Genomic DNA, 144,179 nt, shown 5'->3' on the forward strand with positions numbered 1-144,179 from the left:
TATCCACTATCATCTTTCTGAATTATTTCAACAAATTCCCTCACTCTATTTTGCTTCTGTTTTGCTACCCCTACACACCGCTGCTACAATTATTTAATAAAACTATCCATGGTAGTCCATCATAAAAATAATAAAATGGTAATCATTTCTCATAACCTAAAAGTTTATTTATGATTTGACATAAACAAACAAAATAAAAGTTTGTTTATGATTTTATCTCCATACTACTTCTCATTCATGCTTCCTTCCAATCAAGTAGACCCAGCATTACTATTTGCTGTCCTTCAAACACACCAGGACTTTTCCTTCCTTTATCTTATCAGCTGTTTTCTGAGTGAAATGCTCTCTGATACATAATATTTGAGAGACTGCTGCCTTATTAATCATGTTTTGTATCAGTGCTTAATAAATGTTTGCTTTATAAATAGGTTTCATTGGCTATACAGACTCAATTGAAGGACAGCACTTGCTTAATATATATTTTAGTGTCACTGTCTTTACACTCTTTTGAAAGGACTAAAGAAGGGATTATAGTCTGGAATGGGAGTCATAGTATCAGCAATCTAATTTCCTTTCAGAGTTTTGCAATTTAAAAGAGAAACTATATGTAAATTTTAATACAATAATAAGCAATATGAATTATCTCTTTGTCTTTGAACCTCTTCCCAGATTCTACATAGAATATGGAACATTGATGGTAGATAGAATTCATAGATGTACATTCACTTTCATACATGAGGCTTGAAATAGAACCATGGTGATGATGACTAAATGTTCACACTCATGATCATTATCAACCCACCCCTTTTGCTCTAGTCTTGCATTATGGGTTAAGAAAGCACAAAATGGATAAAATTTTAATTAAGTAAATATAGGCAGTTGTGAACTTTTGAACAAATATTTATTAAGCACTTACTATGTTCTAGGTACTATACTAGGTAAAAGAGATGCCAAATACAGTATAAGTAGCATGATTACTAATACTAATAAGTATAAATTTTGTATTTCTAAATCTCTTGGTAGATTTATAAAGCATGGAGAATCAAAACTATATTTTATTTTCATTCAAAGAGATTCTTATTGTGAATATCCTATTTAGAAAGCACGAAGCCTAAATAAAATAAAAGAGCTAGGTTACCCTGATATCCATTAAAATGATTGTTTTATTAAAGGGTTGTCTCTTTATATGTAATATAGGTGATGTTGGGTAGCACATAGTATTTCTCTCTGTGAAATTACTATGGAAACTGCCACAATGGATTATAAACTCCATAACCTCTATTATAACATTTTTTATTTTCTGTGTAGAATTTTTTCTTACAAATATTTCAAACCATCGTAATTGGAAAGTACTCACATATTCCTATACATCTATTAAGAAGAATAATTAAAACAAGTTTAATTATAGTAAAAGAAAGCCTTTGAACTCTCTGACTGATTAAACATCCACCAATTTTCCTTCCGTATTGCATTTTAAGGTCATAGGTTATTTTTCTTTGAAATTCTGCCTTTTTTCTCAATGACCAGTACAATTTTTACCTTGGCAAAAGTGTCACTAATGCATGATTGACTGAGAGTGAAGGAGTGGACAGAGAAGGCAGCACAGCACAAACCCACTAATAGATATCTACACAGATTATGACTTTGTGATAGAGGATCATTGATTAACAGCATATGTAGGTAGGAGCAAAGTTTTTAAATCTTATTTTTCATTAAAAACTTAGCAGACTATCCAAATAGTTTTTAAGTGGAGAACAACTTCCTGAATCTCTTCTCTAAGCTGAAAATCAGTTAAGCTCAACAGCAATATTTCTCGTCCACGCAGGCTTTGTACTCTACATCGTATGCAGAATATAACCTTTATTAAATAAAACGTCAGATGATTTTGAAGCTATTCTTATTCCAGTTCACACTTTCAGCTTTATCTCAATATGTCAATATGTGTGTGCATGTGTATGTTTTAAATCTCATTTTCACAGGGATGCAATATTTCCCAAGATTAACATTTTTATGTTTTATATTACATCATCCTAAACTCTGCTTGAGTTTCTATTTTAAGGTTTTATATTAATTTTTCAAATCTTTATATTGATAATTTAATGTTAGTAACCTGTGATGTGTTAAAAATCTTTGAGAGCCATGATGAATATTGAAAAATTCATATATGACAGATTTTAACACTAATCCTCTTAATCATGAGCACACATTATCATGTTTTAGACAGATCTTGTTTTCTCCACTGAATTATGATAATTATATCTTATTCCCCATATTTTCAAGGAACAATTAATGTTTGGATTGAAGACAAAAAATATCAATCAGTTGACATGTCCGTTGCTAGTGGATGCCAATGTCTTTAGGAGATGTCTACAAGTCAACATCAATTTTATAGTATTTGATGATATCACTGGGGAATGATATCCTTGGAAAATACATGATTAATTTTCAGTTAACTCTCACAGCTATATTAGTATTTCTATTGTAATTGAATCTGAATGACCCCAGCCTACACAGGTTATTCTTGTTAAAAGGACTCTGCATGCTACATCTCAGTCTCTCCTAAACAGACTGCAATGGTTTTCATACTTTCTAAGGAAGAAAACAAATTGAGAATATGGTAATTTTTTTTTCAATATATCATTTTTAAAAAGAATTTTACCTTAAAGAAAAATACATTAATGATCATACTTTTCAAAGGACTGAATATAAAACTCAGAAATTTTAAACAATTGAAAATTTCAACAATATTCAAAAGGATATATAATCTAAGATGTTATTACTTGTAAGTATAGTGGCTTTGTTGGAGGTAATTTTAAATTCAGTTTAACACATCATGCTTTAATAGCTTATGTATTAAATGTGTTATAATTTTCTCAATTAGAGAAAGCTAATTGATTATTCTTTGTGTTTTTTAATTGAGCCATAAGAACTAATGTTGCAGTAACTCATTTGAGGTTATCTTGGTAAATAGGAGTGGAAAGAATTTAATTGCAGACTGCTGCTTTAATCTTGAAATTAATAAACATATATTTTATTTTAAATAATTGTGATGCCAAGCTAAAATATGACATAATATAGTTATTTATATATTCCTTTAAAAATACATTAATGAAGTTTAACAACAAAGATACATTTATAGTAGATGTGAACATTTACATAGAGTTGCACATAAGGACAGTTTTTAAACTAATTTGGATCTAGCTAACTGGAAGAATAGCACCTCCAGTTGATATTCTGAACTCATTCCTCTTGATTTAACTTTATAGCAAAAATCCGATCTCTGATAATCCCTGTTCATTTATCTGGTTTCATTTTTCTGAATGATCTGGTTAATTCTTACTGCCTCATTTCTAATGTGGTAAATTGTAATTGATCAATGAATGGTGGCAGGAAAACTGGATGGCTACATATAGAAGACTGAAACAGGATCTGCACCTTTCACCTCTCACAAAAATCAAGTCACAGTGGATAACAGACATAAATCTACTGTGTGAAACTATAAGAATTCTAGAAGAAAATGTTGGAAAAACTCTTACAGACATTGGCTCAGGCAAAGAATTTATGAAGACGACCCCAAAGGCAATCATAGCAAGAACAAAAATAAATAAATGGGACCTTATCAAATTAAGAAGCTTCGGCACAGCCAAGGAAACTAACTCGAGAGCAGATGGACAGCCTACAGAATGGGAGAAAATATTCTCATGCTACACATCCTATAAAGGGCTGATAACTAGACTCTAGATAGAACTCAGAAAACCAACAAGAAAAAGTCAAACAACTTTATCAAAAAGTGGGCAAAGAACATGAACAAAAACTTTTCAAAAGTAGATAGACTAATGGTCAAACAAACATGAAAAAGTGCTCAACATCTCTAATCATCAGGGAAATGCAAATCAAAACCACAATGAGATATCACTTATCTCCAGTGAGAATGGCCTTTATCAAAAAGTCCCAAAACAATAAATGTTGGCATGGATGCAAAGCAACAGGAACACTCCTACACTGCTGGTGGGACTGCAAACTAGTGCAACCTCTGTGGAAAGCAATATGGAGATACCTCAAAGAGCTACAAGTAGATCTACCATTTGATCCAGCAATCCCATTACTGGGCACCTACCCAAAGGAACAAAAGACATTCTATAAAAAAGACATCTGCACTCGAATGTTTATAGTAGCACAATTCACAATTGCAAAGATGTGGAAACAACCGAAGTGCCCATTGATACATGAGTGGATTGATAAAATGTGGTCTATGTATACTATGGAGTTCTACTCAGCCACAAAAACAATTGGTGATCTAGTACCTCATATTATCCTGGATAGAGGTGGAACCCATTCTACTAGGTGAAGTATCTCAAGAATGGAAAAACAAGCATCATATGTATTCACCAGCAAATTGGTATTAACTGATCAACACTTATGTGCATATACAGTAATAATTGGGTGTAAGGCAGGTGGGAGGAGGGAGGAAGGGATGGGTATATTCACACCTAATGGGTGCAGTGAGTACTGTCTGTCAGATTGTCAGACTTACAGCTCTGACTCAGGTGGGGCAAAGGTAATATATGTAACCTAAACATTTGTACCCCCATAATATCCTGTAATAAAAAAATAAATATTTGTTCACTCAATAGATAAATTGTACCCAGATTCTGTCGCAAATAATCAAATTCCTATCAAGTTTATCTCATGACTACAACCAATAGGCAACAAATAGTCTTGAAATAATATTATCAATCCTTCAAGGACAGTTTCATTCATATAATTTACCTATTTTCAATTAAGGTAAATTAGAATTCTGTTGAAAGAAACCCTAGAGATCCCAGTACGTGCTTTTTGTACATGCCTCCATGCTTAGCCCTTGCTCTGTCAGAGCCTGGGGTGGACTATCCTGTGTTCCAAACCACCCTTTGATCAAACCCTTTCCAGAGCTGACTAAACCAGGGGTGGAAACCTGAGCCAAGGCAGGCCAGTTGGATTCCCTGGAATGGGATTTTGGAAATGACATATAGAAAATGAGTTGTTTGAACAACTAAAAGAATGTTTAGACCAAAGAGGTAAAACTGCCATCTATGGAGGGAACTATAACTAGTCCCCGAAAGCAGATGAGTGAGGAGAGTGTGTGGTCTTCAGGGAGAATGGAAGGAAGCCCTGCAGAGAAACCGAGGATCTACATCACGTGTCAGACTGAAGAAGAGAGACACAGATAATCATTTTCCAGTTCCCATGCAGTCCCAAGGCACTTTTATTCTTAAATTTAATTCTCATACATTTTTAGAATACCCTATCATTTGTACTGTTAATATGCCTTTTCTTTCCTTTTAAATAAAGCAAACAACTTAGAAATATACACTTAGAAAAATCCAAATATGAACAGATTTTTCAATAACTTGTTAAATTGTTTAATTCAAGGCAAGATCTGAACAATGTGAAAATAGAATGGTACTGAATTCTGCTGCATCAGGTTCTTTCAGCTCCATGCTGAAAAACATGCACTTTTAAAATCTCGGCACATTTGTAATTATTCAGAGCATAGACACCTTTAATTTGGCAAGAAAACAAGGTGAAAGATTCCTGGGGGAACTTACTCGTGGAATGTGCTGCATGTAGTGTTCAACTATATTAATATCCATGAATAAAATGTTCTAAAACACAGTCTCATCCTAATTTTCACCTAACCACAGTAAACAGCCTAAACATACGCAAAATTAGGTACTCATATGCCCTTCTCCAGTTACTGACCTTTAAAACTGAAAACAGAAATAAAATTAGAAATAAAACGCTTCTATTCATACTCATAAGCTTCTATTCATACTCACAAGCACTTAAAAAATTTTAATTGGAAGGCAGTGTCATAGTTTTGTATAAAATATAAAATACTACTGATTTAAGTAAAATGTGTTCTATTTTATCTCACTTATCATTGTTTTCACTGTTTCAGCTGTTCATAAGGCCTCTTTTCATGCATTGCCACCCTCATCTTTGGTCTCTGAGTCTGCAGCTGACCACTAATATGATAACCACAATTCCACTAGCTATGCAGGGGACCTCAGAGCACAGGTACACATGTTGAATTCAGGAACATGTTGCTTTCAATGTGACCATAAGTCTGTGGAAATTGCTTTAAGACTATATTTCCTGATTTGATTACCTCAAATTTTACACTGCTGTGCACAAAGTGTCTGGAGAACAATTGCATGCATTTGTCACTTCTATTTTAAAAGTATTGGGTGTCTTTGAAACATTTGAACTCTCTCACTGAAAATGCCATGCCGAATATGGCCCACGGCAATCATGTGCAGATATATAATTGTTCTGCTGAAATTTCTGCTGGAAAACAGTATGCAGCTTTGAAAAACTCGGATTTATTCTCTTCTCATTCTTACAGCCTCTGCTTTAGTGCATGATTTAGTCAGTGAAAAGGTGGAATTCTACAATACATTTGGAGCTCCCAAACAGGGGGAAAGAAACTTCACAAGCCCAACGTGAAACTTTTAGTTAGGATGTCGCATGAATTTTTAAGTAAGCAGTCGCTAGAAACTTTTGTAGAAACTCTGCAAAAAACGTTGCAAATGTAGACTTTACAAAGACCAATGGGAATGACTGAGAAATTTTAAGCAGGAAAACACACACACACACACACACACACACTATATATATATATATATATATGTACATATATATTATATATATATATGCATTTTTAGGAAGATTCCACTCTGTAGTATGGGAATCAGATTATGTTAATAATAGATTATATTAAATGTTGCATAGATCAGATTATATTAAAATTTCAACACTAATATGGAAAATTATGTTTTTACATTTTAATCAAATCTAATAATATTTGTTATTTTTCTGGGTCCACATTTTATTTGATGTTTGTTTTTCTTTCAATTATTTGTAAGAAATACATCTTTTTATTAAACAAAAGACAATCTAATGACAGCATTTTCCAGTCTGGAACAAGGAGAGTTGGCCCTGGAGTCTGCAAGAAGCCCATACCAATTCTAATCACAAAATTCCCAGGTCCTGGAGTCTCTAAGGGTCAGGGAAAAATCCTACAGAAAGATTTGTAGCCTTGTCAATTTTTTGCAGGAGACTGGGATATGTTTATTAATTTCACCAAGGATCAAAGACCTCTTGACTTTGCTGTATCCAGGAAAAGATGAGTAACTATATGTAAGTGACAGACTCTTTTCCTTTCAATCAAATAGATCAAAGAAAAATAACATCATTTCAATGAACCTCTAATGTTAATATATGATATGAAAAAAAGAAACAAGGCCTTCTCTCCTGAAATGTGTGCATATGTGTGTGTGTGTGTGTGTGTGTGTGAGAGAGTGTGTATTGGGTAGGTAAAAATAAATAAACATATACGCAACTATGGCAGGAGCTGATACTTTTTTATAGAAATTCTTCATAAAGAGAAAATAAAGCAGGGTAAAGGGGCGGATTTTGACCAGGGTAATTTTAGCACAAGTTTGTAGTTTGCTCAGATAAGGAATTTTAGTAGGGGATGAGTGATCTAGTGAAAAAATTAAAGGAGAATCATTAAGGAAGGCTCTATAAAAATTACTTGCTCTGAACTGCTAAGAAATACTATTTTTTGCCAGATCTAGAAAATACCCAAGTTTTGGCCCAATATCTGAGTCTTAATGGCAATGAAAATAGCATGGGAATAATTGCTTTTCCATTAAAATGGAAAATAAAAGAGACACACACATAATTGTTTTATTGCTTTCTGGGTTTTATAAGCAATATAAGAGGAGAAGTTCCAAAAAGAAAGTCTGAATGCAATCTAATGTTTGTACTCTTAATTATTTTTACAAGGGTATTTTTTTAAAGTATATCCTTTGTCCTTGAATATAAACAATGAAAATTGTTTGTATTTATATGTACAAATGACAATCTCTTTAAATATCTGTTTATCTGATATGTCATATGTATTACTACAGTTTCCTATAGTTGCTGTAACAAAGTACTATAGACCCAGTGGCTTAAACATAGGAATTTATTTCCCTACAGTTATGGAGGCTAGAAGTGCAAGGATCAAGTTATAAAAAGGATTGCTTTCTCCTTAGGGCCTCTCTTCTTGGCTTATTATATAGAGGTTGATCATTTCCTGGTATTTTCACTTGGTTTTTCTTCTGTGAGTGTCTGCCCTAATCTCCTCTTCTTATAAGGGTATCTGTCATATTAGATTATGGCCCATTCCAAAGACCTCATTTGACCTTGATTATCTCTTTAAAGACCTTAACTCTATGTGCACTTACATTCCAAGGAACAGAGGGTTAGGACTTCAACATACTAATTTGTGGAGGGTGAAACAATTCAGTCTATAACACTATAGTATTTTTCCACAATGTGTTTTCATTTGCAGATTCAGATTGTTTAGCTCTAGAAAATGTTTTCAAATTATGTTTCAAGTGAACCATCTTAATACACATTTTTATATTGTTGTACAGTTATTTGTGTGTGCAACTCTTACTTGCCCGTCAAAATCTAAACTATCAACAGGACTGGAAAATATGATGGTTTTGTGTATTCCATGTTACCTGTCACATTATGGCTGCCGGCTCTGTGTGCGTGCACACGTGTGTGTGTGTGTGTGTGTGTGTGTGTGTGTGTGTGCGCGCGCATGCCCACACATATGCATACACATACCGGCTATGCTAGTAAACTGTAATAGAAGATAAAGGGGTTAGAGAAAAGATTCATATTTCATGAAAAGCTGATTAATTATTGCCCTATTCCCAGTGTTTGTGTATTCTTCATTGTCTTTTCCTCTGTCAGTAATGCAGACGATATACATGAGATAAACCACCACTCCAAGAAGAAGATAAACATGATTTCTTTTTAATTGTTTTTTATTTATAAGTTGACTTCCTCTACCTAGAAACACAGTAAATCATTACTGCAGGCAGGAGACAGGGCAGTGGGACTGTTCAAGACAGTGATCATTGTAGTCACCCACCTAAATGTTAGCCCTTTTAGTCCCAGGTCCCTGTGCAAAACTATCTCCCACTTCCTTCCTCGGAGCATCATTTTGCCAACTCTTGTATTTGAGTTTTGCATACACTGTGTTTTATAAAGATCAAATTTTATGCTTTAAAAGTCCACTATTGGCAAAAAAAATATTATTTTCTAAAGTCTCTGAATTATTTTATCTTCCTGTTCTCAGTTATTTCACCAAACACAGAATTGGTTTACAAATATCTATGTAAACATATTTAAACTAAAAGAGGAAAAATAATTATTATAATTAAGTTGAAGAAAGATGAGAAAAAGACATCTCCTTGCAGGACACGACGTGCAGACCAAATCTCTAGAAGGAAGATAACGTGCAGGGACTGTAACTCCAGGCTTGCCTCAGGCACAGTCTGAGGAGGCAGGAAAAAGTTATGGCAGTCAGTGAGAGAAAGTCCCCAATTCTCTTTTCTCTTCCTACTTTATATTTCTTAAACATTAATCCATGGAGATATTTGAACCCTAGAGTGAGTGAATTTCAGAAACTTAGAATGCCTATGAATTCTCTTCTTATCAGGAGATAAAAGCAGGGGCAGCAAGTTCATGCTGCAAATTTTCAAGGGAAAGAAATCCAAATATTGTGTGCTATTAAAAATCTATCATTTTTTAAACTTTAACTTTATGTGTGAAATCACATGTAATTTGATTTAATTGCAGCAGAAAGTAACATTGATTTTTCTCATCCTTTTAAAGAATTTTTTCTAGGTTTAGGAGAAAAGCTAAGGAGGGACAGGGGTGAGGCTGAAGCAGGAAGGACTGTTTACCAGATTCAGAGTCCTGGGCTTCGTTTGTACCGAACCTCTGTTAGCTGTACCCTCCCCCTTTCACTGTCTTGCCAGATATTGGGAGATGTTATGATCACTGATCAAAGATTATAGTACTGACAATGTGTTAATTCATAACATTTTTCCTCAAATTGGGTTTAGTATGACATTATCAAAATGAAATATTTATAAACAAATATGGAATATTATAATGTCAGAAGAGCTCAACAACTAAGGACCTCTGTATAGATACTGATGGCTTTTTGCTGCTTTATCTTAGATAGAACAATTGTTCTTGAAAGGCTTTATAGCAGTTATTTTCAAGTCTAGTCCTCACCCATTGTGAGATGAGATTCAGGCTGTGTGATTAATTGGTTTGTTTGCTGGTTGCAGACCTTCTTTCAGTCAGAAAAATGGATGTGATGACCTCCGTAAATGCCTTCAGGTATAGTCCGAGGAAAACAAATATATTGCAAGCAGTCAAATCTGTAGCAAACAAAATTTAACATTGTAAATACATGCATTTTCTATACATATTGTTTTCATGTTTTTTATATGAAGAAATGTTAGATTATTCACTAATCTAATTTTAACTTGGCATAAAATATTTTATTTGGCTGGCATGCATATTTTAGATTCATACAAACTATAGTGTGAAATTACCAATATATTTTTCAATATTACAAAAGTCATTTACTCTTCTTTATGCAACTGCATACCACCTTCCAATTTTCTCCAGAACAATAAATGACTACTCACTTACCTGACACCGATCATACTGTTTACACACAGCAGATGCCAACATAGTTGTAAACACATAAGCATTAAAATGCATTGCCACATATTAAAATGTCGCTGGGATGTGGTGCTAAAATAATATCTAATATTTAACACACCATATGCAACACTTGAGTAAAATAGATGCGTGCTTAAAGGAGGAAAAGCATTTATTTTCTTATTTATTTTCCTTATTAAAGGTATGATATGGTTATTCTTAACAATATTAGTCTCCTCATTGGGAGGAAGGGGATAGATCTAGAAAAATTTGCAGTACAATCTATCATGCCTTCCCATTTTGTCAAGTACAAATTCATTTTTCTGAGTTCTCTATCACTTTTTATCAATATTTATGGTAACATTCTCTTGCAAAGATAAAAAGAATCCAGGGAATTATTTTTCTTTTGACTTAGGAGCAATAGACAATTAGACAAGGTAGAAAATCTCAGTCATTTTCTCTCTTCTCTCTCTTACTGAATAAGCTCAAAGGTTGAAGGTATTTCTTTCTTCAGTTCTCCAGTATATGTGACAAATGTCTTATAGTTCCTATAACATGCTCTATCAAAACATTTGAAAAGGAAATTCATATAGTAAACAAGAACCATATAGTAAAAGAGTTCAAGAATAATGACAATAGTAGTAAAACACAAAAGAACCCTCACAGAATAAAGCCTGACTTGAACCCTCATAGCAGGTAGATGAATGCATCCTGGTGCAGTGATGGTGAAAGATGATAAGAAATCAGTTGAAGAAAATCTTTTTAATATTTTTGTTAATATTTGCTACTGTACTTTTGTTGGTCTGTCCTTTAAGAAGAGATGTCAGCAAAAGTCCAAAGTACTGGGTAAGTTCCTGTGAAGACCAATGCAGATGGCAGTCTGTCTTCTACCCAGAGTTTCTCCAAATTCCAAGTCTTCAGCATTTTCACTTAGAAAAACTACCTCCTTTAATCCTGCCTGTTCCTAAGGTAGTAAGATGGAACCCTCTCCACTCTGGGGTCTTGATTTCTCAAGTGCTGTTTTCTTTTACAGTTCTTTGATCCATTCCATTTATTTCCTTTTTGCAATTCATCTAGTTTTTTCTAATTTTTGTTTGGCAGTAATATGGATAGAGCTATTCCATCATACTTGAAGTAAAATCCAGCAAGAAAATATTAAGATTTGGGATATATAATAAAATCTAAGATATATCAAGAAGAATGCCAAGATAGAGATAAAAGAATCACCAAAGTGAAATATGAATACAAATATAAAGAAGAAAATAATTTAAGAAATACTGAAAGTCTTGTTTATTTAATTTCTAAAATATATGGATGAACTATATTTTCTTATTGCTTCCTACTTTGTGAACCTATCAAAACACTTTCTCCTTCAAATTATACATACTGACAAAGATAGGGCATTAGGTTGCTAATGCTACTATAGTAAATTACCACAGATTCGGTGGCTTAAAACAATACAGGTGCATTAGCTTACAGTTCTGGAGGGAAGAGGCCAAAATCTGTTTCACTGGGATAAAGCCAATGTGTCAGCAAGATTGTTTCCCTCCAGAGGTTCTAGACAACAATGTGTTCCCTGCCTCCTCCAGCATCTGGTGGGTGTGTTTCCTGTGGCTGCGTCACTACAGTTACTGCATCTGTGGCCACATTGCCTTCTCCTTATAACGATCCTGCAGTTATATCAGGCCTGCCCAGGTAATGCCCAATTGTATTCACATCTTAAGATCCTTAATTTAACCACATGTGCAAAGTACTTTTTGCTATACAAGATAACATTTTCACTGGTGTCAAGAATTAGGACATGGACATCTTTTGGAGGGTGAGAGTAACATTATTCAGCACATAAATATGGGTTTCTCCCTCATATGTGGGAAATGAAAAAGTTGAGCTCATGGAAGGAAGGAGAGAGAGTAGAATTGTGGTTAGTAGTAGCTGGGAAGTGTAGGAGGAAAAAGGGAAAAGGATAGGGCAGTTACAACATTTTAGTTGGTAACAGGAATACATTTTAGTGTTCTATAGCCCATTTTTTATTCATATTATTTGCTTTTTACTATTGAGTTATTTGAGTTCCTTGTATATTCTGGATATTAGCCTCTTGTCAGATTAATAGTTTGGAAATATTTTTCCCATTCTACAGGTTGTCTCTTCACTCTCTTGATGTTTTCCTTTGCTGACTAATAGCTTTTTATTTTGATATAGTCCCATTTTTTGCTTTTGTTTCTTGTGCTTTTGGGTTCCTACCCAAAAAATCTTTATCCAGACCATTGTCCTAAAGTCTTTCCTCTATGTTTTCTTATAGTAGCTTTATATTAAATAGTTTAGGGTCTTATATTTAAATCTTTAATCCATTTAGAGTAAATTTTTATATATGGTGAGATAATGGAGTCTAGTTTCATTCTTTTGCATTCTTCTGCATATTGATATAGAGTTTTTCACAGCACAATTTATTGGACAGGCTATCCTTTTCCCAATGTAAGTTTTCAGTGACTGTGTTAAAAATCAGTTGGCGGTAAATGTGTGGATTTATTTCTGTGTATTCATCTCTGTTCCATTGATCTATGTGTCTGTTTTCATACTAATATTCAGCTGTTTTATACCACAATTTTTTTCATCATTTCATCTATCAATTGGCCTTTGGGCTGTTTCCATATTTTGACATTGTGAATTAAAAAAAAAAATAGAATTAATTATCATGACAATAAGGACCACAAGAGTGAATAAACATTAATAAGGAAAAAAAATAGAAAGAAAATGGAAGAGTAAAGGAAAATAATAACTAAGAAAGTGTATAAAATAGACAATAGGTTAACACTATGTGATAAGCCACATAGTTATTTTTATTTTTTATATTTTGTGAGTCACATATTGTCTTTGTTACACGTTCTTCTTTGGTTTTGCAAAGTTTAAAAATGTAAAAAATAAACTACTACCAAGGCAAACACAGGGCTGGATTTTGCTCTCAGGCAGCAGTTTGCTGACCCTTGTACTAGGAAGTCAAATAATACAAATGTATGATATATAACTAATTGGGTTCTCCCCCAACACACAAACACACAAAGGGGCAGACATGTTACTAACAACTATAACACCATCCATCAGCTCTATATCTGCTGCTACCTCAAAAAAATTGAAAAAGAAACACATACTGAAATATTGTGTACTGAACCTATTATTGACTCATATTAGATTTTATTTTTTTTTATTTTAAGACAGAGTCTCACTTTGTTGCCCATGCTAGAGCAAGTGCCATGGTGTCTAGCTCACAGCAACCTCAAACTCCTGGGCTCAAGCAATCCTGCTGCCTCAGCCTCCCAAGTAGCTGGGACTACAGGCATGTGCCACCATGCCTGGCTAATTTTTTCTATATATATTAGTTGGTCAATTAATTTCTTTCTATTTATAGTAGAGACAGGGTCTCGCTCTTGCTCAGGCTGGCTTTGAACTCCTGACCTCGAGCAATCAGCCTGCCTCGGCCTCCCAGAGTGCTAGGATTACAGGCGTGAGCCACCGCGCCCGGCCTATATTAGATTTTAAAGATAAGGAAAAAGACTCTAGGCACACAGCTAAAAATACCAAGACACTTAGGGGGAAAATATCAGAATGATATCAATCTTCTCAATAGTTAAATTTATATCATACTCCATGTTTTAAGATAATCAAGAAAGAAAACATTAGTGAAATTTAATCTAGCTATATGAACTTCAAGTTTAAAAGACAAAGAAAAATAGTTATTGACATGAAAAGACTAGGAAATATTTTTCCTTTGGTATCCTCTAAGATTATCTACTAGGAATCAAGCTTTAGTTCATTATAAAATTAATCAAAAACATTTGCCATAATTTCCAAGAGTAATTATGTGAATATTTTATACACAGAGCTAATATTTCAAAATATGAATAAAACTGAAAATAGTACATATACATTTTTGCCCTGACAATAGAGAAATAAAACAATTAACAAAAATATTGGATACAAAGGCAAAGATTACATAAGTAGACTTGAAATAAGAAAATTTCACACTAAGATAATATTAAAGAATAAATTATATTTTGCTTATAAGTGAAAGAAAGGAAAGGAAAGAGCAGTAATTCCACCACTGTTCTGGCAGGAAATTAAGTCAGTATCTAAACAGAAAAGAGATTGTGTTTTGTTTAAAATGTTAGTATAATGATAAACATTAAAAGCATTTTCTTTTTAATTGTTTATTTCAGAATACTACAGGGGTACAAATTTGGGGGCTATAGGTATTGCTTTTGTACAGTCTGAGTCAAAGTTATAACTGTCCCCACCACCCAGATAGTGTACGTTGTACTGGTTTGGTATGATTTTCCCATTCCCCTTCTCCTCTCTCCCACCTGCGTAATTTTTGTTAATTTTTTTTTTAATTTCAGAAAATTATGGGGTACAAACATTTTTGGCTACATGTAATGCATTTGCCTCGCCCAAGCCAGGGCTGCAAGCCTGCCCCTCCCCCACACAGTGTGATGCGCTTCCATCAGCTGTAGGTCTATCCCCCGCCCCACATGACTGGCACTTAGTGAGTATTACTACCATGTGAGCACCTTAGTGTTGGCCAGTTAGCACCAAATTGAGGGCGAGTACACGCGGTGCATATTTTTCCATCCTTGTGATACCTCACTTTGAAGGTGGGCTCAAGCTCTACCCAGGATAATATAAGAGGTGCTAGTTCACCATTGTTTTTTTTGTAGTTGAGTAGTATTTCATGGTATACATATAGCATGTGTTATTAATCCAGTCATGTATTGATGGACCCTCGGGTTGTTGAGTTTTATTTCCATATGCATGAGGGCTGATCAGTTAGTTCCAATTTGACAGTGAGTACATGTGGTATTTGTCCTTCCATTCTTGCAATACTTCACTTAGGAGAATGGCCTCTAGTTCCATCTAGGTTGCTACAAAAGATATTAATTCATTTTTAGGGCTGAGTAGTAGTACTCCATAAACCACATTTTATTAATCCACTCATGAATTGATGGGCACTTGGGTTGTTTCCACATCTTTGTGATTATGAATTATGCTCCAATAAAAATTCAAGTAAAAGTGTATTTTTGATAAAATGGCTTTTTTCCTCTGGATAAATACCCAGTAGTGGGATTGCTGGATCAAACAGTAGGTTTACTTTTAGTTCTTTGAGGTATCTCCATAGTATTTTTTATAGAGATTTTACTAGTTTGCAGCTCCAGCAAAAGTGTATAAGTGATTCTTTCTCTCCGCATCCATGCCAGCATCTTTTGTTTGGGGACTTTTTGATAAAAACCATTCTCACTGGATTTAGGTGATATCTTATGTGGTTTCGATTTGCATTTCCCTGATGATTAGAGATGTTGAGTATTTTTTATATATTTATTGGCCAGTAATCTATCTTCCTTTGAAAAGCTTCTGTTCATGTCTTTTGCCCAATTTTTAATGAGGTTGTTTGATTTTTTACTTGCTAATTTTCTTGAGTTCTTTGTAGATTCTGGTTATTAGCCTTCTATTAGATGTATATCATGAAAATATTTTCTCCCATTTGGTAGGTTGTCTATTCACTCTATCAATTGTTACTTTAGTTATGCAGAAGTTTTTTTAATTTAAGCAAGTCTCATTTACTTATCTTTGTTTTTTCTGTGATTGCCTTTGAGGGTCTTCTTCATAAATCCTTTGCCTAGGCCTGTATCAAGAACAGTTTTTTCAACATTTTGTTCTAAAATTCTTAGAGTTTTATGCCTTAGATTTAAGTCTGTTATCCATTGTGAATTAATTTTTGTGAGAGGTGAAAAGTGTGGATCCTGTTTCAATCTTCTGCATGTTGCTATCCAATTTTCCCAGCACCATTTATTGAATAGGGATTATTTCCCCCAGTGTACATTCTTCTCTGCTTTGTCAAAGATCTAATAGTAATATGATGATGATTATATCTGGGTTGTCTGTTCTGATCTATTGGTCTATGTCTCTGCTTTTGCGTCAGTACCATGCTATTTTGGTTACTATAGACTTGTATTATAGCTTGGTGTCTGGTAAATTGATGCCTATCAATTTGCTCCCTTTGCTTAAGGTTGCTTTGGCTAATATGGTTCCAAACAAAGCATAGAATTATAAATGGTTCCGCATATAGCATAGAATCATTTTTCTACATCTGTGAAAAATGGCATTGGTATTTTAATGGTGATTGCATTGAATCTGTAATCAGCAATGTTGATTTTGCCAATCCATGAGCATGATATTTGTTTACATCCTTTGTAATTTCTTTCCTCAATGATTCATAGTTCTCCCTGTAGAGGTCTTTCATCTCCTTGGTTAAATATATTACTGGGTGTTTTATTTTGTTTATTGCTATTATGAAAAGTATTGAGTCTTTGATTTGATTCTCAGATTGACTGTTGTAAAAAAGTCCCAGACCAGATGGTTTCACTGCCGAATTTTACCATACCTACAAAGAAGAATTGGTACCTGTACTGCAGAAATTATTTCATAACAACAAGAAGGAATGAATTCTTCCCAATTCATTCTATAAAGCCAGTATCACCTTGATACCAAAGCTAGGAAAGAACACAACAATAAAAAACAAATAAAAAAAATACTACAGACCAATATCCCTTATGAATATAGATGCAAAAATTCTCATTAAAATTTTGGCAAACTGAATTCAGCTGCACATCAAAAAAATAATCCACCATGACCAAGCAGATTTTATCCCAGGGAGAAACAAATGATGGCTGAACATATGTAAATCTATAAATGTGAGTCACATAAACAGAAGCAAAAACAAAGACCATATGATCATCTCAATAAACACAGAAAAGGCAATTGACAAAACCAAGCACCCTTTTATGATAAGAACTATCAAGAAAATAAGCATAGATGGAGCATACCTCAATATTTAAAAAGCCATATATGACAAGCCCACAGCCAACATCATAGTGTATCAGGAAAAATTGAAAGCATTCCCACTAAGAACTAGAACTAGGCAAGGTTACCCATCATCACCACTTTTACTCAACATAGGGCTGGAAGTCCTAACCAGAGCAATCAGGCAAGAGAAGTAAGTCAAGGGTATACAAATGAGAAGGAAGGGGTCAAACTATCTCTACCTGCTGAAAATACGATCTTATATCTAGAAAATCCCAAAGATTCTGCTAAGAGATTTCTGAAAGCTATAAATAAGTTCAGCAGAGTCTTGGATTATAAAATCAATGTACATAAATTAGAAAAATTTTCCATAAAAATTATACGTTGTAAATATAATGTAAAAACTTATTAAGACTGAAGTGGTAATATTTGCACGGTTGAAATATTTGTCTTGTCCTTTAGTCTTAGTAGGACTCTGTGGAAACATTAATGAGTACAACATTAAACTAAACATTACAGAAATCAGACCAAATATCTTGATTACAACAATAATTGTATATGGGCTTATGCCACATATTTAATTTAAAACAAATAATTTGCTTTCGGAAGAATAAATAAAACTCCATGTCCACCAAAAGAACCAGGGAGCATCAGGGTTAAATTGATTCAGAAAGGAAAAAGAAAAAGGATGGATAAACTTAAAACAGTCAGATATACATAGAGAAAAAAATCAGAATATATATATGTAATTGATTTAAAACAAGATCAAATTACCGCAAAAGAACATTAAATGCAATAAAGAACAACTTCATAATGCTAAATTTTACTCACAACAATGATGTAAATCTATGGATATAATATAGAAGCTGAGTATAAAGAATGCTGAAACAGAGAGAGACAGTTTACAGATTCTAGATAATTGAGGACTTTAGAAAACCTCTCTCATATTTAGATAGATTATTTGAACCAAAATAAAACAAACAAACAAACAAAAATCCATGACAAGGATGATTACTAAGCAAATAGAAGAAATAAGATTGGTCTTATAGATATGTGTGTCAAATTTTGTATCTCCAAATTAAAGAAATCACATTATTTTTAGAAGAATATGTTACAGCTATGAAAAGTGACCACTCATTCCTTGTTCTCTTTTTTTTTTTTTTTTTTAATTTTTTACCTTTATTTTTTTACTTCTATACGCAATTTGGCAATCTGAGTCCTTTTTGTTTTCAGCATACTATGGGGCTACATGGGGGTATAAATTTTAAGGTTACGTATAATGCCCTTGCGCCCCCCCCAAGTCAAAGCTTGAAGTGTAACCATCCCCCAGATGGTGCACATCTCACTTATTATGTATGTATACACCCGTCCCCTCCTCCCCCCTCCCAAGGACAATCTGCAATACAATCACCTGCACTCATATGTTTATAGCAGCACAATTCACAATTGCAAAGCTGTGGAAACAGCCTAAGTGCCCATCAATAGATGAGTGGATTAATAAAACGTGGTATATGTATACCATGGAGTACTATTCAGCTCTAAGAAACAACGGTGATATAGCTCCTCTTGTATTTTCTTGGATAGAACTGGAACCCATTCTACTAAGTGAAGTATCCCAAGAATGGAAAAACTAGCACCACATATGTTCTATCCTTCTTATAGCACTCCAGAGGATAAGTAAATGAGGGTGTTTACTAGAGAGCTGAAAAAATAAAAAATTTAGAATTGGATTTCCTTTTGCCTCATCCAACTGCCATTGCTTGCCCTTAGACCTTATCTATTACTAAAGACATTGCCCCGGCTTCTGTGTAGTGCCATTCTCTAGTCATTTTCCCTGGGGACATCTGCAGTCATGACAGTCCTCCTCAGTGTGCCTAGAGGGACTTGCCATCTAAACAAATCACTCATAAAATGAATGAGAGAACAGCATATCTTAAATGTGTTTTGAGAATACAGGTCTGAATTGTCCAATAAAATAACCACTAGTTATCAGTGGCTATTAAAACTTTGATTAAAATTAAACAACATTAAAACACTAGTCATGTTTCAAGTGCTCAATAGCTCAATAGTGACTAGGAGCTATCCTGGATTTTGAACAGAAAATGATGTGAAACATTTTAATCACTACAAAAATTTCCAGTGGACAGTAATATTCTAGATTCTTAATAGTCTCTTTAGAAATAAGGTCATATAATCAAATATATTTGGAAAACGCTGTGCATTTTACTATCTTATTGGAGACTTGTTAGATACATTTTCTTTTTTTTTTTTTTTTTTTTTGAGACAGAGTCTCGCTTTGTTGCCCAGGCTAGAGTGAGTGCCGTGGCGTCAGCCTAGCTCACAGCAACTTCAAACTCCTGGGCTGGAGTGATCCTTCTGCCTCAGCCTCCCGGGTAGCTGGGACTACAGGCATGCGCCACCATGCCCGGCTAATTTTTTATATATATATCAGTTGGCCAATTAATTTCTTTCTATTTATAGTAGAGACGGGGTCTCGCTCTTGCTCAGGCTGGTTTTTTGAACTCCTGACCTTGAGCAATCCGCCCGCCTCGGCCTCCCAAGAGCTAGGATTACAGGCGTGAGCCACAGCGCCCGGCCAGATACATTTTCTTAAATGTCATTATTTTTTAACTGTTTCCCACATTCATTGTATTAGGTGCTTATTTTCGATTCCTATGTGAATTCAAACATAAACTAGTGTCCCATGAAACTGTGGAAGTTTTTATGGAAGATTTAAAATATGATTTATTTAACTAAGCACTAGTAAAAGAAACTGACTGGAATCTCACATATGATAAGCTCACTGCAGTAGAGATTTAGCTTGTAAACATAAATTTTACAACTTATTTTTTAAAAAATCCCAACGTATGTTCTATAGCACATAAGCAAACTAAAGGAAAGTCTGTGCTTAGTTAAAAGCTACTTTAAAAATCCAAAGTATTTTTGTTTGTTTGTTCTTCATGGGGGAATTATGTAAAATTTAATGATTTAATTTGCATATATAAGTGAAGGCTTATTGATTATTAAAGTTAAAAAATTTGGTTAGTGTGCAATAATTTTAACTCATGGCTAAAAGTTCTGATTCAGTACTCAAAAATGTTTCATAAGCAAAGGAGTTATTTAAAAATGCACGTAACTTCTAAGGTGAGTATGCATAAACAAATAGATTGAATACCCATCATTTGGGTGAATAGCAATTTTTGTTGTCATGCATTATCATTATTGCCTGGAACTGGTTGGGGTTTGCTTTTTTTCCCTTAAATATTTACATTTAATTAATACATTTGTAAGATTGCTTTAAGCTCTTGCATGGGTTGATTATTTGGTTATATAAACTTGCTGATTATTTTGCAGTTTTGATTATTAATTTGTTCTGCCTCTATTCTTCAATAAAATCAAATTCTTGGCCGGGGGCGGTGGCTCACGCCTGTAATCCTAGCACTCTGGGAGGCTGAGGCAGGCGGATTGCTCAAGATCAGGAGTTCAAAACCACCCTGAGCGAGACCTCGTCTCTACTAAAAATTAGAAAGAAATTAATTGACCAACTAAAAATATATATACAAAAAATTAGCCGGGCATGGTGGCGCATGCCTGTAGTCCCAGGTACTCAGGAGGCTGAGGCAGGAGGATCGCTTGAGCCCAGGAGTTGGAGGTTGCTGTGAGCTAGGCTGACGCCACGGCACTCACTCTAGCCTGGGCAACAAAGTGAGACTCTGTCTCAAAAAAGAAAAAAAACAAACAAACAAAAAAAAAATCAAATTCTTGGGCCATCTTAATTTGGCCACCATTAGAAAACCAAGAGTTTGCAAATACTTACACAAGCTTATGTCACTAGCAAATGATGAAATCAGGACTCAGGCACAGATATTCTAAAATATAGTCTATTCTTAGCTTAATATTTAATAATATATCTGTCTCAATATTGGACTTTAAACATTAAAATTGTATCATTGTAAGTGAATTTTTGTAGCAGAAAGAAAATACATATGACATTTGCAGAAACAAGGGCAAGTGCAAGACCAAACAAAGGGAGCAATGACGAGTCTCTATACTGACGGAGAGACAGAAGAGGCAACCCCTTCTTGATGAGGTTAACATTTCGGGAGACAGACTAAGACAGTCTGTGTGTGCATACTGAATATGCAAAAACTAGTCCTTTTGTAGATAAGCAAAGACTGTCAGAAATCAGAAGATAGTAAATTATAGCTGAAGTTTGCCCTTTCTTCCTGACATAGGGACACTGAAAAGATAACAGCTTAAAAATATAAGAATAAATAAGAAATACATAGAATAAAAAGTAATCTGTGATAAGAACCTTACTTCAGTATCCATGGTGTAAAATTAAGTTAAATTGAATGTATGAAGTGAAATGCAAGCAGGTATGACTATGTATGAAAGATACATGCATTTGAAAGAAAACTCCTGACTGACGAAATACTTTATTTATTTATTTATTTATTTATTTATTTTTTTGAGACAGACTGTCGCTTTGTTGCCTAGGCTATAGCAAGTGCCATGGCATCAGCCTCGCTCACAGCAACCTCAAACTCCTGGGCTCAGGCAATCCTTCTGCCTCAGCCTCCCGGGTAGCTGGGACTACAGGCATGCGCCACCATGCCTGGCTAATTTTTTCTATATGTATTAGTTGGCCAATTAATTTCTTTCTATTTATGATAGAGATGGGGTCTCGCTCTTGCTCAGGCTGGTTTCAAACTCCTGACCTTGAACGATCCTCCCACCTCAGCCTCCCAGAGTGCTGGGATGACAGGCGTGAGCCCCCGCGCCCGGCCATGACGAAAACTTTAGAAAAGGCATTTCAGTTTGTCTCGTGAGAGGAGTGTTGCTAGTAAAGCTCTTTCAAGCAGCTCACAAAAAAGGTGTCGCCATCTCCTTTCATTTATCTTGTTTACTATTTATTTAAAAATAGTATTACTTTTGTGACATAAAAGTGAGACATATGAATTGCTAAAATTAGGACCAATAGAAATGAGTAAAGAAAAAAATATCCATATAAAAACCAGATATCCTCTGCATATTTTTCTGAATTTATTTTCTTCCGTTTTTCAGAATGGGGTTGGAGAGAATATTTTGATCTTTTACAAATTTGTTAATTTTTTCAATCACCTATGCATTCATGCATTTCTTATGTTTGTGTATATATGTCTGTATGGATGCATCTGTATATTTATTGTATTGTCATTTCTTACTGAACATTTTTGTCTTTGTCTAGCTACTGAAAACAATATATTGCATTATTTTAGCTGAATATTGAAGTAATCTTACAAAAATTATCTTTATTTATTTTAGAATTATAATCAAATAAATAATATTAACCAACTACCTTACAGTATTATTTACCTTTAGTACTCATCTTCTCAATTCTAAGACCGAGGCCTACCTCACATTATTAAAGATTTTTATCTTTTTATATATGGACAACTACTTCTAAATTAAAGAGAATCTATCGATGCTTTTTGAAAATTGACTCATATTTCTGAGACACAATGCAGCTATAGTCATCAGCATTTAAAACTAATGGGAGCACTCAGAACATCATTTTGGTGATATACTCCCTATGAAGTTTAAATTATAATTTTTTATTGTTATACATGTTGGTTATTTACTGATTTATTTTGGCTTGGATAACTTTTGGTCTTTTATTCTGTGCAGAAGCAATGTACTGGGCAATATAACAAATCTAATGTTTTTATTTTATTCTCTCAAATACAGACTTGAGTAAAGTGTTGGAAGCATTCTACTTCAGAAATGGCTTCCATGATCCTGATATTTATGCCCTGTACTCTCTTTCATGAGGTCCAGGTGGCAAAGAATAGAGACCAGCCTCTGTCCAAAAGAGAGCAAGGAACCCAAGCCCTTAGTCCAACAATCTGGAGAAACTGAATACGGTCCCAGCTGATACCTTAATCGCAGCCTTGTGAGACATGAGGAGCCAGGGGTTCCAACTAAGCTGCCCCTGGATTCCTGACCCACAGAATTTGTGAGATAACACGTTTGTTACTTTAAGTGATTACATTTTAGGATAATTTGTTACATTGCAATAAATAACTAATGCTATTTTAGTCGGAAAGAATGCAACGGGATATCCACATACATAACTTTATGATGATGATAATATACCTACAACTAACCTTAAGTAATGAATTTACTTGCCTGTTCCAGCAGACACAAAAGAAAATATATGTTTAAATTTTTACTGCAATGCCTTTATTACCAATTTTAGATAATATGTTAAAATTATGTTGAAGACCAAAAGAAATCCTATAGACTACCTACCTCAGTGTTGAAAATGAGAGAATACTTTAGTGAAGTCACAGGTCACAGATTTTTCCCATTCATCTTTAAACCTCAGTTCCTCTGGCTTCTAAACAAGTTTACTTTTTTTTTTTAAGAAAATGTATAATCTCTTTTGTGCGGATTCATTTGCTTTTAGCATCACTGGTTGGAAGATATGGTGGTGTGTAAAGGTTTGGTGGGGAATATCAAAGATAAAATTCAAATTTGTAAATATAGCCTTTTCCAGTCAGTGTTTCTGCGCACGTCCCGCTGTCACCTGTGCTGAGCATTGCGGGCTCTAGATTAAGGGCTCCACCAGATGCACTAAGTACTTGTCGGACTGTGACCCTAGTCAGGGGGCCTCAAACTTTTTAAACAGGGGTCCAGTTCACTGTCCCTCAGACCGTTGGAGGGCCAGACTATAGTTTTCAAAAAACTATGAACAAATTCCTATGCACATTTTGCGTATATCTTATTTTGAAGTAAAAAAACAAACAAAACAAAAACACCTGCATGTGGCCCGCGGGCAGTAGTTACCTGTGCCTAGATCATTAAAGACTGAAATCATCGACATCGCAAAGAATAATATCCTAAAAGCCAACTGTCTCATTTGTTACCACATTTAACTGCCTTGAGTGTCTGAAAGATTTTGCTTATAAACATTTAACGTTCTTTTCAATGATGAATTGAAGCACAGGTTTACTGTAGACTAGCGTTTAATTTCCAGCAGCAAGTTCTGACACAGCAGCTCTTTATCAGTCCTATAATACGGTTATGATTATGGTTGGTCATTTCAAATTTCATAAACATTTCTTTAATCTCATACATTGAATATTTTTAAATTGTACAGTTTGGCTCAAATATTAAAATATAAGCAATTCAAGTATGTGGATGCAGAATCATTTATCATTTATTTCAGAGTGGTAACATTCAGGTGGCAAATTTAGTCCACTGAAATGTTTGACTTTCAACGCACTATAGGTGTTCAATTGTGCTCTTTTCCAAATTGGCCTTTAAAAATAAGTTCTAAAAGTTACAGTTCACTTATTTTTATTTTTCAAAAACCTGTTTGCAATATATATAGCAAATTTAAGGGTGCTTTGCTCTTTATTATTCCAAGAATAAGCCTATACGATCTTTACAATAACTTTCTCCTGAAAGGGAAAAGCGTAGATCAAGATGAAAGGAGTGACGGAGCGGGGCTTGGCGGCGCAGGCCTGTGACCCTGGCCTTTCGGAAGGCTGGGGGGGGGGGCACTTGACGCCACGACTTTGAGACCAGCCTAAGCAAAATAGTGAGACCCCGTCTCTACAAAAATTGAAAAATTAGGTGTGTGTTGTGGCACATGCCTATAGTCCCAGGTACTTGGGAGGCTAAGGCAGGAGGATTGCATGAGCCAGGAATTTGAGGTTATAGTGAGCTTAATGATGCCATTGCACTCCAGCCCAGACAACAGAGTGATACCCTGTCTCAAATAAATAATATTAATAACAGCAGGAAAAACATCATTTAATTTATATATAACACCTGATGTCAAAAGCAAAAAATAGTTTAATATTTCTTGATATATTGGAAATGTAAATAAATATAAATAAAGCAGTTCTGGTAAACAGTATGTCACAGAATAAGGGAAGAGAAGAAAACTGAGAAAGATCAGAGGACTGAAAACCATAGAAATTTCAATGAAGCATTTTACTTTTCTCCGAAATACTAAAAGGTATGGTCACCATGAAGTGGAAACACAAAGCCAAAAGCATAGAGGAATTATTTCCCACCAGACGCGGGAAGGCGACGTGGAAAACAGCAGGAAAGAAATCGCCGGGACCTTAAACTCTCAGAGACACTCACGTTCGCGCGAGAGGCGGCGGGGGGGCGCCCGCGCCGCGAGGTGATGGCGCCCGCGCCGCGAGGTGATGGCGCCCGCGCCGCGAGGTGATGGCGCCCGCGCCGCGAGGTGATGGCGCCCGCGCCGCGAGGTGATGGCGCCCGCGCCGCGAGGTGATGGCGCCCGCGCCGCCCGGGCTCTGAGAGGCTTCTCCCCGCGGTAGGCTTCGCCGTGCGTTTCAGGCCACTCTATGGCGCGAATGTCCTCCAAACCACTCGCCCTGACTTTCTTCATTCTGGCCATATAAGGGGGGGCAGTAATTTAAAAACCACACCTATTTATCTGCTTCAGCAGGAGTTCATGTGAATATATGCCCCTAAAATTGGCAGAGGGAAAACTTTGTGTTAGCATTTGTAATAGCACTGCAAAGCATTATTAATTCAGTAGTTTGTTTATCTTGGAAATGTCTATGAGTATGAAACTCTTCTCAGATTTGAAAGAAAAAATAATGAGAATAAATTGGTAAACGCATTTGCTTTCGATCATACCCTCTTTAGTATAAATATTAAAAGTAAGCATCCTTTCCCTGTGACAATATAGTCAAGCTTCATTTTCTCCTACTTTTCGTTGTGAGCTTAATAGAAATTTATTATACATTTGGTTTGACAAAATATTTTGTACCTTCTTTGGTGCTAAAATTAAATATAGCAGAAATAAACCTGCTGGTTGGACATGAGAATAGATAACAGTCTCTTTAAGACCTATCATCCTCAGAGTATAAAGATGCAGACTTATGACTTGCTATTTTCAATACCCACACAGACAAGAAGTGACAAAGGACAAACTTCCTTAGGTGTTTACAGGTAGCCTTATGTTTATCTGTCAACATCTCTTAGCTTTATATTTTGCCTTGTATATGTTTATTGTTGTGCTTGTTTTGTTATTCCACTTTGTGACTTTTTTATTTTTTCTTTATTTATCTGTGCATGAGTCTTTGTAGTGGCCCATGGCTATGCTCTCTCAATTTTAATTGCTCTATATATTACCTTGTGATTATACCACATTTTTTCACTTATTTGAGTGTTAATGAACATTTGGGTTTTGTCCAATTCCTGGCAATTTTAAATGATAGTGTATGAATACTTCCTAGATTACATATGCACTCTTGTTTCTAGGGCCTATACCTGGGAGCAGAGTCACTGGGTTATAATATATGCATATATTCAGCCTTAGTAGAAAGCGTCAGCTTTTCTACAAAATTTTTGTCCAATTTATGACTTCCAGCAGTGTATAGGAGTCTTGCAGGTCCACATCCTAGCCAGCACTGGTATTGGCAAGCTTTAAGGCCAGCTGACCGATCTGTACGTAACAAGCTTCTGTATATGCCTGGGTCTATTCCCAGGCTTGCTATTCTGTTCTATTTGTCATGTAATCAGTGCCTGAAATGATAAGACACTTCTTTTTTGTGGGTCTTGATTTATGAGAATAAAATGTTCTCTGCCATATTCTTCCTCTTCAGTAGCATTTTTTCTATAGTTAGGCCATTGTATTTCCATATAAATTTTAGAATCAGTAAAGAAAATCTACTTGTTTTTATTTTGAAATAAAATGTATATATGTGTGTAATGCATATACAATAGCCCAATGTGTATTTGACATTTGTTAATTCTGAAAATTATATATTTAGTTGTTTTGGTTGTTTTTATGTATGTAATCCTATAACCTATTATTATTAACAGTTTTTGTTTCTTCTTTTATAATTCTGAATTTTATTTTTTCTCAGTGATACTTTGGGTTTAGCTATTACAACATCTCTTTTTCTTAGCTAAGAGAAGACATTATGCTTACTGGATCTATTCAGATTTGGAAGGTAAGAGAATACTTAGCTGAATAGTTGGCTCCAACCCATGAACTATATAACGAACGTGGCATAAGAGAAAGTTTAGTTGCTATCCTGCCTGTCATTGACACTGTTGTTCTGGTAGATTCAAAGGAAGGTTGATACCTTTATGTTGGATCAGAATCCTGGTTGGAACCTGTGGAAATCTTCAATCAGAGAAGCATATCAAAGACCTTTAGTTCATAGAGCAGGCAATGCTAAACACTATTCTTCTTGTGCGTGATAGTCTTAGCTTCCTCAGCGTGTGCAGTGGGACACAGTAAACAAATGCAAATGGTATAAATAAGGAAGGGTTCAGTATGTCCTAAAGCTATTAACAGTTCATACACATTAATGGACTCATAGATCATATTAAGCCGTCAACTCAGGAAATCAACTCACGCCTACTCTATGGTTTGTTTTTGCTCATTGATGGCTCCAGCTAGAACTGGAAGGATACTCAGTTTTAGCTACACATTCAAGGATAGAACTACAAGCCAGTGAAGAAAATGACTTCCTAAGGTGAGCAGGGGTTTGTACAATGCTATATGTTTAGAGGTACATTTTTCTTAAAGAAAGAAGTACCAGGGATACAAATCTATAATGTTTTATAGGCAATAGATAACCACATAGCAAGAAGGTAGAACAAATTAAAGAAAATGATTAATGGTTTTCTCATAAAGAGGTCCAGAGAAGTATTTTATGCATCTAAATTTTAGAATAAACATTGAGTGAAGGCTTATCTGTTTCCTATGTGAGTGCTCATAGAAAGTGTTTCCTGCAGAGGACACTTCGAATAATGAAGGGACAGTTCAGTGTCTTTCACTAATTGCCATGGATCCTGATCAACAGGCTCACGAGCTAGCTGGGGTGGAGATAATATCTGTATTAAACAGCGTGGACTTCACTTCACTGAAGCTGATCTGATCTTTGCAATTGCTGGGACACAGATTCACAGGTATCGAGATCACGGCTGTTACGTGGGAGAATGACACTGCCCTCGGGATTGTGTGGGGTCCTTTTCTTTCCTAAGCAGGCAACTCTTCACGTGAAGAGAAATTATGCTGCAGAAGGACATGTCTCCCTTGGCCACGATGCTTCTATTAGCAATATCAATTGTGGATTTGCTGAATGTCTCCTTCACTTTTCTGATACTGCACACACTATGTTGGAGTAACAATTCATTTTGAAATAAAAGCAACAACATCAAGATTAATTATGGAGTGGCTTGTGTCCAGGGAGTGTGTTTTACCATAGTTTTCTCAGCCAGAGTAAACTGGTTTCATGTAAAGTTGCGGTGACCTTGTGAAGACTTAGCAGTGCCGTCCCAGGGCTGCGTTGTCCTGCAGGGTGAGGCGCATGCCAGCGTCTCTCGCGTGCAGGGGTGAGCAGTCACGCTGCACTGTGACATGCTTTCCCTGGGCAGTCTCTGGTGCATTTCTCCCACGGCCACACATATTGTTCTTCTGCTCAAGATTTATAAGGGGAATTTTCTAATGATCCCCTACTAAAGTTTTATTTTCCGTCACTAGAAGTTTGTGCTCTTCTGGTGTAGAAGTATAATCCATCCAGATCACCTAACACTGGTTCCATGCAGCCACTCTGCTGGTTTGGATCCCTATGTAATTGAACAAAAAAGGAAAGAAAATATTTACTGTACTTGCGAGATGCTTAATTCTTTTTTTAATTTAATTTAATTTTATTTTTTTATCTCAAATTCTGTGGGTACAAATATTGTTAGACTTACATATCTTGCCCCTACCCCCATCCCCCGCCCGCCATGCCAGAGCTTAAGTGTGTCCAGTCTCCAATACTGATTATCAAAAAGTCATGTACTAGGCAGGGTTCTCACAGAAACATAATTAATTATGTATATGTGCATGTGTGTATATGTGCATGTGTGTGTGTGTGTGTGTAGTCAGCCCTCCATTCACTAGTGTTATAAGTAATCTAGAGATATTAAAAGTATAGGAGAGTATATGCATAGCTCACATGCAAATATTATGCCATTTTATCTCAGAGAATTGAGCATTAATGGATTTTGGTATTTATCTTCAGGAGGTCCTGGAACCAATCCCCCATGGATACCAAGGGATAGCTGTATATATGTATGGGTAGCCTTGTTATAGGGTATGGAAGCCAAAAAGCCCCACAATCTTCCATCTGTAAGCTGGGAAGCTAGAAAAGCGGGAAGTGTAATTTCGCATGAGTCCAGAGGCCTAAGAATCAGGGGAGAAATGGTGTAAGTCCAGTTTGAATCCAAAAGCCTGACAACCAGGAATGTTGATGTCCCAGGGCAGAAGATGGTAGGTTTCCCAGATCAACTAGAGAGAGAAAATTCAACTTTTCTCTACCTTTTTGTTCTATTCAGACCCTCAATGAATGAAATGATACCTGCCCACATTGGTAAGATCATATCTTCTTTATTCAGTCATTCAATTTAAATGTAAATCTATTCCAGGAACACTCTCACAAACATTCAGAAATAATGTTTTAGCAGTTCACTGGAGATGCCTCAGCCCAGTTAAGGTGACACAAAAATTGATCATCATAAGCAGGTAGAGGGGACGTTTGTTTTGGAATGCATGGGACCCTCTGGTGAATTGTTCCATTCCTGCATAACCTTTAATAATTGAAAAACTGAAAACATTACTGGCTCAGAATAGTAGATAATGAAATTTCAGGTGCTGAAATGCTTTTCTGATGGAAAAGGCAACAAAGAATGTGTAGAATAGGAATATTATGAATATCAACTATAGTATCATGAACTAAAATGTCTGTGGTCACTGAATACATTCTCCCTTTCTTCCTAATGCCTCTATATTTATGGTTATATTTCCCTGTGACTTTCCCCTAATGTGGTAGCTATGAATATTTTTTCTTTGCCATATTGTAGATATAGACTTTACCCTCTCTTTCCCCTAATACTGTATATATGGAACATTTCTGATAGTTGGCTGTTAATAGCTTTCATTCTATAAAATCAAGCTAGATTTTTAACCAAACAGAGAATGGATGTGACTTTGAGAAGGATACTGTGATTGATAGTGCACTGGGCATTCCTTTTGGCATCATCTTATACAAGAGGTGGACATTTTTATATATAGAAAGCTATGAATAGAATTTGAGCAGCCAACTTACATAGTTTGACAGATATGTGGATTGACACTAACGACCACTTTCCCTTATTTTTCTAAGTTTGGAAAGCTAAATGTTGCATTTCTTAAACACCCTTAGAACTCTGAATGCAAATTAGTCATTCCATTTATAAATGAATCAGACCCATATTTCTGGAGTAGTCTGGGTAGATAAAGTGGCTCTGACAGAAATGAGTGTTGGCAGAAAGTGGGCCATGGCTTAATGGCTAATTACCAGTCTCATGCTTCAAGAAAATGATGGCTGTCGAAGCATTGTTATAAGAGGCAGAAACTGTGTCCTACACTCTAGGTGACAGAAGTAGCATCCTGGTTCTTTGACTCTAGCTGTAGTGGTGTGTAATTAAAGCCAAAACTTAGTGGTGGCTGCACAAAATTAGCTTCATTAGTTCATCCAAGAATTGTGGATTCACCTACTTGGTCTTTCTGTCCTGCATGGAATCTCAGCTGAATTATTATTATTATTATTAGTGTGGTTCTTGCGTCATATAACACACACACATATATGTTCAAAACTTCTTTGGAAACTATATGTGAGATTTTAAAATTTGTCCTGCATATATTTTTTAAGCGTTCTGATACTAATATAACAATTTCATTTTCTGTAGACATCATGAAAGTCTAGTTTATACCTTAATTAGAAACAACCATGACATCCACCTATAGCCAAGATGTAGTAATGGGACAAGATTTATTCTCCTGTCTAAAACAATTAAAATTCTCTCACAATTTGTGAATAATAGGTCTTGAGACATTGGACCTCAAGCAATGAAGGATACTTATTGCTGAAAAACAAGAAACAACACAAATCCTATTGTATCCCCAATTTAATGTTGGATATTTCTATGCTGTGGCTCAGGGCTCCAGTAGCAGAAACCCAAGTGGATTCAAAAGTCTTCCTTATTTGAAGAAACGAGACAGAACTCTAAGCAAGCTAAGGTGGCCAGAATTTGCAAAATGGATTTCCAATAGAAGATTGCTTCATAGGGGAACCTCAGACATCTTCAGAGAGCCCCTGACAGTGTTTGGTTGAGTGTTGATCAGCACATGCATGCCTGGAAACAACCCAAGGACATGCAATGGGGTGATTAGGGTAAAGAGTATATGGAGCTCGCAAAGTGCCAGAGGCATTACCAACCAAAGCGGGAAACCTGATAATTCATGAAGCAGCAGGTATAATACTTGGAAAGTCTTGACTCAGTCAAAGGGAAAAACTGACCCAAGACTAAATGTTCTTCTGCTTCTGCCTAGCACAGTATTAAAACCAGGTAGGAAAGAAGCAAACCATTTTCAAGATTAAACAACATCCCAGAACAAAGTTCAAGAATATCCATAGAAATAAAAACTTATCCACTACCCAATAAGATAAAATGAAGTGTCTGGTATCTAATCATGATGTATGATTAGATACAATACAGTGAAATCTATAGTACCTGGCATCTAATCATACACAACGAATAGGTAATGTATTTTTTTTCTTAATTGTGGTGATTATTTAATGAATATATACACATATCAAAATGTATAAAATTGTACATTTTTATAAAAAAATTTAAAACTTCACTTCCTTAAGGAAAAAAATTGTTTATTGAACAAACTATATATCTACTACTTGTCCACAAGAAGAAAAGAAAAGTGATGCGGCTGTACAGGCAAGTGTGCCTGAAAATGTTCACAACAGCTGTGCTAAAAGCAGCAGCGGCTGGCGGCTTGGGAAGGGGAACACTCAAGAATTCCAGCCAACTGAACTGTCACCATATGCAAGGCTTCTTATTACTATAGTGGATAGAAAATAATGTGCCAAATAAAATGTTTTTGTCATCTATCCTTGGCTAAAACAAGTCAAATGCCAGAGCTATCTTCAATCGGAAAAGAAAATGAGTGATGTGAAGATCACTAGTAAATACTAGAGTCCATTAGAACCTAATTAACTCTCTAGTGTTTATAAAACAAACTCAAGCCCTTTGCAGGGAAAATAACAATAATGTTCATAGTTATATCATCAAGATCAAAGTCCAGTATTTTCTGATGATGTATTGCAATCCCCTTACCATATTGAAATGTAAAATATTTTTGTGTAATATCTAGTTGTGGTTTCTTTCTATATGGAAATTTCCAAACTAAAAATAAATGTTATCTACCTGCTGATATATCCCATATACTGGAATGACTAGGACGGCACAATACTGGATATATCCATCTTTGGTCCATAGGAATATTGTAATCCCGTTCCTTTATTAGTGTGGTGCAACATCTAAAATTAAGATTCAATATCAGCCGGGCGTGGTGGCTCACGCCTGTAATCCTAGCACTCTGGGAGGCCGAGGCGGGCGGATTGCTCAAGGTCAGGAGTTCGAAACCAGCCTGAGTAAGAGCGAGACCCCATCTCTACCAAAAATAGAAATAAATTAATTGAGCAACTAAAAATATATATACAAAAAAAAAAAAAATTAGCCGGGCATGGTGGCGCATGCCTGTAGTCCCAGCTACTCGGGAGGCTGAGGCAGGAGGATCGCCTGAGCCCCGGAGATTGAGGTTGCTGTGAGCTAGGCTGACGCCATGGCACTCACTCTAGCCTGGGCAACAAAGTGAGACTCTGTCTCAAAAAAAAAAAAAAAAAAAAAAGATTCAATATCATGATCTGTCATGACAACAGAAGCAAAGAAGGTCTCAATATAGTTTCAACTCCCCTCTCCCACTCAACTCCTGTGAATAAAACCACATGGCCAAACAACCTTCCAGCTACAGCCCCTGTTTCATTATAGTAAGCTTCAGTTCCCTAAAGACCCACAAAATGACTCAAGCAAGCCAATCACATCCTCCTGTGAAAATCAGGGATAACTTCATCCTTCTGTTACTGCAAAGCCTCTTCCCGCAGGCCTTGCTGGCTCACTCTGCTCCTGAGTGCAGACCTCAGCAGAGCTGCTGGCATGGTTCTCCTCCCGTGCAGTGAGTGCACCAGCTAATCAGCCGCTGCCGACCCCCGCTCTCCTGTCCAGGTCACATGTATTTGGACATTCCCATAACCCTAGAGGTGAGCCAACAGTGTGAAGAGGAGACAGTGTAAACAATTAGTCCCCGACCATGCTACTTTGGAAGAACATTTCTCAGTGTTTTTATGATCTCCAGTTGCCTGGTCTCCACATGCCTGTGGGGACGCATGGTACCTCTTTCCATGATACTTTGGCTACTTCTGAGGTAGGGATCACGAGGTTTCACTCAAAATTTTCTTCTCTGATCTCTTTCCCCAAACTTACAAGTTAGTTAGTTACCTAATATTTCTTCCAAATGACTGTAAATAACACTTTTATCAATTGTTTAACATTGGTTTCTGAGTTATTTCATCATATACTGAATCAGTATGTTACATAAATTGATACCTTTCTATTGAGTTATTGCTCTATCTGTTCCTATCTATATCATTTCTCTGTGACTACCACATCCAGTAGAATATAATTTGTATCATAAGTTTTCCCTTATGGTACAAAGGAAAAGTGTTACAAAGTGTAAGTGCTATTTACACATTTGCTTTTTTCTTAGAAGTAGTAGCTGTATAAATGAATATTGAATTATAGAGTCAGGAAGTAGATGTTCTCAGTCAGTGTGGAATGCTATAACAAAGTACAATAGACTGAGTGGCTTATAAACAACAGAAGTTTATTTCTCACAGCTCTGGAGGCTGGAAGTCCAAGATCAGGGGGACGGCATGGTTAGGTTCTGGTAAGAGTCCTCTTCCAGGTTGCAGAGTGTTGACTTCACATTGAGCTCTCTGGGGTCCCTATTTAAAGGGCTCTAATCTCATCCATAGGGCTCCATTTTCATGATCTAATCACTTCCCAAATGCCCCACCTCCTAATACTGTCAGATGGGGCATTAGGAACATTCAGTCCATCAGTGTGGATGAACATCATATGGATGGAATCTGCTAAGCGTTGGAGTGAGGACTTTGTTTTCTGGTTAAATACACTCTGACCCAAAGATTACAGATTTTATTTTATTTTAATTATTTATTTTTTAAATTAAATATGAGTAGGTCCCTGGTAATTTCTCTACTGCCGCCCATCTTATTCCTGCAACATTTTTTCAACTGATTCTGACAACAATGTTCCTGTCAGACTTAAATTTAATTCTTACATTTTCTTTACTTTGTGACCTTATATGTTATTTGGTAGAACTCTAGGAAATATAGCTGCAAGGACTATAAGACAGAAATCATTTCAAGTTAGTCTTCACCTAGAACAAAAATAATGGCTAAAGTCATAAAGCTTAAACCGTCTGATGTACTTCACTACTGTACTTTGACATTTTTTTTTTTTAGACAGAGCTAATGATGGACTCACTGCCTAACATGTTCAGTGTAATTTTGTAAAAGGACTTAAAAAAAGATATAGCCATGGACTTAAAATAATGTAAAGTTCTGTTTACATAGATCTTTCTTAATGTTATCAAAATGTTCATTAGATTGCAAGGAAACAAACTTTTCTCCCAGGATTGTATAAATTGTTTACACTCCTACTTAAATGAAGTGTGGTATAAATCATAAATTAGAGTCTCTAAATCATACTATGCTTCATTGAAGCAGAGTTCCACATACATGGTTACCAGATCACAGTGATATAACATTGAAGTCTGCTGTTAGTCTTTTTTCATAAGATCAAAGAAGGTGTGATTTCAAATTCTGATAAAGAAAGTTTTCTTATCCACTTAGGAGATCATATGCCAGGTTTCAGGTTAGAAGAAGAAGAAAATTAATACTTATTAATACTAGCCTAGAATTGGTAGGAGATTACTAAATTACAAGGCACCAAAATTGAGTACTACCAAAAAGATAAAATTTCAATTTGGTATTACAAATTTGGAAACATTTATTTTTAAAATTCCATGTGAATTGGTATAACTTATAATGATGAGAAAATAGCATGATTAATTATCTTAAGGCCTGTGCATTTTTATGTAGTTCAGTTTTCTCTTATTCTTCTTTATGCTGAATTTCTATATAATTTTCAAACCTAACATTATTGTAGAATTTTAATTAAAGTGAAATTTAAAATAATTTTATAAAGTATATAAATTCCAAAGGATTATGCACTAATTGTAAGGAAGTAGAAGTTAAAACATAATCCATGCAAATAAATTCTACATTGCATAATCACATATTTTTAAATGATCATATATGTTGATACATGCAGCTTATGTTCTGGAAGCTGAGAATCATGGGAAAATTACTTTTAGCTTATTTTATCATTAAAAAATATAGTCATATTATTTCCCAGGTCACTCACTTCATGTTTTGTCCATTTAAGTAGTATATAATATGTAATAGTGGATGTCCAGTTAAAATGTCATGGAGTTTGACTGATAAATATAAATTAGCAGAAATTTAAGAGCACATAGAGTTCAAATATTTAGGTAATTGTAACATTTTATAATTACTAAGCAAAAGAATGTTTATTTTATTTTATTTCTAAAATTATTGGCAAGGGCAGGAGTGATAATGGAATAATTATTAGCCATGAAGATTCAACTCCTGTCTTTATGGAGTTGTCTCTTCAAAATATCAGGCCACAAAATATACATTAGGCACTGGCTATTTAAATTCCACTTTGTACTTTGGGGTTTTTTATTTGTTTGTTTTCAGTGTAGAAAAGAATTGCTTTATGTTTATTTATTTAATTCAGGATATTATGGGGTACAAACACTTTGGTTACATGTAATGCATTTGCCTCACCCAAGCCAGGGCTGCAAGCCTGCCCTCCCCCACACAGTGCGCTCCGCATTCATTATTGCGGGGGTATCCCCCACCCTCCCGCTTGACCAGCACCAGTGAGTGTTACTGCCATGTGAGCACCTTAGTGTTGGACAGTTAGCACCAATTTGATGGTACCCGTGCTGCATGTTTTTCCACCCTTGTGATACCTCGCTTTGAAGGATGGACTCGAACTCTATCCAGGATAGCATAAGAGGTGCCATTTTGTATTTTGATTTTGATTTCTTAGGGAATTTGTAATCACTGCAAAAAAAGTTAAATTGTATATTTTTAAAAACCCAATATTATTAAAATATAGCATGCATGCAGAAATATGGACATATCATAAATGTAAAGCTTCATGAAATTTCACAGAATCATGCAAATTTAATTAGCTCACAGATAAACAGTATCTCACAAACATTTTAGAAGACTGCTTCTTCTCCTTTACTGTCACCACCTCCACAAAAGTAATGCACCACTTTAAATTCTATTGTAAAGGATTAGTTTATCTGCATTAGAAGTTTTTATAGAGTGATAATTTTGAATTATTGTTTTGTTTGAGTTATTTGGCTCTATATTATTTGTTAAATTCAACACATTGTTATATGTAGCTACAGTTTTCATGTGTGTATATCTGTATACACACACACACACACATATATATATATAAACAATTTACTTATATCTTCTACTGTTGATGACAATTGTGATTTGTGTTTTAGTATTAGGCTATTATGAATAGTGCTGCTGTGAACATTCTTGAACATGTCATTTGCTGAATATAAATAAACTTTTTAATTAGAAATATATCTGGCTTCAGTGAACACATATAAACATCTTAGTTAGAAATTTATCTACTAGGGTAATTGCCAAGTTTTAGAATATGAGTGTATGAACTTTAATTAATACCATTAAGAACTTTCTAAATACTTTGTAAAGCAATTTGCATGCACCAAAGCAGTGACCTAAAGGCCTGTTTGCTCAACATTCTCATAACTACTTTGTGGTTACTAGTTTTCACTGAGCTCTTCCATCGGATATAGTAACTTAATTTTCAATGCCCTGATAACTAATAAAATTGAAAATGTGTACACACATAAACATACACATACAAAATATTTTGGATATCCTCATCTTTAAGGCATTTTTCTATTGGGTTGTCTGCCTTATTGATTCAAGTTCTCTGCATACTATGTGTTGGAGCACCTGTGAGGTGTATGTGCTGCAAATATCTGCTTCAACTTTGTGACTTACATTTTCAGTATTTTAAAGGTATCTTTTAATAGTAGAAGTTATGATTTTTTCTATAGTTCTTAAATTTAATGTGATCTAATTTATAAATATTCTTTATAGTAAATAATTTTTTGTATCTTAGGTTTTTTATGACCCATCTGATTATAAATATCATTTTTTTTCTTTTATTTCGGCATATTATGGGGGTACAAATTTTAAGGTTTCAAAAAGTGCCCCCCCTCACCCACAAGTCTGAGCTTCCAGTGTAACCATCTTTTCAATTTCAAAATGTTACAGGGAAACAAATGTTTTTGGATACATGTATCAATTTCGTTATGCTTGAGTCAGGGTTATAAGTGTGCCCACCACACACATAGTGTGCATTATACCCGTTAGGTAGTTTTTCGCCCATCCTCTCCTCCCTCTTCCACCTGCTTGATTTCTGCTAAATTTTACTTCCCTATGTGCACATGTGTGCTCATCAGTTAGTTCCAATTTAATAGTGAGCACATGTGCTGTTTGTTTTTAAATTCTTGAGATACTTCACTTAGGATAATGGTCTCCAGTTCCATTCCAATTGTTGCAAATGGCCTTAATTCATCCTTCTTTGTGGCTGATTAGTGTTCCATAGTATACATATACATTTTGTTAACCCACTCATGAATTGATGGGAAACTTGGTTGATTCCACATCTTTGCAATTGTGAATTGTGCTGCAATAAACATTTGTGTGCAGGTGATATTTTTAATAAAAGGACTTCTTTTACTTTGGGTAAATACTCAGTGAGGGGACTGCTGAATCAAATGGCAGGTCTACTTCTAGTTCTTTGAGGAATCTCCAAACTGTTTATAATCTGTCTGGAGTTAATTTTGTATATGCTATGAGAGTTCAGGATTCATGTTTATATGTGTATGTAAAAATCAGGCTACTGTAATTCGTTTTAAAAACCTTGTTTTTCCAATGCACTGTCCATTTTTATAAATCGAATCATGCAATATAGGTGAGTTTCTTTCTGGATGCTGCCATTTGGTTCCCCTGGTCTACATGTGCCAATTAAAAATTACTATATTTTTATCATGGTCTTGGTACTGCACATTTTCTATCTTTTTTATCTTTCTTAAGATCTCTTTAAAATTTTTTACTCTTTTCATTTTCATATAAATTAAAATATAATAATCTTATTGTTTGACACACACATCCCATACAACCTCTCAAAACCCTGGTGGAAATTTGTTTGGGATTTTGTTGATGAATATAAAAAAAATTCTCACCTTCATGATATTAAACATTTAAATTGAGCACTCATTTATTTAGATCTTCTTTAATAAATCCAAATGATGTTTTATAGTTTTTAGAATAAAGTATATGCACATCTTTTGTTGTATTTATGCCAGATTATTTACTCAATTTTGATGTTGTTATGATCAGAATCAATTTAAAAATTATTTGACTTTTTTTTTGGTTTTGTATAGATACAGTTAATTTTTATTATTGGCATTGTATCCAGTGACCTTGCTGAATTCATTTATTCATACTAAGGGACTGTTGCGTATTTATTTTTTTAATTTTCATATACCCCAATCCTGTTGCCCGTATCCAAGAATCCTGTGTGAAACAAAATAAACTGTCCTTCAAAGGTGAGGGAGAGGGCCGGGCCTGGCGGCTCGCACCTGTGACCCTAACACTCTCTGGGCTGAGGCAGGAGGATTACTTGAGCCCAGGAGTTGGATGTTGCAGTGAGCTATGATGACACTACTGTACTCTGGCTGGGGTGACAGAGACTCTGTCTCAAAAAAAAAAAAAGTGACGGAGAAATTAAGACATTTCCAGAAACACAAAGCTGAGGAAGTTTATCACCACCTATACCTGCCCTGCAAGAAATGCTAATGGAGTATTGCGGAAATGGAGGTGAGTGAAACAACAGCCAATGTGCTCGGTGCACCTTCTCGGGCAGAAGCAGCTGTCAGGGATTAGAGCACAGATCCCTGATATTGGAGGGAAAGGTCCTTTGTGCTCACCCTGCACCCTGCAAGCTCCGTTCAGGCTGCTCTGGAGCACGCGCACGGATGCCTGCCACGGGGCTGAGAGGTCCGGTGTTAGGGGCTAGGCAGTGGGGACGGGTCACTGTTGCTGTGCTAACAGCTAAAATTTACCAAAATTATTTGCAATTTACCATCCAAGCTTCCCTTTGAAGTTGCAAGCCTTCAATAGACTCTATAGCTCTAAAAATAGTCACATCAGGCAGATTCCGCCAGTGTAATTGCTGTCTGGATGGGGGTCCCTGGGCCTCATACTCCACTGTCACCCATAGCATGATCTGGTATGTAGAGTACTTTGCAGATTACACACACGGACACACACAAAAGCCTGTTAGTACAAATAAATAAAGTTAACAAAGTAATGGGATGCGAATCAACATAAAATTCAGTTGCTTTTGTATTCTAAAAATGAGCAATCTGACAAGGAAATTAAGAAAACAATTATATTTACAATCACATATAAAATAATGCAATATCTAGAAATTAACCAGGAGAAGAAACACTTGTACAATAAGAACCATGACACATTTCTGAAAGAAATGAAGATATATATAAATGGAATCACATCCCATGTTCACGGATTGGAAGACTTAACTACCCTGAACAACCTACATTTAATGCGATCCCTATCAAGCCTTGGCTCGGTCTGACCGGGCAGGGCGGACGGCCGTCCCGGCCTCTGTCCTCCAGGTCTCCAGGCTCCCGGCCCTTCCTCAGTCACTCTGTTCAAAGTCTAGTTGTTCATTTATTCTCTTGTTTTCTTTCTGTTGGGTGAGAAAGAAAGCCAGGCAACTCTAATTGGCCATTTTGCCACATCAATTATATGTAAATATTTTTTGCACAAATTCAAATTTCCTATGGACACTTCTGTCTATTTACTCTTCGCTTCCTCTATTTTCCACAAACTAAACTTCTAAGACAACACGTTTAAAATGTGCAATTCTGAGTATTCTTCATCCCCACTTCCAATAAGCTGACAAATCCTGTTAATTTTCTCATGATTCCTTTCCTTCAGCACCCCTATGTTCATTAGTTTAAAAAATAATCATTTAGTCCTGGAGATTGTGCTGTTTGCAAAGGAAATATGACTGAGTAAACTATTCTCAACGACACTGAAGGACTCAGAACTGTATGTACCTTTTTGCTAGAAATTTTGATCCAGTTCTCACTATTTTGTTTTATTGTTTGATTTTTCTTTTTACTTAATTATACATATAAAACTCTTTGTAGCTTTGTTGATGTAATATTCATGGTTTCTGCTATTTCCCTTTAAAGAAAAATTGGCCAAAAGTATTCACTGGCATATTGCATATTATATTATATAACTATATTATTTGTTTTTTTGAGACATAGTCTCTCTTTGTTTCCCAGGCTACAGTGAGTGCCGTGGCGTCAGCCTAGCTCACAGCAACACCAATCTCCTGGGCTCAAGCAATCCTGCTGCCTCAGCCTCCCAAGTAGCTGGGACTGCAGGCATGTGCCACCATGCCTGGCTAATTTTTTCTATACATATTAGTTGGTCAATTAATTTCTTTCTATTTATAGTAGAGACGGGGTCTCGCTCTTGCTCAGGCTGGTTTTGAACTCCTGACCTCGAGCAATCCGCCCGCCTCGGCCTCCCAGAGTGCTAGGATTACAGGCGTGAGCCACTGCGCCTGGCCCTATAACTATATTATTGTTATTAGCTGTTTACATCAGTCAATAATACCAGACCACAGAGCAGCAATCTATATAATGGGCAGTGATTTGTTTAGTAGTGGATTAGCCCAGCCATATCCTCTTCTGGAAGATTTCATGCAAGTCAATTATTAGTTAAGGAAAATCTGAAGCAGAAGAAAAGACAAAAATAGTTAAGTCTGTATAATAGCATTGCTAGTATATGAAACAGTTTCACACTTAGGACATACAGTTCATTTTTCAGCAATAGGGTTACTGTTCTAAACACTATTTATGTGCAAGTATGACTGTGTAGTTGTTTAAACTTGTTCCTGTTTCCCTCACTTCCTCTGAATCCTTGAAATAAAAATCTCAGTTAAAGAATCCTCCTATGTACAAATTGGAAGACAAACACAAACTAATTACTAAAGTAATATCCTTTGTAGAAAATTCAGAAGCATAATATGTATACCAGGAGGGTGTAGGTATAAAGACAGTGAGCGGGGGACATACAGCTTGTGTTCACATCGTGACTGCATCGCTCCCTTGGTCAAATTGTTTGACTTACCTGAGCCTCAGTTTCCACATCTGTAGTCAGACAACACTTGTGATGAAGGGTCAGGCAGATGTTTATTATTACTGTTGCTGTTATTAGTGTTAATATTATTTTTATTACCAGTAATTTCTCTTCCATGAAACTGTCACTTTGATAATTATTTATTTTGGAAAGTAAAAAGAGACAAAGAAACACATACTCAATTCTCTTAGATCTACACATATTTTGGAGCAAATATCAATTTTCATAACTTATTTTGAATCATAAAATAAAGAGATTTTTCTGTTTTTCTCTTGTTTTCTGGGATTTTGTTATGTTGATTAATACATAAAGAAAAAATAAAAATATTGAAAGAGGACAAGAAAATTGTGTGTGTACATATATACATGGGGAGAGGGAGAGAGTGGTTAAAATTAAATTTTTTAAAAAGTGAAGTAGGTAAGAACAAAATAAGAAAAAGGATTCTGTGGAAGAAATACAATAAGGGAAAGTCTGACAAGGTGGTGAAGAGGCATGGTAAGATATTTTCTTAGGAGTCAAGCAATGTAACTCCCTTACAGGTCCTACATAGAAGTTACAGTTAATTCCTAGTAGTTCTTATGGATATCAAACATTTGATTTCATTTTCTGCGCTTTGGTTTATTACTTACTTCGTTCAGTTTGACACTGCTGAAGATAGATTGCAGTCTTGACTTAGTTGCAATATAATGAGTATGTAATGTTTGTGATACAACAGTAATTTTAAAGAATAAAAATATTTTAGAAACTTTAGATCAGTTATGTTGAATAATGTTCCACAAATACACAAGGGAAATAGTGTTTTAAATAAAAGTGAACTGTAGAAAGGAAAGATCTGGAAATATCAACATATCAAAACTGATAAATGATGCTGGCATTGAGCGGAAAGTGTGCTGTGATGCAGGGGACAACTGATGGACAGCAAACTCATTTTTAAAAAGAATGAATAATCAACAAATTAATCCAAGAATATATATCAATAAATGTTAGATAAATAGAATTTAGATTTCTAAAAACCTTAAATCATATGGAGGTTAGAAATCACAAAATTAAAGCTCAAATGCCAAACTATAAAAAACATTTAAACATACAATGTGCATTTTTCCCCACCGTTCGACTGGCTGAACTTCTTATTTTATAATTAGAAAAATCAGTATTAATGAAAAGTGAAAAAAATATTTTCAAATTATATTATTTCACTTTAAATAGTTAATTGAGAAGTATCTGGCAAAAATAGCTATAACTTCATTCAACTTAATTTCTATCCTTACAGTACTTATTTTCCCCACAATACAGCATATGCTTGATGTTTAGCTAATTTGTGTTATTTATGTTTAGCTAATTTATGTTTTAGCTAATTTAAAAAAATACAAAGATCCTGAGGAAGCGGATTTTTTTTTGACATAAATAAATGAATAGTTGGGAAAGAATCCTTAACAGACATCTGAGATCTACACTGTCAAAAGACATACCATTCGTTTTTCCCTTAATTATGGCAATTCAGAAAATATTCCAAAAACATTTTGCAGTCATTTATTAATGTATTCACACGAAATGTGCAGATATTTATAAACAAAATTTATTAGGGAAAACTGGGAATAGCAAACGGGGAACATGTTTTGTTGTGGAAAGAAGTGTGAGAGGTAGAATCCTTCCTCCCGTCTTTCCTTCTCTCCCCCACTCCAGGGTCTGCGAGTAAATCGGTGCCAGGACCACCCTCCAGAGCAGGGTGCAGGTAATGAAGTCAGGGAGAACAAATGCCTTTTAAATGACACCCAAAGGACCCCAAAGATTTAATGAACCTGATATTCTCCACGAACCAGATTCATTTTAAGGACACCCTTTCACAGATGAGGCGCGCAGCTAATTATATTTGCACATTTGGCTAGCTGCTTGGCCGTGCAAAGCGAGTGATGTTATGGGCCATGAGTCACCAACCATTTTGCCATATGGACATCATTTTCAGACTATAATATATTTTTTCATGACTTTATGACAACAGCTTATTATAGAATAAAATAAACATCGCGTTGTGTCAAGTTATTTCTCTCTCTTAAATATGCCTGAAGTAACTTTAATTTTTCTAAAAAATGAAGACAATTATTTTAAAATATCCTTTTTAATGAGGTAAAGTCTTAAAGTGGAGCCAAGCAGCTCGCCCGCCCTGCTGTTGGTCCAGGCAGTCTCCAGCGGGGCTTCCTAGCGGCCAGTGGGGGACCCGGGCCATCGTGGGAGGGTCAGCAGAGACGAGATGGGTCATGTCTTAATCCCCAGAGCATAACGCAGGTATGAGGAATCTTTTATAACCATTCTGCGCCACATTCTACTTGATAGGAAAGAATGATCTAAGCGGGATCTGGTTTTCTCTGTGCATTCATATTATATGTTGAAATAGGCAGAGAAAAACTTTTTATGCATGCTGCTGACTTTACTTGGCAAAAATTAATATTCACTTTATTTAATGTGTTATACTGCCTATAAACTGGTACTTTGACTGTTAACCAGCAAAAAATGTAGGATATTAGTTTTCTCAAATAATTAGGTATATGAATGAAGAATGAAGGTTAAAACCCAAGTCTAAATGAATAGTGTCTTGGAGTAGTAAAAGGAACAAGTCACATTGCAGTTTGTCATTATAAGAAAATAGGCCGGGCATGATGGCTCGTGACTGTATTCCTAGCACCTGGGAGGCGAAAGCATTGTTTGAGCTCAGGAGTTCGAGATCAGCCTGAGCAAGAGAGAGACCCCCCCCCCTACTAAAAATAGAAAGAAACTAGCTGGACAACTAAAAATATATAGAAAAAAATTAGCCAGGCATGGTGGCGCATGCCTGTAGTCCCAGCTACTCGGGAGGCTGAGGCAGGAGGATCGCTTGAGCCCAGGAGTTTGAGGTTGCTGTGAGCTAGGCTGACGCCACGGCCCTCTAGCCCGACAGCCACTCCTGTCATCTAGGCTGACAGAGCGAGACTCTGCCTGAAAAAATAAAACAAGTAAAAGAAAGTAATGTGCAACAGCCAGAATTATTTTAACATGCTTAAGGACTGATTTTTAGTTTTCCATAGATATTTATATTTCCATAAGATCTTTAAGACATGCATGCTAAAGATGCTAAAACTTTTCCAAATCAGTGGCTCTCTTATTAATTTTTTGTTTAATAATTTACATTATATTATTCAGTAATTTAACATCTAATTTTATTTTGAAAAAATAAAAATTGGTTACATTTAGAAAACATCTCATTTTTTACATATGTGAACGTGCCTACACGTGTGTTTATAGTTACACATATATATGCCACTTAGTACTTTTTTGGCTTGAACAGACAACTCAAATTCTCAGAAGTATACAAGGGAACAAACTGACTTATTTAAATGAAAAAATCAGGGAAGATTTTGTCTTAGATGTGGTTTGATTCTGAAGCTCAGGCAACACTATCGGGCCTCAGGGTCTCTTTTCTTTTGCCTTCAATCTCAGGCTCCTCCCAGCTCCAGTTGTACATCGTGCTTATTTTGATGGTTCCTGTCAGAAAATAGAAAACATATCTATGTGTCTCCTGAGCAATTACAGACTTGAGTGATTAATACTAAAGTCAGGGATGAAGTCCGTCACTCCCAAGCATATAAATGAAAGTGAGCTAGAAGTGACAGGGGTCTGCACTGTGTAAGAAAATTGACACACTGTTTCCAAAAATACATGACTGCACATTGAGGAGAAAAAGAATATTTCCACTCTTAATTATGACAAAATACAAATACTATACAGCATACACCTCAGACTAGGTCCTATTCTCACTAGGCATTTGACTAAATCATTCGACAGGTTGTGTATTTTGGAATTTGTTCTATGCCCTCTGCTTTGATATCTTGTTCTCTGCTGTCTACCTTTTCTTTCTTACTATATTATGCTGGTTGATGTCTGATGCTATTTAATATTTTATCATTCCTTCAATCATTGATTAATTCATTAGGAATTACCCCCTAAGTACAGACAATCATTGCTCTATCTGCAATTGTTTAACATTCAGAAGACAAATGTATGTAATTATAAAATATGTTTTCTGTTTTGAACAGAGTGGCTGCTATTCTGATTGGGGTTACACCTTCTTTTCGGTATACCTGATATTAGCGTTATTTTGGTGTGTGTTTGGGTTTTTGTTGTTGTTTTTCTTTTCCAGTAACCCTGACTTAGGGAGAAGGGGAAATAACAGTGGCTGTGTGAATACTCACAAATTCACCTCATTACATTAAGAAGATAGGAGGCAGTGAGGCAGGCAGACAGGAAAGGAAGAAGGAAGAAAGGAAAGACGAATACGCAAAATAAACTTATTACTCCTCAACTACCTAGACTATGTGGTAAGAAGTTTTTGTCTTTAGAGTCCCTAATGACACCAAAACATAATTTTGGTGAAAACAGTTTTCACAAATTTTTCTTGTTTGATTGTTTAATTTTAAAATATAGATTTACTTTGTGCAAAAATAAAATAACTTGGTTATTTTTATGTAAAATAATCAAGAATGTGAAAAACCAAACTAATAAAGAGTTAGGTAATAGTGATTTCCCATCTCTATTTCAGAATTAGAAATGTTGATATTTACGAAAGGTTTATATTATATTTACTTTTAAATAAGAATTATTCTAAATAAAATGTTATTCAAAGATTGGAAACATCCACATAAATGTGGGTTAATTATCTACATGTGAAATATATTTTAGGGCTATGAACCACTGTCACACAACTTATGTAAAGAAAAGGCATTTATTCTTTGCGTAAAAGCTGGGATAGCAAAATAAATAACCATATTGAAGAGGACAAGCCTAAATCTGGTTTTCTCACTTTTTATAAATCTGCTGTGTTGTTCAAAGATTTATTTTGGAAGTTTGGAACTATTCAAGTGGATAATTGTGTTTGGGGGGAACCCAAATGGCAGATAAAATCGGTGGGGATTAAAGTTCTTGCCTGGGCCATTCCGGTGCTCTCTGAAAGAAAATAGCTCCCACCAACCCTGAGCTAGTGCCAATGTTTTCTAATGTCTTCTTCTAAAATGTAGAAAATAAACTATTGTTTATCCTCCTTTATAAATATGAATCACAACTTACAGATGTTATCTATATCTATATATATCATGCCCTCCACTCCATTCTTAAGTACAACATAAAGCAAATTATTTCCAGAAAAAAATAAATAAAATATTTAGAGTGGATCACCTGAAAATAAGGGGACATTAAACCTTGTTTGTACTTTTAAGAAGCTTTTCATTTTTATCTAATTTTAGTAAGTTTAGAGCTTAGTCATAACACTTGACTATATTGAATCATTTTACTTTAGATAATAAAATATATTTCTATTAAAAACAATATAATGTACTATTTGGGGAAGATTAAAAAGGCGGATAAAGAGTTATGCATACATTGCATACTTGTGGTTAACTGATAACATAAATTTTCTATCAAATAATAATTACTAGTAATGAACTCCACCCAACTTAGACTTGAAATTATTAGTCATAGTAAAAGAAATGTTTATAGCTAAGCCATTTGGCCTGTAGCTGGAAGAGTTTGCCAGTGGTGACTGATGCCTGGTTTCCTGGAGCTGCTCTGTCCAGGCGATTTAAAATTTGCCTCAGTTGTATGAACTACTCAATATGGTTCAGTACACTTATTTTTTCTTTAAATTATCCAGTTTTCATTCTTGCTGTCAAAGAATCCTAACTGATATACATGTTAAAAATCTCTTATCTGAAATGCTTGGGAAGAGAAATGCTTTGGGTTTCAAGGTTTTTGAATTTTTTAATATTTGTACATACATAATGAAATAACTTGGGAATGAGACCCAAGTCTAAACATGAAATTCATATATGTTTTATATACACCTTATACATATAGTCTGAAGACAATTTTATAGAAATGTTTAATAATTTTGTGCATAAAACAAAGTTTTAACTGTATTTTGACTGAATTGCATAACATGAGGTCAGGTATGGAATTTTCCACTTTTCATGTCATGTTGGTGTTCAAAAAGTCTTGGATTTTGCAGCTATTGGATTTCAGATTTTCAGATTAGGGATGTTCAACTTGTACTTTTTCCTTTATGGTTTATAAATTTTAGGACTATGTTTTCTTCTGAAATGTCCACTTTTACCCTGTTCAGTTTGGTTATCCCCTTTGGATCAACCCTACCATATATTTACATATTTTATTGAAAAAATGGTTCAGTGGTTAAGATTTTTTCATACATATTACTTATTTATTCATATTGAGATCATGTTTTTGTCTTCTTATTAGGAAATTATAAATCAAGAAATATTGCTACAAATATCATAATTTACTACAAATATCACTAATGCACCGGACTAACCAAAACTCTACAACAAATTATACTAATGACACTGAAACAAAACTAAGACTAATTAATAAATATAAAGCAAGAATGTCCACAATTGAAAACCATAACCATGTGAAAGCCATACCATGATAATCCCACACAAATCACACTTTCTAATAAAGGTCACCACAATTGTAATTTGTCATTGCATAATAAAAGATTTTCAACTTAGCCAGCCATTCCTAGGCATATAGACTATTTATTAGAATACTGACTAGACATTGCCAGAAAATGATGTGTATATATTAATATTATTTTATGAATGTCAAAATCTTTTCCCTTAGTCATCCACAAACATAAAAATTAATGGGATTGCACTTCATTTTCCATTAGGAATAGAAAAGAGGAATATTCTGACAATTTTTTCCATTAAGAAGATTTCACACTGAAACTGTTGACAAACTTAAAATAATACTTATTCATATGACTCAAACTTTGCTCATTTTCTGCTTGAAATGTGTTGCCTGAATGGGTCCTTATTGTATTCAGTAGGTCAATTTAACATACACTGGAAGACTTTTAAGTCAGGTTAGCCTATGTGTTTACCAAACTGGGTTATTCACAGAATATAAAACAAAGCATAACAAAAATTGGCTATGTAGAGGAACCATTAGTGGCTTCAGTGAAAAAAAAAGTCATAACCTTAAACATAATAATATACTTATTTACAACATATTGTATATAAAGTAAAATCTAAATGATTCCATCTAAATGTTATTAATATGTGATATCACAGATTTCTTTCCAATTTTTCATATGAGTGAATTAAAAAGTTCAAAAAGGGAAAAACTCAAGGTAACCCCACTAACATATAGTGAAGTAGGAATTTGAGTATAGGATTTTCTAAAAGTTTCATGTTTTTACACATTTCATATTTGAGATAGGAAACTTTGTAGAATAAGATTAATACAATAGGGTTGCAAAAGACAAAAAGATGTGAGGAACAGCATTTAATAAAAGCAAAATCAATAAGTTAAAACGGAAAATGACATTGAGATGAGGGAATATCGAAGACTACTTAGTTTATAATTTTTCCAAGGTCAAATGCCTCAATACTTGTGTATTCTTTTCAAATTTGATTTTAATCAGCCTGTAGGATCAAAGGTTATTCAAAGAGATCATATGATTAACTAGCCCAGGCTTTGGGGAAAGGAAGTATTAGAAAAGCATTTTAATAGTAGGCTCGATAAAAGGAAGGTCATTAAAGTACATTTATATTTGAACATTCAAAAGCACTTCCTTGAAGTGCCTCCTGATGAGATTCCACTTAGTTAAATATTCTTCCAAAATGCTCTCATAGCATTACACCCAAATGGGAAGAGAGAGCAGGGAATGGTATGGAGTTCCTGAAAAGATACAGAGCTTTACGCTTCCATTAGGGTTAGAATCCTTTATTTATATTTTTGGGCATATCAAACAGTACTTACGTCAGTTCTTTCCATGAAAACAATGATGTTTTGTCTACCCTTTGATCTTTATAGAATTGCATGCTCCTTTAATTAAGCTAATGCATCAGAAATGCATGTATTCACCAGTGCACAAATTATACTTTGATTGATTTGAATGAAAGATTTGAGTGTATTGATTGAGTCGTAAAACAACCACTCAACTAATTGAAATAAAACTTACTAATGAATATTTCCTACTTAGAGGAGTTATACCTCACACAATAACGATTAGTGGACTTCCTGTTTAAAACAACAGTATTGATTTCATTTTAACATAGCTATACATAAAATGTTTCTGTAATTATTTATGTAGCTTCCCTTCTTACAATATTTTGCATTATGGTGTCAGTCAACCAAATCCTTTTCGTGTAGTTAGTCCTGACATAGGCTTTATAAGTAATCTTGGCCCTTAACAAGATTAATGTCATCTTAAACTACTCCATCAGTTCAAATCAGTAAGATGCAGCGTTTACTCTTACTTTGTCCTGGAGATCAAGCAGGAAACAAGAAACCATTATTGGTTAATCCTACACAACAGCTTGACCACTTCTAAACCTAAATGATGGAAAAGCTGTTCTGAGACTGAAGACTTGAGGAGAACCCTTTTCAGATTCCCATGGTTCTCACTCAGTGTCTTCCTCTTCTTTCTGGTTCTCTGCTCTGCAGATTGTAACTACCTCGCTCTCGCTCTCCTCAACTCGGGAGGTACCGTCCGCTGCCGGGTTCCCACTGCCTCCACTGCAGCTCCAAAACTCCACCGGGCAGTAGGTTGGGCAGACAGAGTTCAGCTTGTTCCTTTCATCAGCTGCAGAAATCACCAACCTATGTTCCTTTTGTACGATGTCTGAAAACAATTGTTAATGTTTTGCCTGGTCTTTTAGCTGCTTCAAGCTGGAGGATAAAATCTTGTCTAAAAGTAGCACTCTATTTGTCAGCTTTTAACAAGAAAATTAAAATTTTTTGAAATTAAAATGTTAAAATATATAGTGTGGAGATATACATGTTAAGAAAGTAGCTAGAAAAATATTCATATCAGACAAAAGAAACTGCAAAGAAAAAATAATTGATAAAAAGGGATACTGTATAATGATCCAATTAAAAAATCAGAAGGATATAAGAAATTGCCTTCTTTTATTATATACCCTCAAATACAAAAAGTAAAAAGAATAGAAGTAGTTTTATATACACATAGTAACTGTCAGAAATGTAAAAAAACTATTTCACTAACTGATAGGTGATGACCAGCAAACTTTAGAAAGGCTACAATTAAATGCCTTTATGTAATGGATATATTGAAAATCCAATACACACACAAAAATTATATGTTTCAATAACATATAGACATTTGCCAAAATCTGATTACAAAAGTCTTATTTTATTTTTATTTATCATGAATTATTTTTATTTAGTTTTTTGTTGTTGTTGTTGTTGTTTTCCAACAGCAACAGAATTACCTTTGGCTCAGTGGAATATCCTCTTTCATCATCTTAATGAAAGTTTCAGTCTAATAAAGGATATTTGTAGGAGGAGATGAAGTTCCTTGGTGTTAGTTTCTGGCTCAGAACGTCTCAGCAGCTCATTCACAGTTGCTGGAGCACCATTAGTGATGTCCCAGGCGCTCGTGGGTCTCTGGCGCCCGTGCTGTGGGCGCCCCTGCAACAGAGAGAGCGGGGCTCAGCCCAGCTGGAAGCCTGGCAGGCTAGTTGGCCTCACTAACGTTAGAATCTTGCCAGTGACAGGGTTAGCACGACATCAAAATATTAAATAAATGGTGCTTTAGAATTTTGTATTCCAACTAATATCATGCATATGTTTTTTCTAGATACCATGTATTTTTCCATACAATTATTATATATTAACCATTTTCTGATGTTCATACTAAAAATATATTCCTCAATTTACAATGTTAAAATATATGAAAGTGCAATTTGATTCCAAAATGTAAACATTTAAAATATTATGTAAAATAAAGGAAATATTTATAGATTTAGTACAAGGGACAGATATATCACATAAGATATTAAGCATACATTTGATGCTATTTTGCAACATAACTCAAGACCAAGCAATTCCTAAAAGGAAATAGTCTAAAAAAGTGTGTATATATCACAAGAAGTTAACAAAAATGTTTTTTAACAAAATTATTTATTATAGTAATAGTTGAAACATCCTAAAGGCACATTAACATGTACATTTCCCCAAAGTCTTCATATATACATAAATATCTTTGAATAACTAAAGAATATGAATATATGTGTGTATCTGAACATTTATACACACATATAAACATCAGTACATAACATAAAATTTATATAATATGAATACATATAAATATGTATTTATATAAATATATTCAGAATATAACACAGTAAGTAAAATCTAAGAGCAAACACCATCTACAAGATTGATAAAACTCAAAAACGATCCTGAATATAAAAAGAAAATTGCAGGAATCTATATTTATTTAATATTTCATCACAGGAAAAATGTTTTCTACTATTTGTAGTATTTAAGAAGCTCCAAGTTCCTCATAGCCCTTATCTTTGGAGAAAGAAGGAGGAAAATAAGGAAAATTATGTACAAATCTTTTTTATATGTAAGTTACTTTTTACTTAAAATGACAACAAAATAATATTTGGAGCAAACCTGGCAAAATGATAAGTTTTGATGGAGCTGTACTTTGGGCTTATGGTTATCCATTATATCATTTTATCTATTTTGTACATACTCTTAATATTTCAAGGAAAATAAATTTAAAAGACAAATTAAAACTTTATTTCCCAGATTAAAAGTTTACCATTTAATTCTAGGCAAGAGTAATAGGAATGCTATTAACATGGATTTACCCTCAGAAAATTCCTGAACTCAAATAATCTACAAAGTTTCCAGGGACGGGGAGGACCTATGTGACTCACAAACGATTAAAAGTCGCCTTGCTGCTCTTCTTTCCTGCCATAGTAATGCTGGAGAGTGGGCAGTTGCACCTGCAAACTTCCAAAAGACCACAGCACAAAACTCTTCTTCACAAATTGGCTTTCACCCATGTAACATTAAAAACAAGACATATCTGCAGATAAAAATATTCAGAATATAAAATATTTGTTTACTACATTTAAGGAAAGTACTCAAGAAGAGAATTCAAATAAAAATTAAAAGCACAGCATAAATCTCAAAGTATAAATTAAGATAATGAATTTCACAAGATATTTAAAACATAATTAATATCTGTCTAAACTCTGCTAATGGAAAGCATGAAGAACAGAAAAACTATTAAATAAAATACTCTGAATATTAACTATATACAAATGAACATACATCATATATTTGTATCACTATATTACATAATATAATTGATAAAAAGATTATGTTTTGTAATATAGTCATATAAATATGTATGTAAATGTGAATAGATAATTAGAAAGTATCTGAAAATTTAAAATAAATATTAAAAATGGATATTCTAAAAATGAATTCTGCCAGGGAAAAACAATAATCTGAAACTAAGAGTATAAAACAATCTCATTAAAATTTAAGTGTTTGATGGACCTTGTTTAAAAAAACTATAATATATCATTAAATGGAGATGAAGTGGCATAATTCGAGGATTTTTGAAATGATTATGTAGATGTGAAATGGACAGCATTGCATTTAACAATATGCACTGTGTTTTGTGTATTTGAAAACCTTACCAAAGAATATCGTGCACTGGATTATAAAGTAAGTCCCCCAAAATTTCAAACTCTGAAACTACTTAGTGTATTTAATAAACCACAGTGTTATCATGTCAAAATCACCATCAAACCAATAGACAGTAACATTTAAAATTATATTGTTTGATAACATACAACTACAGCAAATATTAGGAATGAATATAAGTAAATATGTGCAAAATCTCTATACTAAAACATAAAAAGTGTTACTTGTAAAAATAAATAAAAACTAAATAAATGAAGGTTTTATCATGTTCGCTAGAGAAGGAAATAGTACTGTAACACAGAAAGTCTCCTTAAATGATTCTATAGATTTGCTGCAACCCCAACTATAATCCCAGGTCTTACTTTTTGTGGAACTTGATATACTGATTATAAAACATGTATTGAAATACAAATGCCCAAGGTAACAAAGTCAAATTTTGAAGGAAAAAAATGAAGAACATGGTGACTTACAGACTACCAGGTATCACAAGAAGCTATGGTAGTTAAGATTGTTTTTGATATAGAAACAGAAACAAATGGAAACCACTGATTATGTATTATAGAGGAGGACCATCATCAGATCACATATGTACAGTGACTCAAACTACAGCAAAGGTCACATGGCAGTGTCATGTGGACATGACAGTCTTTCCAATAAACAGTGGTGGGTCAGTTGGATATTCATACATGCAATAAAGAGTCTGACTCCATTATTTGAAGTTTAACTGATTATAGATTTTAAAGCTACAACACAGCAATGCAATCCTCAACAATAACCACTTATAGTCGGTGCAAGTTTCCCAGGTTTAAGGGAACTCTCCCCAGCGACACTGCTCTCACTTCAAATGACAGCCAACGTTTTGGTGAGCTCCAGTCCCCAGAATTTCTCACTAACTGGATACAAATTCAGTGGTTCCCATAATTCACTCAAGTTTGATATTTCACTAGAACAACTCACAAAACTTAGAAAGTTGTTATTATTACAGTTATATAACAAAGGGTACAAATTATGACCACCCATTATTTATTATTTATCCTTAGTAGCATAAATTCAGGAGGACCATCACCATGAATAATAAAGAGTCACTTTTAAAGAAAGATAGGTTTCTCCTAAAAAAGAGAAACCAGAACAAAGACCATGCAAATCCCATATTATACATCAAAGCCTAATGCCTCCTCCTTCTCACACACTGCACAGCTGGGTGCTCACTCCTGTGGCAAAAGCAAGAGAATCAGACCAGGCCAGACGCTGCCTGAGTGAGGAGACCTTCAACTCAGCCTCCATGTACCACAAGGGAAGTCCAAAGCCACTTGCTTTTCTCTGCTTACTCAACTCATATTTAGATCAGCTTGGGGAGCTTCCCTGTTTTACCCAGAATCTTGGTTATATGAATGACATATTAGAGGATATGATTTTAGGTAATTCCAGAATTATAATTTGCAAAGATTGAAAAATGGACATAAATATACCCAAAGTAATTCATTAAAATAATTTCAAAACTAATCAAAAAAATCGGAGAGATTCAAGGTAAAGTCAAAACTATCAGATAAATCAAAAGGACAAATGATTTAAAATATGTCTTAAAAATCCCAATTATATTAAAAAATAAAGAGAGTATATAAACTCAGGAAGTAATATTGTGTGAATTTTCTCTCTGGGTATTGTTAAAGTTAGCTTGATAATATGGTCACTTCTTGGAAATATTATTAATTAGAAAAAATGGAAGAAGACAGATCAAAGAAAGACATTTTAATCATGCTTGATGTATCTTGTATTTTACCATTTACATAAATTAGTTGGGCTTCAATTAGTCAAAATTATGAATAAATTAGAAGAGTAGCCTACTCTAGATAAACTCTCAAATATATTGATAGCAATAATATCTTTCTGAAATACAATTTCTATCATGTTGACATGGTTGCAGATTAAATGCAAATACTAAACAGTCTCAAATAGCGTGCTGTTTGAGTTGTTTACACCCATGAAATAATTTTTCCATATAAAATATTCATAGGATTTTTTAAATGAACACAAATTAAAGCAGAACATAACTCTTTACTTCCATTTCAATGTGAACCCTCCCTAACTTCCCTAACTACTTTTGACTACAAGTAAACAGCCAGCATTATTTTACTATTATAGTAGTTTTGCACAGTGTTCGAAATACAAATTCTAAAACTTATACCATTTAGTTCTAAAAGTTGTCATTGTGGAGAAGGGCATATCTCTAACCCTCGCTAGTTGGAGGCAAAGATATAAAATGTAACCAAAATGTTAAAAAAACAAAACAAAACAAAAAAACATTTATCAGGTGTCCGGCAGGTGGGGGGGGAGGAGGGGATGGGTGTTTACATACATCGTGAGTGAGATGCACCGTCTGGGGATGGGCACGCTGGAAGCTCTGCCTCGAGGGGGAGGGGAAGCAAGGGCATGTACCCCCATAATATGCTGAAATTAAATAAATAAATAAATAAAAACTGTTAACAATTTAAAATAAATAAATAAAAGTATCATCTTCAAAAATACAACTTGGTGGGTTTTTTTATTAGATACAAAGGATAACTTCTCTACAATATTTGTCTGAACAAAGAATAGAATCATTTATGGCACTAAGATGCATTCACTGTTAAACTAGTTATTAAGTTATATATAACTATAAATATTTTTTACTAGAAATTTATTTTATATTCATTTCTTTTGTTCTGAAAATTTTTCAGTAATAAAGAAACAAAAGATGAATCAAGTAAAGGAAGAATTTATAAAGAATACAAATGGAACTGCTTAACCTATATTTCAGTAGGTGTATACAAAACTACAGAGCCACATCTTCATGATATAAAGTGTAAATAAAACATAAAATACAGGTGAATTCTGATCAACCCCCAAATTTTTATAAACATGACATGTTCAATTATTTCTTTATTGCTTGAAGGTCTATTATTATGATTATGAGGAATTAACCAGAAGTCTACTGCACTAAGAGGATTAGAATCATTTGAATCTGAAGAGTCCTTCCTTTCCAGAGTCAGGGTACTTATTTCAACGTATACACCAGTGTCCCACACCTACAATGATTATTCTTGTGAATAAGAGATTGTTTTATCAATGGATTGCACTTGTGTTCTACCCTTCAGATTCCAACCGACTGCTGTTATCCTCCATGGTTTACTATCATGCTCTAGTAGTGGTGTCAGCTGATATGTTTATTTTATATTTACTATATTTCTTTTTGCACCAATATTCTGAAGTTCTTTAAGTCTACCTTTTTGGAGATGAAAAAACTTGGAGAGATAAATAAATCTAAGGCTAAAAGCTTATATTTTAGTGTTAATCTTGCAGAATTCCCTCCATCAGACATACATTGTATTATTTAGGAATCGTCTGTTTATTTGTTTGTCTTATCCAAGTAAATTCTGAGTAATTTTAAATAAGGAATTTTCTATATATCTTCTTCCTTAGTATGTAGAATGGTTCCCAAAAGAGCAGGTCCTTCAAAAATCTTTCCATGTACGAAATTATTGATAAAATTTCTATGTATTTGGAAACATGCTGTATGACTTACTTGGCATTTTTTAAGTTATGTTTTTTTTAATTTTGTGAAGGGATTTTTCAGGGCTATAAAACACAATATTAGGTATTGTTACAATTCTGAAAAATTTTGAACATATTTCACCAATCTTTTTATTCTTCACAATATTAGCACCATCACATTCCTTCCCTATTCCCTCTTCACAAAGTCAGAATATTTAATAAAAGTAACCAAACATAAAGTAATAAATAACAATTCATATTTTCTTTAAAAATATTTTATTAAATACTTTTTGAAAAACTAAAATGACACTGAATTATTTTGTCAAATTCTGATTATTTTTTATCAATAATTTCATTCTTTCTACTTTAGTTCAAGAACCTTTTCCAGATTTATATTTTAAATATTCTGTAAAGAAAACACTGTTACCTCCTCCATTATAGAATGAGTCCAGTGGCTGAGTGGTTTCTTTGATACATAGCACTCATTTGAAAATTAAACATTATTCTTTACTGCTGATTGAATCAATATTCAGAAATGACAGTAGCTTGATCAGCTTTTATAAAATTAAGTTTTTGAGAATATAGACAACTTATATCATTGCCACTTTGATCATAAAACCATCCAAGAAACACTTGGCTGATTTGTGGAAGATACTCACTGATTCTATATTGTACTATACATTATATTTTCATTTGATTAAGAATTGTCAATGTAGAAGGGATTCAGGTGAGCATTAACATGTGAGAGGAATTATCTTCATATTCAATGTCTATTCTGAAAGCTACATCAAATCATTTTACCCAAATTCTCTTTTGGAAGACATCTTTCAGTATTTATTTAAATCTCTGACATCTGATAGTTCAACAATACCATTGACCTCTACCCATACATTGCTCTGCTACCCCTCACCCCCCCAAAAAAGAAATAAAATAAAATCTGTCCTTTCAGGGAAAGTAGACAACGACATGTGCAGATTGATGTGTCGCCACAGGTTTGCTCTCTCTACTCATACTCTTCTTCAAGGGCACTTCCAAGTTGGTTGTAACAGTGAAAACACTCAGTTCCTGCTTCTGGAAGTGCACTATGCAGAAGGGTGTGTAAACGAGACACTAATAGGCATGACTGGAGTTCAGTGCCAAGCTAAGAACTGATTCTAAAGAGGGGACTATTTCCCTGTTACAGAAAACAGACTTGCTCTGAAACCTGAGGAGCCTCCCAGTGTGATCAGGGGATTACGTAGGCTCCACGGTGCATTTTAGTCAGAACATTCACTCAAACACCACTTCACCAGGTGTGACAGAATCTTCAAGTAACACACCTGTTAAATGTTAGATAAATAACAACTATTTTAATATTGAAAGATACCAGTAACAGAAGTGGTAGTGTTGATTTTTTCTCATTAATACATACTTCTGCCACTCCCAATAATTAAGCTTAAAATAATCCCTTCTCATTCCCTATGACCTATAAATTTTCTATAAAGGCCAAAAGTGTAGTTAATTTGGGTGTCCATAGATCAGTGTTCTTGCAGCTTTCAAGATTTTCATAGTGACACTATCTCTTGCTTTTATGGATGATATTTGCCTTCAATTTACATACTGTTAAGGAAAGAGGACCTTGTTTTATAAGGTCCTTTTAATTCCATGCTTCAATGAGCTAACAAGGCAATTCTACCAGTTTATGAGTATATGTATGCCAATTCTGAAGTTGGGGAAATAACTAAAGAATGAAGTAACAGATCACAGGTTCTGCAAGACAGATGCAAGTCTAGACGCTGTTTGCCAATTGACCATCACCAATGCCTCCACTTTGTCCAAATGGGCAAATGGCAATTGGTATTCTCAGAGATTAGCATTAGGCGAAACATAGAGCTTAAATATCTCTGAAATATTTAGGTACATCTTGTTCCCTAGGGTACCTTATCCTGGAAAATGGCATAGATCTCTTTGGGAATGTTTGCGGGGAGGTTTGTGGTGATAATTTTAAAGTTATTTTTAGGTCTTTCCTCAAGAATATATAATACCAACATTCTCCATTGCAATCTTTTACTGCTGGGATAGCAACATTCTACATTGCAATCTTCTGTTACTCTTCAGAAGATAGTTTTGTCTTAAAAGAAATATGTTAATTTTTCCTAAAACATTACCCTATGTAGTGTGGGCGAAGATTTATAGCAACAAACAAGGTCAACCACGTTAGCTAATTTAAGCATAAAATGATGAATTGAAGTTTCTTACACAGTTCACAAAATCCCTTGAGAGTCAGAAAAACAAAAAAAAAATATTCCTGCTAGAGTGAAAACAACAAAAAAAGATATCATGAAGGTTCTTCATGCATTTGTGCTACTTCAAAATACTTCTAAATAGATACTATGTTAAGGACCAAATTCTAGAGTACTAACAAAAACATTCTAAAAAACCAAAACATCTTTCTTGCTGTCTTCCAAATACTCTCTTTAGTTTTTAAGTCTTCTTCTATGCATCTGATTGGTAAATTCTGTATCACATATTGGTATGCTAGTCAGAAAAGGATATGAAAAATTTAGTTTTTAGATTTTCAACTAGCATAAGTATGAATTCATGCTAACGGTGTGTGGGAATACTAAAAGCCAGGTTTTGGTGTCTACCATATGCTACCCCTAGAACTATTTAACATTAAAAAATTTGTATGTTCTAAACAATTAAATCACTAATTGGAACTTATTTTTACCTAAAATACAACTAGACTCCAAAATAATTAATAACACACTTCTATCCTCTCTCAAATGCTGAAACTGCAATCAGCATCGTTCGCTGCAATGAATTTTAGTTGATACTTCTATATTTTGGTCAAAATATAATGCTGATAATCACCAAATATTCTACGAAAAGAGAGATGAATAAAAGTTATTTGTTTTGAGGTTCATTAGATTTATGGGTTTAAGGTCAAATTTTATGTTTAGTATTTTAAAATATTTATCTTCGTTTTTGGTTCTCCATTTCAGAGATGCTAAGTATTTAAGGACTGTTTATACTCCATTCTCATTTTTCCATGTGGTTTTATCTTTCTCCTTTAATCTGTTAATCCTGAAGAAATATTCTAACCCAATCATTCATATCAATGACTTGCTTGCCTGCTGGGTTGATTCAGCTTTTGGTCCTAATTTATTCTCCAATAACATTAGCACTGTCTGCAATGTCTACTTGGTTATGAGTTCTCATGTTTGGTCACTGTGGTCTTTTAAATTTCCTTAAATATACAGAACCCCTGTTCTTTAAATTTTCTTATGTTTTATAAGATTAAGAATGTATGAATGGTTTTTAAAAAGTATGATTAATTTAAAAGAATGTGTGAACAGATTATTCTTTTGTCTTTTGTATGGAATTTTCCTTTTTTCTCTTGCTTCTTTCTTTTCTCTCTTCTGTTATTTCAAAATATTAAGGGAATACAAATGGTTTCTTACATGGACACTTTGTATAATGCTTAAGTCTTTTAGTGTATGCATCATCAGAATAGCGTTCATAGTAGCCAACAGGTAAGTATTGATTCTGTAACCCCTCATCTTCTTCTCTTCTTAGTTTCCAGTGTCCTTTATATTTCTTTGTGCCTGCATATAACTATCATTTAGCTCCTGATTATTAGTGAGAGCATGTGGTGCTTGGTTCTCTATTCTTAAGAATCTTCATTTAGGATAATGGACTCCAGTTCTATCCAAGTTGCTGCAAAAGGGATTATTTCATTATGTTTTAGGGTTGAATAGCACCCTGTAGGGTGAGCGTTTGTGTGTGTGTGTTTATAATTTAAAATATGTCTTTGTACACACACACACCACATTTTGTTCATCTATTCATGAATTGTTGGGTACTTAAGCTGATTTCACATCTTTGCAATTGTGAATCATGCTGTGTTAAACATTTGAGTGTAGGTGTTTTTTTTTAATAAAATTATTTCTTTTCCTTTGAGTAGATATCCACCACTGTGATTGCTGGATTGAATAGTAAGTCCACATTTATCTCTTTGATGGATTGTGATACTGTTTTCCACAGATGTTGTACTAATTTGCATTCCCACCAATAGTGTATAAGTGCTCCTTTCTCTCTGCATCCATGCCAGCATCTATTGTCTTTTGACTTTTTAATGATGGCCATTTTGATAGGGGTAAGTTGGTATTTTATTGTAGTTTTAATTTGCATTTCCCTGGTGATTAGTGATGTTGAGTATTTTGTCATATGTTTCTTGGCCATTTGTCTAGCTTCATTTGAAAGAAAATATTCTGTTCATGTATTTTTCCCACATTTTCATGGGGTTGTTTGTTTTTTTTTCCTTGATGATTTGTTTGAGTTATTTGTAGATTCTGGATATAAATCCTTTGACAAATATACAGTTTCTTCCAGTCTGTAGGTTGTCTATTCACTCTGTTAATTATTTCCTTTGCTATGCAAAAGCTTTTTAATTTGTCTCATTTTTTTTATTTTTGTTGTTCCTGTATTTGCCTTTGTGCTCTCAGTTGTAAATTCTTTGTCCAGGCTGATGTCTAGAAGAGTTTTTCTTAGGTTTTCTTCTAGAATTTGTATGACTTCATGCCTTATATTTAAGTCTTTTATCTATCTTGAATTAATTTTTGTGTATGGTGAGAGATAGGGGTCCTGTTTCATTCTTCTGCATGTGGCTATTCAATTTTCCTAGCACTATTTATTGGGTAGAACTTCTTTTCCCCTGTGTATGTTGTTGTCTGCTTTGTTGAAGATTATAGCTCTATTATTTAATTATATTTTTGAGTTTTTTGGTCTGTTTCATTGGTCTATGTCTCTATGTTTATGCCAATAACATGCTGTTTTGATAGGGATTATGTTGACTATGTAAAATACATTGGGCAGTATGGTCATTATAATGATGTTGATTCTGCCAATACATGACCCTGGGATATTTTTAAATTTGTTTGTATCTTCTATGATTTCTTTTGTTGATGTTTTGTAGTTCTCCTTATATAAATATTTCACCTCCTTAGTTAAGTATATTTCTTGGTATTTTATTTTCTTTGTGTCTATTGTGAATGGTATTGAGTTCTTAATTTAACTCTCGACTGTTGTTATTACATCAAAATGCTACTGATTTGTGTATCTTGATTTTGAAACCTGTGACTTTGCTGAAAATATTTATCAATTCTAGAAGTCTTTTGGTGACATTTTTAGAGTTTTCTAGAAAAAAAGGTCATATTATCAGCAAACAGTGATAGTTTGACCTCATCTTTCCCAATTTGGATGCCATTTATTTCTTTCTCTTGCCTGATTTCCTCTGACTAGGACTTTCATTCCTATATTGAATTGTGGTGATAATGGGTACCCTTGTCTTATTCCAGTTCTTAGGGGGGAATGCTTTCAACTTTCCCCATTTCTTATGATGTTGGCAGTGGGTTTGTTACATATGGCTTTTGTAATTTTGAGGCATGTTCCTTCTATGCCTAGGTTGTTGAGGGATTTTATCATGAAAGAGTACTGGATTTTATTGAATGCTCTTTCTGCATTTATTGAGATTACCATATTGCACTTCTGTCAGTTACAGTTTTCCCTCTGTAGTGAGTGAGAAAAAAATATTTTTTATTTTTATATATTTTATTTATATATTTATATATTTTTTATATTTTATTAAATATATAAAATATATATGTATTTCCACTGTGTTCTTTATATGAGTCTTAATCAATCTGTTTCTTGACTACACTACTTCCAGTTCTGCTAGGGAAAAAAATGCTGCTTTCCTATTTCAGTATTTTTTTTTAATGAGGAGAGGGGTTATTTATGTTTTGGTATCTACTCCACTAACCTTTTTTACAAATAAAAAACTTTTAAAAATATCTTAGCGTTCTCTCGAGTTTTGTGAACACTTCTTATTCATAAACACATTCATAGTAATCATGTTAAAAATGTTTTGTGGAGTTTATTATTTATATATCTTTCTCAGAGAACCTGATCTCCACAAGTTCATCCAGTGGAAAATGCACTGGACACAATGCTATATGTTCATTAAAGTATTCAGTTTTCCTTCTTGTATACATTTCCTAGATTATCTTCTATCTGTGTAGCATTATGTGACTGAGTTCTTATCAAAGGACTATAAGAAGAAGTGATATTGATCTTTCTCACTCTCTCCTGGTTTTCATGACTGGAAATTAGATGTGTTATGCTAATGAAGGTATATAATTAAAGAAGTATAGCTCCTTTAGTTTACTGCTTGGAGAAGAGCTACCGAAGAGAGACATATGGCAAAGAAAATTCACATCAGAATTTGTGCAAGTGGTAAATAGAACTTTATTTTTTAGGCACTTAATTTTTTGTGTTTCTTGTCATAGCAAATGGCCTTTTGAAAATATAAACTGTGAGATATCAAGACATGACAATTTGTGTCAGAACTGATTGAAGAATCAAGAGAGAGTTACCTGAATAGTATTAGATAAAAATTGTGGGTTAGATTACTTTAATTTATCTATGATAAATTTGGAAATGGGATATAGTTAATGTAAATCACTTATTTTGGAACAGCAAACTGCTGTGTATGTAGACTGCACCTGCAACCAGTTACAGGAGAGTTCAAAAACTCTTGCAACTGAGGTTACTAAAAGTGAAGTTGTTCACATTATCTTTGTAATACATCTTTTAAAGATGTTAAATTTTACCTCTATCCCTTTTTAGGGAGAGATAAAGATATACATTGTAACCAAAATGTCTGAAAAAAAAATCTGTAATCGGGAAGTGGGCAGGTGGAAGGGGGGAGGGGGGAAGGGTGTGTATTTACACTGGGGGTGCGGTACACACCACCTGGAGGCTGGGCACGCTAGAACCTCTGGCATAGCGGAGTGGGGGGCAGGGGCAAGATATGTAACCCTAACAATATTTGTACTCCCATAATATGAAGGAATAAAAAAATTAATTAAAAAAAAGATGTTAAATTACATTAGTTTGAATGGGTTTCTATTCCTAGTACTTAATTTTCCTTAGGAAGAAAAGTCTGTATTCTGTTATTGGATCTCTTGCCATCTCTCAGCATAATCATTGTTACAGTCAAAATTCTTAGTCACAAGAAGAGCTGGATCTGGCTGCTTTAAGCAGACAGCGAGTTCATTAAAGGGATCTTATTGTATGTAGTTCACAGAGAAGACTGGTGATGAAGGCCTGAGACAAAGCAGCCAGAATCAATATCCTAACCACTGCCCAGAACTGGTGGGCTAATAAACTGCAGCCATCCTCACCAAGCGCTGCTGTCAATTTTAGGCTGGAAACTAATGTTCGCACTAACAATTAAGATAACCTTTGTTGAAATGTGTTCTAATCTCCATGTTTCTGATATTACTGGCTTCCAAGGAAAAGTCTGTTGCTGATAGGTATATTAGCATCTACTGATTTTCCTGAAATACTTATTGAACCCTTCCGTAAGACCACCGCTCCTGGGTTCTATGAGGCACATGGCTAGCTAGAAACAACTTTGTCCTAGAAAACTGGTGAAAGTAAGTTCTGAACAAGAAAAGCGATGATTGCCACATTTTAATCCCTCTGAGAAGACATTTGATTCTTTCTCCTTTCCTCTCTTCTTTCTCCTGGCAGGAACGTATTAGGTGGAGAGTTCTTCCAATCAGCAGGAAAAAGGCCTTAAAAAAGCAGGAAGACAACTCTCACCTCCTTTTTGATTCTAATTGCTAGAAATCAATTGGTGTGGAGTTGGTAAAACTTCTTTATACCTGAATGCCAGCTGCAACAATTTCAGAAAAATGCAATTCCTAAATGTTCAAACTTTGAAAAAAAAATCACTGCACAATAAATATAAAATAAGTAAGAGTGATCCAGTCTCTACCTGATAGAGACTGGTTGACCAGTTCATTGCCTATGACATTGCATTTGAAAACTGAGAAATCATAATTTACATGTATGTAATAGTTAAGAATTTCTTAAATTAAAAAAATTCAAGTACTGGAAAAGAATATAAAAAACAAATAACTAAAATACTCCTCCTAAACAATCTTTCCTATATAAAAATCCATAATCAACATTAAATTTCTGAAGGTTCTTAAACTTAGATCCATATATCTTTCTCCTATATACTTAACATAATTTATTAGCAATAAAAATACTGACCTATGTATTTTGATGACACCAAATTCTGTATTATTCTTTTTCTAAAATTATTTCATAGTTTCTTATCATTCACCTTATATGTGTGTATAAGCAGCAATTTGCTCAGGACACAGTAGTCATATCACAGATATTATTAACTGTAAGAGTTAGATAATTGGCAAAGCTATATTTTTAATGTTAATATTTTTATATAGACATTGAATATTTTTGAAGGAAAATGTTGTTTTTCTAATAATTTTGTTGTATTTTTTTTTTACAAAAAAGTCACTTTGTTTTTCTCTCAAACATTGTTCATTCTGTCTAACTGTCTAACTATATTTTTGTGGTCATTAACCAGCCCCCCTTATCCTCCTCTCCCTGTCAGCCTCCCAGCCTCCAGTAACTGCCATTCTGCTCTCTGTCTCCAATGTTAAATGGATAGTTCAATTGTCCTGATTTGATTAATTCACATTGTATGCCTGTAGCAAAATATCACATGTGCCCTATGAAAATAAACAACTATAATTTACCCATAATAATTAAAAATAAAAAATTAAAAAAGAAGATAAAACATCATAATAAATCAAAAAAAATTTTTTTAATTACAAATATAAATGTGTATGGACCTAAAGGATTTCTTTTCTCTTTTTCAGAGAATGCTTTTATTGCAGCAATATCTGTCTAAATTGAATTCCTGTCTTTAGGGTACTTTAGTCAATTTAATTGCTTTTTAAATTGCTTTTTTATCTATTATTAAATGTATGCTGTTATAGGAACTTATCAATATTATAAATTTACTAATTGAAATATATGTCCAATTTTATAAATGGTAGCCACATATGCAAATGAGATGGGAGTGGAGACTTTCAATTGGACGGACTTGAAAGCTGTATGGGATTGGATTTAATACACCCAATTGTATACTGTGTGGAAGGAAAATGTCCTGTCCAAGATCAGAGTTTATGCATATTTCTGGAGGAAGAAATAAACATTTTTATTATAGTCTCTAGAACCAATTTCCTCCTGACCTGCAGGTCATATATATATATATATATATATATATATATATATATATGTAAAATAAATAAGTGTATATTCATGTTTTCATTTATATACATATATGTGCATATGTGTGTATATATAGCACAAAACATTGAAAATTTTGATAGATATTTGTGAAGATTTGACAGACTTGCAGTGGATCAAATAGTGTACTTTACTCAAAATAACTTGGCATTTAAAATTCTTTTGTTAGCATATTCTCACTCTTTACTGTCCTTTTGTCCATCCATCTACTGAGGATTTATAACCAGAGTCAAAAACATGTGCCATTTTGTTCCTTTTTTCTCCTTTTTATCTCTTTTCTGCAATTCAGCCTTTCTCTCCTGATTTGCACTGGAAACTTCACTAAGTATGTAATACTTAATAATAATATCATTGATATTATTAATATGCTGACGCACACTCTCTAGGCACTGTGTCTTACAGGTTATGTCTAATTTAATTTTTGTCTAAACATATGGTATAGGTGTTACTATTCTCTTTGTTTCAATGGTGGATAAATTGTGTATTAGGAAAGTTAACTTGCAAAATGTCTGTACCTGAAACGTAATCTCAAATTTCTGTGTCCTTTCTTTAAAGAAAACTTGTCTATTAGGATTTAGAAAAGCTCTAGAGTCCTGCACCCTGTTATAAATATATGATCTGACTAACCTCGTGCATTTGAAATGCATTCTTCAGTACTACTCTGGAAATTAAACATTGTCTATTTACTTTCCTGTCGGGTCTGGCTCATTCCCTAGACAGTGAGCACTAGAGGGCAGGGCGTGTGTGCTTGCTTATCACTTTACAATCAAGGCAGACCATGTGACTGCATAGTAACAATCATTATGCATAATGATAAATATTTATCAAATGAATGAATTTATGGATGCATCATTAAGATATCTCAAGGGAAATGAGAGAGTAAAAACAACATAGACTAAACTGCTTTCTGATCCCAGAATTTTGGTTCAAATCTCAAACATCACTTGATCTATAAGCTTTAGTGGGTTGAAATTACAGAATTAAACGTTGGCCACTAAATATCCAGCCACTGTGAAGCCCATATATAAGTCCCTAGCTATGTGGTTATAAGTTGAAACAATTATACACTATACTCATCCATCTTAAAGACCCCTTTTCTTTATTGAAATAAAATGCTAATATGAACCAGTCCTATTTCCATAATAAATATAGACACAAATATTTTATAGTGATAAATTATGTCAAGAAACTTGTATGGAAATAAAATGATTGGTATTCAGATAGATTTTTAGAATAATATTCTATGAATACATTACACTACAGTGAACACTTCTAAGATGACAATTGTTTGAAGATGTTAATATCCAATTTTTATTAGCTTATATTTTTAGTATTTTTAAACATTACACACTGAATTTTCATTTAGGAAATCAAATTATCTAACTTGAAATTCATTTAAACTGATTTTATTTATTTCATTTGTAATAGGCATTCATATGATGTTGTTATTATTTAATATTTAGAATAATAGAGGAAAGAATCAAGATCAGAAAAGACTTCCCTCCAAACAGAAATTTTATTATTTTCTGTCTAATTCAGAAGAATGTTGAAATGATTTCTTATTCGGACAAAGAAACTTGGTGTCTCAGAACTTAATCTCAGAGTTTTCTACCCAAGTTTGATTGTTTCTTCTCAGTCTTTTCTGTGAATGTCGTTCTTCTGGTCATGGGTATTGGTAGCACTTGGGTTTGTATCTCTATCCATGGCACACTGTCCTTTCCTTCGCCATATTCCACTGGAGAATGAAATTAGCTCACACACACATTGTAATGCAGTCAGTATTCAAATCTGTATTTACAGCTCAGTCCAGGACCCACGTAAACAAAAGAAAACAGACAAATAAACAAACAAAAACACCAAAACTCTTTGCATATTTTAGTCACATGTACAACCTTAATTATTTATAATCTCATCTGAGATTTTTCTCCTTCTGTAGGGCTCTTCTGTTAGATTGTTATTAGGTTCCACCTCACTATTTAGCCCATAAATTTAGAGGTCATTTTCTTTTTTTTAATCAATGGTTTTCAAGCTATATTACTTCTTCTCTAAGGAGTCTTTAAAATATGTGAAGGCACATTTGTCACAAAGACAGAAATATCACTGATTTTTAATAGACTGAAGCCAGAAATCCTAAAATCTTACAATACACAAGATAATAATAAACAAAGAACTATTCCTCCACAAATGTCAATATGACCTATTTTAAAAGCAATGCGCTTTCTTTTTCTTTTTTTTATTTCAGCATATAAGGGGGTACAAATGTTAAGGTTACATATATTGCCTGTCCTCCCCCTCCCTCGTCGAGTCAGAGCTTCAATTGTGTCCATCCCCCAGACTGTGCGCACTCCACTCCCCTCCCATCTGCCCAACACCTGATAAATGTTATTCCTATATGTCCACTTAGGTGTTGATCATTGAAACCAATTTGTTGGTGAGCGCACGTGATGCTTATTTTTCCATTCTTGGGACACTTCACTTAGTAGTGTGGGTTTCAGCTCTATCCAGGAAAATACAAGAGGTGCTGTATCATCATTGTTTCTTATAGCTGAATAGTACTCCATGGTATACATATACCACATTTTATTAATCCACTCACATATTGATGGGCACTTGCAAAGATGTGGAAGCAATGTGCTGTCTACAGGGAGTCAATCTAAATTCCTCTTCTTTTATTGCTGCAATATTTCTTATATTTGCTTGTTATTTGTGGTCCCTAATACCAAATTGCTATTTCTATATCTCATAGGTTCTTGGCTGTTCTAGTGCAATTTTTTTCCAAAATGTTGCATGAATTGAATAATTCAGGTATTTACTCAACAATTTTTACATGCCTTGAATATGCCACACATTGTTGTAGGCCTAAGAGTACAGTAAAATGACTGCCTTTTAAATAGCCTCATTCTTGTTAAAGAAAACAAATGATAAAAAAGTAAATCCAAAATCAAAAGTCAAGAAGTAAAAAAAAAAAAAAAAAGAAATATAAAACTGTAAAATACGATGTGGTAGGCATTACCTAGAGAACTAAAGACAACTTATTAAAAGGATAGTCAAGTAAAGGAAATTATAACAGCATTTGTATTAAACAAATATAAATGATCCCATTCAACAAGGAGGAGCCCCTGAGGCTGAGGTGGACAGCTCCAGCTGGAGGCTGAAGTGCAGGGTGCTGGTCCCGGGCGCAGGGAGCAGGCGTGGTGGCCGCATGCACCCCTGCACGCCCACGTGAGGTCATAGCTCATGTTTTCATGTGGTTATAAACAATGTCCCTTTCACTCTCAGAAACTTTTATACGATGAAAGTTATATAGCGATGTGGGTTACAGAGTATGTTAAAATATTGTCATATAACATATTCAAAAAGTTAATTGAGAAGTTTTTGAAAGGTTTTATCAATGGAATGGCATGGGCTAATTTAATTTAAAAAATACTGGTTACTGTGTGGAATTTTATTGGTAACAAGTGGGGAAAGGGAAAGGTGGGGAAGATTAAAAGACGAAAACTGAGTAGAGTATATTGCAGCCATCCCAGTGAGAGCTAAGCACGCGACGGACGACGGTCTGGGCAGCAAGTGCGGAGCTACTAAGTGAATCGTGTCACGGTCTGTGGGAGAGGTTACTACTGGCTGCAATTGTTTGTCTGTGCTCTTCCTCCACTCAAGTCCTCTGGCTAGAATAAATATATCAACCTTTCTTGAAATCCAAATATACCCATACCTCTGTCCTTTTTCTGTTTTTATTAGTGTCTTAACATTGGCAGCGTTTTAAAATTCAGAGGTTTCAGCGAAGTTTGTGTATCTGACACCTGGATTTCGTTCTGCCTTGTGCGCTGCGCTTTGTTCTGCGTCGTGAGTTCACATTATCAGCCCTAACAAGGACTTGCCCTCCTTCATGGCGTGCATCACCGTGTGCCCCACCTACTCTCTTCTCCAGCTCTGCTTCTTACCGGAAATGCACTCTACCCTTTTTTCATCTGTTCATCCTTTGGACTCAGTTCAAGTACCCTCAACTCTAGCCTTTTTCTCCCTCCCAGTTCACCAAGTCATGAGTTCTTTAAGGATGTTAAAGAGCAAGTATGTTAAACCGGTAAGGAGTACTGATCAATTGATATCCTCTGCCCCTATTGGTTATCTGGTGTGATAATTATGCAATTTTCAGGTTTTCCAAGTTAATGTCACACATCATTGTGTAGCAGCACAAGATAATACAGGCAATGAGCTTCCTTTCTTACTAGGTTTTTCTGCTGGTAATCAGAAAGATATTACATTATTTTAATTATTCCTGGATTTGAGGTTGACTTCTTAAATGCAAACCCGTGTTTAAATCAGGTCAACTGTAGCTACCTGTGCTTATATTTATATGACTTACAATCTGTCCTGAATTCCTTGCCTTCCCATGCAAATATTTTTTCCCCGATAGTTACTTACTTTTTAAGACATATTTTATTTTTTATATTTGTGTTTCTATTGCCTACCTGGTATTTGGACATCTAATAGGCAGTTGATAAATATTTGTTTTAAAAATGTTCTACTTAAAGTGCTACTTTGGTGGAAGTTTTAAACATAAAAATTCATTGTTTTATTTAGTTGCTGTTTCTTTAGTGATGATTTGGTAGATTTACAAAAGAATTTTTATATCAAATGAATCAAGATTATTTTTGGAACACCCCATGGGACATTAGTTTTTGTGATCTTTGAAGACCTACCACGCATGGCCCTCCTCTTTCAGTCTATTCTCACTGGTTTAGTGGTGACATTTAGTTTCTTCTGCCAGAGATGTGAGTCTGACCTGTTGCGTCTGTGGATTTTTTAAATGAAGAGGCTGAGGTGGCAGTTGCTAGAGCACAGGCTTACAAACATCTTTGTACCTGAATCTCTTAAAATTAATTTTAAAACCTAAGTACCACCTTGCATTTTGTTGAATACATGCCTAAAGTCTTTTATCATAAATTTCTATTCATACAAAGAAGTAATTTCCAGTGTACTATAGGACACGGATATTTTAAAATATGACTATTATATCACCCTTTCAGTGAAATTAAAATAATGTGGCAATTTGATAATTGTATGACATAAAGTATACAAGAATACATCTTCTTTAGCAGACAGAAATTTTACATGGTTTCTTTATTACTGTGAAAATATGCTTCTATTTATTTAATTTTATCCTAATGTTTTTAATTTCTAGCTTACAAGTCTTTCATTGACCACTGTGTCATATTTCTTACCAACAAAATATTGTTGAACTAAAAACTCCAATAATTTAACTTTTTCAGTACACCTAGTTTTAATATATAATTAATCAAGCCAACATGAATGGTTTACTATACTGATCAGCAACTTAAAATTTAAAAAGAAAAATTATATTGGAAATATATTTTGTATTGACATGAATAAAACTGTTTTATTTCATTTGCTTTCAAATAGTTCTTACATCCCTGGAGATTAGTACTTTTGTGAGATCTAGTGTTTTACTTTTATAGGTATAACTAACCTTTAAGAAACTTTGGTGAAATAAAATAGTAAATAAAAATAGCAAGAATTTTAATATGTTTATAACATGTAATTATTTAAATTCATATCTAGTTATAAGGTAAAATTTAAATAATCTATCATCAGAAAATATAATCAATGATCTATCAGCTAATAACTACATTAAGCATCTTTTCAATTTTGCTGAAATCAAAATAACAGACATTATATGAAATGTAATACAATTCATTTCTATCATTAGATGCATGTACCTTTTAAATTTCTTGAAATTTTATTAAAAGCTTTAATAAGTTATATCATATGACTTATAATGATATTTACTACATCTTTATGTGGAGAACTTTTATTTTATCAGATTTACAAACAATTTGGGGGAAAATGATATCAATACACATGTGCTATTACAATTTTTAAATAAAATATCTTTCTAATCTCTCACATATGTTTTCTGTCAAAATCTTCAAATTGAATTTTCTATTTTTATTTTATAAAATAAAAGTTTTCATGATTTAACGATATAGCAAAAGCAATCTTTAAATGCAAACTAATCAGTCAAATCAGATTTGTCTAGAAAATGTTTATTTTAACTTTCAATTTGAATAACATGTTAATGTTCATTTAAGAAATAGTGTTAAAACAATACAGACATAAATTATAAAATATAATTTTTAAGATATGTTACTAAATCAACAAAGTCATGGCCAACATCAATTATAGGTAGTACAATTAGTCTGTCCATGTTTGTAATAAATTATGAAATAAAATGAGGTAATCATTACTCATCTAAATTATAGTAATCTAATATGTAGTCGAAATTATGAATTATTTATGAAGTAAGATGTATGACCGAATAGAAGGTATTACTTCCAAGGTTGATAGTATAGTGCATGTAGGAGTCTAATGTTGAGATCTAGGTCATAATTAAGTAAGAATATGAATAAAATAAGAAATACATCCATCTATTTTATTAGCTTTGATTATCATTTCCTTTATTTTAAGGAAGGATAAAATTATAAACTGCTAAAATCAAAAAAGCTAATAGCTACTATTATAAGTAGAAAATACAACAAATATGAGAAAAAATAAAATGAGAAATTACCATAATAGAGACAAATATTTCATGAAATTATTTCTATAAATTACATCTTACCTATTTCACTAAATTTTGAACAATTTGAATGAAAGAAATCACATTTTTTAATTCAGTATATCCAGAAAAATCTGACTGTTCTGGAAAACACTAGTGACATTTAAAAGATTCAGCATCATGTACAAACTTAGCTTTTTAAATTTTTTAACAGCTTTTTATCCAGCTACTCACTCATTCTAATAAGTTGTGAGAAAGTTTAAAAACATTACTCAGCTTTAAACATTGCTTAATCATTTTTTCTTTTGATGTTTTCTTGGATTTATTTATTTATTTATTTATTTTTTTTTTGAGACAGAGTCTCACTTTGTTGCCCAGGCTAGAGTGAGTGCCATGGCGTCAGCCTGGCTCACAGCAACCTCAATCTCCTGGGCTCAGCGATCCTACTGCCTCAGCCTCCCGAGTAGCTGGGACTACAGGCATGCGCCACCATGCCCGGCTAATGTTTTGTATATATATATATTTTAGTTGGTCAATTAATTTCTTTCTATTTTTGGTAGAGACGGGGTCTCGCTCAGGCTGGTTTCGAACTCCTGACCTTGAGCGATCCGCCCGCCTCAGCCTCCCAAAGTGCTAGGATTACAGGCGTGAGCCACCGCGCCCGGCTTCTTGGATTTATTTTTTAAAGTCTCTTCCTGAGGTACCACGTGTTATTTGAGAATAGTTATTGAAAAAGAAGAGGGAAAAATACCTTCACCAACTTTTGTATAATACATTTAAATTCAAAATATCTTAACAAACACTAAATACTCTGCTTCTAAAGCCTCATTTCTCGTTGGCAAAAATGTGTTGATTATAATTTTTCCTATTTTGATTAATAAAGATATGTTTTAGCCTAGTTATAGTGATTTAAAATTCATGGTCCAAAACTGCAATTATTGCACCAACCTATACTTATTTCTAATATTATTGATGGTTCCTATATAAGATGTTTGATGGTGTTTAAATGGAATGAATATGTAATTAAATGCATTTATGTAATAATTAAATTTAATTTGCTCATTTAATAAGTAATTTTGATTATCATATTTCAGTGTTATATTTCCTCTTACAGATAATGTGGTAGCCAGTCACAAACTCCTTACTCGAGTAGTTCATGGTATAACAGCAGAGCTTGCTAAGTAGACACAATCAAAGCAGAGTGCTAGTCATTAAGAGAGGATTAGCAGAAAAGTCATGAGGAAAAAACATTCCAATTTTGGACTTGGAAAAGCTGCATGGAGGAAACAGATGCAATGCAGTCTCTGAACTTATGTGAAGGCATGGTAGATGACCAATTGAAAAATATAAGAACATGCTGACTATGAAATAGAGATCATTTATTACCAAATTGATATATTTTATGCAGAAGTATATGGTGTTTATCTGAATCATTTCAACATAATTCTTTCAACAGGCAGTTGACATTCCCTTTTACTTTACTAATCCTGCTATTTGGTCCTCTGTTCATGTATATTGTACATAGTAAATTAAGTCCTGCCTGAATTTAATAGTAAATCAATTTGCCTGAGAATTGACCTATATATGTTTATAGGCTCTTCTTTCCCACATCCCCTTCCCTAATATCTCCCACTTTACAAAGTAAAGGCACCTCCTTTCTCCTGTGAATTTTATTCTGATATATTGCCCCAGGGTGTATTGCATATATGTATTGATAGTTTTATAAATGCAAATGTATTGCCAATGAGACCAATGATACAATACATAATAAATACTATTGTCAAATAAAATAACAATTATTATGACTATTAAGATCTAGTTAAGTTACTGAAGAAGTTGGTTAACTCTAATCATACAACAAATATCTTAATTGCATGTCATGTATGTGCATGCTTGCATGGTTATGTGTATGTGAGTTAAAGTGTTATGCAGAATTTCATCTATCTAAACTAGATGATAACATTTGAAACAGTTACAAAAATAATCAAATAATTTAAAATTTAAAAATTAGTTTTGGGATGTATGAGGCACTAAGTTATGAAAGTAAATTCCAAATTACATGTGTTTGTCTGAAATTCTTTGTTCATATGGAAGACAGAGGATAGAGCATGGCTGTAAGAAATGACTCCATAGGTTCACAGTTGCTCAGGTAAATCAGTGTAGTGGTCTCTGGTGCCTTGGTCCCGAACGTCAATCTCTAACACATGACTGATATGTATCTGCATCTTGCCAATTACTTTTCTAATCTAGTAACCTTAGAACAATTGGAATGGTAAAACTGCCCCATGAAGGTAGGTTAGTGATTTTATTATATAGCCTAGACATTTTAGAAATAAGATAATGAAATATTTCAAACCCTTTAAAGCCACAATATTAACATATTTGTTTCCAGCCTAGAAACTGTTTTATCTTCAGCATACTTATTGCGTTTATTATTGAAGGTTAGACTTTGAGAGAATATGAAACATAAGAGAATCCAGAACATTTGGCATGATTCCAATTTGAAAGAAGCAGTTGGAACTAGTAAGTGTGCAAAGTTAGGTTGTATAGAATAATCAAATTGTTATGGTCTACAAATAATATTGCAATATGTAAGGGAACTAAATTTACTATGCTTGGTATTTTCACTCATTATATTTACATGATTTCCTTCTAAATGCTTAAAATAACTTGCTTGGTAAATATTAAGGGGCTAAAAGTGCTTAAGAATATAATGTTATTTATGGAAACATAGAATAAAGTGTTCTATTAAATTAGCTAAGTTTGTAAATGAAAATGATTGTTTAAGGGAATATAATATTTAAACTTATTCAATGGAACATTAACTAAATCACGAGGAAAATAAAACCTGCATGATTTGCAGGTTTAAATTATAAACTTAAAACAATCTAGGTTTTCAAATTCATAAGGTTAAGAAATTAAATTCCGATACAAATGTACAAACTGCAATTTGCTGTATACATGCACACTAACACTCATATACATACTTATACAACCCTCAGACGTAAATCGTTCTGAATGGCACATATGGCTCAGTGACCTTGGAAGAATAACTTCATTCATTTCACTTTCCTGTAAAATAAGGATAATGATAGAACCTACCGTGTTTCCCCTAAAATAAGACAGGGTCTTATATTTATTTTTCCTCAAGAAGACACCCTAGGGCTCATTTTCAGGGGATGTGTTATTTTCCCCTCAAAGCCTCAGCTTGCAGCACGCACAGGCTGGCGGGGACCTGACAGGGGGAGCCGCCCTTGCTGGTGGGGCTGCCCGCACCTTTCCGGTCACCTCTGGGATGGTAGCTGTCAGATGGGGCAGATGAGAAGGGCTGCTCAGCACGGGTTGTGCAGACGGGCTGCGTAGCCACGCCCACCACTAGGGCTTATTTTCAGGGTGGGGCTTCTATTGTGCAAATGCTTAGAAATCCTGCTGAGGCTTATTTTATGGGTAGGTCTTATTTTCGGGGAAACACAGTATCTCATAGATTTTATTTGAATAGACCGTGGAATGATGTAATAAAGACAAAAAAGATACAGAGGGTGCTTGACTTAAAAAAAAAAAAATGCATACTCCAGAAAGACAAATACTGCATGATTTCCTTGTGTGTGGAATATAAGAAAGTTCTTCTCATGTAAGCAGGAGTGAATGGTGGTTACCACAGGCTGGGCTGTTAGGGAAGTGGGGGTTGGAGAGAAACTGGTTAAAGAATACATATTTACAGTTAGATAGCAGGACTAAATTCAAAATATCTATTGTACAGCATAGTATTCTTGAAAAATGCTAAGAGAGAGAATGTGTAGTGTTCTCACCACAAAAATGATAACTATGTGAAGTGACGTTATCGTTAACCAGCTAGATTTAACTATTCCACAACATACATAATACTTCAAAACATCATTTGCACATGATATATACATATATTATACAGCATTTTAAAAAATAAACAAATGAATTTTTAAAAATGCTCCAAAATGCTATCTATATGACCAAAATAATCACATCACAACATAATCTACAAAGTCTGGTAAACTTTTTCCTACTTTAATATGAAATACTATTCATTTTACTTGAAGACCTTTGAAATGAGAAATTAGGTTACATTTCTTTCTTCCCATTGAATACTGTCTACTCTTAGAAATTCCCCTTTTCAGAAACATATATGATTTATGTATGCAGATACATATGCACAAAATATGATTTATGTAATGCAAGGTACTTTTCATGTGTCATAAATAATTATTGAATATTTAATATTTGCCAGGCTCTATACTAAGGGCTGAAAATTAGAGGTGAACAAGAAGACACAGAGAGGATTAAAACTTTTTAAAAAGAATAACATATTAGTTAACATTAATTAAAAACTAACCATATGTTAGGAAAAGGTGCTTAGTTTTTATGTGTTGTATCTCATTTTTTCTTAAAAACATTCTTATGAAGAAAGTACTATAAATCACACCTTTAACAGATAAGAAAACTAAAATTGAGAGTTCTGTAGCAGTCATTTGCTCAGGCCTGCAGTTAGGAAGCAGTGGGATCGAATTCCAAATCATATTAACTGTTATTACTGTGCTAAAATGTCCCAGTCTACCTCATTATATTTAAAATGGATAGTGTAGGGAAGGAAAAATAGATTCACCCCTGCCATTCTGAGTTCTTAGCTGGGACCCCTGTAACAAAAGATGGATTAAGAAGAGCAAAACCAACAGAAGCTTATTAATATGTATATTTCATATATACATGGGCGATACCTAGGCAATAAGTAATTGTCAAAGAACTGGCTTAGAACTCTGGCTTACATAGCATTTTCAACAAAGAAGAACACAATTTTAGAGAAGGACAAGACAGACGAAATAGACCTTGTGTCTCTAGGGGTGTCAAATTGTAGGAATGTTATTAAATGGGAGAATAATGGTAGATAAGAGCTAGTTTGTAACGTGTGTTATGCAGATTCCTCTGGCACAGTCTAGGCTGATAAGGGTTTAAAATCATCTCTGGTGACCAACCTTTGTCCTAGCAGAAAGGGGAGGACGGACACCTTTGTAAATTTATGCTCAGCTTTTAGGCAAACGGAAGAAGAGGAGAGAGCTTTTCTTATGTTTGCATCTTCTCAATTGCTTTCATCTCAAAATAATACTTATGCCAAAGTGGCATATTTTGGAGTAATATTGTCTAATCCTCCTCAATAATAAGCTTTTGTGTAACTTAGTCTGACTTAAATTTCAATATAGTCTATTTCTATTCACTTTATAATATTTACATATATAACTTTATAGCATGGCAGCTATATAATTTATGAATAACTGTACTTCATATTTAGAAATATTTGAGGTTGCTTTTAAAGATAAAAGGAAAGTATGTTGTAATCGCTGTTTTAATAGATAATACCCAAATTAGACAAAGAGAAATATATATTAGAAGAAACAAATATATTCTTGGTTTTCTGTGAATTAATTTCAAATATGCAATTTATATGTTGCCTTTTTCTATTCTTTCATGATTTTGGAATGAATTAAAGCACATTTCATATATTCTGAAGTTATAAGTCTGAAACCAAGAAGTTTAAAGGCATACCATAAATAATTTAAAAAGTATCACAGAAATATATATTTCTCAATATTAAATGCATATCATGTATTATGCCATGGCTTTAAATTTCATTTAATGTGTATATTTAAAGCTTTCTGACTCCAGCTTACCTCTGTTAGCACAGCAGTTCTCAACCTTTTGGCACCGGGGACTGGCTTCATGGAAGACAATTTTCCACAGAGCTGGCGGGCGGGACGGCCGAGGGCGGTTCGAGCGCGCGGCGTCCGGTGTGCAGTCAGGCCTCTCTGCTGACGCGATCCGCGTTCGCGGCCCCGGCCTCGCCGCTCGGCCGCTCAGGTCTTCAGGCTTTAGCCTCACGTAAGGAGCGCAACCCGGACCCTCCCATGCGCAGTTAATCCCAGGGTTCCAGCTCCTACGGGAATTTAAGGCCGCCGCTGCTGGGACGGAGGCGGAGCCGGCGCGGCGCCAGGGAGCGACTGCAGACACCGACGAGGCTGCGCTTGCTCGCCCAGCCCCCACCTGCTGCGCGCCGGCGCCTGACGGGCACACACCGGTGTTGTTCCCTGGCGCAGTATTAGCATGTACTGTATACTAAATTTTTGAAATAAATATTTACCTCCCCATTGTTACAGAATAAAAATATGTCACAGTTATTCAACAAAATATAACAAAATTAGAGACTATAAGAAATGAATAGTGATGATTTAAGATGCATAGTCACAATTAAGAGTCTGATATTATAAAAACTAGAGTTATAAATGTGTGCTGTGAAATACCTACTATAAGAAAATGGAATATTTAATATTTTTGGAATGGCTGATCACATTACTACAAAAAGTATTATATTCTCCTTTTTAAGTATTAGTAAAGTTTAACACTAATTCTAGGACAAAATCAGCAATAATTAGAAAATAATCTATTATGTTCCCATCCCTAATTTGTCCTTGCTTACTTGAAATGGACTTCTTGAGCTTAAAAAGATCACCTAATTTTTATTATAACCCTTTAACTGTGTATAATCCATTAAGGATGTGATTTTGCAATTAAAATAAAAACCTAAGTCCTTCATGCCACCCTGAGCTTGAGGCAACTTTATGCTCAAATTCATGTTTCGGAGAGTTATAAACGGTCATTTGCCCACAGACTTCACAGCATCACATTTCTAGCACAATCCATTGAAGTGAATATCTTCAAGATTAGATCTTTTTTTGAGATTTCATCAAAAGGAAATAACATCAAATCATATCTTATATTCCTCATTAGGACATTTGTTCTCCTGTACATGGGAAAAGAAACAGATTTATAGTTGCATTTAAGTTCCATCTGTAACAATTTTGGTTTGGTAGATTAGGGCCAAGTTTGTCTTTATAAAATGATACACACGATGGGACAGTTTGAAAGAGTGGCTACCCTGTCCTCTGTACATTTGCATGCTTATCTGGCTCAACTACAAAGTCATCATCTGGTAAGTATCTTGCTTTGTCCTGGACTTTTTTTAGAAAAAATTTGTATCCTTCAAACCTAATATACAATCAATGAATCCGTGATTTTTTTTTCTTACGAACATTTGAAATATATAAAAGAGAAAAGACAGGAAAGGTATAAATTACAGACCAGCATAATTGAGAGTTGTTTCTTTAGTGGTAAGACTGAAAACAGGGAAGAAGAGAAACAAATATGTAAATTTAATTTTTTTTAACTTGTCTCGCTTTCCCGGGCTTCCTGATTTTTTTTATTTCATCATATTATGGCGGTACAAATGTTGTTAAGGTTACATACATTGCCCTTGCCTCCCTTCCCCCCACCCAGTCAGAGGGTGTCCATCCTCCAGGTGGTGGGCATCTCACTCACTATGTAAGTATGCGCCCATCCCCTCCCTCCTCCCATCTGCCGACACCTGATAAATTTTTTTATATCTATTTTTTTTTGACATTTTGGTTACATTTTATATTTTGCCTCTCCCTAGGAAGGGTTAGAGGTATGCCCTTCCCCTCCACAATGCTCACCACATCCCTCAGATGTGGGTCTACCCCATCCCCTGAATCCCTGGTGAACACCACCACTCTTTGAGCACCATCGTTTTAATCAGTTAGTACCAATTTGATGGAGAGTACATGTGGAGCCCATTCTTCTGATCTTGTGTCACCTCACTTTGGATAATGGGCTTAAGCTTAATCCAGGATAGTATAAGCGGTGCTAGCTCACTGTCGTTTCTTGGAATTGAGTAATAGTCCATTGTGAACATATACCAAATTTTAATTATCCACTCATGAATTGAAGGGCACGTGGGTTGTTTCCATGTTTTTGCAATAGTGAATTGTGCTGCCATAAACATTCAGGTGCAGATGTCTTTATAAAATGATGCAGAAAAAGCATTTGACAAAGTCCAACACACCTTTATGATAAAAACTCTTAACAAAATAGGCATAGGCAGCTCATACCTTAAATTTATCAAATCCATTTATGACAAACCCACTGTCAATATCATCCTGAATGGGGAAAAAAATGAAACCATTCCCTCTTTGAACTGGAACTAGACAAGGGTGCCCACTATCTCCTCTTCTATTCAACATAGTGCTCTAAGTCCTAGCTATAGGAATCAGCGAAGAGAGGGTTATTGAGGGCATCCAAGTGGAGGCAGATGAGAGCAAACTCTCGCTCTTCGTCAATGATATGATATTATACCTAGAAAACCCCATGGATTCATCCAAGAGACTCCTACTTTTGATAAATGAATTCAGTAAAGTTTCAGGTTATAGAATCAATATACACAAATCAGAAGCATTCATATATGCCAAGAACCATCAAGCCGAAACTGAAATCAAAAACGCAAGCCCCAAACAAAATTAAATATCTAGGAGTATATTTAACGAAAGATATGAAAGATGAATACAAGGAGAACTATGAAATGCTTAAAAAAGGAAATTGTAGAAGATATAAACAGATGGGAAAATCTACCTTATTCATGGATTGGTAGAATCAATATCATTAAAATGCCAATATTACTCAAAATGATCTACAGAATTAATGCAATCCCCATCAAAGTACCGCCAACATTCTTTACAGATCTAGAAAAAATAATTCTTCAATTTGTATGGAACCAGAGAAAACCTTGTATAACCAAAGCAATTGTAAGTAAAAAGAATGAACTAGGAGGCATCAGTCTTCCTGACTTCAAGCTGTACTATAAAGCAATAATAGTTAAATCAGCCTGTGACTGGCACAAGAACAGAAGCATCAATATTTGGAATAGGACTGAGATTCCAGAGATGAAATCATCTGCATATGGTAACCTAATCTTTGATAAAGCAGACAAAAATATACAATGGGGAAAAGAATCTCTCTTCAATAAATGGTGCTGGGAAAACCAGATAGCTACATGCACAAGAATTAATCAGGATCCCTACCTCTCACCTCTCACAAAAATCCACTCAAGATGGATAACAGACTTAAACCTAAGGCATGAAGCCTTAAGAATCCTAGAATAAGATGTTGAGAAAACCCTATAAGACATTGGCCTAGGCAAAGAATTCTGGAGGAAGACCTCCAAGGCAATCACTGCAGCATGAAAAATAAACAAATGGGATCTGATCAAATTAAAATGCTTCTGCACAGCCAAGGAAATGATCATTAGAGCCAATAGACAACCTACAGAATGGGAGAAAATATTTGCCTTCTACACTTCTGATAAAGGTCTAATAACAAGAATTTATCTAGAACTTAAAAGAATTAACAAGAAAAAATCAAACAACCCCATCAAGAAATGGGCAATGGAAATGAACAGAAACTTCTCCAAAGAAGACAAAATAATGGCCAGCAAACATATAAAAAAATGCTCAACATCTCTAATCATTAGAGAAATGCAACTCAAAACCACAATGAGATACCACCTAACCCCAGTGAGAATGTCCTGTATCAAGAAATCCCCAAACAACAAATGCTGGCGAGGATGTGGAGAGACAGGAACACTCCTACACTGCTGGTGGGACTGCAAATTAGTGCAGCTTTTGTGCAAAAGAATTTGGAGATAACTCAAACAGCTAAAAATAGAAATACCATTCAACACAGCAATAGCATTGTTAGGCATCAACCCAAAAGAGCGTAAATCTAATTTTTATGTTTAACAATATTACTTATGAAATGATTTTGAGGGTGTGCGTGCATGTGAATGTGTCTGTATATTTATGTGTGTGTCTGTGTGATTTGTGTGAGCATTTATATCTGTAGATGTAAAGAGAAAGGTGAAAGAAGAGAAAAAAATCTACAGGGAAAATTTTTCCTTAAACTTTAAAATTTCTTTAGGAAGAAATTATGGACAGAGTTTTATTTCTCACCTATATAATCATTAGGCTAGGCAGAAAAGAAAAAAAAAACAATATGAAAATATGTGTGTAATAACATCCTCATTTAGCATTAAAAATGCAAAGACAGTTTACTTTTATCTTCTAGAGCCAAGTAATTCTTTGGATAAGTTCCAGGAACATTTCTTTGTTTGTTTGAAATAACAGAACACACAAACCCAGGCAGAGAAGTCCTCAGGGAAATTATGGCCACATGTCACTGCTATTTGGCCTTTGGTCCTTCATCTTCTAAGCACTTATTATATTTTATTTTAATGATATTAGACATTTATTATGATCACAAATGCAATCTGTGTATAAACAAGTAAATGTATAATATTATCTTTTAATATACCCCCATGTTCCATTCAACAGAAAAAATAAGGCTAAATGTCTCTTCACAGTCTATTTCTCTATAGTTGTCACACCTATGGTTTTAAAAACAGACTATAACTTGATCTTCTGAAATCCTTCTTGTACTACAGCTCATTCTGTTAAGGGAATTATGGGAAAAAAAGTCCTACCAAAACTTGTTGAGAGTTTCCAAAAGTTGAGGATAGTAACCAGGTTGAACACAACTGGCAGGGCCTTCAGCAAACTGAGGACCATTGAGAAACCATGCAGATGCTGAATGCCACCCATCCAGGCTGTCCCCACCAAGGCCCCTGGTCATGCTTGCTTGCATTTCTTGCTGTCAATCTGGCTCCTGTTAAGGAACTACTTGTGAGAAAGATTTTGAGATTTTTTTTTTCTCTGATTTGAACTATACTAGAATCAATAATGGAAAATAGACGTCCTCAAACTACAAAGATACCTCCCAACTATGGAGCCCTGGTAAAAGTAGCTGTCACAGTCCTTTGTAATCTGTGATTTATTTCCACTAGCAAATTGTAAAGTTTTTATTGTTGAAAGACACCATCACCAATGGCACCTGCTGTAAAGGGCCCAGAATAGTCATCCAAGATTCCCAGGAGCAAGGTTCTCTAGCATAAACCTCTATTTGGATGTTTTTTAAATTATATCTTCAGTTAGAACAATTAATGAGTATTTCTAGAAATTATAGAGTCTAACATTTCAGTAAAGACATAAGAAGTGATATAGCAAATGTGCATATTGTTCACCAATTATGCTTTCTCTTTTGTTTTATGTACAATAGAAAATTTCATTTCAAAGGAAATACAGAAATTGAAAAAATAATTTTAATAACATTTTTGGGGCTGAAATGACTTTAAATGATGTCAAACCCATTATTAAGTTTGCATATTCTCCTTTTTCAAATTGGGCAAATAAATAATAAAAATGATTTAAAATAATCATAAAATCATAAAATATATTATTTATAAGTACAAATAGTTAGAAATGGAATAACATTTAAATCCATCTCATATTGATAGTCATTCCATCCTTAATATTCTTTCAAACTGCTTAAAAATGAAACTGTAATGAATCAGAAAGTGCTTTTTTCTTTACATTTCAAGCAGAGATGCAGTTAGGCAGTTCAACTAAACAGTTGAAATTTCAATCATTTAAATTGTTCAAGACTCCTCTTGCACATTTTATAAAGAATTAAACAGAGCAGCATTAGAGTCTGAAATGCTTAGTCATTTTCTTTTGTAGAACTCATTGTCAAAATGTTTCCATGGGAACAAAACTCAACTCCTTAAATATAGAATGTGTCCTATTCAATTTTCCTATGCCTCCATCTAAATTCAGATATTACAAAACATCCTAAAGTTATATGTATCTAATACAACACATTTTGATGGCTTTTGAGCTTAGTTGTTGAATTCTAAATTCACCACTCAGTTAGCGTTTCTTCTTCTGTTTAGATTAATCTTAAATTAAATGATAACTATTCATACTACCCTGATACCTTAGTTGGGAGAAAGCTCACACAGAAAAAGATGAAAATGACAGGAGATTGTCTGTGCATCCCTCCCTCTGTCTTTCGGACATATGTATAGATACATATGTATTTCACAAAATTACATGATTTATCATTAAAGTGTTCAAACAGAAAAGTTTTGTACAAAGCTCCTTGACTCTGACTAGCAGCCATGTCCTGCAATTAGTTCTAGTGGTCATCACTCTTTTCTGAGAAAGCTCTTAGTGGCAGACACACCCACTATCTTCTCTGAGGGTCCTTCAGCTATATAGCAGTACAGTTTGTTTAATAAACAGTTATTACACACTTGTTTTATTGCACTAGCAATACATAAAAGAAAACAAGTTTTAGCTCTTAGTATGTATGGCAGTCTATAAATAAATACATAAATAAACAAAAAAAAATACACACCAATTAGTGAAAAGTCCTGTTGAATCCAACTAAAGCAGATTGAGATCCCTGGAAGTCAGGGGAGGCTTCATTGAGGGAATGGAATTTAAAGACTGTCTTGAATTAAACAAGACAGTCAAAAACATTCATCCATGAGGAGTAGCAAGTACTTGGATCCTGGAGGCAGGACGATGTGTGGCGTGGTCAAGGTGAGCTGGAAGTGGCTTTGGTGGCGGGAGAAAGGGCGCCGGGCAGAGCATGTTCTGCGAGACAGAGATCAGACCATGTAAAGTCTGATAAACTACAGCACCTTGGATTTTATTCTACATGTGATTTCAGTGATAGGTGAGTTTGATAAAACTAATACAAGATTTATGTATTAAGGAACTTTCTATGCTTTCTTTTTCTTTTTTAAATTTTTAATTATTATGGGTACATAATAGTTTTGTGTCTTTATAGGGCACATGTAATGCTTTGATGCAGTCATACAGTGTGAAAACAATATTCTGTCTTGTGGATTGGAGAATAGACATGGCAAATGGGGAGGGCACGTGTGGAAACAAGGAGACCACTGGGAGTTTATCTCAATAAGAAGTAGTGGACTTTGCAAAGTTATTGTTTTCCTCATGTTCCAGATTTTAACCCCAAGTGGTTGAGTCATGTCCCCCAAAGCACCAGACTAGTACCTGTTAGATATGGGATTTGAATGAAGGTATTCAAAGTCTACATTTTTAATCATTACACCATGCACTTTACTGTAGTAACAGTAAAGATGGAAATGGAAACGCTAGCAGTATTTGTGAAATATATTCAGAGATAGGCTGATGAAATGGGTATATGGCATAGAAGAAATCCTCTCTGTCTCTCTCTCTATGCATATATATACACACACATACAAATATTTACCATTTTTACATGGTAAAAATGTTACAGTTGTACAATGCTACAGTTGCCTATATGTTCAGCACAGTGACATGCTGTGCAAATTTGTAGCTTAGGAGCAATAGATTGTACCATATGGCCTAGGCATATAGTAGGCTATTACCTTCTGTGCTTGTGGAAGTATGTTCTATGATTGCACAACAAAATCACTGGAGGAGGACACATTACTCAGAACACATCCCTACAATTTAGCAAAATATGACTGTATACACACCCACACACATATGAAGATGGACAGTAGATGAGAATTGGATAATCAGATATAGGGATATTTGGGGCTTCACTTGCTTTTTTGTCTGAGTATCCAGGCAAACAGCAACTCTGGTGACTCTGTTGGGAAAGACTGAGCCCGGTTGAATAATTTGCATATCTCTATTAAATGAAAATTGTATTTTTGACACACAAAGTATGAGACGTTTATTATATATTCTCATGTAGAACTTAACTCAGTAGTTAGTTATGGCTGATATTTAAAGCATAGATATATGAACCTAAGAGCCACAAACATAAATTGTTTCTAAAGAGATTATTTTAAGGAGATTAAAAACACAATGAGTAAAGATTGAAAGAAGAGGTCCATGTGCCAGACTCAGGGCACTTCAGCCTTTAAAGTAAAAGACAAGAAAAAATCAGCAAGCATACTGAGAAAGACTGGCCAGTATGGTCTGCGAGTTAAAGTAAAAGACAAGAAAAAATCAGCAAGCATACTGAGAAAGACTGGCCAGTATGGTCGGCGAGAGGACCTAGAAGTCAAATAAAGAGAATGTGCCAAGAAAGAGGAACCAACTGCGTCGAACGCAGCACAGTGGTTCAGCAAGATGAAGACTGAAAATTGACTACTGGATTTTCACCCAGTAGATAGTTGTTGATCTTAGTAAGAGGTGTGTAAAGTGGAATTTATGGAGAAAACATAAATTGTAATTGACTCACTAAACAGTTGGAAGAGAGGAATCAGAAACAGTGCACACAGACCATTTGGGTATTATAGAATGGTATACCTCAAGTGGGGCATGTGGTCAAAGGACTTTTTAAAGATACAAATGATCCATTACAAATGGATATTAGAATATTACTTACAAAGTAAGCTGATACAAATGTTTAGGTTACATATGTTGCCCTTGCCCCCACCCACCCCGAGTCAGAGCTTCAAGCATGGCCATCCCCCAGACGGTGTGCACTGCTCTCATTATGTATGTATATACCCATCTCCTTCTCCCCTTCCAGTCAAAAACAATAAGATGGTAATTGTAAAAAAATGCCATTGGGAAGGAAAAAGAGATGCAAATGAATAACATCTTACATAATTGACATTTTGGCCAGGACTGACTGATCAAGAGATGCATACTTAAACAAAACTGTCTCTGAGATGGCCTGAAATACATCAAGTATCCCAGTTCAAAAATCTGCTTAAATAGAATGTCTAAAAATAGATTATAATGGACTGACTCATACACATATTATCCTGGATGGAGCTGGAGCCCATTCTACTAAGTGAAGTATCCTAAGAATGGAAATATAAGCACCACATGTACTTGCCAGCAAATTGGTATTAAATGATCAATACCTAAGTGCACATATATTAGTAACATTCATCGGGTGTCGGGCAGATGGGCGGGGGAAGAGGGGATGGGTATATTTACACCTAATGGGTGCTTTGCACACTCTCTGGGGGATGGACAAACTTGAAGCTCTGACTCAGTGGGGCAAAGGCAATATGTGCAACCCTAAATATCTGTAGCCCTGTAATATGCTGAAATAAAAAAAAAATTAAAAAGGGTGTGGTGTGTGTGCATGTGTGTGTGTGTTTGTGTGAAAAAAAGAATGTTAATAAATCAGAACAGTGGATAAGGAATGCAAAATAAATAAAACAGAGATGTAGAAGATCAGTTACATGCTTCTTGAGCTCTATCATGTTAAAGATATTTAGAGCTGTTATGGTATGCAGAATACTAATGAAAGGGGATTGGGGTTTTTTTGTGTGATTTCTAAATCTGTCTTACATGTTTATCTTGCCAGGAAATCTGCTATCCTGTGAGGGAATCTGAAGATGGTCTATTCTTTCCAAATATTTAAGGTCTCATTAACACAGAGACAAGATAAACTATTAATCTTGTGAAAATCACAGATCAGAGCCTTGATCCAGTCACAATGTTGAAGTAGGTTAAATCAATCTTTTATTGTCCTCTTTCACATATATTTTTCCTCCCTCAATCATCGATTCATTCAGCAAATGCTTATTTAAAACTATGTCCAAGGAACCATAACAGAATCTGTGAAAATCAGTGATGAACAGGGGACATGACCCCAGGATCCATGAACTTCCAGTCTTGAAGAAAAAGATTGATGAGAAGGGTAATTTAAGTATAAAGAGCTATGCAAAAAAGTACAAGGTGTTATGGGACCACATTACAGTGAGACTGACCTTTGAGGAGAAGGAAAGTCTATAGTGATATTGACTGTTAGACCAAAAGTAGTAGAGAATAGACAGGTGGTGAAGCTGGGAAAGAACATTTCAAGGAGTAGGACTTGAATATGTGAAAAACTTGACACATAGAGTTCGATCAGTTTGAAAACACTGTGGTAAATATGGCTAGCCAACAGAGTACAGAGGAAGCAAAGTGCTCTGAGTGAGGTTGGGGGAAAAAGCAGAGTGTGATTATTCTAATCCCTGTAAGCCACGTTAAACATTACTATTAATATTACTAGTACTACTTCAACCTAAGAGCAGAGGAAATATATTGAGAAATTTTAATGAATATAGTATACATGACAATTTTCTGCTTAAAAAATATTACTCTGGCTCTGATTGAAGAATGAATTAGAGGAGACGTTTTGGATGAGGTGGTGCTAGCAAATATGGAGAGAAGTAATGGTATAGAGAAGTGTTTGTGAGATGGAAATAACAGGATTGTTTTTTCAAATATATAGCATTTTATACTTGAGAACTGAGTGGAAGCCATTTTTCTCTGATTTGCATATGTTTTAGTAGGCTTCCCATAAAAGAACCAAATGAACATGATAAATGCTTTTGGAGATCAGAAGAGAGGTCTGAGCTAGGCAAATAAATTTGCAATTCTTACTGATTTTGAAGCATAAAATTAAAGAGAAGGAATTCTCAAAGTTAAAATGGAAAACTAAAATTAAAATACCTTTAGTGATTTGGAAAATGATTTCCTAGTCTATTTAAAATGTACCCAGAATAAATATGGCTGAAATATATATTTGGAATATATAGTCTAGTATATTTAAAATGTACCCAGAAAACAGTATAATATTAAATTATAAGTGTGTCATGTGCAAGTATATACATACAAAGTTAATCAAGATCTATCACGTATTTTTTAAATCATGACTAAATAATGCAGACAAAATTTAATACATTTATATTTAAAATTATCAGTGTTTTATTTTTCAGTATACTTGCAAATTTTCTTCCATATCCTTTTATTTGTATATTTTTTCTTTACATACCCACACAGACATACACATATATCTTATTCAAAACTACTGTTATTTAGGGTATTTTTCTTATTGTTATTTTAATTGATATAATTATTACACATATCTGGTGTACAGAGTGATATTTCAATATATGTATATAATGTGTAATGATCAAATCAGGGCAATTAACATATCACCTAAAATATTTATCGTTTTTTTTAAATATAGTGAACACTCAAAATCCTCTCGTCTTGCTATTTGAAAATATACAATAAGTTATTAACTATAGTCACCCTACAGGGCTATAGTATAATAGAACCTTTTCTTCCTATCTAACTATAATTTTATATCCATTAATCAACCTCTCCTTATCCTCCTCTCCTTTCTAACCTTTCCAGCTTCTAAGAACCACAGTTCTAATCTCTACTTTTATGCATTCAACATTTTAATTTTTACATGAATGAGATATGCAGCACTTCTGTTTCCATGCCTGACTTATTTCACTTAACAAAATATCCTCCAAGCTCATCCATTTTGCCTTGGATTATAGGATTTTATTCTTTTTTATGGCTGAATAGTATTCTAGTGTGTATATGTGTCTGTACCACATTTTCTTTATCTGTTCATCTGTTGATAGACACTTAGGTTGATTACATATCTTGCTGATTGTGGATAGAGCTGCAGTAAACATGGGAATATGGATATTTCTTCAATATATTGATTTTATTTCCTTTGGATAAATAGTAGAGAATTGTTGGATTATATGATAGTTCTATTTTTAGTTTTTAAAGAAACTCCATACTATTTTCCATAATGGTGGTACTAATTTACATTTCTACCCACAATATATGAGTTTTCTTTTTTCTATATCCCTGACAATAGTTGTTATATTTCATCTTTTTGATAGAAAACATTCTGAGTGACATATCTCATTGTGGTTTTGATTAGCATTTCTCTAGCGATTAGTGATGTTGAACATTTTTTCATGTACTAGTTTGCCACTTATATGTCTTCTTTTGAGAAATGTTTGTTCAGATCCTTTGGGCATTTTTAATCTGATTATTTGTTTTTTTGCTGTTGAGTTGTGTTTTTTGTATATTCTGCATTTTAGTCCCTTATGAGATGAATACTTTGCAAATATTACCTCTTATTCCACAGATTTTTCTTTCACTGCTCATTATTTCTTTTGCTGTATAGAAACTTTTAAGGTTCGTAAAAATACCATTTGTCTATTTTGCTTCTGATGCCTATGCTTTTGAAGTCTTTCTGACAATTTTTCCCCAGATCAATGTCCTAAATAATTTCTCCTGTTTTCTTGCAGTAGTTTTATGGTTTGATATCTTACATTTATGTCTTTATTCAAGTTTTAGTTAATTTTGTGGTATAATAAGATATATGGGTCTAGTTTTATTCCTTTGCGTATATTCTCAGTTTTCTCAGAACCATTTATTGAATATGCTGTCCTTTCCCCAGTGTATTTTCTTTGTGCCTTTATCCAAAATCAGTTGGCTGCAAATATTTGGATTTATTTCTGAGTTTTCATTCTATTGCATAGGTCTGTTTGTCTTCTTTTATACCAGTACAATTATGTTTCCATTACTATAGTTTCGTGGTGTATTTTGAAGTCAGGTAGCATGATGCCTTCAGCCTTGTTTTGTTACTCAGGATTGCTTTAGCTATTTGGGGTCGTTTGTGGTTCCATATAAATTTTGAGATTTTTTTTCTATTTCTGTAAAGAATTTCATTGGTATCTTGATAGGAATTGCATTGAATCTATACATCACTTTTGGTAGTATGGTCATTTTCAGAATATTAATTATTCCAATAGATGAATATAGGATATCTTTTCAATTTTTTGTGTCCTCTTTAATTTCTGTCTTTTTTTTTTAGTTTTCATTGTAGATATCATTCATTTTTGTAGTAAATTTATACCTAGGTACTTAATTTGTTGTAGCTATTGTAAATGGGACTGCTTTTTTTTAGCTAATTCATTATTGGCATAGATAGGCTACTAATTTTTGTGTGTTGATTTTAATCCTGCCACTTTACTAAATTCATTTATCAGTTCTAAGGGTTTTCAGGTGAAGTCTTCAGTTTTTTCTAAGTACAAAATCATGTTAATTGCAAGGTTGGACAATTTGATTTATTATTTTCCAATCTGGTTACTCTTTATTTCTTCTTCTTGCCTAATTGCTCTGGCTAGAACTTCTAGCACTGAGTTGAATAAGAGTGGTAATACTGGGCATCCTTATTTTGTTCTAATTCTTAGAACAAAAGCTGCCACTTTTTTCACATTCAATATAATATTAGAAATGGGTTTTTCATATATATCCTTTATTGTGTAGGGTAAGTTCCTTCTATACATTTTAGTGGAGAGTTTTTATCATGAAGGGATGTTAAATTTTGTCAAATGTTTGTTCTGTATCTAATGAGGTTATCATATATTTTTTGTCCTTTATTCTATTGATGTGATGTACCATGTTTATTGATTTGCCTATGCAAAACCACTGTTGCATTCCTAAACTAAATTCCAATTGATCAACGTGAATAATGTTTTGATGTGCTTTGAAATTTGGCTTGCTAGAATTCTTTTGAGGATTTTTCTATATATGTTTTTGAGGAATGTTGGCCTGTAGTTTTCCTTTTTTGTTATTGTCTGGTTTTGGTATCAAGGTAATCCTTTGATTGGTATCAGGATAATGATGGTTTTATAGAATAAATTAGGAAGAATTCCCATTCTTCACACTTTTGGGATAGTTTGAGAAGAATTAGTGTTAGTTCTTCTTTATAAGTTTGGCAGAATTCAGCAGTGAAGCCATCTGGTCTTGAGCTTTCTTTTGTTCAGATATTTTTATTACTGATACAGTCTTATTACTCATTATTGGTATGCTCAGGTTTTCTATTTCCTCCTGATCCAGTCTTGGTAGGTTGTATCTATCCAGGAATTTATCTATTTCTTCCACAATTTCCAGTTTGTTGGTATATAATTGTTGGTGATAGTCTCTAATAATCCTTTGTATTTCTGTGGCATCAGTTGTAATGTCTTTTTTGTATCTGATTTTATTTATTTGGGTATCATATTTTAACTATAAAGATGATATGGTGTTTATAGCTGAGACTGAGTTGCCTGTCACCTGACATAAAAGCTGAACTATTTTGCCAACAGTGAAACCAGGTGACACAGCAGAAAATTTAGATATATATTGCAAATGCAATATATTGCAAATGCAAATATCTAAATTTTGCAATATATATCTAAATTGCATTTGCAATATATATCTAAAGATCCAAATGCATTGTATCTTTCAGGCAAGATTCTGAGAAATATTGATATTATTTTCAAACCGATGAAAGGTAAGACCAAAACATAACCTGACAGTAGTCTAGTGACATCAGATTTGTACAAATTTCACTCAAGGCCTTCATCATAAAATGGAGTAAAAAATATATATATAGTGTTCATCACTTGCAGATCTTTATTAATTCTGAATTGTACCCAGGCTATACACATGGAACCATTTTTAAACTATCATAAAACTTAAAATCATAAAATTAAAATATATTTTACTTAAGACATTAACAATTTATTTATATTCCAGGGAAAGTGATTTAATGATAAATATTTTTCACCCTTTCATGATAGCCTGAGGTCTATGCCAAAATATACATCAATGCACTTAATTTATCACCATATTTTCAGAAGATGGGGAATAATGAGTCATATTTATTGGTCATCAACTTGTTCATTGAATTATTCACATATAAATGATCATTTGGATCAAAAAGTGTCCAGAAATTATGGAAAGATATATTAGTGAAGATTATTTCACTGCTCTGGCAAAAACTGAACCAATCATACTAAAAATTTCTAAATTTGAATGGTTTATTTCATGAGGAAACATGGAATGAATATTCAATCATGCCATAATTCATTTAGCTAAGAGTTTCTTTTATAATATTAAATACTGAAGAATTTAATTGAAATTTAAAATATTTCACACTGATTTCCATTTGAATACAATATATGATTGATTTTTGTAATTCCTGCATAAAAATGATGAAATATTGGGTAAAGAAAATTTGACAATTGAAATCCAACTATATTCAAAGTTTTTTTTTTATGATTTATGATTTTGGTAATCCTTCTAAAAAAACTTTACCTTTTCCAAGGTCACAAAAAAATGCCCCCTATGTGTTAACTTATACTTAGATCTATCACATATTTCAAGTAAATTTTATGTTCACTATGAGAAAAAAAGTTAAGGTTTTGTTATTTTCCATTGAATTTCCAATTGTTCCAGCATCATTTGTTGAAATGATTATATTTTCCCATTTAAATACCTTGGCATGTATTTTAAAATCACTTTATCATGGATGGGAAGTTCTCTTTCTGGAGTCTATTTTGTTCCACTGATCTATATGATTATTCTTATATTAACATTAAATTCTTTTGATACCATCAGATTTTTATATGTAAACAAATTCAGTAGTAAAAGTTTTTCAATATTGTTATTTTTTTTATAAAATTTTTCTTTTTAGATAGTCTAGGTTCTTTCTTTACCTAAAGAATTTTGGAATCATTTTGTCAAATTTTAGAGAAAGTTCTATTAAGGTTTATATTTGATTAACCGAATCTAGAGATGGATTTAAAAAGTGTCTGATTTTGATATAATTGTCATGACAGATTCACAAAATAAATGGAAAATTTTTCATGTCTGTTTTCTAAACAAGTTTCACAAAATAAGTGGAAAATTTTTCACATCTTTTTTTAAAACAAGTTTCCATAGAATTATGGTTATGTGTTCTGTAAATGCTTTTTGATTTATCAGTAAAGCCATGTAGGCCTGCAGGTTTCTTTTTGACAAGGATTTTTAAATTATATATTCAGGGTTGCTTGAAATTTTAGTAACTATAGGGATATTTAGGGAATATATTTCTCTTATATTTAGACTTTGTAATTACTGTGTTTCCCCCAAAATAAGATCTACCCATAAAATAAGCCCTAGCAGGATTTCTAAGCATTTGCACAATATAAGGCCTACCCTGAAAATAAGACCTAGTGATGGGTGTGGCTACCCAGCGTATCTGCATAACCCATGCATTTCATCACAGAGTGGTAAAGAAGAGGAGAAGCCCTTCTCAGCTGCCCCATGAGAGCTCCATTGCTTGACATGAGAGATTGGGGCCACTGGTTCTAAAGGAAATAGAGTCGCAAGAAATTCAAGATGGAATTCGGGATTTGGAGAGTTATGATGATGTTCCAGAAGAAGATGACTTAACTATATTTGAAAAAATGTAGATTGTTGTACCATACTTAAAAGAAAATAACACATCCCCTGCAAATAAGCCCTAGGGTGTCTTCTTGAGGAAAAATAAATATAAGACCCTGTCTTATTTTTGGGGAAACATGGTGTGTCAAATAATTAGCCTGTTTAATGGGTGGATATAAGATTTTGATAATGTGTATATTTGTAGTTGGATTTCCTCTTTCATAATTGAAATTACTTTGATTATCTACTTTGTGCAATTGTTCAGTATATGTGAACACTTTGTTTTCTTTTAACTTTTAAAGAGACGACTTTTAGTCTTTTCTTTTTTATATTAGTCAATATAGCTAAAGGCTTATCAATTTTGTTATGCTTTACAAAGAATTAGCTTTTAGTTTTATTAATTTTCTCTAATGTTTTTCCATTTTCTATTTCATTTATCATTGTTATATTATTTACTTCCTTCTTCTAGATTTGAGTTTAGTTTATTCTTTCTTCTTCAAAATATGACGATGGTACAAATGTTTTAATTACATGGATAGCTTTTATAATGCTTCAGTCAGGGTTATAAGTGTGCCAATCACACAAATAGCGTTCATTGTCCCCATTAAGTAGGTTTCTACCCCTCCTATCCCCTCTCCCTGCTTGATTTCCAATGACTATTATTTCCCTCTGTGCACATTTATACCTATCAATTAGTTCTGATTTGTTATGGCAGTATGTGTGGTGTTTGTTTTTCTATTCTTGAGATGCTTTTCTTAAGATAATGGTCTGCAGTTCCATCTAAATTGAGCAAATGCCTTCTTTTCCTTTGGGTAGATACCCAGTAGTGGGACTGTCTACTTTAAGTTCTTAGAGAAATCTCCATACTGTTTTCCATTATAGAATGTAGAAATTGCAGGACCACCAATAGTGCATAAGCATTCCTTTCTCTCTGCATCTATGCCAGCATCTCTTGTTTTTAGACTTTTTAATCTAAGCCATTCTAACCAGAGTAAGGTGACATCTCATTGTGGTTTTAATTTACATTTCCCTGAGATTGGTGACATAGAGCATTTTTTTTATATGTTGTGGGCCATTTGTCTATCTTCTTTTGAAAATCTTCTGGTCATGTCTTTTGCCTACATTTTAATGGGTTTTTTTTGATTATTTTCTTGATGATTTGCTTGAGTTATTTGTAGATTCTGGATATTGGCCCTTTCTCAGATGTAGAGTTTGCAAATATTTCCCCCCTTCATGGAGGTTGTCTATTTGCTCCATTAATTATTTTCTTAGCTGTGAAAAAGATTTTTTAATTTAATCAAGTCATATTTATTTATTTATTTTTTTGTTCTTGCTGTAATTGACATTGTGGTCTTAGTCATAAGTTCTTGGCCTAGGCCAATATCTAGAAGAGCTTTCCTACATTTTATTCTATAATTCTTATAGTTTTATGCCTTATATTTAAGTCTTTTATCCATCTTGAATTAACTTTTGTGAGTGGTGAAGGATAAAGGTCCTGTTTCATTTTACTCCATGTGGCTATCCAATTTTCCTACCACAATTTATTGAATAGGACTTATTTTCCCCAGTGTACATTTTTTCTGCTTTGTTAAAGATCAGTTGGCTGTAGGTGGATGATTTTATATCTGGGTTCTCTATTCTGTTCCATTGTTCTGTGTCTCTGTTTTTGTGCCAATTCCATTATGTTTTGGTTACTATCACCTTGTAGTATAGATTGAAGTCTGGTAATGTGATACCTCCAAATTTGTTCTTTTTACTTAAGATTGTTTTGACTATTCATGCCCTTTTCTGGTTCCAAACAAATCATAGTATTATTTTTTTTTCCAGCTCTGTGAAGTATAACGTAGGTATTTTGATGGGGATTGTCCCGAATCTGTAAGCCACTTTGGACATTTTAACAATTTTGGCTATACCAATCCACAAACATGATATATTTTTTCATTTGTGTCATCTGCTATTTCTTTTCTCAGTGTTTCATAGTTCTCCTTGTAGAGAACTTTCACCTCCTTGGTTAAGTATATTCCTAGGTATTTTATTTTCTTTGTAGCTAGTGTGAATGGGATTGATTCCTTGATTTGATTCTCAGCTTCACTGTTATTGGTACTGATTCATGTACATTGATTTTGTTACCTGAGACTTTGCGGAATTTATTTATCAATTCCAGGAGTCTTTTGGTAGCATCTTTGGGGATTTATATATAAAATATCATCTCATTGGCAATATACTGATGACTTCCTCTTTCCCAATATGGGTGCTTTTTATTTCTTTCTTTCCTGATTGCTCTTGGCTAGGACTTTTAGCACTTTGTTGAATAGTATTTATAATAGCATTTTGTTCTAGTTCTTAGGATGAGTATGTTCAACTTTTCCCCATTTTTCAGTATGATGTTAACTCCGGGTTTGTCATATATGGCTTTTATAATTAAGAGTGTATTCTTTCTACACCTTGTTTCTTGAGGGTTTTTATCATGAAAGAGTGCTGAATTTTGTCAATTGCTTTTTCTCCATCTATTGAGATGATCACTTGGTCTTTATTTTTGTTTCTATTTATTTGTTGAATCCCATTTATTCATTTGTATATGTTGAATCATCTCTGCATCCCTGAATGAAGTCCACTGGTCATGGTGCATCAGTTTTTTGATGTGCTGTTGAATTGGGTTATTAGTATTTTACTGAGGATTTTTGTATCTATATTTTGCATAAGGGATATTGGTCTGTAGTTTTTTGTTTTTGTTGTGTTCTTTTCTGTATTTGGTATCAAGATGATACTGCCTTTGCAGAATGAGTTGGGGAGGATTCCCTCCTTCTCAATGTTATGGAATAATTTCTGTAATATGGATACCTGTTCTGTTTGTAGGTATGGAAGAATTTATTTATGAATCCACCAGGTTTGGGGCATACAGAAACACTACTAATTTTTGTTCATTTATTTTCTATCCTGAAACTTTACTGAATTCATTTATCAAATTTCAGAGTTTTTTGTTACAGATGTAAGATATAAAATATTTCTAGATATGAGATCATATCATCAGCAAACAGGGACAATTTGATTTCTTCTTTTCCAATTTGGATGTCTTTTGTTTTTTTTTTCTTGTCTGATTGCTCAGGCTAGGACTTCTAGTACTATATAGAAAATAATATAAAATAATAATCACAGATTATGAAAGAGAAAAATAACAATAAGTCACAAAACAAAGTAGCAAACTAAATAATAGAAATATTGATTCATAACCAATAAATATACACAAATACTTTATATGTAAAACAGAAATTTCACCTTAATGTAATAAATCTCAATAATTTTATGAAAACAATCTATACATACCAGGTTGTGTGAACAAAGTATGATATGTTTAAAGATCAGTGATGAAAAAGAAAAAAAATGTTTAGAAATTTATAAAATCTTTCCATACATAATTTTTTGTTAAAGTGGATATCAGAATGATATTATGTAACAAACAATAAAAACAGCAACAACAGATCTTAGGCAATGATAATTCAATGAACTCATTGTAAAGAAAATATGTTTAAAGATGTTCATCACAAATAATACAAATTGAAAGCAACATGGCTACTAAAGAAAATAGAAAAACAGTAACAGATTAATGTCATTGCTGTCCCTCTCCAAAGAAGAAATAAAAAAATAAATATAAGGATAGGATTAATAAAACAGAGAACCACCTATAAAATAACATAAAAAATTAAAGAAAACAGGAGCTGGTTCTTTAAGATAAATTAATAATAATAATAACAGAACGTAGTAACATAAATGTAGAGATTTTCCAATAAATAAAGTGTAATGTGACAAAGTTTCAAATGTCACACACAGTAGATATTAATTTAAGTATAAACCAACAAAATTTTAAATAAATATTTTAAAAAATAAATTTCTACAGAGTTAAAATTGAGAAAAGAAGAACACAAAATTTAACTCATAATGGATAGTAGACTTAACCTAATAAATGAAACCATAAGAATTCTAGAAGAAATTGTTGGGAAAACCCTTATAGATATTTACCTAGGCAAAGAATTTATGAGGAAGACCCCAAAAGTAATTAAAGCAAGAATAAAAATGAATGGGATCTGATCAAATTAAAAAGCTGCTGCACAGCTAAGGAAATTATCATTAGAATATTCAACCTATAGAATGGGAGAAAAAATGCACAAGCTACACATCCAATAAAAGGCTGATAACTAGAATCTATTATAGAATCAACAATAAAACAATCAAACAACCCCATTAAAAAGTGAGCAAAGGACATGAACAGAAACTTTTCAAAAGAAGACAGAATAATGGCCAACAAACACACAAAAAATTGCTCAACATCTCTAATCATCAGAGAAATGCAAATCAAAACCCTATGAGACATCACTTAACTCTAGTGAGAATGGCCTTTATCAAAAAGTCCCAAAGCAACAAATGTTTGCATGGATGTGGAGAGATAGAAACAATCATACACTGCTGGTGGGACTGCAAATTAATACAATCTCTGTGGAAAGTAATATGTAGATACCTCAAAGAACTAAAAATACAACTACCATTTGATCCAGCAATCCCACTGTTGGTCATCTACCCAAAGGAAAAAAGTCATTCTATAATAAAGACATCTGCATTTGAATGTTTATAGCAGCACAATTCACAATTGCAAAGATGTGGAAACAACCTAAGTGCCCATCAACACATGAGAGGATTAATAAAATGTGGTATATGTATACCATGGAGTACTATTCAGCCATAAAAAACAATGGTGAACTAGCACCTCTTATATTATCCTGGATGGAGTTGGAGCCCATTTTTTAAAGTCAGGTATCACAAGAATAGAAAAAAAAAAAAAAAGCACCACATGTACTCACCATTAAATTGGTACTAACTGATCAACATTTATGTGCACACATGGATGTAACATTCATCGGGTGCCGGGCAAGTGGGAAGAGGGTGAAGGGTCAATTCACAACTATGGATGCAGAGTGCACTGTCTGAGGGATGGACACACTTGTAGCTCCAGATTGGGTGGTGCAAAGGCGATACATGTAACCAAAATGTTTGTACCCCCATAATATTGTGAAATTTAAAAAGGAGAATAAAATCAACAGCTAAATACAAAAAAAAGAAGAAACAGAAAGCTTCAATATACTAATAATGGTTATAGAAACTTAAAATCATCACATTAAAAACCCCAATGTAAAATATTATTATAATAAGTTCTACCAAACTTAGACTTTGAATAAAGAAAATATAACTTTATCTGATAAAGGTTGTTCCAGAATATAGATGATTGAAAGCTTTGAACTTATTTTATTTATTCAGTATAAACCTGATTTTTAAAGTAAATAAAACCAATAGAAAAGAAATATACAGGCCCATCCATCTAATTCTTTACTTGGCACAGCTGCTGCAATGCACTTAATTCATTTGGCTAGCGTTTAAAAATCTGGGCCATGACCCATAGCACAAAATTTTTGTTTTTTATAGTTTTAACATTCTACTCTGCGTATTTTAACAAGCTGGAGAAAATCATTTGAAAAAAATATACTTCTATGTTATTATATGTAACATTTTTATTATATATGTCATACCATATTTTCTCTAGGTATATTTAGTTTCGGCATCTGCTAATGAAGAAATATCATACAAGAAATAATCATAATGGTGAATGTTTTATTATTCATTTTTATAGAGATGCAATTTCCTAGTAGTAATTTGGTGTCATTTTTGCATTGTTTGATATTATTTTTACTTCATTATTATTATTTTTACACGCAACGAGCTTAAAGAAAGATGAATTTTAAATGTCTTGCTTTAAAACGCTGACCTTGTTTTCAAAGAAAGCGGGGATTTTTTTTGCTATAACTTGGTGAAAATCTCTACCAAGCTAACGATTATATACTCTACCCCAATCAAAACAAAATAATGACCTTAAAATTCTATTTATTAATGACTAAGATGGAATTTTTGAAAAAAATTTACATATATATAAGGACTGCCTCAACAAAAACCTAAGAACCTTTAGTTTTGATAAAACACATATAGTGACAAAAAGGAATAAAGTACATTAGATTAACACCATTTTTTTACTGATAATATCATTATGATCAATTTTAATTAATAATCAGAAACAGTAGGTATATTCTCTAGAATTTCCTGGTATATCATTAACTTAGATATGTCTATGCAGCCTGTTTTATCTTTCATGTCGATTTGAATGCAAGCAAAACTTCTGTTAGTTCACTTAACATGTTTGTCTTTGCTTGTAATAAACACATTTAAATATCTTATCAACAGTTTTTATTTTCACATTAGGTCAGCATAGCTAAAGTAGAACTTTACTGTGCGATGTAATTCCAATTTCATCTATTTGGAGTAAAGTTGGAATCATTATCTTTGCAGCTTTAAAAGATTTTTCTAAAGAAATTTTTGCACTAGTTTGCTTTTCAGATTTGGACAGATCTGGCCTGCCAAATCTCTCTGCAGTGGAAATCTTCCAATCCACTTTTCATGTGAGTGATATTTTTAAAATGCAAAGTTAATCATATCAGCCTCCCACTTACAATTTTCTAAAATTTATTAATTATGCCATTACGAAGACAAATAACTATAAAATAGCTTCAATACCTTTTGAAGGGATGATCCTTGACAGTTTCTGTACCCTCACGTTTTAGCACATACAGCCTCTTCCCTCTTTGTATTTTCTCCAACACTGAGGGTTTTTTTCTTTGCTATTCATGTAGCATGCTCTCTCCCACTACAAAACCATGCAACTTTGTTTCACCTTGCTTTCTGATGTCTTACTTTTTTGCATGTATTTTGTAATCATTTCAGTTATTTTTTCTCTTTAACAAGCCTTCATTCTCTCTATACAGACTATGTCCATTTTAGCATGTCATTATACCTTCATTACCAAAGATGGCATCTGTGGCAATATACCTATTCGATAAAATTTTTAAATGACTAATGAATATGATTTTGTCAATTGGATTCAGTCACATTTTCTTATTAAATGGCTCTTTAAGCAGCTAGGAAACATTATGTGTATGCGTGTATGTGTGTGTGTGTGTATACATATATATGAGCTCTGATTATATTTTAAAGATGCAAGACTCAAAAATCTGCCCTTTAAGTCCTGTCAATCTTACACTGTTGTGTTTAAGATTGTCTAAATATTCAAGCAGGATTGTAATTCAATAATTGTTTCTTAGCTTATTTCCTCTCTTGTATAAAATCAGGCCTGGCAGTTGAGTTTATTAGCGAATATAAAAGAAAACAAATATTACTAATCATGAACTTGTTAAGTCTAGACTTAGATTATGGGGACATTTGCTGTCTACCTTGTTTTGTCTTAATCTCCTTCTTTTTAAATACCTGTGATAGCAAGGAAGTCTACTGTTCTAACAGAGAATATGATTTGCCTCACATAGGGAGGAGAGGAACATATCTTAAGACAATATTTTTAAACATATCTTAAGACAATATTTTTAAAAATATAAGATGTTCAAAAAATATAATTTTAGAAGGTAAACTTAAAAAAGTTTTTAAATGTAAAAATTAAAAACATATATGAAGAAAATAATCTCGCAATTTGTTGCTTATTGTAACAAAAACTATATTTAAATATTCAATGAAGCAACTTAAAGAAACACATGATATTTTTATAAAATTAAATAATGCTTTGGTTAAATATTTCTTAATGTAGTTAAATTGTATAACCCTTTCTCTCTCTTTCTCCCCCCCCCCGTGTGTATGTATACTTGGAAAAGTTATGTAAAAGATCAATCTATGTTTAAATTACAGCTCAATTTAGTGTATAATTGTGTATATTGTTAACCTCTTTTGCTGTAATAACTTGTGTGTGAAATGAAGATAATGCCACCACCTATTTTAAACATTGAAGGTTGTGATTATAGAAATTAATGCATTTCTACATGTGCTATGTCATAGATTGCTGCTTAGATTTGTGGATCCATGACTTTTAATATTTAAATTCTCACTTTAAAATGCCAATGGATGTGTAAAACTTTTATATTTGCTTTTGCAATACAGAAAGGCAACGATAAAATCTAGTTGAAAGTACCCTAAAGTACCTGCATTTTTCTATAGAAGACACAATCTAGATTAAGAAATTATTCTTCTCTTTTAATCTTCACACCTCTTAATCTGTTAAAACCACTATATCCCCTAAATCCTTTCTATATTATAAATATCATTTATACCCTCAAAAATTTTCACAACTTAATTGTATAGATTTCAGAGTGTCTTTAACAATGATATAGTGACAATTTTTTATACTGATCACAATTTTTGTGGGTGTGAGTGTAATGATGTAAATGATAAAATGCATTGACTATTTTTTGATAATTTATTGGTTAAGATATTTAGCTTGCTTTTTGTAAATAAGTTCTGTATATTTATTACATATCAAACTCCCTGAATACTGAGGGAAGTTTGAGTCATGGTCATTTCTATTTTTGCTGTTCTATTATTTTTAGAAAAGAATAATTTGAATATAAGATCTGGAATTCCATATACATGTGACATATATTCCCATTTTATATTAAAATTCATATGTACTATTTTACTGTGAAATAGTACCACTATAAAATTAAATTAATTTCACTGTTATTTACATTTAAATTTTCCATTTATCATATGCTTACACTTCAGCAAAGATGGACACTTTCTTAAATTTTACATTAATCCATTGTTTCTTATTCTTGTGAAAGGAAAACTTTTACTTCAAATGAAATGGAAAAGTAATGCTAAAACCTAAAGTGATAACTAACATGGCCAACAGAGACCAGGGTACTATAATATTGGGACACACTTAACTCATTGGTATATTATCAAAGAAGATAAAATTAAGCTTTCATAAGCTGAATTTGTATTTGAAGTATAACTTGTAATTAAAATATTATGAAGTACTTGAATAAAAGAAATATACCCACATTTCCTAATATTTGTTTCCTTTTATGTCTTTACTAATTCTTATTGCTATAATGTGAGATGACAGGTCCAACTTTAAAATGATTGCAAAAATTCCCCCTGAAATGTGCAAAGGTTATCTAAATATTCTACTTACATATACATACATAACCACATATAAATCATGTCATATAGACCAAATTCAGTTTTAAACACAGAATATATGTAAACTTGTCACATAAATTTTTCTCAATAATTATCAAAATTACACATCACATCTAAAAAAGCTAACAAGAAGTTGAGAATAAAGCACATATGTAGAAAAATGTTAAATTAATTAAACCAGTTTTCTTATAAAATCTATATAGGTAATCCAAATTGAAATTACTTTTCCTCAAGCTGCTTCTTTCATTATAAAAAAAACCTATAATTATACCCCATTAATTGTTTTTTGTCCTTACTATTACTGTTTAGTTTTCTAAACAAATCAAGGCTTTTTAATCTTCACGTCTCTTCCTGTGCCTAAAATCTCCTTTTTCATGTTGCTTTATCTCTATAGACATTAGCCTGAGTAATCCCCAATCGTCCATCAAGATTCAGCTTAAAATCGTCTTTCTTGAATCCCTCAGTTTACCCCTATTTTCCCCCTAAAATGTACTTGGGGGGAGCACCGTGCGGGCGGGCCGGCGCAGGCGCGGGGCGGCGCTGGAGGACGGCTGGCTCTGCGGTTGGGCCGCGCGGGGAGCGGAGCGTGGCCGCGGGGCCTTCGCCGCGAGTGCGGGCGCAGGCGGGAGGACGCCCGCCAGAGCCGCGCGGGCCGCCGGGCGGCGGGAAGCGGTCGCCTGCAGGAGCGCGCCCCTACCACCGCTAACCGTCGCCGACAAGCAAGCCGATCCTGTCACCGCAGAGAGGCCCGGGATTAACTTGCGCGCCCTCCGGTTCCTGGACGGCACTCGCCGAACACCGCAGGTCCTTAGACAACGACGCCGCCGTGTGCGTCACGCCGCCGAGGGCGCGCGGAGCCAGGCCGGGGGCCGTCTGGGCGTGCGCGGCCTCCGGCCCCCGCGTCCTCGCGCGGCCCGCGACGTGCGTGCGGCGACCCCGGGCGCCCGCGCGCCTCAGCGCCTGGGGAATATCCACCGTGTTTCTACTCACCTTTCTCAAGTGTTTGCACAGCTCACATTCGAGATGAGAGGTGTGTAAGTCTTCCTTTAGAAATCTGGTGATGTTTTATGACCAGAAATATGCCCTAGGAACTTACCTATCGTTAATGTCACGTACCTGTGTTAAAATCAGTTTCCCTATACGCCATCCTTTGCTCGAAGTTGCAAGTTCCAAGAACATTGACGACGTTAAGTGAGGACTTACCGTAACAGACCAGAGGACAGGCGAGCTGTCCCATTCGCACCTTGGCCATCTGCTCCTCACCCCAGCTGCGCTCCCGCCCTGCGACGTCACCCTTGCCTGTCTGATCCGGGGCTAGGCCTCTACTCTTTCCTGGAACTTTCCACTACCATTAATTCAGAGCTGTACTTTCCGGAGAGATATGCTTCACCTTTTGATCTCTCTTGGTTTATAGCAGTTTTTAAAAATTTTGGGGGGAGTTACCATAATTCTTCCTACTCATATATATCCACCTAACTGGGGTTTTGGAATAGAGTAAACCAAAATATTATTGGTAAAATTTTCTTACAAGATTAATATCTTACTCTAAATAATTATTAAAATGTACAAGTGAGAGATTTGCTGGGTCCTCAGTTCACTAAATACACTTTCAGTATGTGAATTTTAAAAAAAAATTCTCTGTAGTTCATCTACATTTTTTCTGAGATCTTGACTTGGAAAACAGTCTGAAAATCTGACAGGAATAAACTTTCACAAAATTTTTTCACTCTCTATCTGGCAAGATCAGAAATGCCATGAAGAGTAGACTGTCACACCGGATATTTTCTACTTCAGCTGGTTTCTGAACTCATGCAGACAGATAGTCATATGCATGTATATGTAAAATCATCAAATCTCATTCTCGATAGCTACAAATCTTTGTCCATATGTTCAAAAGTTAATTTTTATAGGGGACAAATAGACAAATAACACCCAGTAACTTAATATATATATATTTTTTATTTATAAGGGGCTAACAAAATGCTCTGAATGTATTCTATAACCGCTTCTTAGGTTGTTGATTGTAAAAATGTCAAAACCAACTCAACTTTTAGATAAAATGCAAATTCAATTCTTAAATATGTGACTTACTATTAACATACCCCATTTCACATGCTAAACTAGCCCTAAAACACTAAACTAGTGTTTTTTAAAAATTAAGATGCATACATAGAGAGATATTAACATATATACCAACATATTATTTAACAACCCACTTCATTTCATTTTATTCTCCTTCAGGCACAATTAAGTCTAGACAGCATAGTTCATATGCTTCATGGAGCATTGAACTGGTAGCATATGAGAGAATCATGACCATTACTGCTGCTGTTTCTGACAAAGTGGGAAGATAATAGGCCAATCTTCTCTCTAGATGACTCCTGCCTGACCAGAGAAGATGAGGTAGTAGAGGAATTGAATCATTTTAAAAGAGGCATTTGTGCAGAATGAAGAGTGAACTATCAATTGAGTTGTGCTTGACAGAAAATGGCACTTTTGCCTTTGGGCATCTTTTTAAGAGTAAGAACAAAGTTATATTTAGTATCTTCTTGATTTCATGCAATGAACACTGAGTTTTCCTCTGTGTATATCAGAATAAATGGTATCTTGGTGTCAGTGTTATTATCATAGATAACTTCCTAGAAAATAGAGTCTATCACTGCATTTAAGCTAATTTCCTGGGATTGAATTTCCTTACATGAAGATAATATAATTGAAAAGACACAGGAATTTTTATAACAGTGACTTACAAAGACAGAAAAATACTGAACTTCCCAAATAATTCTTAAAATGCATGTTAATTCAGCTCTTACTGTATAAGTTAGTGATGAAAATACAAGCTTTTTCTTTCTGTGAATCACGGAATGTCATTTGTGCTGTATATGTGTTTATTTTTTTTCTTAACTATTGAATATGAAAAAGAAAAGCTTTTTTATACTTTCTGATCAACAATAAAATATGATGAATTATTTATATTCAATTTTAATTTTTTATTGCTTTAGATTCTGTTGGCTTTATTGAATTCTCCATTGTCTGAACTTTTGTTTTTTTAGAAATAAATCAGATATACAGTGTTTAATTCATTTTTCAATTTGAATTAATCTGTTCATGTTGGAAATTATACATGTGTGTCAGAAATTTTAGTAAGAGTTCCTAAACTAATAATAATTATTTTATTGTTATAATTATTTTAATTTAGAATGAATTTCAAGTAATGTCAGGTAAATTCTGTTAAGCATAGACTAAACTTATGTATAGCAAATGATGCTTTTCTGAGTCAGTAAAAATATCATTTATTATGAAAACAAAATATACTAAATTAAGATTTTTAGCCACAAAATAATATGCATATAAATCCAAATAGATAGCTGGACCATTCCTATATAAATGTGCCAGTGAGGTGTGTGTATGTATTCATAAAGAATATGTTTTTTTCTTCGTTTTAATTTAAATCCTTATGACAAGCTCAGCTAGTCATTAAAGTTCTAGAGATATGCCTTTCTCTTGCTAAGAGAGATTCATTAAGTGTTTGAAGTTACTAGTTGAAGTAATTCAAAATATAGAAGGGACAAAGGCAGGTCCCAAGAAAATGAAAACGATTGCAATTGTAATGTATTTTTTCAGAATCTATAAAAATAAATAGCAGTCAGGGCCCTATAAAAGGTGAAAACTTATGTCCCCCCTGCGTGGTAAGGCTTCACAGATGTATATAAGCCTTTGGGACATAAAGGGCAAAGCTCCGCTGTGGTGGGGGACAGAATCCCTGGGATCGGGCACTCTGCCCGTGGAGCGCCCACGGTCGGAAAGGAGCCACGACGGGGGTGCAGAGTGCAGAAGCAGTCGTGGCTGAACGCTCTTGTACTTGCGTTTTGTGGTTCCATGTATGCCTCAGAAAAGAAAGACATGAAAAAAATGATAGATGTTATACTTTTAGGTAATCTTTACTAATGTAGGCACCATGGACCTTGATTCCACATTCTAAGAGAAGTGACCATTGTGGTGTTAACATTTCTTCCTTCCTCCCTGTAGCAGTCTCAGAAAAAAAGTTAATACTTCTCTATTTTAGACTGATCTGTGTTCTTTATCCAATTCCTTCTATCCTGATTTTGATCATGTTCAATTGTTTATCCTTTCTTCTCTCAATGTTTCCTGTCAACATCAGAAATTCAGAACCAAGCTATAAACATCCTGAAATATTTCATCTTTTCAAATAGACTCTGCTACAATTTATCTCAGTGGATGGATTCTGAGATTCTTTCATTTTCTAGTCTAATTTACTGAGTCCTGCTGTTCTATCATAAGGATTAAAGTAGACGCTGGTCATGATGTATTCTTAATCCTGTGTGTCATTTAGTGTGTTTATTTCACATTCCATGTATACTCTAGCAAGTGGCATATTATTATATAATACATAACCTCATTGTTAATGTGGTTCCATGTATATTAACAAAATCTACTTTCTGTCACACGTCACAATCTGATTGAGAAATGGTTTGTTGTCGTTGCATACAAGAAGAGAAGACGACATTTCAAAATGACGATTTTTTTTGATTTTCAGTCAGCTCATGTGGCACCCACTTATTGAGCTTTCTCAACTTTCCAATCTGCTTCAAATACCAGCATACCGTGGACGTTGAGTTCTTCGGCAACTTCTCGTGTGGTTTTAAAGAGGGTCAGCTTTGATGACTGCTTTCAATTCGTCGTCAGCTTCGGATGGCTGGCCCCTGCTCTCCTCATCTTCAAGGCTGCCGTCTCCTTTGCAGACTTCTTGAACCTCCACTGCACAACTGTACTTTCGTTAGCAGTTCCTGGGCCAAATGCATCATTGATGTTGTGAGTTGTCTCCGCTGCTTTACCACCCATTTTGAACTTGAATAAGAAAATTGCTCAAATTTGCTTTTTGTCTAACATCATGTCCCTCATTTAAAATAAATATAAAATAAACAGCAAGAAATAAGTCATTGGGAAAAAAACATAAAGCAAGAACATAAAGCAAGAAATGTGCATTAAAATGATGTATAACATAACCACATTTATTTAAGAATGTGTTTTAATATCAAAAGGCAAATGTCAACAATGTTAAAACCACAATTACTTTTGTACTAACCTAATATTTCCACAAAAATTTGAAACTTGTCAGGGAGAATTCATCCAAAAGCATCTTAACCCAAATCATTCCTTTATTTTTATTCATTACTATAGGTGCTATTACCCAATTTATAAATAAGACATGAATCACACCTATTATGATACCTATCTTTAATCTCTTTATCTTTCAAATTGAAAAATCATAATATTCATATATTGAAGATTCAAATTTTTCATATTGAATTGCAGACTCAGATCTTCTGGATTGACAAATTTAAAATTAAGATTTCACTTCTACAATTATGTATTTTGCCAAAATGTACTGAAGACTATTTCTCTTTTATTTATTAAAAGTTCATTAATGAAATTATATAGTTAGGGGGCTTTTCAAAGCTTTAAGACACGTTTAAAGTCAGAAAGAAAATAATAGGTATTTTTTTAAGGGTTCTACACCAAAAATCAGAAATTCACTCATCAGTTGACTTGAATGGTTATGTTGTAAACCAGCAGATTAAGGAGCCTCAGACACCAGAATCCAATCAGCCAAATTAGTTTATTGATACCTGCGCAGGGGCTGTCACCACTCCGTGTGAGGAGGGAGAAGCAGCGAACAAAGCCTTTGCGGTTTTCTTATACCTCAGGGGCTGGCAGCTATGCAAGTGAGCAATCACCCAAGCAGAATTTGCGGTTAGTCATTAATCACACGAACAATGGAAAGGTACATTGAGGGACAAGGGCCTTTTCCTGGAACAGGACCTCTCTATTCTTTTTGGGAACAGGCCTCCTCGACTCCCTCTTCCCTCTCTTGGGAACTTCCTCTGGGAACTTTTACTAATAGAGCAAGACTGACTCCATTTTAGATTTACAGGAGCCATCTTTAGTCTATCTACTTCAGTTATACATTTATTTCTGAGTTTAACTACCTCTAAATAAATTATTCTAAGTGTCTGTTCTTCTTATATTTCAGATTATTCCATTTTTTTCTGTGTTATGTGCAGGCAGAAAATTATAAGCCATTATCATCTCCAACTACTTGTAAAATAAGATTATGTATGTGTGTGTGTGTATTATATATATATGCAATCCAATAGCATTATTGCAGAATTGAAAAATCAGTAAAAGAAAAGACATTTATCATTCCACTGATTCATCTGCATATGGGATTGCCATTTATGAGACTTTAATTACACTATGCATTAAGATTGATAACAAATCATTGAAAATCTGTTTAGAATTTGTTTATCTACACTTTACATAAATGTGAAAACATACTAATCATTGTGGCATTAACTTGCACTTGAATAGACTTACAATTTTCATCTCAGTATATTGAGAAATTCAGAGTTGATAGACTTTGTGTAACATAAAAAATACAAGAAATATTAGAGATTACTCCTGACAATAAATAATAGAAAATATGTACATTTAGTTAGTAATGCAAGCTGAAAAAAGGATGGTAGTTATGCGTAAATAATTCACAGTGTGAATCATTCAATTATAAAGAAATAATATATTTCATTTTTGACCACAAGACAAGAAAAAACAAAACCTCTGCAAAGATCAATGTCTAATAGTAAACTAAGGAGCAAGTCAGTTATTTTCGTTTAGAAATTTTGAAACTCTATGTAAAGATTTACTGAGAGGGATTTTTTACCTTTCATATATGTTGCATGTCCCCAATTCCTTACCCAAAACACTTAAATCATCCCAAATTTAGAATCAAACATAATTATACAATTCATTGGTAGAAAGTTTGATGTGAATTGGCAGGAGGTTATTCATGGTCTCTATTTATTTCAGTGGGATTACGTGTATGTTTTGCTGAAAATATATAAACATATTTAATTTATAATTTCCCTAAAACCTTCTGGGACTGTATGCACTCAATTTAATAAAATTTGAAAATTCTAAATTCTGTGACTATAAACACAAAGAAACATTAATTTATAAGCCTCCTGTCTATTTTGTGATGACTAATTTATTTTAAAATAACTAAGAGCTAAATACAAAAGTAACTACCTACTTATATAATATTTAAATACACAGACTTAGTACATGTAAACTTCTGTATGTCCCAATAAACTGACATTGACTGCAAAACTCTCCACTGCATCTTATGATGTCTGTACTAATCAGTTTGCCAGAACTGTGCTGACTTCCACTGATGCACTGGTTAACTACTAATTGAGCCTTGTTTCATTCTCAGACATGTCCAGATTCTGTTTATAAATTGTTTTCCTCTTCCTTCTCCTCTTCTACATCCCCCTGTCCTCTCCAAGTGTCTCCACCTCCTCACTCCAGTGCTGGGCAAGTCTCACTATTATTTCAGTCTGCCCCGTATTCTATAAGCAATTTAGGACTACCTGGACCTATGAGTGACAAGAGTAAAGGTTTTAATGTCAAGCCATATATTCAGTACAAGCAAAGTCATGTGCAGTTCTTTTTAAGTTAATAAAATGAACTTAAATAGGGATTCTAACATATTTTAGCACCACAGTGGACCAGTTTGAGCGTTTCATGTATCTCTCTTCAATCAGTGACACAGGTGGGCTTTGTAATGGGCCGGGTGGGGCACAGAGGGTGCAGAGAAGCTGGGACAAAACATGTTGTGTCTGAAAAAGAGATGACTTCTTGTTTGTGATGAGCGGGGTTGTTTCTAATATAGTCAATAGTTTTCTTGTGCAATTTTGTTATACTCAGCTTGAATTTTTAAAAATAGGTCCAGTGAGTTTCCCTTTAACTCACCAGTCAATTTGCTTTCAAGACACGCTCCAAGACATCTTGTCATCTCCTGCTCTACTCTCTGTATCTAAACTTGTGGACAAGTTTAAGATATATTTGGTTCTATGAAGGTATATATATTTAGCTGTGTGCCAGTTTCCCAACCATTTTTATTTCCTTATAGGTACTGTTATAATAATGGGAAAAAATAAAATGTGCCCTACAAAAGAAGTTATTTCTGATGAAAATATTTTTATTTTACTCTCAACAAAACAGTCTGTGTTATTAACAATAGAATAGTTTTAAGTTATTTCACTCCTTCTTATGTTTGTTTTTATTTTATTGTTAGGAGAGAATTTGCCTTTACACAGAGACCGCATTTTCACTCAGCAAATAAAATTATTGTCTGTCTCTAGAACTTTACAGACTGGCCATACCTCCCCAAAATGAATTAAAATCAACCCGCCTTGAGCAAATGCATGCTGTTTGCTTTGATGCTATTCCAACCTGATCAGGTGTAAGGGGTATGGTGCTGATACGGATTTGGAGAAGTGCCTTTGTAGTTCTGAGTGAGCAGATGAGCAGTCGGAGAAAGTTTAGAAACTACATAGTCAACAGGATCTTCATGATCGTTAGAAACATCACTTACTGATTAAATCATCACCCTTGTGACTTCTTTTGAAGTTATTCCAAAATTACTTTATGCATACATGAGGTTACCTAAAAATAGCACTCACGAATATAGAAAAAAGGTTTTTAAGTTGAAATATTTCTCTAATTTCTGTTTAAGAAAATTATATTTAGCAGTTTATTTACCCAACTCTACTTTTTTTTTTTATTTTGGTATACTTTGAATTTCTATAATCTATCTTGATAAAAATCATGACCTCCTTAAAATATTGCAAAAATTTGTAGAAAATAAAAATTTCTTTATAAGCAAAACATGTTACTCTTCTATTAAAAATCAATCCATTTAATATACATCACTAAATGGTAATTTTATATTTCTCTTTTTAAGAAACATAGGACACCAAAAATATTTTTTGATTAGTTTGTTGTACAGATTTTCCTGTTTATGTTACATTCCCACATTGCAGCTAAGTCAAGTGTACATATCTAATTTAAAAAGTGAACTCAAATGCTTGTTCAGGCTGAAACCTGCATGCATTTAGATAAGGAGGTAAAAGAAGCAGGAAGAAAAATAACCTTGGAAATTGTCTCCAATGTTTGCTACTTCAATATGATTAACTAAATCAAATAATCACTATCATGAATTTTCAATTTCCTTTAATATAAAAATAGGAAATGGAGATGTTTTTAGAATTAATATTTTTCCAATATTGATTTGCCTGAGTTATTTATTTTTACCATAATGTCTTGAAATAGGCTGTAATAATAAAGCATATGAAAAAGGAAAGAACTCCAAAATTTCTGCTCTTATAATTCTACTTAAATGGAAAAATGCATAATAAGATATGTGTTTTTTATGCTGAAAAATGTTTTTATTAAGAAAGTGGTAATGTAGCTAAATAAATGCTTAGAAATTGAATCAGGTTATCTGCCCTTTTCTAATGTGTTGTACAGTACATGTTGTCTTCTCATTTTACGTTTTCAGTATTCAAAACAAACATAAGGAAGGGTAAATGCAAAATATATTTCAAAACATGTTGGAAACAAAACATGCAGTGCTGTGTCATTAATTCTAAGGATGGGCAGTCAGGGTTTCAATATGACCCTACCTTTTTTTTTGCTACAGATAGAATAATTGTCTATATTTTTACAGCAACTGCAGAAAATTTGAGACAATTTTGATCTTTAATAAACTAAAATACTTATTTTTAATATAAAATATCTTATTTGATGAACACAGTATGATTAATAACAAATTAGAGTGTAATTATTATAACACAATCAGTAGTATTTCCAAATGGTAATGAAGAATTCTAATGAGTAATTTGTCAAATTAACATTGATGAAAAGAAACCATAATTTATGGGACTTTCAACAATTGGGAAGATATTACTTTAAAAATCACATCAATAGAAATAAACATACAGCTGCGATTTGAGCCTGATTTAAGAATAGCAGTCATGTAAGCCAGCATCTTGGTTTAATCATCTCACCACTCACATACTTGCACAGGTTGAAATGGTAACGTTTGGATAGAATGAGATAATTTTTTTACCGTATATGTAATTAGTCTTCCCGATATAAAGGCCACTATTTTTACTTTGGAATAGTTACAAAGCTTGTCCTATTTCATATACAAAGTTGATTGCTATTCTCAATGTTTCACATAAGTATATAAAGCAAATCACCACCACCTGTACAAGGTCTGAATTAAAAGTGTTATATTTATTATCTTAAACTTGATGGCAGTTGGAAAACTCACAACGTATTAATATAATTTACTTTAAAATACTGTGAAACCATTCATGTGTATTTTCCAATGTCCCTTAAATAACTTAAACACGGATGTGGACAGACACTGTTGATACAGGGATCTAATTAGATTAATGTTAATAAGCATTTTGTTATTATTCTTGATGTAGTTTGTGGTTTCAGGTGGATAAATTATTTTTTAGTATCCATGCCAACAAACAATCCAAGGAACATTCAGCCCAACGTCATTAACATAAGCTGATAACCTCCATTAATCATGTACAACATAGCACCGTTCATAAACATTGAGTTAAAGTGTGTCATTAAGCAGACACTACAGATAGCTGGTATTTTTCTTCTTTGTTCAAAGTTAATATATCAAATTGTTTACTGATTCATATTCAAAATTAAGAATAGTAATATTATGGAATAAATAAGTATTTTTAATGTAATTTTTTAAAAGGTAATACATATTTTTGTAAGGAAGCATAAGAGGGCAGATAATAGGTATCATTAAATGTTGGATCCCGGAGATTAGGGAATGTGACAAACCCTTACATTAGATCCCCGTAGTATCTGTCATTGCAATTAAAATTCCCAGGTTCAAAGGCATATCAAGTCAATCATTGGATAATTGTATCTATTATAACACACTTTTAAGTGATATAAATTCATAGCTTTGAACATATCTGATAATGGTGAATTCAGTATTTGTTAAAGCAGGTACTCTTTATTTTCATGGTATAATAGGTACCTAATAAGTCTTTTCAGCTAAATGAAATAATCAATTAACTATTAATAAATTAAATATCCTAATCTATGGGGAAGAGGACTGCCATAAAATCCACAAATTGTTTCATGTTCGGTTGCAGCTGCCCTGTTTAAGATTTCTTACATCATTCACTAAATATTAATAACTTAAGTATTTTAAAGAGAGAGATAATTTGATATTCTGTCTGTACCTCTTGATCCAGTAGAACTTATCTGATTGGTACTTAGGCCCATAAAATTTTATTTTATTGAAAATAATGGACTTGAAAATGAGTAACCAAAATTTCAAGTACTTTCTCACCTTTAAATTGGTGATGATGCTATGGGATGATCAAATATTATTGTGCAGATCATTTTCTAAAGAAAATCAACATAGCTGTAGTTATTAAGATAAAATAATAAGATCATTAAAGAGCTAGCTAATTATCACTAAAAAGTAAGTTATAGAAATTTTACTATTATATATGTTCAAAGACCACACCAAGCAAGTACATTGTTATTGGAGAACCCAGTGGGATGAAATCTCTCTGGCCAAGAGAGGGGAAGAAAAAAGTGCTTCCCCACTCAGCGGTGAAGTGGCACCATCTCCAGAGTAATAATGAAATGTTCTTGTTACTTTCCTGCAACTCCTCTACTTTTGATTTTTGTGCTTGAAGCAGAAAGAAGTCTAGAGAAGTCACAGCTATTGTCCAGGGAGTTATCAACAAGGCTGGGAAATAGTTTATTGCTGTAATTATTAGGAGTAAAGATTACAACATTGTTTTTAATAATAAAAAGTTGAAGCAAACTAATTGTCCACAGATAAATGGCAGTATAAAAAGAGAGCTATCTCTATGCATCCATGTGAAATAAAGAGTGCTATATCTATTAATTTACATATATATTAAAAATAGGTTTTTAGGGGTGGGTGTGGCAGCTCATGCCTGTAATCCACTTTGGAGGTTGATGCAGGAGGATGACATGAGCCCAGTAGTTCCAGACAGCTATGATTGTACCTAATAAAGAAGAATAGGTTTATACAATAATTTCACTGGGTAATAATATGCATATATAAATATGAGAAATTCAGAGAAGAGGAAGTTACAAAGGGAATGGCTTAAAGTGGGTTTACTAAGTAGCTAGCCAATTCAATGGAGTGTGGAAAACATGACAAGATTAGATTAATCATTTAACTGTACGACCTTCTGTATTGCTTGCATTATATTTGACTTAAACAGTCATTGTTTTATAAAAGTAACTCTTTTAAGAAAAAAATTGCCACTGCAGAAAAAGTATTATGCCAATGGAGAGTAAAACTGTGGTTCAATTTTGACGTGGGAAATTTTGATAGTCACCATTTATGCTGTCTTTCCCATAAATTCTGCAAAGTTGAAAGTTTTGAAAATATATGCCTATGTCTCAATAAAATAGTTGCACATCTTTGTTTTCTTGTCAACAGTGAAGTGATTTTTAAATAAACAGTTCAATATAGCTTTTTAGGGACGTAACAGAGATACCAAAACTCCAGAAGACAAAATAACTTTATAGAATAATTAACAATATTCTATTTTCTTAGATGTGGACTTATCATAAGCAATGAGAGGAATGTTTTCCTTTCTTTCTCAAGAGGTCCTTAAATTCTTGTCTTTTCGTGAGTTTCCATACATCGGGGAAATGTTAAACGCATTCTTCCCCTCTAAAGTATATTCTAGGACTTGCAAACTTCAACAGCCTATATGTATATGTACACACACACATATATATTTTTAATTTTGTGAAAATAATTTCTTACGCAGATTTTAAATCCCCTTCGGTAGATTCGAGTTCACACCACTCCCTGATATATGGTGTCATTAGGGACTGATGTGATGTGGAATCATGATTGGGCCATAGAAAATTCTGTGTCCTGTGGGTAAGAACAAGAAAGAGAAAACCGTGATATAATGCAAATTTAGAAAAAAATGGATTTCCACACATTGAGAGTGTTCAGGAGGCAAAGTGGAACATGTATCTTGCTTACCCAGAGCACTCCAGGATCAGAAAATCTATAGAAATGCTCACTGCACACGCGCCCGGACACTGGACATTGTTAGCTTTCAAACTGCCCAGTGGCATGAAGGGAATGATGTGGTAGTGCGTTTGCTGTTGCTGTGAGAGAAAGTTAGCACCCACCAATATCCTCAAGCCCTCCTACTTTTCCCAGCCTGCTTTGCGGCTAGGTTGAGCCTATTTGTTCAATGACTGTGAAGGAAAATGACTTGTGCTGCCTCTTCCTACTTTCTTTCTTCCCCTTGCCTCCACTGAGACCTCAAAGGCAAAGTGTTCCACAGGGTAAAATTACAATTAGAATCATCTCAGGATTTATGTGATTAAAAATAAAATGTTAATGAGTTAAACCACCTAGATTCGGGATTAGTTTGAAATGACAGTAGTATATATTATCCTGACAAATATGCCTTTATTTGTATGGAAAAAAGAGGCTTGAACAATAATCATTTTAACATTGGACATGATGACATGAAGTCCATTGTCCTACTCCAAACTCAATAGATTGGATCAATTGAAGTTCATTTTTATCTCAATGGAAAGGAAAGCTCCCCTTCCCTATAATGACAGAATGACAGAATTGCTTTGATAGTTAATATATATCCTTAATCCAAGATAACAATACTTCAAACTGTGTGGATAAATATTATATAGCATTTGTGGACATCTTTATTTTGGAGAATTATTATTTTTTTTTTTTTTGAGACAGAGTCTCGCTTTGTTGCACAGGCTAGAGTGAGTGCCCTGGTGTCAGCCTAGCTCACAGCAACCTCAAACTCCTGGGCTCAAGCAATCCTGCTGCCTCAGCCTCCCGAGTAGCTGGGACTACAGGCATGCGCCACCACGCCCGGCTAATTTTATATATATATATTAGTTGGCCAATTAATTTCTTTCTATTTATAGTAGAGACGGGGTCTTGCTCTTGCTCAGGCTGGTTTCGAACTCCTGACCTCGAGCAATCCGCCCGCCTCGGCCTCCCAGAGTGCTAGGATTACAGGCTTGAGCCACCGCGCCCGGCCTGGAGAATTATTTTTGAAGAAACACCAATTGTAAAAAATATGATGATATTTGATTTAAAATCATGCCTATCCCATGCATAAGAAAAAACAACTATACCAGGATATTTACTAAAAATAATGTGAAAGAATAACCTAATTGAAAAATTAACACAATTTTCATAGATGTAGACTTATCAGAGAGCAATAAGAGGAAGTAGAGAGGTTTTTTTTTTCCTTTCTAGAAGGTGAAATCCATGGAAGGTTGAATGGTAAAATTATTGTGAATAAATTGATTAATTTGGATAATAGATCTATTTTTCTAATATGTATATTATACCAAGTTATATTGATGATTTTCCCCTTATACTTAATGGTGACTAAGATGGATGAAATATAGCAAATTTTCTGGACTAAGTTTTTTGTATTGAATGAACGTTGGGATTTTTTTTTCCTAATTTGCAAATTACAAGTGTGGTGGTTGCAAATAAAAAAAAAAGTCATTAATGAATGTGTGGGCAGGTTCAGTTTTATATATTTTTGTCTTTTAATTAAGTAAAATTCTAGAGAGCAAAATTCAGGTATATATTAATAGTTCTGAGATACAACAAATACATATACATTATGATCATTACATCAATCAAGATATAGCATATTTTTTCATATATCTGTATGTGTATATGCATACATATAGACACACATAAAATTTGATCAATATTTTAAGAGTAATATTTTTTAAATTGTATTTTTCAATTGTTTCCTACTATTGTATAAAATACAATTGACTCTTATAGATTGACCTTATATATTATGGTACTGCCAAATTCAGTATTATTCCTAGCAAAAACATGCTTGGTGATTTCTTTTCTTCTGTTTGTTTGTTTGTTTGTTTTGAGAAAGAATCTCAATCTGTCACCCAGGCTGAAATTTAGGCTCATTGCAATCATAGCTCATTGCAACCTTGAACTCCTGGGCTCAAGCAATCCTCCTGCCTCAGCCTTCCCAGTAACTAGGAACACAGTCATACATCACCGCATCCAGCTAACTTTTAACTTTTTTTGTAGAGACTGGGTCTGAACTAGCCCATGTTGGTCTCAAAAGTTCTCCCAAAGTACTGGGATTATAGGCATGAGCCACCGTACCCAGCTATGTTTTGTAATTTCTTCAGGATTCTCTATATACACGATCATGTAACATAGAAATAAAAAGTTTTACTTTTGCCTTTGGAAAATGTGTGTCATTTTATTTTATTTATTTATGTTTTCCCCTCTATGTATTGGCCTGGACTTCTAATAAAATATTTAAATGTTCTATCATGTTCTTTTTTTAAATTTCAGAGTATTACAGTCGTATACACATTTTGGTTGCATGAATTGCTTTTATGCCATTTAAGTTAAATTTATAAGTGTGCCTGTCACCAAGATAGCATGCATTGTACCTGTTAGGTGTGAATTTACCCCGTCCATCCTCTCCCCACCACCTGCTTGGTTTCCACTGAGTTTTATTACCATATGTGCCCACAAATGTTGATCAATTAGTTCCAGTTTAATAGTGATTATCTTGTTCTTAATCTTAGGAGAAAAGCCCTCAATGTCTCCCCACTAAGAGTAATATTTGCTGCAGGTGCTTGTGGAAGCTGTTTTTCAGATGAATGTATTTCAAATTGTTGAGACTTTTTTAACATGTATGAGTAGGGTTGATTTTTTCAAGTGTTCCAGCTATATTTTATTCTCTTCTAGTTTAATATGGTGAACTATATGTGTATTGGAATGATAACTAAACTTGTATATCTTGAATAATCTTCTAGTGGTCAGAATATCTTATTCATTTTTTTAGATATTTCTGGTTTTTTTCTTATGTCAAGGATTTTTCATCTATGAAGGGATGTTAGTAAATGTTCTTATCAGGCTTGTTTGTCCTTAAAAACAAGTTGAGAAGTGTTTCCTACTTCCTTTTTTTCCTTTTAGGAATATATATATATGTATATATCCATATACATATATGCATATATGTATACTCCTTTTAGGAGTATACATATATGCATACAATTAGTATTTATTTATAAAATATTTGACTGAATATACCAGGTAAGCCATCTGGGTTTGGAAAGTTTTCAAATGGTAATGCATTTGACTACCAATTCAATTTGTATAATTAATATAGGGCTATTCTGATTTTTAAATTTTTCTTCAGTCTGTTTTCCTGATATGTATCTTTTAATATGTCTCTTACATGAGTTTTGAAATTTATTAGATTTAGATTTTTCTTGATGGTCTCTTATTATTGCCCATAGGATCTCTAATGACATGTTTTTTATTGTTGTTGTTGTTCCTGGTATTGATAATTGAGTTTTCTCTTTTTCTTTATCAATATCAATACTATTAATTTTATCATACAATTTTGGGATTTTTTTCAAGAACTTTCTCTACTAATTGTTTTATATTTTATTCATTTCTATACTTTATCATTTTATTTCCTTTGGGTTTAATTTGCTCTTCTTTTTCTAGTTTCTAAGGTAGAATCTTAGATCAATTATTTTAAACCTGTCCACTTTGAGTATATAAGCATTATAAATATGAATTTTCATCTAAGTATTGCATTAACTGCATCTCAGAAAATTTCATATTTTGTGCTTCTATATCATTTAATGCAAAGTAAGTTCTTTTTCATTTCCTTTTTTCTTTCCTTTTTGACTTTTTTGATATTCTAGATTTCAAAATGTTAATTATGAAAACTATAGAGCTTTTAATAGAAAACACAATAATATTATCATGATTTAAATAAGGATAAGCAAAGATTTCTTAGGACACAAAATGAAATAACCATAAAAATTATAAGTTAAATTTTATCAAAACTGAAAATTTCTGATCAAAAGAAACAATTGAAAAAAAAGCTAGATAAGACTCAAGGTGGTGAAAAATATTTGCAAAACATATCTGACAAAGCATTTTTATTCAGAATATAAAGGAACACTGATAAATCCAGAATAAAAGAAAATGTTTAAAAGAGGGCACAATATTTGAGCAGACATGTTACAAAGTAGATATACAAATGTCCAGCAAGCACAAGAAAATGTTCCTGGCAATCATCAGAAAATATATTTTATAATCATAATTAGATAGATATTACTGAAAACTATTAGCAAAGTAAAATTAAAAAGACTGCCACTGCCAAATTGTGGCAAAAATGAGGAGTAAGTGGACTCATATAAAATATGACAGAGAATGCAAAATAGTTCAAACGCTACAAACAAATACTTTTTTAATAAAGTTAAATGTATAACTAATAATTCATTGATTTAAACTACTATTTCTGTTCCAAGGTACCTTCACAATATAAAACAAAACACTTTAAAAATTATTTGTATAATACCATAGCAAGCTTTATTCATAATAACCAAAATTATAAATAAACCTGAGTAAACATCAATAGGAGAATAGATAATCAAACTGTGATAAATTCATAGAATGGAATATTATGCATCAAAAAACAATGTAACTGCTGTGATAGTAATCTATTAATAATTTCATAGACATTATGTTGAGAGAAAGAAGGCTAGCAAAAAAGGAATATATACATATATGAAAACATATATATATATATATATATATATATATTCCATACATATGACATACTGTACCAGGCAAAATTAACACCTAATGGGAAAAAAATTAAACAGCAAACCAAACCCTAGTGATTGCTTCTGGTCTTCAGGGAGTGGGATAATTTTTTTCCCACTCCCTGTTTTTTTTTTATTTCCACATATACCGGGGATACAAATGTTTAGGTTACATATATTGTCTTTGCCCTACTTAAGTCAGAGCTTCAAGCATGTCCATCCCCCAGACAGTGCACACTGCACCCATTAGGTGTGTCTGTCCCATCCACTACTACCCCCTCACACCTGCCCAACACCCAATGAATGTGACTAATATATGTGCACTTAAGTATTGGTCAGTTAAGTCAGCTAATACCAATTTGATAGTGAGTACTTGTGGTGCTTGTTTTTCCATTCTTGAGATACTTCTTCACTTAGTAGAATGGGCTCCAGCTCCATCCAGGATAATACAAGAGGTGCTAGATCACCATCGTTTTTTGCAGCTAAATAGAACTCTGTGGTATACATATACCACATTTTATTAATCCACTCATGGATTGATGGCACTTGGGTTGTTTCCACATCTTTACAATTGTGAATTGTGCTGCTCTGAACATTATAGTGCAGATGTCTTTTTTATAGACTGTCTTTTGTTCCTTTGGGCAGATGCCCAGCAGTGGGATTGCTGGATTAAATGGTAGTTCTACTTGTAGTTCTTTGAGGTATCTCCATACTACTTTCCACAGAGGTTGTACCAGTTTGCAGTCCTTCCAGCAGTGTGTGAGTGTTCCTATCTCCACATGCACACCAATCTCCACATCCACGCCAACACTTATTGTTTTTGGTCTATTTGATAAAGGCCATTCTCACTAGAGTTAAGTGATACCTCATGTGGTTTTGATTCGCATTTCCCTGATGATTAGAAATGTTGAGCATTTTTTTCATATATTTGTTGGCCATTAGTCTATCTTCTTTTGAAAAGTTTCTGTGCATAATTTTTGCCCACTTTTTGATAGGGTTGATTTTTTTCTTGGTAATTTTCCTGAGTTCTATATAGATTCCAGTTACCAGCCCTTTATCGGGTGTGTAGTTTGCAAATATTTTCTCCCATTCTGTAGGTTGTCTGCTTGCTCTTGTGATAGTTTCCTTGGCTGTGCAGAAGCTTTTTAATTGGATCAGATCCCTTTTGTTTATTTATGTATTTGTTTCTGTGATTGCCGTTTGGGTCTTCTTCATAAATTCTTTCCCCAGGCCAATTTCTATAAGAGTTTTTCCAACATTTTCTTCTAGAATTCTAGAAACTATTCTAGAATAGTTTCATGTCTTAGGTTTAGTCTGTTATTTCATGTCTTAGGTTTAGTCTGTTATCCACAGGAGTTGAGGATAGTTTACATATATACACACGCTCTTCAAATAAGAGAACTGACTACTTATCATGCAGAGCCTTTAGTACTGCTTTTCCAAGCCCTAGCATCCACAGGATGATGGTGAGACATAGTGGTTCCATTGCTCACACACTGGCTTTGCATCAAAAAAGAATCTCAGAAGTATGAGACATGGAGTTCGTATAGGGTGGTTGGACACTGACCCATTCTCCTCTCCAGAGAGAGAGACAGGGACTTTATTCTGTAATGTAAACAAATCCTTTCCTGGTATGGAAGGACGGTCCCTAGATTTTTGCTACCTAGGAATGTAAGCAAATAACAGAGGGAAATAAGTCTTTAAATCTCCCTGGAGAATTAAGTCACTCTGCATTCCCCGCATCATTGGCGACCACTAATTTACTTTTTGTCTCTATGTATTTGTCTGTTCTCAATATTCCATATAAATGGGCTCATAATATATGGCCTTTTGTATGTGGCTTCTTTCACTCAGCATGTTGTTTCAAGGCCCATCCATGTTGTAACATGTATTAATACTTCATGTCCTTTTCCTTGTAATTAAATATGCATAAAATAGTATTCACTATTTTAAAAAATCTCTTTGGAGAAATACACTGTCAGTAGCATCCAGTGCATGCTTTTTTACACAGTATTTTTTAACCAAATTTTTGCCAGAGCTCGTTTGTTCACATAGTCTGGAGAGTGCCCAAAAAGTATTGATATTCATAATTGTCTCCCAACAGAATAGTAACTGGGAAGAGGCATAAGGTAATTTTCTGGGGATATGGCAATATTCTATATCTTTATAGACGTGTGGGATACATGGATGCAACTATTTCTCTATAGTCATTGAATTATACACATATTTGTGCACTTAAATATTTTTGTAAAATTTACCCTAATATGAAAAAGAAGTGTGAAAAAAATATTGAAGTTTATGTAACAGTGTTTTTATTTTCTTGTAGTGACGTGATGAGCAATTTGGAACCTAACTTCTGTGTATTGTAGACTTCCTCAAATAAATAAATATAATAATCTTAATGAGAGCCAAGGTTTTGCTGTTCAGAAATATAATTACAAATGTGGAAAGGAGGAACACTAGAATGTGTGCTATGGAGTTGGATTGTAATTGAAGGAATTAGTAAGAATTCATGTTTTTTGCTAGCTAGCTAGATCTACAGATCCATCAAACTATGGATTGACATTCATACGAGTATATATAAAATTGTTACTTTATCTTATGATAAGGTCTAATAACACAATACTCTGGTGTCAATGAGCAAACCTCATGCCCAAGTTTTGATTTCTAAATAGCATTCTTCATTTGAAATAACAAAGATTCCCAGGCCAGGCGCGGGGGCTCACATCTGTAATCCTAGCAACTCTGGGAGGCCAAGGCGGGTGGATTGCTCAAGGTCAAGAGTTGGAAAACAGCCTGAGCAAGACTGAGACCCCATCTCTACTAAAAATAGAAAGAAATTAGCTGGACAAATAAAAATATATAGAGAAAAACTTAGCCAGGCATGGTGGCGCATGCCTGTAGTCCCAGCTACTCGGGAGGCTGAGGCAGGAGGATCGCTTGAGCCCAGGAGTTTGAGTTTGCTGTGAGCCAGGCTGACACCATGGCACTCACTCTAGCCTGGGCAACAAAGTGAGACTCTGTCTCAAATAAATAAATAAATAAATAAATAAATAAATAAATAAATAAATAAATAAATAAAATAAAATAACAAAGATTCATAGGTAATATAGCCACTTTCAGGATGTGATAGGGAAATTACAAGATGACCTGAAACATTGTTTTAGGACAGAAAGTAAGAGAGAGCTCAATGAAACATGAGGACATGTTACAAGGACATGGAAGTCAGCCAGGAAGGGCTTTCACTGATAAATCTGTGACACTGAGTGTGAAAATGAATAATGGTAGTCATAGATTGTAACCCTTAGAATAAAAGAATTCATCATTTTAACCAAAATATATTTCCTAGTGCTATTCATTCATATGAGCAAGAACAATCACAACTCAACAGTAAGTTTATTTTACCATTCAACATTATAAACTTTATTTTAACATTTTTGATTTTACATGTGATTATGTACTTAATATTGACTTCAAATAATGTTGTATTTTATGCTTTATTATTTTATAGACATGAATAAATTAAAAATTGAAAAAAAGAATTCATCATTATATAGTGTGTACATATATGCTGGTTAATGAAAGAATAATACAAAATAATTGAGAGAGATGCAAAATGCAATTAGTAAACAGAGAAGAAATAAGGAATGATGTATTTAAAAATTTTAACGCATGATAAAGCCAATGTGTTAAAATTTGAAAATTAACAAAATATTACATAGACAAAAAGTACCTTTCAACAAATTATTTATAAATGAGAAAATAGTAACTTCTGTATAGAAAACTGGTGGTCGCCATTTTAACAAGTCACCAAAACTAACATTGCTATTACTTGGACAAGCCAATAGCACATACTTCCTGATAAGACAGACTATGAAGGATAAGTCAGTTCATTGCTATTTTTGAAAATTACATTATCTCAATCTAATTAAGAAGAATCTCCATGTAATCCCAGCTTGACAGGCATCTTACAAAATAACTAGCCTATTCCCTTCCAAAATAGTAATCAGGAAACGTACAGAAAAATAATGTGCGACAACTGCTACAGATTATAAAAAAATAAAATGGGCCGGGCTCGGTGGCTCGCGCCTGTAATCCTAGCACTGTGGGAGGCCAAGGCGGGTATATCGCTCAAGGTCAGGAGTTCGTAAACAGCCAGAGCAAGCGCGAGACCCGTCTCTACTATAAATAGAAAGAAATTAATTGGCCAACTAATATATATAGAAAAAACGAGCCGGGCATGGTGGCGCATGCCTGTAGTCCCAGCTATTCGGGAGGCTGAGGCAGGAGGATCGCTTGAGCCCAGGAGTGTGAGGTTCTGTGAGCTAGGCTGACGCCACGGCACTCACTCTAGCCTGAGCAACAAAGTGAGACTCTGTCTCAAAATAAATAAAATATAATAAAATAAAATAAAATAAAATAAAATAAAATAAAATAAAATAAAATGACTTGACAAATAAAATGCATGGTGCTGGATTTAAAGGAAGACTGGGGATACCAACAGCTTCTACAAATATTAGCAGGAGAATTGGCTCTTTCTTGGATTATATTAATATCATTTATATCTTTAAATAAAAACAGAAGTTATAATTCTATACTGATACACAGTGTAGATATGAATAGATTGATGTATAGCTATGAAAGAATAAATAAATGAGATATGAGCTAAGTGACAACTAATAAATAAAGAAGAAATAATATATTTATAAATTATAATGGATGCTAAACTAATAACAGTTTGATAGGAATATAATAATTACATAAACAGATATGTACTTGTATTCATTAATATATGAGTTTTGTGTGCATTTTGACTATTTCCATACATTCGTATCTGTGGATTGACTAACACAATTGATTCATTACATATAAATTATAAATAAAGATAAGAAATCTCACTAGTTGTCTAGACTATTTCTTCACTGATACGAAAAGGCATATGTTTAAGACAATTGTATTTGATATGTGGTGATTATATATGCATTATTATTTGGTTTGATTCATTTTTTTCAGTATGAATCAAAATCCTGCCAGATATGAAGCCTTCAGCTTAGTCATATCTGAGTTATGCCAATCAGAAAAGCAGTCTGGGTACTACCAATGCTGTGAATAGAGCATTAATTTCACTGCTGAATGATTTAAACATGGTTATACAGATATTTCTCAAATCTCAAAATGATATAAACCATAAATACGTTCCCTGTAACTGGCAAGTTTATGCTCATAGGCCATTTAGAAAAAAGAATTTTAGCAGTGGAGAAAGGAAAAAAAGGAATATATCATTAAATATTGAAATTTGGAATCCCACAGAGTATGGTTAGTATCTTAATTCAAAAAGGTATTTGGAATGAGGGAAAAGATTGTTCAGGAACATATTCATTTGAATTGCTGTATGCAGGAAAGACGAATCATCATACGTTTGCCAAGTAGTTTAAAAAAATATTTTTTCTATGTTCTATAATTATTATAAATCCTCTTTGCTTATATAAACAAAGTTGGAAGCTACATGGAAATGCAGCTAGATTATTTAAACTGTGTAGATACAAATTTGCAATAATTTAATCCAAATATAAAATTTTTGTTCAATTTTTTTCATATATTTTAATTTTAATCTCTACATATACATTCCTTTTCTATTTCTGCCTAACAAATGACACACAGAAGCTCAGGCAGGACCTAACTAATCCTCTGCTCAGCGTCTCCCGGGCTAGGATCCAGGCGTTTGCGGTCCTGCGTTCTCTCGTGGGGCTGGGGTCCTTTTTCAGGTTCGCACAGTTGTCAGCAGAATTCAATTCCTGTTTCTTGCTGGCTCTAAGCCGGCACATGCTCAGCGCCTAGAGCTTGCTGCTTGCTCTCCAGGCTCTCCACCATCGAGCAGCCGCCACAGGAAGGACGAGTCCCTCTCCAAGCGCGCTCGGCTGATGACGCAGGCCCACCCCACGCCATCCCCAGCCGAGTGGTTCGGCGTCGACTGCTTTGGGATCTTGGTCTCATCTGGAATCCCTTTCACCTTTCCCACCTTGTCACAACGGTGACCTCCGTCTATTCCGTTCCGTCCACAGTTAAAGGAAAGGACTTCGCTGGGTGGGAGCATTAGGGGAGGAGACTTTGACGGCTTGGAACTCCGTCTAGCGCAACTTCATTAGTTTTCTTTTCCTGAATAAGAAATGATCACGAATTTAGCAGCTTAATGCCACACCATTCATGACAGCACTGGGTCCGGATTCGCACAGCGCAGCTGCGGCCTCTGCTCGGGGCCTCGCGGGGCTCGACCCGTCACGCGGCGCTCGACCCGTCACGCGGCGCTCGCTCGACCCGTCACGCGGCGCTCGACCCGTCACGCGGCGCTCGACCCGTCACGCGGCCCTCGCTCGACCCGTCACGCGGCGCTCGCTCGACCCGTCACGCGGCGCTCGCTCGACCCGTCACGCGGCGCTCGCTCGACCCGTCACGCGGCGCTCGCTCGACCCGTCACGCGGCGCTCGCTCGACCCGTCACGCGGCGCTCGCTCGACCCGTCACGCGGCGCTCGACCCGTCACGCGGCGCTCGCTCGGCGCCCGCCTGCGAGGCCGCCACTCCCGGCAGAGCTCAGGTGCTTCCAGCCGCGTCGCAGACTGAGGCCCCTTCTTTCTCTCCATTTCAGCTCCCAGACACGGCCTGCCAAGCCTGCCACACGACCCTCTCTCCAACATAGTGCTTTCTTTCTTTTTTTTTTTCCTGCAAGGGTAGCAAGAAAATTTTTCTTACTGAAAAGGAATGTCTCTGCCTTATGTTAACGGCTTCCCCGATTGGTCAGGACCGCCCATGTTTATCACTATAGATCGTTCCTGACTCATGATGGTTCAAGTTATAATTTTTGACTTTACAATGGTGTAAAAGGGATATGCATTCAGCATGCTCCTCAAGTAATGGTGGGGTTATGTTCAGATAAACCCATCATAAGTTGAAAATATACTAAGTCAAAAACAGACTTTCAATTTCTGATATTTTTGGCTTATGATGGATTTTTCCAGACATAACCTCCATCATAAGCCAAAGAGCATCTGTATTTTGATTAACCAAAATCCTTAATCACATCTTTTAAATCCTTTCTGCCATAATGTAAGGTAACATAATCACATGATATTCACAAGTTTCATTTCTACTCAAAGAAAAAAGATTAAATAGAACATATATACGAGGGGACTAGAATCTTAGAAATATATTAGTTATGAAATAATTAATTGGGGCAGATTTTTTATATTTTTTAATTCCAGGTTTTCTATGATAACACCATAAATATAAATACATTCCTAAATATGTGGAAAAATTTAAAAATTGAAGTAATTATCTCCTGTCACTTTCCTTGGCAATATAAATAGTAGTAATTTTTAATATTTTGTATCTCATTCTAAAAAATGAATAGATATATGCATATATACACAAATATGCACACACGAGAGAAAAATTATATAAATATCTCCATTTTGCAAGTTAAATCTGTGTTACAATGGCAGTATATAACCATTTTTGACACTGACACTTTAAGAATTCGTGATAAAATATATATTAAAAATAATTAAAACAATCATTACACTTAGTTCTTTACAGATGAGTAAGAGATGTTTACACTATTTTCTTGTGTAATAGGTTAAAGCATACTGAGAAAACTCAGATGATTTAATGCCGGATATTCATTATTATTTAGTATTGACTTTTTATTTTTTATTTATTTACTTTTTTTGGAGAGCAAGAGCATAAACGATCTTTAATATCAAACTAAAGATTTTTTTATTTCAATAGATTTAGGAGGTATAAGTGTTTCTTGTTACATGGTTGAATTGTATAATGCTGAAGTCGGGCTTTTAGTGTATCCCTCACCAGGACAGTGTACATTGTACCCGATAGGCAATTTTTTATTCCTCCCTCCTTCTTTGTGGTGTCCATTACACCAGTTGGTGATGATATATGCCCATCGTTTAGCTCCCACTTACAAGTGAGTACATGGGGTATTTGTGTTTCCATTCCTGAGATACTTCACTTGGATAATGGCTTCCAGTACTATCCAAGTTGCTGCAAAAGACTTTATTTCATTCCTTTCTATGGCTAAGCAACACTCCATGGTATATATACAACAGATTTTCTTTATTCACTCATCAATGACGGGCACTTAGGTTGATTCCATATCTTTGCAATTGTGAATTGTGCTGTAATAAACATTTGGGTACAGGTGTCTTTTTGATATAATGACTTCTCTTCCTTTGGGTAGGTACTCAGTAGTGTAATTGCTGGATTAAATAGTAGGTCTACTTTTAGTTCTTTGGGGAATCTCCATACTGTTTCCCCCAGAGGTTATACTAATTTACATTCCCACTAACAGTGTATGAGTTCCAAAAAGATTATACCCTACAGCTAGATTTTTAGCAGAGCTGACGTGACCCACACTTATTCCTTAAAAAGTTAATTTGCTGTAGGGTATAGGATGGACTGGACAAGGGACAATCTTGGTGTGAACAGATGGCTTAGAAGACTCACTATGCTGCTTCTGGCCAGAGATCCCCCAACGCTTGCTTGAGGTCTCTCATCTGTACACAATGTACACAGCAACATTTTCCACATGATCAAACTACAAAGCTTCTGCACAGCCAAAGAAATAGTCATGAAAGTAAACAGACAACCTACAGAATGGGAGAAAATTTTTGCATCCTACGTATCTGATAAGGGGCTGATAACTAGAATATACTTAGAATTCACGAAAATCAGCAAGAAAAAATCAAATAACCCTATTAAAAAGTGGGCAAAGGACTTGAACAGAAACTTTTCTAAAGACAGAAGAATGGCCAACAAACATATGAAAAAATGCTCAACATCTCTAATTATCAGGGAAATGCAAATCAAAACCACAATGAGATATCACTTAACTCCAGTGAGAATGGCCTTTATCAAAAAGTCTCCAAACAATAAATGTTGGCGTGGATGCGGAGAGAGAGGAACACTCCTACACTGCTGGTGGGACTGCAAACTAGTTCAACGTCTGTGGAAAGCAATATAGAGATACCTTAAAGCAATACAAGTGGATCTACCATTTGATCCAGCAATCCCATTGCTGGGCATCTACTCAAAAGATCCATGACACTCTACAAAAAAGACACCTGCACTCGAATGTTTATAGCAGCACAATTCATAATTGCAAGGCTGTGGAAACAGCCCAAGTGCCCATCAATCCAAGAATGTATTAATAAAATGTGGTATATGTATACCATGGAGTACTAGTCAGCTCTAAGAAACAACGGTGATATAGTATTGACTTTTTAATGTGAACTGTTACATTATCGCTATTATAATTTAATATGAATCATAAAACTTTAAGCCAGAAGATAACTTGAAAGGATCCGTTCCAAACTCTCAGGGTCCAGAGCTGGGCTGCAGAGAGGCTCGAGGGCGCCCCCGCCCAGCAGTCGGCGCCAGGTCACCGAGCACGGGCCGCCTCGGTCGCTGTCACCCTCGGTGTCTTCTCGGAGGGTTCACGATGCATTTGTCTACCTGAATATTTCTGGATATAGTCCAGAATATAGTTTTTTCTGAATATAGTCTCCATTCATGGGCACCTTTCAATTCTTGGAGTCTATATGTGGCTCCATTCCCTTGAGGTTTTAGTGGGGCTTTTAAAAATTTATTATTTGTTTAATATTTTTCAGATTTTAGTTAACCATTCACTACCTTTTTCCCTTTCAACTTCTTTTCACGTATTTAGGTTCAAATATATCCTTCATTAGGTGGGGTGCTCAGCTGGTTGGGACTAACTTCTTGGTTCCAGACTCTGAACTGTGTCCTTGTTGGGCTCAACTGCACCCCAACCCATCCGAACCCCGGGGTTTCTTTCTTTCCTTTTTTTTTTTTTTTTTTTTTGAGACAGAGTCTCGCTTTGTTGCCCAGGCTAGAGTGAGTGCCGTGGTGTCAGCCCAGCTCACAGCAACCTCAAACTCCTGGGCTCAAGCGATCCTCCTGCCTCAGCCTCCGGAGTAGCTGGGACTACAGGCATGCGCCCGGCTAATATATATATATATATATATATATATATATATATATATATATATATTAGTTGGCCAATTAATTTCTTTCTATTTTTATAGTAAAGACAGGGTCTTGCTGGTTTTGAACTCCTGACCTTGAGCGATCCACCTGCCTCGGCCTCCCAGAGTGCTAGGATTACAGGCGTGAGCCACCACGCAGGGCTGGACTGGGGTTTCTAAGAGGTGGAGTCCTGAGTCCATGAGATATTGGAGAAGAAGGCTACAAACTGATGAGAAGTGCTGAAAAGTAGATGTACAAATGTTGTCAACCTTAAAAAAGAAAAAAAATAAAGACATGACAAAGTTACCTATGTTAGGTTTACTAGGGAATAAGAAGTAAAGACTATAATCCAGAATGCATGGAATGACAAGCCACAAGTGCGTTCAATGACAGAAGGGTAAGGAGAATTTTGTCAGCAAAAATGTATTTACATACACTGCTTAGAAACAGTTTATTAGTTCCAAAGATTCATAGCCAGAGTTATTACTTCATTGGTGAAGATGCTGTTACTGGGAAAATGTTCTTTTGAGAACGTCCCATCTGAATTACTGCAGTCCTAAAGAGTGTCTAGTGATAAACCTCATCAAAGCCAGAGATGTGAGAAAGACACAAAAACATTGTTAGAGAGTCTCTGGAAACATTCTTATCTCAGTTATGTAAGCATGAGCTCCTCTCTTTCTGGTCTCCCCTGCCCTATTTTGTCTGGGGCTGACAAAAGTGTTTCTATCCTGGTATCTGCAGCTTCCACAGTACAAACACACTTTATATATATCGTCACTTTGTTTTGTGTAAATTCTGACTACACATGAGATAACCTGGTGAGATCAGTCTTTTTGTGCCAAGGCCTCTCCCAGGGTCCCTCATCCTCATACAGACACAAAACATGATGCCACTGAAGCAGCGCCTGCCGGGGTGGGGGGCGCATAATCAAATAAGCTGAGAAATGGAAAGCTGTAAAATTCTGTATGTTGTTATATTTGTTTATATAAATAAACTTGACAGTAATGTCTAGAAACATTGCAGATAGTAATATGTAAAGAGATGTAACTTGCATTTTGCTACCGTTTCAGACATTCTGGCTTAATTATGATTTGATGGAACATCGTGGGTTCTCTGACTTTAGGTGTAGTTCTACTTTCTCAACAGTCAGAAGTTTGCACTCACTCTCAGTTATCCTTTTGAAATGTGTTTATTTCTATATCCATGTCATTACATACCATTTCAAACAAAAAGAGTTAACATTTTCTTTTTAGTAGAAACCTATCCCCATAATATGCCGAAATAAAAAAAAAAAAGAATAAAAGAAACCTATGGGAAGCTATTTGCCTTCATTGGAAAACAAAAGTCTTCTAGTGCAGATGCCCCTTAATGCCAAAAAAACAAAATTTTATTCATAACTGTATACTGTTCCTTATAATTCCAGCTGGGCGCGGTGGCTCACGCCTGTAATCCAAGCACTCTGGGAGGCTGAGGCGGGTGAATTGCTCGAGGTCAGGAGTTTGAGGCCAGCCTGAGCAAGAGCAAGATCCTGTCTCTACTATAAATAGAAAGAAATTAATTGGCCAACTAATATGTATAGAAAAAATTAGCCGGGCATGGTGGCACATGCCTGTAGTCCCAGCTACTCGGGAGCTGAGGCAGGATTGATTGAACCCAGGAGTTGGAGGTTGCTGTGAGCTAAGCTGAGGCCATGGCACTCACTCTAGCCTGGGCAACACAGTGAGACTCTGTGAGAAAGAAAGGAAAGAAAGAAAGAAAGAAAGAAAGAGAGAGAGAGAGAGAGAGAGAGAGAGAGAGAGAGAGAGAGAGAGAGAAAGAAAGGAAAGAAAGAAAGAAAGAAAGAAAGAAAGAAAGAAAGAAAGAAAGAAAGAAAGAAAGAAAGAAAGAAAGAAGAAAAGAAAAAGAAAAGAAAGATTATATATCTAATAATTATCTAGTCCTCGGTTTCCTCAACTATAGAAGCAATTTTAAGGACTGGAATAGAATTTGCTCTCAAGCACCAAAATTTTGTGAGTATGATTTTGCCTGGTGCTTTCTTTGGTTTTCAATCTTATTCTCCCCTGGCTCATTCTCACTTTCTTTACCATGAATAAAATGTCCAAATTTCACTTTCTAACTTTCCTATAAATGAGCAGTCTTCTTTTCTTTCATAAATTATTATTAAAGACATAGAAGATACAGAATATAAAAAATATATTTTTTATATATTGATTATTTGCAATATTTTGTACTATTTGAAACAATTGAAATCATTCAGATCGAAATATCCTCAGGTGTTGAAGAACTTTTCTATAGCTTAGTTTTGTGACATATGGTGAGTTGCCTAAGAAGAAAATATGCCTCAGGCTTCCAGTTGCTTTTGTGGCAAATATAAATCAGTGTGTGCATGTGTGGGAGGTTTTCATGAGAGTGCCTGGGAGAGTTCTAGTGCTCCTTTCCATTTACTGTGGATTAGAGATCAGCTACGTCTCTGGCAAAAGGGAAGGCAACGTCATATCACCTTTTTGGCACTCAAACTGAGCTATCAATGGAATTGTTCTTTAAAATGGAACACAGATACTTTTTATACACCAATTCTTGACATTGGTAAGAGATATCATGATAACATGCTGTGTATGCATTACTTCATTGTCTTTTTATGGTTGGAATCTTGGCCTACCTGGTGTTTGTCCCATGCAGCCTAGATAGATGGCCAGCCATTTACCAAGTGATGTCCAAGGCAAAGTGCAGAGTAAAAGTAGGCAAAACAAGAATAACTTCCCAGCAGGGTAAAGAAGAAAAAAAAGGGTAAGAAAGTCCTAAGAGCAGATGTTCAGAGCCCCCAAAACCAATGGAACAAGGAGGTAGGAAATCTAAAGCCCAGGGAAAAGGGCCAAAACAGATAAGTGGAAACCACTTTTGTCCTTTTATGGTGACTCATGTCTTCTCTAAAGGCTTGTTGGAAAACAGATGAGCATACAGAAATTAGAGATATTAAACTCAAATGTATTTGTGTGTATTTGTGTATGTGTTTTGCTTAACAATACCAGCCCATTCAAACATTTCTGTGAGCATGTATTATAAGTTCTTAGATAGGTGCTGCTTTACCTTAATATTGTATATTCAAGTATAGATAAAGCTAATTAGAATATATTTATTCTCATTACAATATTTTGAAAACATTTTACAGAGAATAATACATTTGAGAATTTCTATGCAGTGAATATTGAATAAAAATCTCTCACTGTTGTCATAAAATCCAACTGCTTTCATAAATGAAATGTATTTAAATTATTTTGTCCCTGTGAATTGATAGTTAAAAGCAACAGACAGATGAAACAGGTTACATGCAGACAGTAGCAATGTGCCCTAAAATTGTTAACATGTGGTAATGACACTTTTATATCTTTTATCTGCTCTACATTTTCTTCTCAAGGGAAATTATGTAAAGGTCATCACTGTTTGTGGAGAAAATATAAAATTTTACTGCCTTGCTATTGTAAATCTAACCAAGTGCTCACAAGTCAATTAAAATATTTACCCACTTGGTGTTATGAAATCAGCTGTGCACAGTAAGGGGATAAGTAGTCGTACTTGATTTATGTAATTGGTAAAATGTGTTGTGGATTTGTGTGATTGATAAAAACCGGATGGCCAGGGAGGAAGAAAGCAATAAAAGAATTTTTAAAAGATATATATGTATATATATATATATATATATATATGTTTATAATTTATGTATTTTTATATTTAGTGATGTTTTCAGCATTTAAATTATCTTTAGAGTTTTTTATTAATAAGAAATTAAGCTTACTGTGAAAGATACAGAAGTAAAATGAGTTCATACTTTTTCATTCAAAATGTTTCTTATAGTTAATGGTTCTTTTCTAATAACATCTTTCTTAATATATATTTTAAGTTATTCTCCAAGTGTTTTAGGGAGAAATATTAAGTTACTTCAAAATATTAGTTAAAGCTGTGGTGAGCAAGATATGCAAAGGCAATATTATGATGCAGAAGGTCATTAAAATTTTAACTGTAAAAGTTGTCAGGTCTCAGATAAGGAGGAGACAATTGATCTGTTACTTTACAGAGTAAAAGTTTACTAGGTAAAAAATCGGAAGCAAAAGCCTCAAACAAGAGACAGCAACATGTGTGAAGACCATAAGATGGAAAGGAACTGGGCATTTGAAGGAACTCATAATCAAGTAAGGCAAGAGTTGAGTGAATGAAAAAGATTATACACAACTTGAGACTGGACTAATAGGTGGACACAAGGAGTTTAGGGTTGATTCTAGGTGGAATGGATGCCCAATTAACATTTAAGAAATACTATTCATGATTCTGTGTGGAAAGGGGATTAGAAACAAAAAGAAATACAATGGAAAGGGTAAGAAATTTATTAATAATTTTGGAGGAGAATTGCTGGAATTTGGGTCATAGAAGTGACAGTAGAGACAGAAGGAGATGGAAAGAACTTAGATAAGACATTTTAGCTCTAATTCATGAGCTGTAGAGATGAGTTGAATGTTTGGTGTGAGGAAAAAATGATATGTAATGAATGGAACCCAGGTAATTTTCACCATACAGCTGCATGAATGAAGATGTCATTTAATGACTCTGGAAAGTGGATGGGCCTACCATTGTAAAACACTATGTGATTCCTAGGAAGAAATTTTAAAAGTTGTTAATTAGGTTTGTGTGGATGAATAAATATGGATAAATATGAATTTAAACTTAGATATATAGTATAATTAGCTAGATATATCAATGAGGACAATATTAGTTTCATTTGTAAATACTCTGATGTCCTACATTATAAAATATTATGACCTCATTAAAATGTTAAAAATTCTATTTATCAAAAGATCACTAAAACCGTGAAAGAAGAAATATTCACAACAAAGCACTTACATGTAGATATTTAAAGAACTATAAATCAGTATTAAAATATAACTGATCTGATTTAATTTTATCCTTGAATAGAAAATGCTGGAAAAGATATAGAATAAGTGTGAATGCAAACATAAAATGGTACCTAAATTTGGGAGTTTCTTATAAATTAAAATTTATTCTTATCATACAACCCAGCATTCTGTCTAGCTATTTACCCAAGAAAAATGAAAATATATGCCTACATAAAAATTTCTATGCAAATGTGTACAGTGGTGTAAATATAAAATGAAAACAATCCAAATGTTTTTACCTTTTTAAAACAATATTAAACAGATTTATTTTCACAAAACACCTCCATCTTTAATCAGTTACCGTGCTGTTAAATCCCCAAGAGTTGCATATAATACATAGCAATTTCCAATTTCATTTGGCCAAGATCTTATCATCTTTGTTTTTGTCTCTGTTTATGTGGTAAATCACATTTATAGATCTATCTATGTTGAACCATCCATGCCTCCTGGGATGAAGCCAACTTGGTCATGCTGGATTGTTTTTCTGATGTGCTGTTGAATTCAGTGTGCTAGTATTTCACTGAGTATTTTTGCATAAGGTATATTGGTCAAGAGTTTTCTTTTTTGTTCTGTGCTTTCCTGGGTTTGGTATCACATTGATATGACTTTATAGAATGAGTGGGAAGGATTCCTTCCTTCTCAATGTTATGGAATAATTTCTGTAGTGTGGGTACCAGCTCTTCTTTGCAGGTCTGGTAAAATACAGTGTGAATTCATTTGGTCCAGGGCTTTTTATTATTGGAATTTTTAAAATTATTATTGCTGACTCAATATTGCTGCATGTTCTTGGTCTGTTCATGAGTTTTATTTCTTGCTGATTAAGTCTTGGGAGGCTGTGTGTTTCCAGGAATTTGTTCATTTTCTCTACATTTTCTAGTTTATGTGCACAGAGATTTTCATAGTATTCATGGATATTTTGTATTTTTGTGGTATCAGTTGTAATATCTCATTTTTCATTTCTGATTGAGATTATTTGGGCCCTTTTTCTTCCTGGTTAATCCTGCATGAGCTCTATTTTGCTTATCTTTTCAAAGAACCAATTTTTTGTTTTGTTGATTGTATTTTCTTTTTGTTTTCCATTTCATTTGTTTCTGCTCTGACCTCATTTATTTTCTTCTGTTGGTTTTGGGTTTTGTTTGCTCTTCCTTTTTTAGTGCCTTGAGATGTGTCATTATGTTGTTAATTAATGATCTTTCTTTTTGATGTATGCATTTAAGGCTAAGAATTTTTCTCTTACGACTGCTTTTGCTGAATCCCATAAATTTTGATAGCTTTTACCCATTTTGTCATTTAGTTCGAGAAATCTTTTGGTTTGCATCTTAATTTCATTATTGACCTAAGAATCATTCAGCACCAAGTTGTTTAATTTCCATGACTTTGTGTAGATTTGAATGTTTCTATTGGAATTGATTTATACTTTTACTCCACTATGGTCTGAGAAGATCCATGATATGATTTCTATTTTTTTAATTTGTTAAGCCATGTTTTCTGGCCTAAGATATGATGAATCTTGGATAATGTTTCATGGGCTGATGAGAAGAATGTATATTCAGTAGCTTTGGGATAAAATGTTCTGTAAATGTCTCTTAGGCTCATTTGTACTAGAGTCCCATTTAAGTCCAGTGTTTTTTATTTATTTATTTTCTGCTTGGGTGGTCTGTAAGGCTTTGTCTGTGAGCTGTTGAAGGTCCCAGCAGTTATGATGCTGTCATTTAACTCTTTGCTTAGATCTAGTTTAATTTGCTTTATGAATTTTGGCTCTCCTGTACTAGGTTCATAAATATTTAGGATTGTTATATCTTCTTGTTGAATTGTTATCTTTATCATTGTATAATGACCATCTTTGTCTTTCTTTATCATTGTTGATTTTAAGTCAGTATTATCTAATATGAGAATGGCTATCCCTTGCTTCTTTTGGTTTCCATTTGCATGAAGTATTTTTTCCCATCCCTTCATCTTGAGTCTGTATGAGTCTTTGTGATTTAAATTTATTTCCTGGAGACAGCAGATATTTACATTGTATTTTATCATCTATTTAGGCAGCCTATGTCTTTTGAGTGGGGCATTCAGCTTCTCCATACTGACTACTAGAATTGATATGTGAAATGCTGATATGTTCATTGTGTTGGGTAGTACCTTATTGCTTTGTTTACACTCTTTGGCTGTTATTTTACATGAGCTCTGAGCCTTAGCTTTAGGGTGGTTTTATGCTAGTGGGTGTCTATTGTGCTGATCTGGTATAATGCAGTTTTGAGCATTTCCTGCAGGGCAGGTCTGGTCTTGATGAATTCTGTCAGTGTTTGCTTGTCTGAAAAAGTCTTTAATTCTCCTTCATATATGAAATTTATTTTTTTCAGGATAAAAATTCTAGGATGACAGTTTTTCTGTTTAAGAAAACTGATGATGGAGCCTCAGTTTCTACTGGGTTGTAAGTTTTTTGTTGAGAAGTCTGCAGTTAGCCTGATGAGTTTTCCTTTGCAAGTTATTTGATGGTTTTGCCTCACTGCCTGTAGGAATTACTCCTTCATGTTGACTTTGGCCTGCCTGATGACTATATGGCTTGTTGACTGCCTCTTTGCAGTGAATCTCCCAGATGTTTATGGAGCTTCTTGTACATGGATGCCTACATTTCTTGTAAGACCAGGGAAGTTTTCCTCAATTATTCCTTCAAATATGTTTTTCAGCCTTTGTGCTGTTCTTCTTTACTCACGGGGATGCCTATGATTATTGTATTTGGTCATTTTACATAATCTTACATAATCCCATATTTCTTGTTGGCTTGTATTTGTATTTTTTTTGTTGTTCTTTAATAATGTTTACTGAGTGTGTTGCTTTGAAAGAATCACCTTCAAACTCTGAAATTCTTTCTTCTGCCTTGTATAGTCTATTCTTAAAGTTTTCCACTGTGTTTTATATTTCATTAAATGAATTTTTCATTTCCAGAAGTTCTATTTTTTTTTTAATATGTCTAACTCTTTAGTAAATTTTTAATTCATTTCCTGAAATGTTTTTCTGGTATCTTTCAGTTGGTTTTCAATTTCCTCTTAGATTTCATTGAGCTGCCTTATATTCCGTATTTGGAATTCTTTACCTGTCATTTAAATATTTTCATTTTGTGTGTGTGATCCACTGTTAGAGAGTTGGTGTGCTCCTTTGTGGTGTCCTTTTGCTCTGATTTTTCAGACTTCTGGGGTTCTTGCACTGATTCCTTCTCATTTGGAGCAGTTATTGCTTCTGGGTTTTAGATTTTTTTTGTTGTTTACACAGGTCTTCTCCCTCCCCATTTGTAAGGGTATGTTTGTAGCATACATTGGGTAAGAATCTTTTGCTTTGCTTGTGGGTGCTTTGATGATGATCTATGTTCTGGGTGATACCTTGGTTATAGATATTTATAGTGTGGTGATTTTCTCAGTTGCTAATTGTTTGTAGGTTATAGTGGTGATGAGTTCTGTGAGTGGGTAGATTCCCTGTCTCCTATTGATGAAGGATGATGGAGGTCTTTGAAATTCACTTTCCCCAGCCCTGTGATTTTCTTAACACTGTAAATTATATTCACATGACCAGTATAATCTCTAGGAGAGTGAGCAATGATGTGGGGAGGAATCAACCACACTCTGTTTGATTAAATCAGTAAATGTACAGGGCTGTACAAATTGATCTACCTGCCACATAGAACCAGCTGCAGTGTTGTTTTTGGGAACTGTGACAGACTCTAGCTCCTCTGGAAAAACACTCGAATACTCTAGTTGTTGAGTGGTGCCCTGGAACTTCCAGGTGAGTCCTTATTCTCCACTACAACAGAGGAGGGTTGGGGGGAGTCAGGTTGGATGTGGCTTAGCTGGATGACCCTGGTCTTGGGCTCCACAAAAGCAATAAGGCAGTTATATCAGCAGGGGTTAAAGGTCCCTGCCAGACCACTGGGGAGAGCCACCAGGGAGGGGCTGAATTTCCTCACCAAGCCAGAATGTCTGCTTATAGGGGCAGGGCTGTCTGAGATTTACAATCTGGCTGTCAGGAGCAGTTTTCATTCTTCTCCTCCCTTCCCTTACCCTGCTCTGCATTTTCCCTCTGACGTCTGCTGGCTGGCTGGAGTCCCAACCAGCCAAGCTCCTCAGCAATGGAGCTGCAGGTTGGGAAATTCCCTGTCCAGGATTTTATCCCACACCAAGAGCATGGCCTTCCTGCAGGTGGACAGGTGCTCTAGAGTGTGCTGTGGCGAGGACCCACACTGCACTCTCCTTTTACTTGCATCCACTTGGGCTCTCTCACCTCCTGAGATTAATTCACAAATCTCCCCTGTGTGCCCCCAAGCAAGAAAATCAAGTATGTGACCTGCAGGTCTGCACCCAGGTCCCCAAAGCTCAATCTCTGACCATGTCAGGGAAAAGTGTGCTGGTCCTAAGTTGCTTATGGAGTGCTCAAGGAGGTTCAATGTCCCTCTGCTTCAGGGTGTGCCTTGTTCTGATGTAGCACCCAGGTCAGCAGCACTGGGGAGGTCTGCTTAGCAGGGAGCTCACACTCTGAGTACCCCTCAGATGGCTGCAGGTTTTAAGAAGAAATGTTTGAGCCCCACTCACTGTGGGAAGCTCAATGTGGCGTATGCACCAACAGAGGGGAAGCAGCCTCTCCTGAGACCCTGGCTATCTTGCAATCATCTCTCTTGGCAGCTATGGGTGGAGAATGGGAAGGGGAGAAAAAGAATCTCAATGGAGGAAAGCTAGCACTCTGGTTGTCTCTGTCTCTCTCTGCAGAAGGTATCCTGCCCAGAATGTCCAGGCTCTTGTGTCATGCTGATCCCCGGGCATCCACTGGCCCCTGTGGCACCCACAGTCTGGGGCAGAGTTGGGAAATGTCAGTGTGGGAGTGAGTGAGATAAAAACGGAGGGGCTGAAGCTGGGGAGGACAAAGGCACATGGTGGATGGAGAAGCAATATTGTGCCTGCTGTCTCAGCTTGGATCCTTGGGTCTGTGGTGATGGGAAGCACCCCCAAGGTGGATGGCAGCCTCGTGCTTTGTCCTCAAGAAGCACCCAGTTCACTGGCAGCAGCCATTTTTGGGCTCGTGAGAGTAGAAAGGCTCTCCAGCAGCTTGGGAGACCGCTGATGCCAGGGATGGGAGGGAGGGAGAAACAAACACCCCCACGTACCCTTTTCATCAGGCTCCAAACCTCTGGCATGTTGATCTCAGCCAATATCTTGCTCCTCTTGTTCTGCTCCATAACTTATTCCCATGGCATCTCTGGTACATTCTGGCACTTTGCCCTTGGAATTACACCCAACCTATGTATTTTTCATCTAAACCTTTTCCTGCTTTCTGAGATGATCTGGCAGCTGATGTCTCTAGGCATTCATCTCGTCTCTCTGAACATTCTTATACTATTGGTGGGAATGTAAATTAGGACAGCTACCATGGAAAATAATATGGACACTTTACACCAAACTAAAATTAGAACTACCATATATATGATTCAGCAATCCTACTGCTGAGTATATATCTAAAGAAAAGGAAGTTGGTATGTGAAAGAGTTATCTCCATGACCATGTTTAATGAAGCATTATTTAAAACAGGCCAACATATAGAATCAGCCTAAGTGTCCATCAATGTATTGCAATATATAATTAGAGCCATGCAAAACTTAACATGTCAGATTCCTTTGTAGCATTTCCTTGTACCATTATTTGGTTGATATTCTGTTCAAATTTGTCTTTAATTTATATATAAATATTGCTGAAAAATTTCAATCAGAGTGAAACTCTGTAGTTGCAGAACTTCATCAAGAGTATATCTGGAAGGAAATTATATTTATTATAGCATAGGGCCAGCTATATAATATTTGTAATGTGAAGAGTTATCTTTTGGGAGAGGAAATGTCTCGATTGTTTTTATGGGTATTACAGTCCACTAAGAATGGAATTATTGAGCTAAGAGAGACAGAGATCCATATTAATCCTGGTTTGATAAAGTCAGAGGAACTTAATAGCTTCTGGGGCTAAACAAGGAAAGAAGACAGATTGAGGTCCATGAGACAGTTCTATCAATTGAGTTTATTTGAGGACTTTAAATATAAGGTGTTAAAAGTTAGCATAGATTTCTATAACATTTTCCATTATTTTTTCTTATATCACCTTTGTGAATTTAAAAATAAACATGACATTATGCGAGGGACTAAATTATTAGGTAGCGATTATCCTCTAATCCTATTTGGCCCATGGTACTATGTATCTGCTACCTCCATCAAAGATGAGGTGAGGGTAAAAAGCAGATGATAAAGATCATTAAAAATAATGTGTCTTAGGGAAATCAAATGCCTACAAGGATTAGACAGCCAAATTAAAAGTAAAATATGGCCAAATATAAGATGATAGAAAATAGTATATTCTTAGACAAATAGAAAAGTATATGTTAGATTAAAGGAATATTAATTCTTAATGTTAAAGCAAAATTCTGGCCCCCAAATGTCTTTATATTGACCATGCTTGTCCTTAGAATCACCTATCTGTCCCTTTGACCATTATAATAACATATTATTGTATGTCTGTGTTTAACTTTTATTTTATACTTTTACCATAATGTATATCAGTGATCATGTGATAGAATAATAGAACTAAACAAGATATTTAAACACATATTCTCAAAAAACAAACAATAGTTATTTATTGTTTGCAAGCCTGTACAATCACAGCCATCAACAATGAATTTTGAATTGTGAATATAGCGCACAAAGAATAGTATTTGTGGTAAATAATATTTCACTTTAATTTGTAACTAAAATTGTGTTTGTGTGTTGATACGCATATTTTGGTAAGAGTTTACAGACTTGTATAAAATCAGATATATTAATTTAAAAATATATGCAAGAGATATTTCATAGTATGGTAATTGAAATGTCAGTTAGACACTCATTTATGACTGACAACTTCTTGGTTTTTTAGCACAACATGCCACTATCAACATTACATTATCTACTATTTATTGATTGTGCAATTTATTTTCTAAGCCTGTGAACAAAAATTGCCTTCCTCTTTAGGGAGTTTAATTTAAATTATCTGAGTGTTTGATCGACCAGAAAATATCTCCAGTCAACTCTGACATTAAAAATATGTTTGAAATATTCTAGAAGAGTAGCTACATTACTGAATGGTCAAATTGTTATTTAGGAACCAAATCCCTTGCATAAAAAATGAACTGGTACAAGACTAGAAAGAGAGTTACACCATCTAATATCCAGCATCCAAATCTCTATAACTTGTGATCAAACATGTTTAAATTAATCAATTGCATTATTTTACAGATATGGATACTGCTGACCAGTGTGGAAAACAAAGTAAATCAATGATGGGTTGGTGACTTTATTCACAGTCTTTTATCATAAATCTCTTGAATTTAGAGAATCTGAGGACCTTGTGTGTGGTGTACAGATATTTCCCTATTCAGCTTCATCAGCCATAGTTTGAATGTGAAAAAAATAATTTACAAGGGATTGTCCTTACCTAAAGCAAACCATAATTTTATTCTTCGGTGTACACTTCTTATTAAGAAAACCTTATCTCCAGTGAGAATGGCCTTTATCAAAAAATCCTAAAACAATAAATGTTGGTGTACATGTGGAGAGATAGGAACATTCATACACTGCTGGTGGGACTGCAAATTAGAACAACCTCTGTGGAAGGCAATATGGAGATATCTTAAAGAGGTCCAAGTAGATCTACCATTTGATCCAGCAATCCCAGTACTGGGCATCTACCCAAAGGAAAAAAAGACATTCTCTAAAAAAGACATCTGAACTAGAATGTTTATAGCAGCACAATTCACAATTGCAAAGATGTAGAAACAATCCAAGTGCCCATCAGTATATGAGTAGATTAATAAAATGTGGTATACGTATACCATGGAGTTCTACTCAGCCACACACAAACACAAAAAAACCCCAATTGTGCTCTAGCACCCCTTGTATTATCCTGGATGGAGTTGGAACCTATTCTACTAAGTGAAATATCACAAGAATGGAAAAACAAGCAACGTACTCACCAGCAAATTGGTATTAACTGATGAACACTT

This window comes from Microcebus murinus, chromosome 23 (genome assembly GCF_040939455.1).
Source record: "Microcebus murinus isolate Inina chromosome 23, M.murinus_Inina_mat1.0, whole genome shotgun sequence".
Taxonomy (NCBI): Eukaryota; Metazoa; Chordata; class Mammalia; order Primates; family Cheirogaleidae; genus Microcebus; species Microcebus murinus.